The 144,179-nt window shown below is 42.0% G+C and overlaps 1 protein-coding gene across 1 annotated transcript; it reads right to left on the bottom strand.

Moving 5' to 3' along the window:
- Window positions 1–26,835: 26,835 nt before the first annotated feature.
- Window positions 26,836–131,396, bottom strand: MAP2K6 (mitogen-activated protein kinase kinase 6). The gene is made up of 12 exons (XM_040989572.1): window positions 131,072–131,396; window positions 57,945–58,011; window positions 48,507–48,555; window positions 47,657–47,770; window positions 46,010–46,129; window positions 45,542–45,658; window positions 44,866–44,917; window positions 42,757–42,884; window positions 41,500–41,577; window positions 39,661–39,800; window positions 32,108–32,153; window positions 26,836–27,175 (listed from the first exon to the last, which is right to left on the bottom strand). Exons 1-12 carry the CDS (start codon window positions 131,085–131,087, stop codon window positions 27,098–27,100), a joined length of 1,005 nt encoding a protein of 334 aa, XP_040845506.1. The 5' UTR covers window positions 131,088–131,396; the 3' UTR covers window positions 26,836–27,097.
- Window positions 131,397–144,179: the final 12,783 nt, after the last annotated feature.

The following is a 144,179-nucleotide window of genomic DNA, read 5'->3' as shown; positions in this document are numbered from 1 at the left end:
CCAGCATGTGCAGACAACACACGCCTCTTGAAGGAACTTAGACCCAGAGAACAGCGAGGAAGAAGCAGAGCTGAGTGTCGGAGTTGACTTCCAATCAGGATATCCCACCTGGAAGCTAGCCAGCTTCCGCCCCTTTGAATAAAGCAAGAAAGACATGACCTTTCCTCTAAGTGAACCAACAATACCGTTGGCACAGCCTTTTTGTAGGATTCTTTCTCCGATGGGACTTGAAGTCTTTTGGTAACAAGTGAATTCCTGAGAAAAATCTTGCTGCGTGAAATAAGGTCTGAATATTATAGCAAAATTAAGGTCCCTTCTTTTAAAAAAAAATCCATCTTTACTGGCTGGGGTAAGCCACTGCCTGCAGGACATCAGCATCCCACGTGAGCACAGGTTAAATCCCAATAGCTCCATTTCCAAACCAGCTCCCAGCTAATACACCTGGGAAAACAACCCAGCATATGGGTCCCTGTCAACCATGTCAGAAAACCAGATGGAGTTCCTGGCTCCCGGCTTCTGCAGAACCCAGCCCTGACTCAAGAGGAGTGAATCAGCAAATCTTCCTGTGCATGCGTCCCTCTCGCCGTAACTCTGCGTTTCACATAAATCTTCAAATATTTACTTTAACTTCAGGGATTAGAACCAAGGCGGTTCAAATACTGATGAGAGAATAGGGGTAAGAACTTCCAGCATCCAGGCATTTTTAATAGGAAAAGACTCTTTCAATTCTTCTTAATCTATCACAGAATTCCCTCCTTTAGAGATTTATCCCAAGTAAGCATTGAAAGTACAAAAATCTGGCTGCAGGAACAGTCTTTTTATAAGACAATGAATAAGAAGGAAGAATTGCAACACACCTTATATTTCCAATCATGATCGGTTGCATTAATTCAGATACACTAAACAATTATATACTTATAAAGGCTGAGTATAATCATTAAGAGGAACAAAAGTAAACACATCTCCACCTTTGTAAATTGATATTTGTGTGTATTGGTTGTGTGCAGGGAAAAAAAGATACACACAAATATTGAAAGGCTACATTTTAAGATGCCAAAATGTTTTCTCTGCTTACTTGTGGGTTATAAACAAATCCCAATTTATTCCTGCTTGTTGTCTATCTTCTATCTGAAAATGCTATATTTTTATGATGAATTATTCAAAATTAGGAACCCAGAGAAAGAGAGAAACGATTTTGGGGTTCGGCTCATGACTGATGTCTTGTTTCCACGTTTGTGAAGATACACCTGACCTCATGGATGCAGGCCCCGTGGATAGCCATCCAGATCCTCCTGCCCTGTCTTCATTGGCTAGCCTGACAGAGCTGCTCTCACCATACTGATGGAAGGTAGGCAGCTTGAAGATGCAGAATCTGCATACACACGTGTCTGCTGCGTGAGCCAGGAGTCGGGTGCCATGTGGACCCTCATTTACACACCGGATGTCTGGACTGCCTGCAGTCACCGCACATCCCCAGAAGGCCATCGCTGGAGTAACTTAGTTCCTCGGCTGCTCCATGGAGTGAAGGCACAATTCCGTTAACACCCATGCAACTAAATAACCTTTTTATTTTTCCGAGACAGCACATAACAACACCCTAACAGTGAACACAGAGCCCCCCGCAACCTTCGTAGAATGCCACTGTGGCTCCAAACCGAAGTTCTCACAGTAGACAAGGATGAGCTATTCTAACCTGCTGTTTTCTTCCTTTACATATTTTCCTTTTAAGTCACTTCCAAAAAAGGAAAGTAAATATATGTTCTAAATTACCTGTAGCAATGTTTAAGTGACATCATTGCTTAAAGAAGGGGGAGGAGGAGAGGAAGAAAGAAAGGGCGAAGAGAGAAGGAACGGGGGGATGGAGGAGCCAGGGAGAAAAGGGAAGACAAAAAAAGCAATGACTGTCTTTCTGGCTCCTTTTTAGCTGTAACTTCTCCCTAGAAAATTCTAGCAGCTTTTGGGAGGAGCCACATCTAGTTCAACGCATAAATGTTATCTAGCTACACTTACTTGTTAGGGAAAAATAAGTTTCCATGTTGAAGCCCAACCTAAGAATTGCTCTTACAAAAATTTAGCCATCATCCTATTGTATCTTTCAACCTGAAGTACAGCGGGACGAGGGAAACGGCATTCTTAATGGAGACTGAGTAGAGAAAAGTTTACATCAAGCACTGTGTATGCAGTTACCCCACGATTGGTGTGAGGCGCCTTTCCCAGTGCTAAAGAAAACCTCAACAGGCCAGAAGTTAGCCCAGCTTTTAGTGACGTCTCAGAGTTGCTTCATCAGCAGGTGTGAGACCCAAAGACGGTCACAGAGCTTCTGAGGGGGTGACCATAAACTCAGTTCTAGAATAACCCCAAGAATGGAAGAACAACCTTCAGTAGTAAACCAGAGGCCTTTAACCCCCTTTCACACCCCCACCTCACCCCAACTTCTAACTCACTTTCCCTTTCTCTGTAGAGAGACAAATATGAAGCAAGTTCTCAAGACCCGCCCTCAAGAAGGACAGCAGAGTCTGTAATTCAGCAATTCAGAGACAGGGGTACTAAAGAAAAAGAAGACCGCTTGCGTTTACGATGCAGATGAATACTATTTCCAAAGGTGAGTTTTATAAATATTCACTTAAGTGTGTGAAAGGCACTCCCCCAGATGCCCTGAAGGCAGACGCTGAGAACTTGGTCCTGGCCTCCAAGCTTGGTGGCAGGGACCCAAGCACTCAGGCTAGCCTTGACCGCCTTGTCTGCCTTTACAGGTGCATCAGCCTGGAGCTGGAGCACAGCGGCCAGGCCCTGAATCGCCGCTCTGATAAGATTCCATTCTGCTTTGCAGTGTTCAAAGCATTACAGAGGGCAGCAGGGAGAAAACACCCATCCATCAGGCGATGCATTCAACGTCTTGCCCATTTGTGAAAATAAATGAGGACTAAGAGAAATTCCTTGTGTCTTTCTCAACATTAACCTAAAGGCAGTGAGAGTGCACACCCCATGGGAGTTAACGAGGCTTGCTTTGTGATGTTGTGCCATTTATTTCTCTTACGAAAGAAACTCCTGGTCTAAAACAATGAACATCAGACTCTTCTTTTATTGCTGGCTATAGTATTTCTAAAGCACACTCCATGCACATGGCGAATAATATACTTCTACAGGTGTGCCACGGTCTACTCCAACTAAAAGCAGAAATGAGGTCCAGCTTCATTTGCCATGAAGACAAAGGGGACATCTTGAGAGAGACCAGATGGAGCAAATTCTATGCAGTTATCAATTCTTCCCTTAAAAAAGACTTACAAAAAAAAAAAACCAGGGCATGCGATGACGCCAGAGGCGCACACATGCATTTACACACCGCATCACCATAGCTAAGTAAACAAACTCTAACAGCCACTTGTTCCAGGAGACGAGGATGGCACCACATGAAAGAGGAGACACGCAAATGGATGTGGTCATGAGGTTAAAGTCAGCCTGCCATGAATGGATTTTTTTTCAGCTGAAATTGCTTTGGGTCTGGAACGCTTGGGTAACACCTGCTTCCTCCAGGCTTGCAAGGAAGTCTCCCTTCTCCTTTCCCACAGCCCCCTGGTGCTCTGATTGGATCTGGAGAAGAGCGTCACATCTGTGCCCCGGGTTGGCCTAGGTCAAGTGCTGACTAGCGATCCCAACAACTTCAGGAGTTACAATAACAGCGCGGATGGGTACCTGGGTTCAAGCCTCGGCCTTTCCGCTTGATCCCCAGTAACCAGGCATTCCACCTGCTTGAAAGTCAACTTTCGTTATCTATAGAAATGGGAGAGAATCAAAAACCCACATCTCACATGGGTTGAAGGAATGAATCACCAAGACATCAACACTCAGCTCTACCACGTCAATTGCACTCATTTTGCGGCCCCCAAGTTCACTGAGGTCACAGGCCAGACACGGAGCTAAGCAGGCAGCAGGCATTATTTTTCTTCATCTCAAAAGCAACATATCGCCTTCCCCCATCACACCAGTGAAGAAATGACGACCCCTAGAGACAAACAGTGCAGCCCAAGGCTGTGCAAGTTCACGCCCAGCAAGCCCGCAATAAACTCCAAGTTTGATCATTCCCCTGGACTCTCCTGCATTTCTGGAAGTTTTCCCAGCTGAGGTACTTGATAATGCGTGCGTCACACACACTGAGACTGCTGCTGTATTCCAGTGACAGCCTCTATATTCAACAGTTAAACAGAGCTGCCGGTTGACTCTGTCGTTCTTTGTCCCTGGGAGGTAGGGGAATCTCGGAGCAAGAAGGAGGAAGAATTAATTTTGTGCTCTCCTGAGAGATGGGGGGAGTAGCTGTTGGGTTTTAGCCATCCCTGAAGCCCTTTGTAAAAACAACAACAACAACAACAAAACCTTAGAAAGCTGGTGTTGCATATACTAAGTTGTCTTAGGAAGTCGATTCCACCCACCCGGCCTGACTCACTGCTCATACGCTAGAAATACCAGCGCTTGGGAATGGCTCGACCTGGGTGCTTCAGCTAGTTCTCCAAGCTTTCATTATTCTGCTGGAGCCCCACGGCAGAATGTTCTCGCGTCCAGCTGCGAGACGAATTCAATGTGTTCTGCTGCCCTCTTGTGGCCAATGTTAAACTTCTCGCTTTTCAAGGACTACAAAAGAATTTTCCAATCAAGAATCCCATAATTCGGAGGACTAGGTATGCATTCTTTGTGCACACCGTTGTCATGGATTCAGGACATCTGCGCACACCAGAATGTAGGGAGGGTGTGGTTTGACGTCTGATACAGTGATGTCTAAATTCTCAACTGCCTTCAAAGGATCCTTCTAAGGAGCATTCCTGCACAATGTTTAACAATGTTTCTCGTGTCTGGAGAAGTGCTCCAGTTCCTAGCACAGCTGGGAGACTCACCAGGAAAGGAAATATGCCCCTCCACTCCTTAACCACCGCCACGTGCTTGCATGGGGCAAGACACAACAGTATATGAAACAAATTCTTGCTGTGTAGTTTCAGAGCAAGGTAGCTAATGCTTACAACTTCTGCCCAGCGTTTTCTGCGTTCATTGATATCCACACCATTCACAAACTGCACGCCTAATACTCACAGAGTTCTTCTCGGCCAAATGAAAACAGCTAGCTTAAGGAAGTAGCATTGTTTTCTTCAAAATAGTAGCGATCAAATATTTCAACATGTTTTGCCAAATTTTCCTCTCCTCTAAAAGACAGTGAGCTCCAACTTTGAGATTAAACTGCCTTTGGGCCAGCAAAAACAGTATAACATGTATTTGTTAAGGTGTGATAAACCTTCATATGAAGTATGCTTTGTATGTATAAAGGAGCTCCTTGAAAGTTGAATTGAAATGCACGTTATAAAAAGTTACTCGTGAAGCTCAAAATTTTACACTGATAAACCTTTTTACTGTAAATATTTTTATTTTTGATGACTTTTACATAGTTGATTAGGGTGACAGGGTCAAGAGCTACAGGAAGGTGGGTGAGATCACCATTTCCACATTCTCTTTTCCCTTCCTGTATCTGGGGGAAAGGGAGAGACAAGGGGAGAAGCCACACCCAGCCTCCCAAAGGCCTCTGCATCATGGGATGGAGGACAGCCACCTGACACCATCCCAGGGTCGCCGGTGTGGGGCGTGCTCTGAGGGTCCTGCTCATGAGGTTTTGATAATTCAACAGTTCTGTATTGTTGCTCATTGTGCCATTCCAATCACAATGAAATCTCTCCAGAATCCACAGGCTGACACAGTCCACCTTCTGTTTGCCCAAGTTTTCACTGCCAACATTTGCTGGGGTAGTTGATCGATTTGTTCTGTCCTCCATCATGGTACCAGGTGTCCTCTGCAGGCTCCAGCGTACTGCCATATCTTCCATGTGTTTCTGGATATGCTGTCCACTGCTCCAGCTGAGCCACTGAGGAGGCCCAGCTCTGACACATGCATTCCACGGTCAGACCATGGAACCTGCAATTCTCTCCATGGTTGGAGTTCTGAATCTAGCAGTTCAGTTGGGGGGAATCCCCAAAGAAACTTCATCTGAGATGACCCCAGACCTGATTCTTGTGTGTGCCTGCCAGTACAGGGTCCAGCACTGTCTGTCGCCCCAATCAGCTTATGCACATGCAATTGCTGGGTCAGTTCTGGCTCCAGCCCTGTATTTTACACAAATCGATGGGTGTTGAAGCCCATCCTGATCTTGCTCACCACACACTCAGCCCTCACAGCAACCAGTGGGAGCTGCAGCTTAGTTGAAATGACTCACAATAAACCCACCAGGCCTGCCCCCTGCCCTGGTTCCTGTGTTTGCCAGTGTGTACAGCAGACTGGTCGGTCCTGTCTGTCCCACATCCTATTTGGCTCTCATACATGTCAATGAGCATTGAAATTTTGTTCAACCCAACCAGCCCCACTATCCACCCCACACACATGCCAGTGGGTGCCATTCTGTTTAGCCCTGCCCCATTCCTGGTTCTCAAGCTCACCAGATCGAGTGGCAACGCAAGAGGGAGGTGCCCACTGTTTCCCTACTGCGCCCACTCCCAGATCTTGCACTCTCCAGGTGCAAATTTGACTTGATAGAATTTGTCCCCTCTGCCAGCATCTGCCAGCTGATGCCGTGGCAAAGCCCAGCCTACCCACACCCACTCTGGTTTATTTACCCCCCAGTAGGAACAGTCAACCCTCCGGTCCTGGCCTTTCCTGAACTGCCTTCTTTTCCATTTCTCATGAGCACCAGTGGGTGCTACAGTCTTGCCCCACCTGGCACACCCCAGACTCAGTCCACACTTGTACCAAAGAACACTGCAGCCATGTCCAGACCAGATAGCAGCCCTGACACTGGCCCTCACCCTCACCAGTGGGACCCACAACCCAGACAGGGCATCCCCTTAGTTTTTCAACCAGGCCTGTTCCCACCTGCCAGGGGTTGTTGCTCTGACCCAACTTAGCATAGCCCCTCCCTTTTCTTGGTCTTTGCCTTTCATGCTGTAGCCTGGCATGACCCAACCTGCCCCCAGTCCCAACTCTTACTGGCGGGTGCTGGAACCTGAACCTGCTTAGTCTGCTCCCAACCCTGGCTCATGCAAAACCAGTAGGTTTAACACCCTAGCCTGGCATGACTTGCGCTCCAGCCTGGTTTCTGCACTTGCTGGTGAGCTAAGGTTTGCTCAGCCTTGCCCAATCCACACCCTTCCAAAACCATCCCACACATTTGCCAACAGCTGGAGCTACCTTGCCCATCTTGTCCAGCCCCAAGCCTGGACCACGTGCTCACGAGGGAGAGCTATAACCCTCGAGGGTAGTTTCTCAAGTTTCCCCACTCAGCCCACTTCCAGAACCAGATTTCACACATGCCAGTGGGTAGTAGGCCCTTGCCCGGCATAGCCTGCCCTTCTGTCTTGGCCTTTGTATGAGCTGGTGAATGTTGTAGGTCGGCCCACCCTATACCCTGTTTTAGGATGCACATATGGGTGCTGCAGCCTGGATCTGCTGGCCTGTTCCCAGACTCAGTGCCCATTAGTGTTGGTGGATTCCATCGTCAAGCCTATCTCAACCCATCACCACCCCAATTCCTAGCCAATTTTACTTCTTTCATTTATCTGTTTGTAAAATGTTCCTGCCCTCACTCCTCTCCTTACACATGTAAGTTTGCATTTAATCTAGGAAGCTCATCCTTAGTTCCCAAGCAGACATGTCACGTTGGTCCAGAGTGGCCCATCCAGCATGAGGCTCATCACACTGGTGGGTGATGACAAGAGTCACAATTTAGTTACTGCTGTGTGGTGATGGGATGTGCAAAGCTGAGAAACCAAGGGTGATGTTTTGGCTGGTGCATGCAAATTTGGCATGTTGTGATGTTTAGGCAGTCACACAGGTTCATGAAAAGTTACATGCGGATAACGGGGTTTTTTTTAATGGACCATCTCCTCAGTAACTGATCAAAATTAAAAATCTCATTTCATCATCTGAAATGGACTCAGCTACTGCTAAAAATCTCATTGAAACAGTTGTTCCCATGTTCAAAAAGTTCTTTCTTTTTTCTTTTTTTGCCTAAAAAAGACATTGTTTCACTGTGGAAAACAGAAGAAATTTGCCAAATTGCCTGAATTGTTAGCAAAATTTAGGATTATCAACCGCTTGAAATAGGTCATGATGTTGGAATATAAAGGAAAGACCCAGAGCACAGCTCTTAACACTGTTCATTGTTCACACACAGTCCCTTCCAAACTGCCTAGAAACTACAGCAAATAATATCATTTCCCCTTCGAGTGTTTGCTGGCTTCCAAAGGTGCTCACTCCTGTGCACAGCGCTCACTCCTGCAAGGAAAATGAAAGTTCATGTCACGGGCCCACATGCATTATACATCTGAAAATATTTCCATCTGCTTCTGAAGTTTCCAGAAGAGAATACCAGAAAGACCTTTTACGGATGAACAAGAGAGGAAATGGAGAGTTTGGGCAAACTTTCCAGAGCCACACCTGCCCACTTTTCCCCACCGTCTGCGCTATACACATCCAGTCCATGTTTGCCATGCTTTGGATTTCAATGACCCTCTATTCCTAGGCAAAAATACATGAACAGGACATTTTCCACACCTTACTGTGACCACAAGGAACATCCATTCACTAAATTGGAGACTATAACCAAGAAATTGTTCCCTGTGTTCATTGGGTCAGGATTCTGTATTTGGATTACTGAGCAACCCATGTCCCACCCCTTCCCCCTCAACCCCAACTCTGACTCCAGATCTTCCAGTCTGATGTTAGACATGTTGCATTCCCTGGGAACCACCGTAGCAGTTACAAGGAGCCTACAGAACAAGGTATGTCCCCCTTAAACATGGACAGGAGAATGCCAAGACCCCTCCCCGCCAGGGGATACTTGAAACCTCAGAGAGAACCAACCCTAGAGACAACCCCCATTATTTTCTCACAAATATGTCTTCACAATAAGGTTTAGTTTCTAAATTAGGAACAGCAAGATTAACAGTAAACAAAACCGACATGGGATAATTGTAACAATGTACTTTATTCAACGCTATATGAACATGCTCTTGCCCAAAGTATCATGTGCTGGACTGATCCTTCTTCATGTGATGTGAGGTGCTTTCAGACTGACGGTGGTTTCTGCTTGACACTGCTGAATTCCAGCATCACTGCTCTTGCTCTTTAGGGCCATTATTTAGTAGCATAAGAATTGCTGGAGCCAAAGGACTGACGTCACAGTGACATCGGCGGATCTCAGAGAGAGCTTCCGTGCAGCTAATGGGCAGGAGGTACACAGAGTGAGGAAAGACGTCACAACCCCAAGCAGAATGGAGTAAAATGACATGAGATTTCATCACGCTACTCAAAATGACGTGCTCTAAAATAGTCACAAGTTTTCTACTTCTAACATTTTCCCATAGAATATTCTTGGCTAAGTTGACCATAGGTAAATGAAGCCTAGGTAAATGAAATCATTAATGAGGGGAGATATTGATATTTTTTTTCAGGCATGTATGATAGTATTTTTGAATAGGGATAGAATTTGTCTTGACAGAGATCTTTTCAAAAATAGTTGCTTATTTTCCATTTTATTTGTTTTTTATTTATTTATTTATTTTTCACATTTTATTATTATTGCTATCATTTTACGATACAGTTCCATATTCCCTTATCCCCTCCCCAATTCCCTCCCCCCCCCAGTGCCTTTATATCATTACTAACATATAGTTCTTCATACTCAGTCATATGTTCATCATTGCGGGCATGGACAATGGCAGAGAGTCCAGAATCCTATTGTCAAAATATAAACAGTTTCACTGTAAGTCCATCTTTGTCTGGAAACAGAGGTGCCGACCACACTGCATCCTCACATCTGGTTGTTAGTCTCCATTACATAACTACTGCACATTCCCTTAAATGAAAAGTCATGATACAAAATCAACAATAGAAAGAAAAATAGAAATTTACAATGCCATGAAGTTAAATGACTTTCTTCTGATTAAATCATTCAATGACTCGTAGCTCATGCAGTGGCATCATTTTCTTCAAGAAGGTTCTTGATTTTCACTTCTTCAGCTACATGTTAGACATTTAATAGCATGTTTAACTTCTTGGTGTTGTTAATTTCTTTTTTCTCCCGGAAGTTGATTTTGTTTTGTGGCTCTTCATTTAAGGGAAGGTATAGTAGTTGTGTAATGGAGACTGTCATATCTAGCAACATGTCATTTAACTTCATGGCATTGTAAATTTCTATTTTTCTTTCTATTTTCCATTTTATTTGAGAGGCGAGAGAAAATGGGGATCCCATCCCCTACTTCACCTCCCAAATATTCACAACAATCCATAGCAGCAAAGCATATGCCAGGCCAGAGCCAGGAGCCCAGACCTCAGTGTGGCGTTCTGAAGCAGGTGGCAGGAACACAGCTATCTGAGTCGTTTTCTGCTGCTTTTCCAAAACGTACACTAGCAGGAAGCTGGGTGGAAAGCAGAGCTTCGACTCAAGCCAGGCCCTCGGATCCAGGATAAAAGTATCCCAAGCAGGATTTTAGCAGAACGCCTTCAGCTGATGAACTCCCCAAGGATGAATTGCCTTCTTCTTCTCCTTGAGCTGGGGGTATTTCAAAACTCATTTGAAAGTTCTCAGGGAAATGACCATACTTCAAAAAAAATGGAGATGGGGCCCGGCGCCGTGGCGCAAGTGGTTAAGGGTCCTCGCCTAGCACGCCCGGGATCCCATATGGGCGCCGGTTCTAATCCCGGCAGCCCCACTTCCCTTCCAGCTCCCTGCCTGTGGCCTGGGAAAGCAGTCGAGGACGGCCCAAAGCTTTGGGACCCTGCACCCGCGTGGGAGACCCGGAAGAGGCTCCTGGCTTCGGATCGGCATAGTATCGGCCCGTTGCGCTCACTTGGGGAGTGAATCATCGGACGGAAGATCTTCCTCTCTGTCTCTCCTCTCTGTATATCCGCCTTTCCAATGAAAAAATAATAAAAATAAATCTTTAAAAAAAAAATGGAGATGTTAATTATTCTGAAGTGACATTATAAGCCATATATATGTATCAAATCAAAGCATCCTAAAACCCACAAATGTGTAATCTTGTGTCAATGCATTTTTAAAGAAAAATAGCATTCCCCTTCTCCATCCCCTACTCCTAAGCCCACCTCCTTGTTTGCTTTGCTAAGTGGCAGTTAGAATGACCTGACACTGGCCTGAACATTTAGTTTTATAGCTTTTTTCTCTCCTGTGCCTCTCACATGCTGTGTAAACTCTATGACAATTAGGCCTTCTTCTTAGTTCATCGCCTTACATTTAGTGCCCACTACAATGTCTGGCATGCAGCAAGAATTCAACAGCAGCAACAAAATTGTTGAAAAACAACAACTGAATTACCAACACAAGCTCCACTTCTTAGTCAATTCCTTAGGATGAACTTCACTATTTCAAAATAATTCTCTACCTTTTTTTTTTATTTCATTTCCAATTATCCCACAAAGGTATGCCATTCATTGTTTTTCTACGTTTTCTTTCTTATTGACGAAAAAGACATTGCCACTCGCCTTTGGCTTGTGGACGGAAACCAACCTAATCTATTCTTCTTTATAAGTAAAAGTTTAGAGACTTGGACACTCTGGAAAATTGGTATTTATGTTTTTCTCCAACAATGAGTCATTTGATTCCAGTGAACAAGTCCCAAAAACCAATCAAGTCGAGGAAAGGATGACCCATCCAGCGATCACTAATCTGACTAGTGCAACTAATTTAGCCACTTGATGGTGGAAGCTGTGAATTGTTCAAAAGTTTTCAAAAGCACGCAATGTCACTGGCTGGACTTTCCTGGCTGCCAAATTGGAGAAACCAAAGGGAGATGGCAGCTTCTGATAAACAGCTCTGCAGTTGTTGAAAAGGTCAAGTGGTTTAGCAACTTCACGTCTGAGAACAGTTCTCTGTCTCCCAGAATGACGGGTCATGCCGGATCACAGGAGAACGGACTGCTCTGAGCCCCGATGACAGTTCTTTAGGCTAGTGGCCATAGTTGCCCAGGCAGCCCCCTCATCCTTTCTTGCAGGACAGAGCAACCACATGCAAGAAAAGCCAAGAACCCACAGCAGGGAACGTGGAGTGTCAGACCCGATCAGGAAATCGCTTTGGAAAGAGTACACACAGTATTTCTGTAGTTGATGCTGAGTGTGATGGTTACCTGGTTTTCCTTTATGATGAGCCTGCACAGCAGCCTGTATTCCTAAAGCAGCATCCAATTTCATCCAAACCTACATGGTCTACATGTGTTAGGTGTTCAGCATACCAACTGCAAATGCTGCTCTTGTTTCCTTGTATCATGATCTCTGGCCTGTGCTGATGTTTTTTAATTGACAGGTTATGATAGTTGCCTGTTACATAAATAGAACAATGTCAACAAGTGGCATCTCGTTTAAAAGAAAAGAAAAAAGGCAATCTTTCACTTCTTGGAGACAAATCCCATTTCCCTGTTCCTATGCTCGAGCCTTTTCTTTCAAGGACTTCTGAAGAATTTCTTCTCCTGTGGATATTTCTGGAAAAAAAAAAAGCCACTCCTGATGTTCCATTTGATTCAGAGAATGTACCTCTAAGATCATCAGGACATCACTGTGTAACAGGCTCCAGCTCTGCTTTTTCCTAAATCAAGTGATTTCTAGACAAGTCCGGTGTCTTAGTTTAAAACCTGCGCCTGGCATGGCAGCCTAGCAACTAAGGTCCTTACCTTGAACATGCCGGGATCTCATGTGGGCACCGGTTCTAATCCTGGTATCCCCAATTCCCATTCAGCTCCCTGCTTATGGACTGGGAAAGCAGTAGAGGATGGACCAAGGCCTTGGGACCCTGCACCCATGTGGATGGCCCAGAGGAGGCTCCACGCTCCTAGCTTCGGATTGGCTCAGCTCTGACTGTTGTGGCCACTTGGGGGAGTGAATCAATGACGAAAGATATTCCTCTGCCTCCCCCGCCTCTCTGTATATTTGACTTTGCAATAAAAATAAATAATAATAGATAAATAAATAAACAAAACCAGGGCCTAGAGAGGAGTGAATAGAATAGAATAAGATAGAATAGAAAAATAGATCTGTGTAAAGATGAAAACACACTCACACACATGCACACAAACCAATTTAATACTGATGTACAATCAGCAAAGTGGTTGAGATCTTCCAGACACTTCATACTTTTCCAAAATAGACTAGTGTTTCAAGTTGTAAGAATAAAGATTTCATAAAAGTAACCAAAAAAATCAAAACTTCTACCAGCAGAGAGAACATCAATGTATAAATTGCAATGTTGGGTAATCAACAAGGTGATAATGCTATCTGTAATCATAGGGATAAATTACCCATGATTTAACTTGGAAATAAAGGCAAATAAAAAATGACATAATTCTTTTAAGTTATCCCACGAACATCAGTGTAACTGTGTGTTTTAAAGAAAGGGTTGGAGATTTTTTTTTTTCTTTTGCAACGCAGTGAAACAGAATGAGGAAGAGCAGAGGCACAGCAATGGAAGGACACATCAGGGGAAGGCAGAATGGGAGAGTTCCTATCTTCGGTTTATTGTTCCAATGTCCATACACGAACCAGCCAAAGCCAGAGGCCAGGACCTCAGTCACGGTCCCTGGGGCGGGTGACAGAGATGCACATGTTGGAGCCATCATCTCTGCCTCCCTCGCAGGAAGCTCGAGTCAGGAGAAGAGTCGGAACTCAAATGGCAGGACTCTGGTGAGGGATTTGGGCATCTTGACTGCCATCTTAACCACTAAGCTGAGCACTGACTCCAAACGAGAGTTTTTAGATGAACAATTAACACAGAATTCTTTTCTTACATGTATTCTCAAAGTTCGCACCAGATTCTACCAATTTAAAAATACAAAACAAAGCCATTTCCATTTTAGGGGTAAACACCTACTCAGCAAGTATTTATGAACCAAGACCATCTGGTTTGGTAGAGAAGTGGAGACAGAGGTTCTGTGAGTCATTCATATCAATATTTAATTCTCTCCTATGACAGTTTAATGCCAGCCAAGGCAAAGATGGCTCACTTGCCTTCCACGGGATAACTTTTTTATCAAAGTGCCTTCTTAAACGAAATTATGGGTGATAATGAAATGGCAATTAATTCCCAGCCTAAATTTCAATACATTAGTTCAACTGCCTGTTGACCACCAATTTAGCAAAGTGAGACTATGACCAGCTTCCAGTGTTTCCTGGTATAGTCTGACTGTATTGGGCTAACCGAGGAGGTGTTCGTTTCAACAGCCGTCTCCTCCCTAAAGCACCCCTGTGAGCTCTGACGGCAGATGGAAGGCTGTGTGACTAAGTTACAGCTTCTTTCCTCGCCGTGTGTGAGACCACCACCATGGACACAAGGGCAGGTAGCCCACCATCGTCAGGGCAAGTGGTTGTTCCCTGTGTATTCCTTACCACAACTATAAAAACGAGATGTAAACCCACAAACAACTCCTAGCTGTTCTCTGACATGTCAAAATCTCAACCTGCTGTCCTGTGCCCTAGAGCCTGGGCATACAACAGTCACTTCTGTGCAGCCACAAGATCTGAAAAAATCATCCATGACTCACCCAGCCACCACCTGAAAGCCATGCATGACCAATGCCAAGCAAAGCTGACAAGCTGAGCCTGATCAACCTATAGGATCGTTGAGATAACAATAAATGATTGTCATAAGGTCAAGTAGATAGCCAAAACACACCATGAAACACTCCCCAAATGCTGTTGTCATGAACCCCAGGGCTTTTTACTTTTCTCAATTTTCTATCTTAACCAACAGTTTCCTAGAAACGGTAGAATAAGCAAGAGTCACTTCAATGAAGCAAATTAGTGTCAGTATCAGAAGAGCAAGGATAGCAATCACCAAACCCATGAGATAAAAGGGTTTATAAGACCTGGTGTTGTCTTAACGAGTGAAGACAGAGAATGGCTGCAGACAAATGGGTTAAAAAACATTTACACAATATTATCGTAACCACGTTTGCTTATGCCCTCCCTTCCCACACACTTTCACCATTTGTAGAAACCTGGAGTTCTAATGTTGAAAGACCTTTACTCTAAAAGGTGAAGAACCAGAATGATCTGTCCACAGTTCATGGGGCAAGAACCTCAAGGTCAGTAACACAGAGTCCACTGCTTCTGACAAGTCCTGTGGGTAACGCACGTGCAATGCCTCCTTTGCTAGGGCTCTCAATCCCTGAAATGATGTAAATCAGGTGCTTCTTTAAAAAGATTTATTTATTTTTATTGAAAAGTCAGATTTACAGAAAGAGAGACAGAAAAATCTTTCATACATTGATTCACTTCCCCAAGTGGCCGCAACAGTCAGAGCTGATCTGATCTGAAGCCAGGAGCTTGTTCCGGATCTCCCATGCAGGTTCAGGGTCCCAGGGCTTTAGGCCATCCTTGAATACTTTCCCAGGACACAAACAGAGAGCTGAAAGGAGAGTGCAGCAGCTGGGATACAAATCAGTGCCCACTGGCCCAGTGCATGAAGGCAAGTACTTTAGCCAGTAGGCTACCACATCTGGCCCAAATCGGGTGTTTTTAAAGAAGTCAACTCCTGATTCAGCTGCATCAACTTGCTCAGTAAGAAACAAGACAAAGGTGAGTAAACCTGCATCTCCTGGGATAATTGGGGGTCCAGTGAAACCACCAGTGGGAAGGTCCAGAAATTCTTCCCTGAATGGATTAAATTGAATTCAAGTCAAATCAGAGAACTCAGCAGACTCAACCATACTTCAATCAGCATTTTCTTTCTTCCTCAGATCATCTGTACCACGGCACTGCCTGAGCCTATAACATGACACCTGTAGAACCAGGAGGAACTCAAATAACTAGTTGGTCTCATAGCAAAGGATCAGGAACACGTGGAAGCCAAAAGCAAGTTGGTCTTCATCTTTCCATTCGCTCCATCTGAACTCGACAATGAAATCCTGGCCTTCACCTTGAACCCAGGTTTCCTGTAACAATATCACATTGGAAGCGTACCACACATGGAAAGAATCTCTTAAGTTTTCCGGGCTGTGACCTTTGTTGTGTAATTAAAGTTTGCTCTATTCTTTTTTGGAAGCATGTGACAGTGATGGGAGAAGAAAAAACAGTTCGGATCAAGTTCTATCTGCAAGGTGTTTTGCACACAAAAATAGCATTCCTAGAACACATGAAATCTCCAATTAATATACAGACTCACTGCACTTTTAAAACATCGTTTTATTGGTTGTACATTTGCTTATGAGATCAACACACCATTTCTTCCAAGGGCACCTGGATTCCAACTGCTCTGCTGCTTGCCCTAGCTTTGCAACTCACAGCAAGCACTTTAACAAAAAAGAGGTGGTTGGGTGTTGGAGTTTTTTTTTTTTTTCCATCATCACTGTCGTGTCTATATCTTGAAAGTGTCATTTGAGTCAGTTCATAGATTGACAACACACTGATCACAACACACACGGTGTGAAGTTCTATGTACACGCACACAAACATCTGGAAGCAAGTTGAGTGTCTGTGGCTTGTGCCTTCCCCTCTCAGCAGCAGTGTGAAACCGACGAATATCCTGAGCTAGGAAATCAAAGTCAACACTCCTCAACAGAGGGCTGTAAGTTTGAATCTCCCGATTTCACATTCCTTTGGAGGTGGTGAGAGGAGAGCCAGGACAGTAACCACATGAACGATGCAACGACTTTCTTTGTCAAAAACATGGATTCAAAGAAATATGTCACAGCACATCAGAAATGCATTCTTCTCTTAATAGGCTCTTGGACCAGAAAGAAGGATGAAAATGAAAACATGACTTTTTCAAAAATATTGAAATAAGCAATTGCACTCTATAACAACCCACATCCTTAGAAGGCAAAATTATGTCCACTTTGGCAACCATAATTCCTTATTTGTGGATGGATAGCAGCCATCCAGTCTGCTAAGTTCACCTCACCAATGATATTTTCATAAAAAGATGAATCTCTCAATAACTGGGACAGGTGGTTTCTGCAAATATTAAAAGCAGACACGACTTTGATCCTTCAATTCAGCATATTTCTGAGAACTCTATTATAGCCTAATCTTTTATCTACCCCAAGTCCTGCATGTTAGCTATCTTCTTCATTGCAGGAGTTTGAGATAACACGCCACTGATGATAAGCAATAGTTCAAAAGGAAAAATAAAAAACCTACAATCAACTGTGATAACAAAAAAAGAAAAAGTTAAGCTGAAATGAAAGTGTATGAGGGTACCGAAACCCGTGAGCATCAGTCGCAAAGACATACAGTCCCACAGAGCAGGTGTTTTAAAATACAATCTTGGGTACTTTTTATTTACCATTTGACACTCATAGCTTTGCTTTCCCCATTACTGATGGACGGTGTCTTCAGCTTCATAAAGCTCCCCCATTGTTTCCACATAAGAAAACGCTCCTTCCTTCTTTCTGCAGCTCACAAGCAAGTGATTTCCCAGAGCCAGAATTTAAATTCACCACTCACCTCAAAGGCATGGAAATATTCCATCCATACCCTTCAGAAATCCCTACTTGAAAAACTCCTAATGAATTCCACACTCCACAGTTCTGCTTGCCTCATTCATAAAACAAAGATAGCCATAATCCACGCAGAGAGGTGGGCTTCCAATAGGGGATGGCTAACTGTGTAGCACAGGCAGGCAGGGGAAAGGAGTCCATAGGAGAATCCACAAAATTCAACGGACAGTTCTCTGCAGACGCTGCTTTTAAATGCTGAAAATGACTTTGCAATCAAAAGGGTCCAAAATCTCTCCCATTCTCTTTCAGAATATTTTTCGTGCCAACAAGAGGTAACAGAAGCCTGTCAAATGGAATCGCTTCATTCTAGTATTCCACTTACCCTGCAACTCTCTTTGTGATAAATATGGTTTCAAAAAACAAATTTAGACTGCCACACAGGACAACAATTACAAATACAAATAAAAGGTTGTGTCATAAAATTCACAGACCGTAAGAATCTTTTTTTTTTTCCAGAGATCAGAATAATAAATGGAAATAACACTTTCAGCTTTGACTTCAAAGCACAATGAAGCCAGGGAAATCCATCTATTTTAATAAAACTTTTTTTTTTGGTAAATTTCAATACCATAGAAATGTTCCATCTAGTGTCTTATTGAGATTTTCACAAAATATACAGAACACTATTCATAAATAATTTGAAACTACTTCCCTAACATTTTCAAATTATCCCATATGATAATTTTGTCTAATAGAAAATAGGCTCTATTTGTTAATTACACAGACAACATTTTTCCTCTAAAAATACCTATTCTTCTCTAAAAACATCACTTCAGCTGTTACAGAAAATCACCGCACTCAGGAAAATAAGTTTGAGACAAAACATTAAATCAAACACAGAGGTAATAAAAGACAGAAGTTCTACAAACATTGTCATCTATCCATCTCAAATGACTTTTATACAGACATTGGCTGAAAACATGACAAAGTGTTGCCCACTGTAACTTTTTGGCAAAAATTGAGCATAGGATTCTAACCTGGCTGTTGAGAAACTCAAATTGCTAAATTTCTTTCAATGGCAAACATCCGCTGTCAAATTCACCACCGATTCTTTCTTTGTATATAGAAGGGACCCAAGATGATTTGGTTGGTATCTAAGTATTCTTCTGTGTTTAGTTCAAGACAGATACACTCTTGTGCTTTCCCGTGTCTAGCGCGAGGATCCCGTTACCCATTGAATACACCTTATCAAAACCCAGCAGAGGGGAGTGCTGTTGGCTTGAGTCTCAGCTAGAATGCTTGTTTGTGCCAAAACCAAAATATTAATAATCCAATCCCACTATGCATCAAGATTCCAATCACACCACTCCTCATGACTGGGAGAATAAAAGAGAATCATAGCCTTTTCAAACAATTTAGAAAAATAACCACTTAAGGGTTTGTTGCATGGCCATCACATACTGATTTTGCGTCTTTTCTTTGAAATGCTCAGTGCTTAAAAGTGCAACTGATTGGCCCTCCCTTATTGCAGCCCATATCCCTGTGTAAGCGCACTCAGTAAGGCAGAAGGCCAGAGATTCACAGGTGTGGCTATCTGCAAAATTTCCCATATTTGGGAACTCTTTTGAGTCTTCAAGAAGTCATTTCAAAATTCCCAAGCCTTTAATAGCCAGTGGGACTTCCAGTTAAAAGGAAAAATAATGCAGACCCAATGTGTTCATTGTAAGTTAATGGGGGCCCAGAGTTCCACTTCAGTTCCTGGCAAGAGCCCCTCATGGTGCGCTTGAATGTGTTCTGGAAGCCATGCCACCCTTCCTTCTTATCTCCGCAGGTATCAGATGTAAAACAGATGACTTGAGATCAGAATAATAATAATAATAAAAAACTTCTGAATAATCAATAGCATTGGGCATTTTATATTAAAATTGCAACTTGCAGCCCTTCTCATGAAGATCTGCAGTATATTTCTAGAAACACTCAGGACTCTCCACATCATGAAATGTGTGATCATCCAACACACTTCTGTGGTGCTCACCTTGCTTACTTCTGTCCTGAGAGCTAAATGTGAGGGGCTCAAGTTTCATCTCTAACTTTACCCAGCAGGTGGCTGAGGGATGTGCTATGGTCACTCAGACACTCGGACCATTGGAGCTCCGTGTCTCTGCTCACCCCCTCCAATCAGTTACTCACTCTTGTGGGTGCCATCCGTTTCCGACTGTAACACTGTAGGACCAACAACATACACAAACCAAGGACATTTTTCTGATAGCCAAATGAATACCATTCTTTAAATGTTCTTACTGTTCAAGACTGCGAAGCAAATTTTTTTTAAAAAAATGAAAGAAATTAAGAACTGTGTTTTTTAATGGCTTTGCACTTACGAGCGTATTGCCTTTATAAAAACAATAATATTATGAATAAGTTAAAGCGTGTGTTATCACTGCTTCTCCTCCTAAAACTTCCTAATTTTGTGTAATCGCTCCATGCGTTTTTCTTGCCTCCCACCCCCCAAATAGCAGTTCCTCTTTGCTGTTCAGCCCTTAAATTCCAAAGTCCAGTGACAAGAGAATGGTCTGGTTTACTCTATTGAAATATCCTGCAGACTCCAGCACAAATGTTGGCAGTGACCAAATGATGTTAATTACTTATTTCTGACCACAATGCTGTAGGGACTATGGTGCCCAACTCAGCTCTTCTCTAAAGGTCACATAGAAGTTCTTATTACAAGGTCTCATACTTTGTATGGGAGTTTGCTAAAAGGCTTCTTAGCTCTCCCTTACATTTCCAAGAACTGCAAACAACAGAATTCACTTCAGCAGGCTGATGCAAAACTGTTGCTTTTGATTATTGATACATGAAAATGGCTGGATCAGTTCCTTTCTGCAAAAGCAACTCAGCCTGCCCAGGTTCTGTATGACTGCCTGAGGATCAGTAACTAGCAAACGCAAGAAGAGATTACTTCAGATCCCAGAGAACCCGTAGGAAATTCTGCTTTTCAGATGAAAACTCAAGTAGGTGACCATATTTGCCCACACATTCCCTGAGTTCAATCACCACCCCTTAAAACCTTTAGCCCCATCCTTAGACCCAAAATCGCAGAAATACAAATGTGTAAACTGGGGGAAATCACGGTGCAGTCAAAATTAACTGTACACACACACACGCACACACACACACACGAAATCTCTTCCTTCTGACAACTTTCAAAAGGAAATGACATGCATATATCCCAAAACCTAACTTTGAACTTCCAAGAACAAAAGGCAAACTGCACAAGTTCAAATGACAAAATGAGTGATGTTAGAATACTGAGTCCCAACAAATTAGGCAGAATACTCTTAAATTCTATTAATGCATGTTTATGTTACAAGGAGATGTTAGTTTCTCAAAAACAAAAGCCTGTGGTACAAATTCCTTCAATCTTGCTCAGTGTTTCTAATTCGAGTTCTCTTCACTTTCAATAGCAAAGAGGCTTGTAGCAAATTTTTCATTTAAAAAAAGGAGTTTGGGGCAGGAACTGAAAATATTGATGACCCCCCCCCTTAAAGTTTTAATTCCAAACTGGCTCATCAGAAAACTTGACATTATGCAATATTTCCATAGATGTCAACCACAACTCCCTAAGCTGAGAAAATGACACTTCTTGCAGGTACCAGGAAAGTGGTAAGTGATGGCTGGATGGCAGTGGGATTCCCCTGGAAGGAGAATTTCATTTTGAAGGCTCTGGAGTCGGGATATGCTTCCTGGGGTGAAAACACTGCTGTATGCAAATTGCCAGATGAAATATTGAAATGCACTCTTGTAAGGAGTTTCCAAACCTCAATCTGAGTTTGTTTGCCTGATGATGCAAGCAAGAAAAGGTATATTTTTCTAAATAAGAAGGAGACCCCAGCTCTCTCTAAGATGTCACCTACTGCTGTAGGTGGAAAGAGGCGAGAGCTCAGGCCCTGACTGCCAGCCCTTTGTAGGGCACACAGTGGGCGGCCAAGAGGGCACACATAGAGGCAGATCACTCGCCAGTCACACAGCTGTTCTGGATCCAGTGGGAAGGTGGGGCTTCTGCTAGAAACTCTGGAACCCAGAAACCCAGCCCAGGCTAGAAACTCAAGAAGATCATGTCAAAAATGAGGCATTTTTTGCAGGCCACTTAAACATGTAGAGTTCACTTGCCCCAAGTTCAGGAGCAAGTACCGGTGGGCAGGCCTGAGTCCTCTGTGTACGATGAGAACGTGGGCTCCAAAGCCACCTGAGAAAAAGCATTTTGCTAAAAACTATGCTTCCTTTTTCAAAAGAGAGAAATAAACCGGGTGAATGAACTGAAGGTGCTAACTCTGAGGTTAGTTTGACCTTCTCAATTCAAAAACCTAGTATGGCTCAGGGGCAGAGAAATAAAATCATTTGTGTCCAGGCTCCTGATTCAGCTTGCATGGGAATCACACCACATAGGAAAAAAAAATGCTAAGAGACTAAGCACCAAGGATACGATGAACATCCAAGAAGCATGCCTTTCATTTCCAAACTGAAATATTATCTTGATGATTGCATAGACATGGAAGAAGTAGAAACTCATTTTATTCTGAAGAAAATTACTCAGTAGCTTCCAGAACAAATAATTCATTGTTACCTGAGGAATACAGCTACTATGCTCATTGACTTATATATTGCTGATGGCTGCTTGAATGTAACAACATGACTGCTGAGTGGTTACACACAAGACTGCATAGAACACAAAGGCAAAAATAAATACTCACTACTTAGCCCTTAACAGAACAAGCTTTCCTGCTTTGGTCTGGAATTCAGAGTCCACATTCTAGAAATCAGTTTTTGATTCCCTGGCATCCATACACTGAAATGTGTACCCCTCTCCCCAACAGAGAATATTCCTGAAATGATGTGTTTCCTATGACAGAAATCCTCCTAGGGAAGTGGAGCTGGCTTTCATCAAATGCTCAGAGGAATCCCGAATACCCCAGTCAAAGCCAAACCAGCCAAAGTACATAGGAACTGTCAGCACCCCCCACCCCATGCCCAAGCAAAGGGGGCATGAAACTTCTACAATGAAATCTCCTCCTTCTGGTTAAGGGGTTTCCTCTTTCCGGATTCTGCTCTGGCGTGTTTCCGTATTAATTAGACCAGTTTTCAGATTCCTCAATGAAATTGCACCTGCGTTTGAAAAGTAACAACAATGAAAGAAGAAGATGGCTTTTCTTCAAATACTTTTTCAGCTGTGAATTCAAAGTGGAAGATTCCTTCGAGCCAACACATCCCTCCCTTGAAGTCATAGGTAGATAGATGTTAAACAGGCAAAATTGCAGCAAAATAGACATTTAATTCACTTTTACCACATCTGGCCACCAACTCCAATAAATCTTATGACTATGTGAAGTTTACCGTCAAGATCAGAGGGAATTATAGAGCCCCCCCAAAAAAAGTGCTGAGTGGCAAGTTAGGGACCCAGTATCTGTTTTTGTACTTTCAGAGTTTTGCTAGACATTCGAGGGTAAAACAAAGCAGCTTCCCTAAGCAAGGTGACTGAGGTCCCTGGTCAGCAAGGACATTTTCAAAAAGTAGCCCATGTCTGCCTTCTGTGTGAGTACAGGAAATCAAGGTCATTTGGAGACACCATGGAGGCTCTTGGTCCTAGTGGCAACCTCTGGCTGTTGAGTATTTTGTTTCCTAGACAATGACATCTTCCCTTGCAGGACTAACAAACAGCAGAGGACAGGATCTTAATTAAAAATTGAAGTGCCAGAAACAAGCAAAAACAGTAATAATCTAGCAAAGGATGGAATCATTCAAGGGAAGATTGACCAAGAATGCCAGCTGGAGGCAGCATAGACAGAGCCTCACCTGTGTCTAGGGTGCCTGAACTCTGTAGTGAGATGTCCTGAGGCACCCCAGTAAACTCACAGACAAAGCAGACGGATTTTTAAGAGAAACATAGACTCGTCTATATTTAGGACCTAGGGCACACTGCTACTGTTAAGCTGGTTGGCTCTAACTACGTACTAAGCTATTTGGCTGAGGGCACCACAAAAAAATTACTAAGACAACGGATGGCACAGTGGACAGCAAATGTTGAGCTCTGGGATCTGCAGTTCTTTTAAGTTTCAAGGATACACAAGAACTTAACACACAAACATTCTTGAGCTCAACTCACACGTGCTTTTTTCAATTTCAGATGGCTTATTTAACCAATTCGTTCTGGACGAATATCAGTGTGGCCAAACACAGTCTTTCGAATAATGGATTATGCCTCCACATCAGTCTTCAGTCACAGCTAACAGCTGATGCCATGAGTTAAATTGGAGAGTCTCAGATTATTTACCAACTTTATACACATCAATGTAAGTTATTTCTCCTTCAGGGTGTCATCTTGAAAGACTAAGATTATTTCAGGAAAGTCAATTTGGCTTAAAAATGCACACATTTTTTAGGGGGAAAGAGTCATCTGAAATCATCTCCAGAGCCCTATGACATGGTGTTTCACGCAAATGCGGTAAAACTGCATCTTTGAGGGTACAGATGATTTTTAGTAATTGCCAAACACAATTTGGTACTAAATTTGCCAAGTAGAACAAGTGATTCCAAGGAGGGGAAGGAGGGGAGGAACAGTTAGCAGCTAAGCAGCTTTGTAAGCAAACTAAATGGGGCCAGAATAGGAAAGAGGAACCCTAAAATAGTAACTACACCTGTAGGGGTGGGCCTAGAACCTTTGCTGAAAGAGACACAACAAGCGTGTCTTCATAGCATGATTTAAAAAGTATAAAGTCCCAAAAGAATACTCTTAAGGTCACAGAGACACACACACACATGCTTGTTGTCATGAATTCATTCACCTTACTTTTCTGGCACACCTCTTCAATCAATAGTATATATAGAGAGATGAATACTTATTAAATATAAAAAAGTGTGATATGGACAAGTGCCTGATGCCAAATCAAATACATTTGGAAGAATAAACCCGCTCTCTTCTGCAGAGCTACACTGATATTGTACCACACTAATAGATATCTTTTTCTTTACACATACTTATCTGTTTGCATATATAGAAGCCAATGTATATGCATTATACGTATGTTCGTTTTCTGCCCAAAAACCTTGGTTGTTTAGAACTTCTTATGTCGGTCTCCAACATCAAGATTGCATTTTTTCTAAAATGCACACTCCTAAGGCCATAAAGCCGTGGTGCTTCAGCACATAAAAAATGTAATCACCATGGAGAATACTGCTTCTCTGAGGAGGAGGGATTTCAAATTTTCAATCAATATCCCAGGAACATGCCTTCCCTGATGAAGAGGAAGACATTGATGAGGATGGAGAAAGAAACGGGGCTTCTATGTAGTTGCAAATGCTCGAGAGAAAGGAAAAGTTAGGAAGTCCTGTGTTCAGAAGGTTTCAGTCCGTCTTCAACCCTGTTGCACCTCTGGGGACTTGTAAGGAAATTATGGATTCTCGGGCTCCACCGGGAACAAATCCCTGGGGACTGCAGCAGGTGCACTCACAGTGCCCACACACACCCAGATGTTCCCAGCATGCCCAGGATGGAAGGTCATAACCTCCCTCCTCAGCTACCCTGCCAGGATCGAGTTCCAAGTCCAGGCTGTGGACTCACAGAGGGGCTCTGAAAAGCACACACTTTCTTCAGTGGGTTTCAAAGCAAAAAAATCAAAGAGCGGAAAGGTGATTTCCTTTACACATTTCACCAAAAGCCATAATAGAGTGGCTTATTGTTTCTATACCTCGATTATTTCTAGTTTAGAAGATGGTTGACCAGAATGAAGAATATAGTCATGACTTTTCCCTCTCTCTCTCTCTCTCTCAGGAAGGTGAACGAGAAATGGCCAAACACTTGGATAACACTCCTTTTCCCACTAGAAAAGCAATGAAGACAGAGGTAGCTTCTGAGCAGGTACAGCTGATGTTTATCAAGCACACAGCTCACACCCCTTGGAACTGCATACCAAGGGTTACGTGCAGTGCCCAGTGCAACTGCATGAGCAAGAGGTGCAAACGACAATGAAAAAACACCAACTACTCTAAGTGTACAAGGGAAAGGAAAAGAAAATTCAATAGATCCTTCATCTCTGAAGAAAGAAGCTTTTATTCCCTTCTTATTTTTTTAATACAAACTTTCTGATTTTATAGTCCAAGAGAAGCCTGTATACACATAATATCCAAAAGCCATACTTCCTGCTTATGGATGCTATTCTGTGCTTTCCATGTCACTTTATTCCTTGATTTTAAAGGAGCCTAGAGACCCTAACGGAGGATCTATGGCCATGACATACAGTTGGTCTTGCCAGATGACCTATTAGGAGTCCACGAGAGTGAAAAATTCCTACAATGAAGTATGCTGGTGCACACAGCTGAACACTGGTGTGCACTTCAGCCCACCTGCTGTAAAGTGGTCTTCTAGTCCCAGAAACTCATTCAACTCCCTTCTGCCCCCTTCCCCATTAGCTCTACATCTTATCAAAGAACCACTGCAGGCTTTTCATTTTGTTCTATTGCAGCCCTTCCATTATTAGTAAGGCTTTTTCACTGAAAAAGAAAACAAATAAAGAAAAAGAGCACATTAGCTAAAAGGCAATCTTGGGGGGCATAAACATTGCAGAAGAGATAAAAGCTGAAGGCACACGTTCTCGGGCTGGTTTGATCCATCTCCCTTCCAGACAGGCAAATGACCTGCTAACTACACACAGATGTTCATGGAAGCCATCAGGCAGGACTTGGGATATACCAAACACACACACACACACACACACGTATATGGCTAAATATGGAAGAGATAATATCGCAGCACAAATCACTTTCCATTAATATAATACCAGAAATATCCACCATTCTCCCCCATCCCCTATTGGTGCTGTGGTCAAAGTAACTTCCGTGTTTTCCAAAGTTGAAGGAAGTGCAGGAATGACTTGGCCATCTTGCTACTTTACCTAAAAGACGTGATGATTCTCCAGGACTGTGCAGCAGCTGGCAACGTGGCAGCAGCCATGACAGCTGCACGGAGACTTCACAAAAAGAGGGTTCATTTTTTTTTTTTTGATATCTTTATAATAGTCTTAAAGATGCATATTAAATAATCCCTTCTGGACCACAGACATGATTGAACTTAAAAAATAAAAGCCCTATAAATATTGCTAACCCAACTTTATCTTTTGTTATTTCCCTTCTTGCATAAAATGGAATCTTTGCAACCAACCGCTTAAACATAAATATTAAAATAATAAGTGGGACACACAACACATCTACTTACAATTTCATCACTATGGTAGCACCTTTATGCCAGGGCCAATGCATTCATTATATATATATATATATATATATATAGTCTGAGAAGCTTCAGGACTCATACGACACATCATTAAATATTTAATCATCTTTTTAAGTCCTAAGCCTTTTATCATAGGTCATCCAGCTAGACAGTTCATTCTATACTATAGATTCCAAGGCCCCCTTAGGAGGGGGGGAAAGAAAGGAAAACAGGAAGCAAACACCCTCGGAGAGGCAGGGTTAAGTGATCTCAAAGATGACTTCCTATTGGCGCTGTAGTGAACTTCTTCACCCTGTAAACCCACCAATCCACAGTAGGGTCAACCGATGAAGTCCATTGCTTTTTAGTCTCCAAGAATCAGTTTTACAAAAGATGCCACATCTGTTGCTTTGGATTCATGTACAGTGAAGAATGGATGTTGCTAGGAGGGGAAAAAAAATGAGAATTAGCAATTGTCATCGATAATATCTAAGGTTAGAAAATTAACAGATATGTTTGGTAGATACTATATTTCCCAGTCAGGGCCAATTTGGACTCTTATTCCTCTTAAATTCATGCACACTGTTGGCTGGAGCAGATAACAGAGCGAACCTGACCTTGCACTAGCTGGCACACACAAGAGTCAGGTCTGAGGTCACCCAGGAGAGTTTTCTTGGAGAAATCACCAACCAGACCAGAGGACTCAAAGCCCAACCACAGGGAGTATGTGTCGTCAACCTTGGTCAGGACTGGACCTCTTCACAAGCTGATGCCTGTGCAGTGGTCAGCATGCCCAGATGCACATGGGGGACAGGACAGCCATCTCATATAGACCAGCAAGGGACCTCGATTGCCTGTTCAGAAGGTGGCAAGTACAACAGGTTGGACAATTCTCCTGACCAAGCTTTGCAGCATGTTCCTGGGGGTCTGTGAATACACCAAAGTGAACTTGATCAGACACCGACCCTAACCCTGGAAAAATGTTCTCAACCTTGGTGCAATGTCTTAGAACCACCAAAAACATTCAAGTAACACCCTCAGGACACTCTTCCTCCACAGGGGGGTCCCCAAAAGGTCATCAAGTGACCATCCCCTATCCCCAGGTGCTGACGTAGTTTAATATCAAGACATGCACGCCTCTCCCTGAGGACACAGGAGGGAAAAAATTGAAACATTTGTCCCACCGACCTTCCTCCATAGCTCGACCTTTCCTCAGAGGCCCACAAGGGCATGCGTCCTTCTCAACTATGTCAACAACGTAAAAAAAAATATTGTCTTACTTTGTTTGGAGAAGGGACACAGTATGTTGCAAAAAGTCACGCATTAAAAAAAAAAGTTCTGAAGGATGCTCATTTTCTCTTTACCACAACAACCATCTCAAGTTGCTCACTTTTGTTTTACACTTTGTGCCTGGCTGTCACAATGGAACTTTCTACCTCTAATCAAAAAGAGATATGGTAGGTCATCATCCACACATTCCACAATGATAAGAGAAACAAGCAAACAATCCTAGGATGACACTAAAACCTAGTGCCCAGGACCACCACCTGTCACACTCATGTTCCCTTTATCTGGTGGGAGTTTTTATTTTCAATGCCAGTTGAGCAGCAAAATAGGAACATTCTTGCATGTAGACATGTGCATGACTCATTCTGTTTCCCCTGACTTCAGGCATTTGGGTTTACAACCTTCATATTGCTTAGATGTAGGTTGTCTAATTGTACTTGTTTTAAACCTGACAGCAGAAGGCTGAGTGAGTCAGCCCTGTGGGGAACCAAATGCCCAGCCACGGAATTTTCAGGAAACAATGCAATTGGAACAAGGACAAAGAGGTACATCCCCCTCCACCCCTCGCCCTACCCGCTCTGCCACAAGAGGTAGGTGGCCATGGTTAAGTGCTGTGACTCAGAACATGGAAAAGAGATTTTCTGCTTTTGTCCAGCTGAGAACACAGGTTGGGAGCTGGCTCCCAGCCTGACGCCCACTGTGTCAGTTGGAGCTTTAGATGCAAGGTCCTTCACCCTGAGCTCCCAGACAACTGAAGCGCAGCACCACTTTCAGTTGCTAACCACTTACACAGCACACTTACCAAGTGCCTCACCATCAGGCTTGTTAGCTCTCCCACATCCTCTTGACATTTGAGGACCCTTTAATGTATTTAAAAGCTTTTTACCATCAAAACAGGACACGCAAAACCTCGGATTATCTTGCAGATGGTTTCCAAAGCCTGCCAGCCCCTTCTTGCCTCTTGTTCTGCTGCTATTAGCTCAGGAGTCTATGAATGAATTTAATCACCTGACCTGAAGTCTTCCATTGAAAGAAAAAAAAATCCTTAGCTTTCAGTTTATTCCTAGGCTGGGAAAATGCTGTGAGAGCCAGGAGGGCAGGGGAAGGCATGTCAAAACGGAAAGAGTGACTGGTCCTCTGTGGGTTTGAGGCTGAAGCGGGTAGGGAGGGAACCCAGCTCCTTCGATGTGTAAGGGATTAAGAATAGCACACACAGAAACCAGGAGGTATCATGAAAATCCCCAGACCATGGTCCCAGGTTGTTTTCCAAAAGAGAAGGCAGGTACAAGAAGAAAAGACTGTGTACCACTTGGGTTCACTGCTGTGCTTGGAGAAGACAGGATGAACCAGGAGCACTCTGCCAGAGTAAGGAGGCAACAGATTCCTATAACCCATGCACAATCCCTCACGCTCAACACTATAGTTTTCTATGTGTCCAAGTATCCTTGCCTCCTACTGCAGTTCCATCCGGAACTTTCCAAGGTATTTGGAGTAGATAATCATCTCAATGCAGAATCACTAGGGGGATTTATAATTTCTGGTGGTTATTATCTAAGACAGAGGTTAGCAAAATATGGTCCATGAGCCAAATCCAGCCCACTCCCTACTTTTTTTAATGTTGACTTGGAACTGCATCACACTTTTCCCTTTACATATTCATTTTACACCTACAGATTTGAGTAATAATTCATGAGTCTACACTCCTTACTACCTAGTCATTCACAGAAAGGAAAATAGCTGACGACCATAAATACCAGCTACAGGAAGTGTTCAGAGACACTTGAAAGAGCAATCAGCCGCAGTACCTTCGCAGGCACACACCACCGTCTGTGCTGTGTGTGGGAGGTGCTTGTCTTGGTTGATGCATTGATGATACAGTCCTTCACACACACAGAGGATGAGTTTTCCTCCCAATCTCTTCACCAACTCTTAAAATGTAAACAATAGATTCTCTGCATGTGTTTTCCCAATTTGAAAAATCACAGAATTTGGACCCAGATTTTTCCATTGAAAAACCTCAATTCCACAGAAAAACAAGGAATTGTTATGTTCTTAAAAGGCGAGTCTATGTCCAGGACCACAAAGACTAATTTCAGCAGAAAAAGGGGGATGAAGGGAGAGTCCACATGATCATACGTGAATATGTAGGCTGTAAAATATTACACGGCCGGAAGCGATTAGAGAGGTGGAATCCAACATCACTGATGACTTAGACCTGTTTTTCCTCCAGTGTGTTACAACACAATTGTGAGATTTCTTCATGAGAGGTCATTTGGGTACCAACAAGTTCTGTATTCTAAAAAGCCAGAAATATAAGGGAACTTCAAAAAATCCATGGAAAAGTAGTATTAAAAAATAAGCTTATTTTTCATAATTTTTAAATGCTTGTGTGGTTTTCTCATACTATGTTACTTTCCTAAAAAGTTTATGAGACCTCCTTCTATATAGAAAAGATTTTTTTTTTATTCTGCATGATTTTTTAAAAAAGCAACAAGGCAATTTAACAATAGGATTCCACACCCGAGGTAGATGTTGGAGTATCCTGAGTTAAGCAACTGCTTGTGTTTGGGAAATCCATATCGCATTTCAGGATACCTAGTTCTGGTACTGGCTACTTTGCTTCCAGTGTTTCTTAAAGGCAGCAGTTGAGGGCTTAAGTGGTTTGCCACCCAGATAAAGTCTAGACTCCTGGTTTTGCTTGACCTAGTCCCAGCTGCTGTTGGATTTATCTAGTGAACTTTCCTGCTGTGTATCTGTCTTTCAAATAAATAAAGGCAATTGAAGGTTACAGATTACACAGGATCCTATGGATACCATTTTAAGTCTATTTCATAGTATAGGAAATTAATTTTAAAATGCCCTAAGGATTGCACAAATATGCTAAGAAAGGTTAGCCAGGATCAACAAAGCTTCTGCTGGCTATTTAAGAAACAATCAAAGAAATCCTCAACTCAGACACAGAATGCTAAGATCTTTCTCCACTTCTTTCCTTCTAGAACTGTGTATCTCAGCTCCACACAGTTGAGACTGCCTTTTAAGGGCACAACAGAAAGCCTAAGGAGTTGACCAGATCTTCAAATCATCCACTTGGAAAATAAACTACACTCAAATCAAAGCTTAACCACCAGAACTGACAATTCACATGTCTCGCTGTGACTCATGCACACCCCTGACCAGCTTTCCATAACTCATGCACACTTCATCTCTCTCAGGTGTCCTTCCCCAGGTCTCATCCACAGTGCCACCCACTGGTTCTAAGATACCAAGAGCCTGTACTTGAAAGATATGTCCCAAGTTCAAGTTGAAAGCAAGCCTGCTTGCAGGTGAGAAAGGATAGTAGCACACATTTAATGCTAGAGGAATAACCGTGCTTTCAGAACTCTGTGTCAACAGAACTGTTCCCCTGCTCCAGCGAAAATCTTGATCATTGAAAACAAATCTAGATAAGGATTCAAATAATAGCAAGATGCCTGAATTTTATCATCTTTTTCACAATGTTCAAAAATATATTCAAAGGTTAAGCAAAGCATCACTAAGTTAAGGTCCAATCAAAATCATCTTGAATTAGCTTAGAATTGAATTACAGTACATTAAAAAAAATTTAAAGCAACCATTCTGAGACCTTATTTTTATTCCTATTTCCTTAGAAAACAGCAATGAACTGCAAACACAGAGGTATTGCAATTCAAATTAATAATCCTTTCTCTTACAAGGAAAGCAAAACATACCTTCCTTCCTTAGCCATCCATTGCTTAATATAAAAGCCTATATTTTGTGAAGACCTGGAAACAGAGCACGTAAGTTATTTTTATTACTGAAATCTCCTAATCTGTGCTTTCTTAATTTATATTAGTAATTTCTTATTCCCAATATCTTTGACATTTAAAATACATACCTTGTATGTTATGACAGCATTCTAAGATGGAAAAAGAGTGCTAGAAACAGCGATATGCTGTAGCTATATTAAAGAATTGTGTGCCTAGGTGAGTCAACTCCGATCTGATTACTTGGTTATAATTCACATGTTAGTCATGCTACCTTTACCAGGTAATAGTGAAAATTCATTTATGCTGCCAGCAATACTTACCATAAGCTCCGGATATGTAGGACGTTCTTTGGAATTCTTCTTCAAGCTAAAGGAAAAAATTAACCCCATTAAAATCTAGCAACGACTTTTCACTTGATAGTCTAGGTTTTAAGAAACTGTGATGATCCGTTATTAAAATATATTGAAATTACAGGCCCCTTATTTTGACTTTTTTTTTTGCACATGCAAGTTGCTTTATCTTACTGGGAGCATCTTACTGAGAAATATAGGTCTCTGTGTGTGTGTGTGTGTGTGTGTGTGTGTGTGTGTGTGTGTTTATTTTCCTTTTAAAAATTGCAACCAGGGCCCGGCGCGGTGGCGCAATTGGTTAAAGGTCCTCGCCTTGCACGCCCGGGATCCCATATGGGCGCCGGTTCTAATCCCGGCAGCCCCGCTTCCCTTCCAGCTCCCTGCCTGTGGCCTGGGAAAGCAGTCGAGGACGGCCCAAAGCTTTGGGAACCTGCACCCGCGTGGGAGACCCGGAAGAGGCTCCTGGCTTCGGATCGGCATAGTATCGGCCCGTTGCGCTCACTTGGGGAGTGAATCATCGGACGGAAGATCTTCCTCTCTGTCTCTCCTCTCTGTATATCTGCCTTTCCAATGAAAAAATAATAAAAATAAATCTTTAAAAAAAAATTGCAACCAGTGACACTGAGACTAACTTTTCTGATCAACTGTCATGACCAGAAGAGGCATTAAAATGTTCGTGGGGAAATGAAGTTAACAGGTAAGCTTATCTTGTCACCAAATTTTGAGCTACATACATATGAAGAGTCTTCCAAAAGTAAATAGAAAAACAAAATGCTATGGGAAAAAATCGCACGTGGATTTCAAAAGTTTTTGCACCAAAATAATCTTATCTTCCACTTCCATTCCCCACAAGAATTTTTGGAAGTATTGTGTACTTCAAAACACATAAATGTTTTCCTTCAAGGCAGCTTCTAATTCCAGCTAGATGGTGGAGAAATCGGCAGGTGTTTCTTACATTACACTTATTGCTTCTTCGCTGTCTTCATTTATCTAATCGCCTCTGCTTCTGATTCTTCTGAATGTATAATTTGCTTTCATTGTGCTTTACCAAATTTGCCTGAAACAGAAGCTATAAGCCATAACATTTCTAAGGTGACTCTACTTGTTTGTTCTATCTTAGCTGATGAAACAGAAAACACACTTATTCAGCAACGTTTCAACTCTTCTTAAATACATTGTAGTCACATCTTGTCATCAGTGACTTCTGATCACACAGCTTCCGACATACCCAGCTATTTAATAACAGTGGATCCCAGGGGCAAAAGTAACAGAACAGCAGGATGAAGAGGCAAACACATCACCCCTTGTCTCCTCCCACCCCTATCCTCTATCCACCCCTGGCCATAAAATGGAAACAAAAAAGGAATAGTTTATTTGGAGTTAGAAGCCCAAGTTACAGAATGGAGGAAATGATGATTTCGAAAGCTATGATCTGCAAGCCAACCTGCTGGCCCCACCAGCACACAAGATCCTACATGAATGGAAAGGATTCTTGCCTGGCATTGAAATGGAATAAAATCTTACTTGCAGTTAAAGGAACCAAAACATGACAGAGTTAGGTTGCGGGATTTGTGCTGATGGATCATTTTGAAACAAAATGAGACCCCCATATGGATGATATGAGCTCTGTTCACCCATGTAAGTTAACCATAATGGCGGGTGGGGTGGGGGGAATGCACATAACCCTAAGAGTGAAGTCGTTGAGACACTTGGAGCAACTGCGGTTGAAAACAAAGCAAAACGGAAGGTGAAGAAGAAAGAAGTAAAAGAGGACTGTAGCTTCTAAACCCAAACAACTTACAAACAGCCTTCGCTTTGATTCCAGGCAATGCTGAAAGCCAGGGACCCTGAGACAGGCTGCGGGTGGATGTGAGACGTGCCACCCTAGGACCTGGTCACCACAGTGACCGACAACCTCTGAGAGAACGTGTCATCTCAACTGAGGATAAAAACAAGAGCATGTGGGAAAGAGGAATGAATCAGTAACTGTCAAAGACGTCGGACATGCCTAGGTGTGCCTGAGGGAGAGGGCCTCCAGTGCATCCACATCCTCACAGAGGTGGTTCTCAACTGGAAGGGGCGTGCGGCAACACCTGGCAGCGATCTAGGTGGTCACTTCTCGCACGTCTATCCTAAACACACGACAGAGCACAAGGCTGTGCCCCACAGCGAAGAACAATCCAGAATGTCACCAGTGCAGAGGCTAAGAAGCCCTGAGTCATGTGAAGTAGGGTGTGCCTCCATGGGACTGCCTCCTGGCTGCTCCTCTGAGATGGCATTTACTGAATGGGAGCATCCCCAGCTGGCCCCTGGGTCCTGGGCGTTGGCTTTCCCAGCTCCTGCCTCGTACTCTCCCACCCCCCGCCCCAGGAAGCAAAGTAGTTCTAAGTTCAAGAGAAAAAAGTTGAAGAAGAAATATGACCTAAGGAGTACTGCTAATATGCAAATAGAACCCTATTAAAAAGAAAAAAACTAGTAAAACAAATAGCTAATTTGTGCAATTTTAATTTGCTAAATCAATAACAAAGACAACATTATAGCCACACTCAATATCCAAGTGATGAATGTGGAGTGTCACAATCTAGATCTGACTTCTACACAAAATTGGAAACACTCGTGGGAGACTACGGCCCACTCTTCCATGCTCAACTTGACCTGGTCAACAACAGAATCAAAGGAATAATAGAAAAGAAGACATTTGTTTCTGAAATGTTGAAGTGATGACTTTTTTTTTTTTTACCAACTAGAGATCTGTGTGGCAATGTGAATTTTTGACCTTTTATTTAGAAGATAATGAAATAGGAATCCCCACCAGGTGGAAGAACTAAATGCTTCCATTTCTTAAGTAGAAGTGGTTGAAAAACAAAACAAAACCAGGAGGTCTTATCTTCTGACTTTTAGAGCAGGTTATGAAAATCTCTCCAGAAAGTTTACGTTGAACATCTTCGCCTAAGAAAAGCACGGGAAGTATCTCACGTGGTCCCATCCTCAACGTGCGGAGGATTCCTGAAATCTCTGAGACTGCTGGAGAACAAGCTGTTTCTCAACTTACGACCCTGATCAGAAAGCTCAACACTCAACCTACGCCCCAGTGGAGAGTGCTGCGGGAGACTGGACAGCCAAGGCAGGCTGTTTAGGGAACTGATAGAACTGATAAAACTTATTTTTCTCCCTCTTTTCAATCCAAGAATGCTTCTAAACATGGGCTAAGAATAGCAAAGTACCCAGGATAAGGTTAGAGGAAAAGACAAACTTTCCAAGTCTAATAGGAAGCGTTTGAAATTCAGTCTAAAATAACTATGAAGTTCAAAGCTACACCAATTTCTTTTTGGGCTTGAGTCAGACTTTTGAATTTTCAAGTGGCTTGTCATTTTCAAGCGTGCAATTAGCTAACTGCCCTAATTCCTCCTCCAATGCCACAACACACGCTTCTGACCATAGCTGACACTGAAAAACAGCTTCATGCTGTCTGGAGAATTGCCAGCTTCAAGTTTGTGCTGACCAGAGAATTTCTGCCCATTTCAATTCCCCTGACCATTTCCAAGAAGAGCTATTTGGTGCATCCACAGAATAAAAACATGTTGTATCTCTAAAGCCATACATTTCTCATCAGCTAAATAGATACCTAGGGCTGGCGCTGTCCTTCCTGAATAAGTAGGAGAAAGCATCTGATCATCTCAATTTTATATCAGTTACTCCGAGTCAAACAGTATTGAAACCTCGATGGGTCTCCAACACATTCCAAAATGGAAACAGGCTCTCAGCTGGCACTGAATCTCTTCAACCGGCATGGAGAAAAAGCAATGAAGAGTTCCAGCTACCTTGCCAATGGGAGTGGCATTCTTGCGACTTCCATCATGGAGCCTACTGGAGGAGCTGATCCTAAAGGGGAGGAAGGGACCTGGAGATATTCATAGAAATACATACAATGAGAGAGCTATGCGTCCAACTTCAAACCTTTTGCAACGAAATAAATTTCTCTTTTAGATTCATTGGTCCACAAAAGACGATGACGTCTTTGACTGCTGGGAACAGTGGCTGCCAGGCTGGAGCCTGGAGGCAGGTACGTGATGTATTGCACAGTTCTGTGACATCACCACATAGCTGGGGAGGGTACATCCCATGAAAGCAAATGCTTTCACACACTACCATGGTTGTGAGTCATGCGCCTTTTTCCTACAGTCGGTCCAAATAAGGATGTACGAGATAAACAAACAAAAAATCATACATGCATTTATCTAGAAATGTGAGACCAAGAGCGTGCATTTGGCCTAACAGTTAAGATGCAGTTTAGGATACCCACATCTCATTATCAGCATCCTGGGTTTGAATCCCAATTCTGCATCCACTTTCAGCTTACTGCCAATACACACTCGGAAAGGAAATGGTAAAAGTTTAAGTCCCTGCATCCCTGGCTCCTGCAGAGGAGACGATATAGGTTTCCAGTTCTGGCTTCAGCCCGGCTCAGCCCTAACTGGGACGTGAACCAACTGATGAGTTCTGCCTGTGCATTTCAAATAAATAAAAATACACAAACGAATAAAGTTCTGCTGTGAATCTTCCCTTTTCTTTAAAATAAAAAGTGAGTTTCAATGCCTCACTTTGCAATTCTGTCTGTCCCTTTCTGTACTTATCACATAGAGTTGGGGAATGCTGACTAGTCTTGAAAGGCTATAGCTTGATTATTTGATACAAATAGGAAGTACATAGCAATCAGTCAGAATAGAGTCCTTCTAGGCCAATGGGTCTCTACAGCACAGCTCTGTCAATAACACACAAATAGCCTGTGGTCATGGACCAGATCTTTGCCCTCATCAAGAAAGAAGGGGCTCTCCAGCAACCAATTCTTCATTCCTTCCAGTCAGCTCCATATGGAAGTGAAACTGATTAGCAATAACATTTTATGTAGTGAAATAATGAGGCTGTTTTGGGGTGAAATAAAATTGCTTCTGTAAAGATCTAATCCAATCATAAGCCTAAAAAAGTACTTTTTCAAGGCATTAGACAACTGTTTTAACTCAGCTAATTCAAATTAATTTAATGTTCATCCTTAGGAAATATCAAAAAATATATTAGTGGTTTATGGCAGTGGAAGAAAAGGGTTAATCTGGGATCTGAAATAGAGGTCCCTGCACCTTCATAAAGCCCATTTAAGGATAAGTTTAAAAAATACTCATAAAACTCAGAATTAATTAATTTTCCCATTCTGTTCCCCAATTTCTATAACCCCCCAAAAGACTCATCGCTTTACAAAAATTGATATTCCTAAGTATCAGATTCAACCAGAACTATAACAGTAAGTCTGAGGGGGAAAAAAACAAGTAGCCTTGGACAACTCCTAACTGGAACTGACTTAAACTTTGCTTCTATTTCTATTATAATTATTTTTAATAAGCCCCTCCAATGAAACAAATTGATATTTTGAATGCAAATAAAATGACACTGTGTTGACAGTATTAACAAAGGAGTTCCAGAAAAGCCAGCTCACACCCACAGATCAAGACTGCTGAATTAATGCCCTACAAGAACTGCTACTAAATGTCAACTGGAACTAAAAATGAGGGAAAAGGGTGGTAGACTCGGAGAGGTGGCCATGAGGACACTAGGGGCTTTAGGCAGGGATAAGAAATGCAGTGTGGTCGCCATGGAAACCAATGCTGGTATGCAGAATGGCCACTTGTGTATACACACACACAGAACACTGGAAAACATTTCTCTCTCAAAGTTTTCATTTTGAACATATCTGCAAAAACTTTTAATGTTCTGATTCTTCAGGGAAAACTCTAGACAAGAGAAAAAAAACATTTCAGGGGAAAGAAAAATAATTACAGACGATAAGAAGTCATCTAGCAGAGGATAACAGATTTCACGGATCTTATGTCCAAGGCTGTGGTCCTCCTGGGGTACAATAGGATGCATACTGGAAGGGAATGTTGATGTAACAGCTCCTTCTAACAGCAATTAAGTCCAAATCTCTGTGGGTGTGGCCTACGGAATAGTAGTTTCAAAAATTCTCAAGTTTTATAAGGGGAGCTGAGGATCATCGTACCACACCACTGATTCCAATACTCTCCAGTTTCATAGACTTCTTACACTGGTCTCATTCTTAAATGGATCTTGCAAGAAAAAGACAATTGGGAGAAAGGCAGGGAGCACACACTGAAGAAACTTCCCTAGAGAAAACCCTTCCCCGTGACAAGCTCTCCTGAGAATTCTTGGTCTGAACTATTCAAGATGACTCATGTCTTTTCCTATGTGACCTTTAAACGTTTGTGGATAAGGCCAAACAATGAAACAAAACAAAGACAAACCAAGTTCTGGAATCCAGAAAGCAAAAACACTGATCCCATTTCAACCTGGCAAATGGATACTCACTCAAGGAAAACAGAATGAAGGACACACCCCAGGAGCCCAGAGGATGCGTATTTTACAGACACTCAGCTAGTGTGTTAGAATTTAGTGTCCTGGCTCCTGTCTGTCCATTCAGCTAAAACCAAGACCAAAATCGAACAACTATAGACCAGCCTTACATAGCATTAGGAGGAAAGTATTAAAGATGAGAAGAGACCTAGAATGAACACTGTCCAAAAGACCGTAGTCCCACAAAATCAGAGAGAGTTGCCTTGAATTCTTGTGTTTCCCAGTGAGGCTCTAGTTGGAACACTTTCCCCAAAGGGCATAGAGGCCAAGTTAACAATACCGTGATGAAGCAGCTACTCTGTTCTCCTGTAAATCAAAAGCTTTCAGAATTGGGGGCCTTTTCTAAGCCAGATATGGTAAGAACTGTTCCCCTCCAAGGGTTATAGCTGGGCTTCCCTCCAGCCCTCTCTGCTCTTTCTCCCAATCCTTATGTGCTTCCAAGGGATGCCCAGATAAACCATCTTGGCTCATTTGAGGCTCTTTTGGATGACATCTGTGCCATATTATCTCCAAAGGTTGTGTTTATGATGTTAGGCTAGACTCTTGGGGATGCCAGGTAGATGGAAAGTACCCAAATGTGTGAGCAGCTCTCCTCCCTCCTAACTTTCCTGGATGGCACAGACAATGAAAACAGTTGGCACCTTCCACAATACTTCCTAGGTCACTCTACCCAAGACTCAGTACCTTCTCATTTAAAGTGATTTTTTGAAGTTGCTGCCCATTCCGAGGCTTCTAATGGGTTCCACCATCTTTTTTATTTCTGTACTAGTCGACACTGACTTGCTTATTATCCCTAGAAGGGAGGTTTTTTTTTGTTTGTTTTTGTGACACCGTGCAAGGTGCGTCTGCTCTCTCCATCTGAGATTCCTCAATCCCATACGCATATCTCCATCCCCGGACTTGCCACATTGCAGGAGAATTATCAGTGTAGGAAATTCCCCTACTGAAGTGTGAGCTCAAGGAGCCACGGCCTGTGATCATGCCATCCTTTTCTCTCCAGAGGTGGTATTCCACAAATGCTGCTGGAATGAATATGTGCAGGATGCCTAACACCTGCTGGAGGACCCTGTTAGTACCAGCACTTGGCCAGGAGGCTGTCTTACCACTGTGAGGTAAAATCAACAAACTCTGCTGAGAACTTGTCTGCTGGGAGCTGTGGCGATGGTTCCTCTACCACCTGCTTGAGCTGCTGGAAGGGAGTCCCCCAAGAATCGTAGGGAAACCGGAGGATGGCCAACTCGATCTAGGAGAGGACAGAAGAAGACAATGGCATGAATGGGGCTGCCTTAGGGAAACAGCACATTTCAACCCAGGAAAGCCAGAGTGACCTAAAAATCTCTCTCAAGTTGCCATTTAATTGGGCAAGAAAAACTCTTCTGGATTATTTCCCGTCAAATTCCTAGTGTCGGGGATTGTAAAAATAATAATGCCTAACTACAGAAAGCCATTTAAACTTAAAACTCATCTAAAATTGGATGGACGTTGTGGCGTAGCAGGTTAAGGAGTGCCTGGGTTCCAGTCCCTGTTCTACTTCCGATCCAGCTGGTGTGTACCCTGTGAGGCAGCAGGCGAAAGTCCAAGAACTTTGGTCCGTGGCACCCACATGAGAGATCTAGGTGGAGTCCCTGGCCCCTGGCTTCCGCCTGACCCCAGTCCCTGTGTTGCAAACACGTGGATTCTCATTCTGTCTCTCTCTCTGCCTATCCAGTAAACAAAAAGATTCAAAAAAAAAAAAAATACTTAGGTAAAACATATCATTTACTACACTCCATTGTGACGGTTCACAGAAATTCTAAGAGAATCTAAGACGATTCCAGCTCACACCCTGAGGTCTGGACAGGACTGGACATCTGCTGCCACCTACAGGTCCACTCGTGAAAAAGGAAAAAAAAAAAAAAAGACTCTAGGACCCAATGACTGAGCCTTTTCTGGACTTGAGCAAAGACCGCTTTCTGCAATGGGTCATGTGTTTGCAGAGCAGGAATGTGCAATGACTCAAAGAGAAGAAAGCAGGAGCACAGTGGAGAACTCCAGGCACAGGTGTTACACTGAAAATTTATGAACATCGAGGTATAAATAAGGAATTGTTCATATACATTTAGGGCCGTGCTTAAAGACATGGAGTTATTGCTTTCAAGTCTTTTGTGTTTTTTTTAAGACTGACATATTTATTTGAAATGCAGCATTACATACAGAGAAGAGAGGCAGGAAAAGAAAGAAACTCACGGACTGCTTCATTTCCCAAACGGCCGCAACGACCCAGACTGGATCAGGTCGAATCCAGGACCCAAGAGCTTCTTGCAGCTCTCCCCTGTGGGTGCAGGGCCTCCAGGCCTTGGGCTGTCCTCTGCTGGCTCCCCAAGTGCATGAGCAGGGAGCTGGATCAGAAGTAGAGCAGCTGGGACTCGAAATGACATCCATATGGGATGGCTGTGTTGCAGGCGGAGGCTTAACCCACTGTGCATTGGTACTGGCCCCTATCAAGTCTTTAGAATACACCTGATCTATTCAGTAGTGAAAGCTAAAATAAAAATGTCCTGGGAAGCAGATCTAAGGCCTGGATCACAAAGCCCTCCGGGGATCCTTGTGGAGCTTCAGCTTTGTGCTTTGGCAAGAACAATTTACGTTTTCAACCCTAAGTGGAGTCTTGTCAAACACTCCCATTTTCCAGATGAGGTCAGAAAATCCACATGACTACATCATTTACTCAAGAGTCTACAACCAAGAGGTGGGAAAAAGAGAAAGCGTGGTTTGCCCTACCCCAGCTCAATATTTCTTCTCTAAGATGCTACAAATGATCATCTCTTAAAGTCTCTTGTCATCTCAGACAGCCACGAAAGCTGGAGACCAGCACTCAGGACTTGGCAGCCTGGTCCCAAGGTCCACCCCACTGCAGCCTCATCCCCAGAACCTCGCAGCCCGTGCCGATTGTCATACACTACCATGGTGATGCCCAAACTCCAAATGTCAGACTTCACACTGTACCCCTTCTGGTTGAGCTCTGGGTTTATTCTTTCAGGCTGGAAAGGAGAGAGACAAGTGAGAAACTGGAAAGATAGCTAAGATGACTCTTTTAACTCAATGAAGTTTCCAGGGGTGGGGTTAGCACCCCTGCCCAGCGAGTGTGCTAAGCTGTCATGAATGTCATGAATATACAACAACTAACCACGTTTCCAATGAGGTTTCCATCTATGTTAGTATTTTCTCAAAGACAATAGTGGGTCAGCTTCCCTTTTCAACCAAATTCAATTTTGCCTTAAGAAGAGGAGTATGTGATATAAAACCCCATGGGGCATCTAGACTCACCCTTGTTTAAAAAAAAAAAAAAAACAGCAGTTGAGTCATTGAGAATGACAAGGTTGCTATCTGGGGAACATAAACCCAACTAGCTTTTATCAAAACATGGAGAGGAAGCTTTTGGATCCCAAAGAGGACTACATGTCCAACCAGTTTATACCTTCAGTGAAAGAGAACCCCAAAGTCCTCTCTGCTTAGCGCAACAAATGCACACAATTGGGAAGTTCTCTTGCGATGACCCCTAACTGCCTTCTTTCAGGTAACTTAAATTGTGCTTAACTGTTCTGTCCTCAACAAACCAGGCGCTGCCCACCTCCAAGTCAGTGAACATTGTATGGGCTGTGCGGATTATTTGTTGGTTGTTTCAAATGACTCATTGCTTCTCGCTGGACCTCCCTCTTCCAAAATTCATTTGTTGAAACTAATCCCAATTTGATTCTAGGAGGCAAAATCTTTAAGCAGTGACAGAGTCACGGAGCGGCACCCTCAAGAATGGACTCATCGCTCTCAGCAAAGAGGCTCTTCCTTCACTCAAGGGCACAGCTTGAAGGCAATGCTCGTGAGCCAGGAAAAAACAGACCCTGAATCTAGAAGCACCTTGATCTTGAACTTCTTAGCCTCCAAAAGGACAAGAAACACACTTTTGCTGTTTATGACCATGGAGTTTACAGGTATTTTGTTAAATACATCCAAGAGGACTACAGCAATGTTTGCATCGAATATCTAAGGATTTCAGAGAGAAAATCTTTTTGGAATAAAGAAGATGCAGACTACTTCTCGAATCTTAGGGATATTTCCAGTTTTTTCTCCAAGGCCATCAACTAATTTCCCGCTTCCTGACAGGTGCCAGGAAGTTTGGCCGGCAAAATTATCTTGATAATATATCCAGCTGCTATACTTACGGCCATGTACGGTTTGCAACCTGCATCAATTGTTTTAGCAACGGAATCCACCAGGTAGCCACTAATTCCGAAGTCGCACATCTTCACCTGGCCCAGGGCATTAATGAGCACATTAGAAGGCTTGACATCTGAAAGGAAGAACAGCAAGAATACAATGTTTCCAGCACGTTTGGAAAATTCATCTCTCTGCCAGCAGGTGGCCTAAAATCTTCGCTTGTCCAATACCCTCTGCCCTAAGTTGCCCAACATCAAAGGAACTGTCAACCTGGAAACATATTTAACTGCTACCTACTGCTTTCAACTTGCTTTTAATTTATGAATTAAAAACCAGGAAAAAGGGTTCTATGCATTTTTCACTTTCATTGCTCCCCATATATGTAGCATGAACTTAAAAAATTATTACTGAACCTAATGCTCAGTTCAAAATGATCTGTCACATGCAAGGTATTTCCAAAGTTCTTGGAAACTGAAATTAGAGATTACGGAAGAAGCTGAAATCTATGCATGAAAATACTCATCAGTTCATGGAAAACGTGTTATAGTCACTAATTAAAAAAAAAAGGTGTAGTGAAATAATCGTGTCTTTTAACTGTGATTTTTTTTGAAGTACCTTTATGTATAGTGAAGAAATAGCAGGTCAAACAGTGAAAGGTAGATTTTAATACAGTGACCAAAGCAATTAGTTATGCGAGAGATGGTTCAGAAATATGGGACAGATTATATGGGATATTATCAGGTGTGTTTTAAGTGAGTTCTTCAGACTAGAAAGGTATAGCCTACCCATTTACCTGCTGCAGAAAAATGCACAACCATTATCTCTAGAAACGTAGAAAATGTAGGGCTTTTTTCCATGTATGCCATGTCTCACAAGGGACTTGGAAACAGAAATGGGCAGTTATTCCAAAAGCCTCAAAAATTATCTTTTATATTTTTTTTCCAAAAACTGAATGATACATATTAAATTTCATTTTATTATTTTTAATATCTTGCATACATTACACAGGATAAAACAGTAGTTCTTGATTCTGAAACAGACCCTGAAAACTCAGTTTCACATTTGTGAACAATCCACAATCTTGCTTCAATATTCATTCCTCCCCACATTTCTCCTCACCTTTCTATTTTTTTTTCAATTTTTAAGGACAACAATTAATAACAATAAAACAATGACAGTAGGGACTCTGGGCAAGACATTTTACATTATTTCCAGCCTCAAAGAAGAGTTAAAAAAAAATTCTACCTAACCCACAAATCTTGACTATACTCATTATTTTGCAAGAATTTTCTCAAAGACCCAACTAGGTGTATCTTTCCAAGGCTTTCATCTTCCAGTGACAAACAACTCCTGTCTACCATCCTACCTGACAATATCTGACAATTTCATATTTGTAGGGTGGTTTATTCCTTTCCATGTTCCTTTTGTCTCTTTGCTTTTTTTTCCTCTACCAAGACAACTCGGTAGCATGTTTATGAAGATATATTCTGTCCTCAGATTCCTTTCAGGTCAACTGCTAGATCTGAAGATGCTTTAAAGGAGATTATAAGAAATAAAGAGATGAATACATGGATGGATGGGAGATAGAAAAATGGATGGAGGGGATGATGAATGAGCAAATGAAGAGATGAAAGTACAACCGAAAGGGAGAAAGTGAAGGTGGGAGAGAGGAAAGTGAAATAGTTCATTCTGCCTTCTGGTTGTCAGAAATGGTTCTGTTTTACACCAGACTTTGATACTTTCTGGGCACAAGAGTCACCAGGGGACCTTGTTAAAATGCAGAATTCCGACTGAACCGTTGACTGTTTTCCTAACTAGCTCCCACATAATGATCAATATAAGATGAATTTTTATCTATTTCCTAAACTAGATGACTAATGCAATCTCACTGCACTGCTTGGTAACTGTGCTTTATACTCCACTTAATGTACAGCATGCACCTGCCTTTGTTTTCAGCTACGTATTTGATTGGCTATCCAGTCTCGGGGAATACCCTTGGTCCTTTTGCCTGACTCAGTTCCATATCCATCTCCAAAGACCGAAAAGGGGACGGGAGGTGATAGAAACGAACTTTAGGAAAGGAACAACCCAGAGAATGATGCCACAGTTCTTACCTCGATGAATGACGGAGAGCTTACTGTGTAAGTGTTCTAACGCTTTTACAATCTGCAAGAGAAACAGATAAACGTATTTATCCCAAACCAGAAAGATATTGAATGACAGACTTTGTATCCCTGGTTGAAGGAGACAGGGTGAGGTATTTTCTCAAACAGTGGTGTCCTATCTAGAATAATGTACAAATTAGACTCCACAGAGGACTACAACCCGGAGCAGAGAGGATGCCTCTTGCCATCTGCCCTGTTCTCATTTGTCCTCACAAATTATTTTTCTTCTTTGCCCTCCTGAGCATGAATACCCATTAAGGTAGCAGTCATTCTTTGTATTAGTTGGTTTTGGTTTTTTTGCTGTCAGTTTTTTTTTTTATCAAAAATCTACAAACAAAAAGTGAAATAGAGGAATTTCAGAATATAAACAGAAATGTAATCGTAGCAGGTGAATACACTGTTCAGAGTCATTGAACCATAGAGATCTATGACAAAAACCAGTGTGTGGAAGCATTTCCTCTCACATGGTGCTCAAGAAAAAAGATGCTTTTGTATCCATCCACCAATAAAAGCATCCAATAGGGATACACTGGATCATGGCTATGGTCCAGGCAGTATTTTATATTGAACACGTAAAGACACACATGTCCCAAACTGTTCCTGATTTTGTTCATGGTATACTCACAGAAACAGCTATTTTCCCTAAGATGTCCTCTGGAATTGTTTGGCCTTTATCAATGACTTGCTTGTAGAATTTATCTAGTGATGTGTCCATGAGTTCCATGCAGATCCAGACATCACCCTGAAGATCAAGAATCCGCAGATGGTTACAGAGAATAGAAAGGGTTGGCGTGGTGGGGAGAGAAGAAACAGCAACACCTGTTCTTAAGAATTATCATTTGTTAGAGTTTTGGGCGGGGGGAGGGGAGAGTTTCAGCAACTTCAAAATAACTGAGTACATCTGGGAATCCCATCACTTCAAGCCAGCTGAATACATGGGGATAGCATTGCTGGGCAGGTGGACAATCCTCCACATGAGACCAATAAAATCAGTAAGAAATGATGCCATGATCGTGTGTGGGACTCATCTGCTCCAATCAACTGATTTGCAAGTTGCTAGCCTCCCCGGACTTTGTATTGCAAAATCACCTACCTCCCGAAAGAGTGCTCCGTAAAAGGTGACGGTAAAAGGGCAGTCCACTGTCCTCATGGAAATATCCAGATCCATCAACAGCCTTTTCTGCTCCTGGCTGTTTACTGTGGCCCGGATTCGCTGAATGGGAATGCATACAAAATTTATGGTTATTACTGGGAAGATATCCACCAGTAAGGCAGGGGCCTTAAAGAGTTCTGTAATTAGAACAGTCCAAAAATTCACAAAACAACTCGGCGTTTTGAATCTCAACTCTAAGCAATCAGCTATTTGTAAGAAGAAAAACAAGAAAGGGGCAAAATGTCTGACAATTAAAACGCCAGATCAGACACCCTCATTCCAGGTCCAAGTACTTGGTTCTGATACCGAGTTCCAACATCTGATTCAGCTTCCCATTAAGGCAGACTTAGAAGTTAGTGCTGATGGGTCAAGTAATTGGATCTCTGCCACATCCGTGGGAGACCTGGATTGAATTATCAGCTCCTGAGTCCAGCCATGAGTTCTTTGTGGGCATCTGCTGAATGAACCAGTTCATGTGAGTACTCTATGGGTCCCTCTGTACCTAACTTTGGGAACCTGTATCTAACTTTGGGACGGTCATACTTGTCCCTTGGTATCTCTGAAAGATTGGTTTTAGGACCCTCCCTCTCCTATAGCAAAACCCAAAAACATGAATGTTCTCTATATGAAATGATACTGTAATTACATATCACCTACACACATGTTCTCATTGGCTTTAAATCTGAATACTTAAAATATCTACTGCAGTGTAAATGCCACACAGAGGGTTATTCCACTGTATTGTCAAGACAGAAGTGATAAGAAGAAAATCCAACTCATGTTTAATACAGGCATTTTTTCTCAAACATTTTCAATCCACATCCAGCTGAATACTTTTATTTGAAGCCCATGGAAAGAGACTGATAACAACAATTGGAATAAATACCTATTATAAGAAATCAGTGTGGCTAACAGGGAAGGGAGCAAGCAAACAGAAGTGGAACGCTGTTTGTGCCTGTCCCAGGGCTTCTGAGAGAACAAAGCCAGTCACACCAACACACGTTGCCTTCTAGAAATGTGCTTATGCCATAAAGTGACAGGAAAGAGAGCATAGCACTAAGTCTTCACTTTTTTTTTCTTTTTTGCCTTCTTAGCAAAGGATCAGTAGATGAACCAACTGAAAAATCTACAAGAAAAGAGGGAAAAATCTTCATTCTCCAAGAGCAAAAGGGCCTGAGCCACTGGACCATTGCTAACAGTGACTCAAAGCCACCAGCTTTTTCCGTTCTCTCAGTTTTTTTTTTTTTTTTATCTTAAATCAGGAGGGAGAGTTCTCACCCAGGGGTTCACATTCCAACTGATCAGGGCTGAAGCAGAGAACTAAGACACAATCCAGGCCTAAGATGGGAGGAAGAAAACCAGTTACTTGAGCCATTACTACTGGTTCCCTGGGTCTCCCTGGGTCTGCACCGGCAGGAAGATGAATTCAAGAGCCAGAGTCAACATCAAACAAGAGTGGTCAGACGTTGGGAGAAGGCAGGTAAGGCTAGGCTAACATTCCTGCTGCAGTCTGGTGGAAGGGGCTGGTTCACAGTTGAGATGGACAAATGCTTGTGCTGCAGATGGAAAACAAAACATCAACTCTACCTTCACCGCCATGATCTGCCCGCTGGGCACGTGCCGCATCTTCTCCACCACCCCGTACGCACCTCGTCCCAGTTCCATTATAGGTTCCAGGTCATCTGCCTTAACCTCAAAGTTCTGCAAGAGGAAGAAAATATCAGCCAGACGGGGGAGAGATACAAACAGTAGGCACAGCCTGTGTTGTCCACTACCTGGTTTCTCACAGTGTGATAAGGATTCTTTCTGGGACTGAAATTTTCCCGGGTTGTGGAAGCAGTTGCTTTCAAGGCGATGTTACAAGAAGTACTAGGAGTTGCAAAGACTCCACAATAGGCTCTCTGCTTGCCACAGGCAACACTGAGACTCAACTCCATCCAACTCAGCTATTGAACGGCTCACTTAGAGCCACCTACTCTGTAGGTCATTAACCATGATTGGCTGATAGCAAATAGATCTACAGCTGCACTTTGAGAAATGTCCACCCAATCAACTCACCTCTCTTCAAACTCCTCCCATCAGAATCTCAATAGCCTCATTACAAGTCACCACTCAACCACATTTTAGTCAACCATACTTTACTCTCTAGATTTTTAGTCATGTTTAATCCTCAAAACAATGTGTAGATGACATAATAATTGTACATCAATGGGACAAGGCGCAATCTCTCAGCACGGATACAGGGTGTAATCACGATAGCAGCATAACTGCTCTACCTTTGAAATGCTGTTTCTTTCTACTGGAAACATCTGGATTCCTTTTCAACTCAAACTTTTTCCACTCATTCCCTGACAGCACATTGCAGAAAGCAACTTTGTAACCTTTACGGTTCAGTCAGAAAGCAAAGCATACAGTTGGGACGCGTGCCTTTTCTCACCTGATTTCCAATAGAAATGCAAGCCTTGGAGTCTAAATCTCGAGGTGGCCTAAAAAGATAAAAGGGAAAGAGAATGTGAGATGTGTTGTCAGATGTCTTTCCAGAGCCATATGCAACGGGAGCGGCTCTTCCTTCGGAGGAAGGAGGGAACGAGGGAAAGTGACGAAATGATGTGAAAGTACAAGAGGAAAAATAAAGTCCGTCACTTCATCTCTTCCAGCTTCCTTTGCTTCCTTAATATGGGGCTGTGAATATATTGCATTAGCACTTCACCAAGTAGGAATGAGTGTTAAATTTGATGGGCCAGATAAAACACTTAGCAGAATGCTTGACATATAGTAAATATCCAGTTAATAGCAGCCATCTGTATAGAGTGAGATGGTAATTCTGCTATACTGGTAAGCATCATGCTTTTGTTTTCATTCAATTACTTCATCACTCCTTCCACAATTTTTTTTAAATGTCTGATGATTCTTTCACTTTAAAAATGATCAGGATTTAGAATTCCATATCTAACCCTTTGCTTCACAGATGGACAAAAAAAAAAAAAAAGCATGGTGAAGCGAGCTGCCCAGAGTCCCAGCGGCCCGAGGCCCCTGATGCCCAGCTCACAATTCTGACTGACTTTCCAAAGATGGCTGGTGATGCTGATGGCAGTGTGCACCCTTAGGAATCAAACTCACAAGAGTTTGTGTTGCCAGAATATGCATTTGTTTGTGTCATTTGAAGCCTGTCTCTGCCAGTTCCAGGCTACACACGAGATGGATGCTTCCCTATGGTTGGGCCCCTGCTTTGGATCCTAGCAAAGGCATTTTCTTGAATTAAGTACTTCACAGGTATCATGACCAAGGTAGTATGCCTAGAGACATACTGGGCATAGATAACCAAGCCAACCAGCCAACAACCAAAGACAAAAGAATTCTAATGCAGCGATTGCACATGGTAACCAAGCAGGTTGAAACCCCAGCCTATGTGGAGGCACAATGTCAGCCACACTGTTTTTAGAAAAACAAAAAAGGCAAAGTTAGGAGGAAGAAAAAACAAAGAAAAAAGAATCTTTCGGCAATGACAATGTTTCCCAACACTGAAGTGTTACCATTCTATCTTTGCTACTGATACTAAACATAGAAGAAACTGATAAGGAAGAACGAAGAAAATATCCACAGGTACAAACACGGATCTTAGATTTTTCAGGATAAGTCTTCCATTATCTCCAGATTCCCTTGATACAGAATACTTGAAGTTCTTCTGTACAAACTGAAGGGAAAAGACCACAACAAAACACACACACACACACACACACACACACACACACACACACACACACACACACGGTGGTGACGTTTTGGTGCCATTTGTGTTTCTGACCCATTGTGCTTCTGAGCACTGACTCTTCAGAAAATTTTCCAGAAGAATCAACTTTCTAGAAATTCGCTGTTTTTCCACTTTTCGCAATTTATTTGTTTGTATTGCTTTCAAGGGTGCTTTGAAATAAAGACAGAAACGACCTGAAACATGTGTCTGACGTAAACAATAAAAAAAAAATTATTCAGCGTTCTTGCCTTTTAAAAAGCATGAGGCCACAAAAGATCGCTCATTGTTGACTGCTAGCTCTGTTTTCTTGCCAATCTATGAAGGTACTCAATAAGACCTCTTGCAGGTCTCCTGTTGTTGTATCTTTAAAACAGAATATGGCAAATGGAAACCACTAGTCCAGTTAAGAATGACTGTTCCAAGGCAAATGGCTGTAATAAATGACAAAGACTATCCAATAGAAGCTGCTGTGGCCTAAGTGTCCTAAAAAGTTTACTACACAGCCTTTAACATAATAAAAAAAGTTTGCAGATCCTGGCTCTGTGTTTATACTGCACCTTGACTTAATCATCAGGTAGAATGCTGTTCTCCAGGTTAAGAGAATTGAAATCTGAAAGTCCGGTGGTATGTGAAGCTGTACAGTCATCAACAGAGCTGAAAATAAAACTCAACTCACCTGCATTTTGCAGGCTGTATTTGGGGAGAGGAAAGCAGAGAGAGCGCCATGAAGGATATGGACTTAGTGCTTCGCTCATCCCCAGGCCTCTGTCCAAATGCAGGAGCCTGTTCCCTAGACCTCGATCTTGTCTTACGAAAAGAATCAATCCACCTGCTCTCTGGGCCTTTGGCTTCGTCCGGTCTGCCAGAAGCATCAATTGGTGAGACCGAGACTGACAGCCGGCATTGGATTAGCTGATCTCGTGTCCTCTCTGTACCCGCCTGGGACACATCAGTTGACCTGGAACACTGAGACTCGACTCGGCAGGAGTTTTACACAGCGGTTGAATGCTCTCTGTCAACTTGTTTAATATTGTAATTTTGGAGGGAAAAAAAAAAAAACGAGCTTATAACAAGATTATTTTCCTAGAAGACCAAAGGTATTGAACAAAAATGCATGATCTATTATGATAATTATTTCCTTATAATCCTATACAAATATCACTCCGTAATTGTTACTACAATGATTATTCAATGTTCTCACTGCAAAGCTGCTTGGGTTAGAGACTGTGTTAAATGTTTTCAATGAAATAGCTTCTGAAATTTTCATAACTCTTGAATGTATTATTATGTCTATTTTAATGCAGAGAATTAACATTGAATGCAATTAAATACTGTAAGTTTACTCAAAGATATGAGATTACAAACCAGAGCTGTCCCAGGATGACGGGTTTACTATAGAAACAAAGAATACAACCTCTTACTTAACTGGTCATGAGTTGTTTGGTTACAGTGTCTGCTTGTCTAATATTTGGCTAAGAACATAAAACTGAGAGCCAAAGACCCCTAAGTTTACGGCCCAGCTCTTCCGCTTAAAACTTGTGCTCTAATAATAACCGGGAGTTAGCTTGCATTGGGCAGTTACAATGGGCCAGGCACTGTTCTAGACATCTAATATGGATTATGACATTTAGTTCTCATAACAAACACATCATTGTTTATTCTAGTTTTTTTTTTTTTAAATGGAAAAACTAAAGCTTAGTCCAGGGAAGTGTCTTGCCTAAGTTGTTCACAGAGTGAAGTCTGGATATCAAATACAAACTTGGGCATCGTGGCTCCACAGCCTGGACTCCTGCCCACTAAACAAGGCTTAGCAGCTTGAAACAAAGCACCCGACCCTTGCACAGTTCTGCTTTTCTTCAGTTGTCAAGTGAGAGCAATAATAAAAAGGGAGGAAGGAAGAAAACCTGCCTCCTGATTTTCTTAGGAGGGTGAAAGGACTTGATATTGAAGAGCTCAGAATTGATTTAGAATTAGTGGCAATCAATCAAATGAGGAGACAGCCAGAAATCTGAGACACATTGGCAGGGGCGGCTCAAGAGAAGAGCTCCAGTGGAGGGACCACCCACACAGAGCCAGGGAGAATGCAGCTCTGTCTTTCTTATTTTTGTGTAGCACTGCAGAAGGAGGCAGCATACGAATAGTAACAATCACCAAGCCAGCCTCAAGGCATTGCCAAAAAAAACACTAAATGTGGAAACTACTTCTTTAGGAGTACAAATTGAAGCCTTGTTATTAAAATAATAAAAATAAGACTACGAACTCAAGTGGCTCAGTGTTACTGTGGACTTCAGAGTGGAACAGGAAAGCATATTGAAGAATACTCTACCACACGAGGGAAAGACAAAATAGAAATGACTTTCACCCTTACATAGGTTTGTATTCATTGGCTTATATCAAGGAAGAAGTTATGGAGGCTTCCAAAAAAATCATAAAATGTAGAAAATGGCATAAACTAGTCAAAGGTAAAACAATCAGAAATCTCAAGGGAAGAAATACACAACAGTTGGGTGGTTAATATAAGAATACAGAACAAAGAAAATAACGCTACAATGTAATGGAAGTGAAAGCAGGAAAACAATAAAAGAAAAATATTGACAAACCTCAAGCAAAATTGTCGCAGATAATTAGAGAAGGTACAAACTACCAAGGGGAGGCAGAGAACAGATCACACAACATGCTTTGGCTTCTGAAAGGGTGATTAGGAAACACTGCAACAGCTTCACTCTCAGAAATGTGACAACTTCCCATCAACAGTGGATGAGGGTATCTCCCCCCGACTCCCGCCGACATCCTCACCAGCATTTATCATTTTAAGGCTTTGGAAGATAGCCCTTTAAATATGATGAGGCGAAACCTCATTGAGATTTTCATTTGCAACCACTAAAGACATTTTTTGGAAGACATTATAGAGATTCCTCAAAGATCTGAAAATAGACCTAGCAAACAGGACCCAGCCACTCTGCCCCTGGGAATCTGCCCAAATGAAATGAAATCAGCAAATGAAAAAATCATTTGTACCCCCCATGACTCTTGCAGCTCCATTCAGAATAACTAAGATATAGAATACAGGCAGATGTCCATCAAGTGAGGAATGGATAGAGAAAATGTGTTACGCAAGAGGTGGGTTGTTTATAACCACCTCTGAGAGTCAGTGTCCACCTATAACTGATATTGCTACAGCCCATAAACAACGAAGGCCTAATCCTCACTGTACCTCCATTAGGGCCCCAGAATACAAGAATTAACCTACAATGAAAAGTTATTCTCCTACAAAGCTGGGAGACACTCCAGTGGAAGCATGATGGACTTGGGAAAACTCACGACGGACACACATTATGAGCCTAGAGGAGAGAACAGAGGGAAGGAGAGAGAATTTGGGAGAAGGGGTGGGGAGAGCCCATCGCCAATCAAATTGTATCAAAAAACAGTAAAAAAAAAAAAAAAAAAAGAAAATGTGCTATATATACACTATAAAACACTACTTAGCCATAAAAAAGAATAAAATCCTGTTGCTTGCTACAAAATGGATGCAACTTGCATATTAATTAAAAAAAAAAACCCAGTCTGAGAAATACAAATAACATGTTTTCTCTATGCTTGACAGTTAAGATAAAATATAAAATATTACGGGATGAAAGAGTCCTTTTGTGACATGATTGCCATGCTCCGCCATTCCTTATACGCCTGTGGAACTGGGGTCTTTCTACTTTTGACTTTTTCAAAGTTATGACTTGTGGCAAATTAAGCCTATAAATATAGAGCGGATTAAAATTATGTCTTAGCAAAACCTGAAGAAGATATGTAGGGGAGGGGAGAAAGGGAAGCAAGATTGTCTTATTAGAACTGTACCCATGGAATGCTTAAAATCTGTTCCATTATATTAATTAAAATGTGTTTAAAAGCATCACTGGACCATCTCTTCTAAAAATACATACTACCAAAAATTAACCAAGATGAAATATGTAATCCCAATAGTCCATTAGCTATTCTGAATGCTGAATTTATAATTAAAATTTTGCAAACACACATTCAGGTCTCTCACTAGAAAATGTGAGCAAGCATGCAAAGAATAAATGCCACCAATTTTACATGATGTGTATCAGAAAACGGGAGAAGTAACACTTAGGAACTCATGTATATAAGGCCAGTTTGTCTATGATAGTAGAAAAAAAAAGAAAAATTGGGTTAAATAAACAGTAAAATAGTAAAATCAAACATTTCTCGGGCCAGCGGCGTGGCCTAGTGGCTAAGGTCCTCACCTTGCACGCGCCAGGATCCCATATGGGCACAGGTTCTAATCTCAGCAGCCCCGCTTCCCATCCAGCTCCCTGCCTGTGGCCTGGGAAAGCAGTCGAGGACGGCCCAAAGCTTTGGGACCTTGCACCTGCATAGGAGACCCAGAAGAGGCTCCTGGCTCTTGGCTTCGGAGAGGCTCAGCTTCAGCCATCGCATTGCTTGGGGAGTGAATCATCAGAGGGAAAATCTTCCTCTCTGTCTCTCCTCCTCTCTGTATATCTGACTTTGTAATAAAAATAAATAAAATTCTTTTAATCTCCCATTAATTTTGATGCAGAAAAAATCCTCCACAAAATGCCAGTAAACAAAATTTCCCAATGTGAAAAAAAAAAAATTTCCAAGTAACTGGCATTTATTCTGTGTATGTAAGCCAATTTCAATATTTAAAAAACAATCTGTGTAATACACCATGTCAATAAGGCAAAGAAGAGAATCTGCTGATCATATCAATTGATGGAAAGAAGATTCTCAGCAAAATCCAACTTCACTCGAAGCTGTCAGTAAACTCTATGCCTGCAAGGGGACTCTAGTCCCATAAACAGCAGCAAAAACTCCACTCTTACCACCATACTGTGTTAGGACTGAATGTGTTTATCCCTGTAAGATGGGAAACAAAGCGAGGGTTCCTGCCTCATCACTTAACCCAGAGGTAGACTAGGCTGGATATTTGGTGCTCTACTTAGAATGCTAACATCTTACTGTTTCTTGGCCGTTGGACTGAGAGCAACTGTAGAATGTCAGACCTCAGTGCAGAGCACCTGGGTTTAATTTCTGGCTCCACTTTTGGTTCCTGCTTCCTGCTAATGTGCACCCTGGTGATGGGTCTAATAGATGCGTCTCTGCCACTCATATGGGAGACCCAGACTGTGCCGCTGGGTCCTTTCCAGAGTTAGCTGTTGCAGGAACTTGAGAAGTGAACCAGAAGACAAGTGGTAGACATTCTTGCCACTTCAACCAACAACAACAATGCACATTTGAAAAGAAGAAACAAAACTCTCTATTTGCAGATAGATTGGTTGTCTATATAGAAAACACCGTGGAATCTAACAAAAGTTTTTCTACAACAAATGAGTTTAGGAAAGTCAAAATCAATACTAAAGAATCAAATGCATTTCTGTATGTTCACAATGAACAAGCTGAAACCAAAACCAAGCACTGAACACCACTAATATTTGTGTCAAAGAAAATGAAATCTTTAGGCACAAATATTTCCAAAGCATAATACACGGAAATTATAAAGTGCTAGAAATTAATTAAAGAAAACCTAAATACTAAACATATATAATATAAATCTAAAGAATTGAAATCTCAATACATGTTAATGATTTAAATATTCCATATATATATATATCAATTCTCCCAAAATGGATCTGCAGGTTAGACACAATTCCTACTAAACTCACCAACACAGAGAAGCATATTTTAAACCTTAAATGGAAAGAGAATAATGTTCCAAAAAACTAATATGACTTTGAAAAAACAAAGAGGAGAGGGTAAGGAATTGCTTTTCCTGATGTTATGACTTAGTATATATATATATACTTATAAGTATATACTTATAAGTATATACTTATATATACTTAGTATATATATATACTTCCAATGATCAAGAAAGTCTGAGTTTGGCAAAAGGACAAACACATAGGTCAATGCGCAGAACAAAGAACTGAGGAATAGATGGAAAAAAAAAAAAAGTTATCCAGATTGATATTAGGAGAAGGTGCAAGCGAACTTTAATAGATGTTGAAATCATTGGAAATGCATCACCAAAACTAAACAAATGTAAAACTCATCCTAAATTTCATTGCTTGTTCCATAATTAGCTCCAAATAAGTAACTCCATGTAAAATAGAAAGCTATTTAACTTCCACACGTTAATACAGAAGAAAATGTCTAGGACCTGACAGGAAGATGTGCTAGCCCTTATTACAAAAAGCATGTGCGTGTGAGGAGTAAATAATACATTGAACCTCATCAAAAAGCAAAAGTCTTGTTCTCCAAAAGACCGTGCCGGGACAAAAGGACAAGCTACAAACCTTTAGTACATGTTTGGAAAAGTCTCGTGTGTAAACTATATAACTATCTCTCGAAAGTCAACAATAAACAGTGCAGTTAGACAACAGGCAAAACAGAATGCATGGACATTTTCCCAAATGAAATAAACAAATGGAAAATAAACCCCTACATTCCGTTCTGCATCATTAGCTTCCAGAAAAAATGCAAATCTAAACTGTAGTGATGGGACTTTGACACACCAACACAAAAAACAGCGGTAACAGCAAAGGCTGAGAAATGGGAGCTTTCAAACGTAATTGTTGAGATCACAAAATCGTGACTTGCTCTCTCTCTCTAATGAGTACAAATTTTGCCAGTGACATTGAATAAGTTCCGTGGTTTGTACTAATGCTACTTTCTTGATGTTGATATATGAAGCAGTAAAAAGCAAAAGGTCAACGTGGAGGGAGTGGGCATTTGTTACAGGCTGAAGTAAGCATACTTCCCTCTGCATTTCTTTGTAACTTCCCATGAATCTATAGTTATCCCCTACAGTACTTGATGGGCAGGAAGGGTAGTCCATCTATTTGACTCTAAGTTCTTGAGTAACTTGTAAGAAAAAAAAAATACTAATCACACATTCTCAAAACTACAGGACATGGAAGCCACCAATTTCCCTGAGTGATCAAATAAAAGAAACAGAAAAAAAAAAAGGCAATCTTGTTGTAGGTATAGGGAGCACTTCTCACTGCCGTGCTCATGAGGATCCTCCTAACCTGAGTTTAGCTCCTGATGCTTTGGTCCAGAGGTTGAAGGGTAGCCCTCTGTTCAGTTCTGTCCCTGGAGACTCCTCAGGGAAAAGTTTCTTGCCATGAGACATCGTCATTGAAATAAGCAAATCCCAACAAGAGAGCATGGACATTCTGATAAGATGGATCAAAGTTCCCCTACTCTTCTGCCCCTCCCAGCCTCCATGTGTGCCGCTTCCCCTGCCCTGGCTGCTCCCCATCCTGTCACTAAGGCAGGAGATGTGTCCCTTCTCCTTTTCTTCCCCTCCGCCCCCACTCTTGTTTCTACCAAGTTGGAAAAAAAAAAAAAGATTGATCAAAGTTAAGGAGAAAAACTTCTACAGGGGGAGTCATTTTTGTAGATATAAATAAACATATTGCAACCCCAAAAATCTTTTAGAGATGCCTCCCCTTTGCTTGCTCACTGTCTCTGGCGTTTCTACTGCAACGTGTTTCCTGGGAGTTTGCATTCCTCCACACAGATGGTAGGAGGCACCCGGTGCCCAGGAGAGAGAGACCAACAAGGAGACCCACAGAGAGGGTGTGCTGCCTCACTAGAACACCCTCACTTAGGGATGTGGAAAAGCCTAAAAACAAAAACAAACAAAAACCCTCAGCCAATAAAGTAGTATTCCTTCACCTCATCTCCAGTGTCAGGATATGGGTCAAAACCAAATACCAACCTTCCATGTCAACCTAAATGTTATAGTGGTAGTTCTCATAGAAGCTCTTGTTTGCTCAGATCTAGGGAGAAGGCAAGAAAGAACTTTTGTGAATTGACACAGGACTCTGTCTACCACATGCCTGTGACACTCAGTCCTTACATGCTCAATAAGCACAAACATTGAGTTCAAAACTACTCATTCAATGCAGTTTGACCGACAGAGTGTAGTTATTTCTGGTCTACTCACAGTGAGAAGATGTTCTTCTTGACATTATCATTTCCAAAGCTGAAGCCTTGGTCCCTAATTCCAAATTGAACCCCCTCCCCGCTGGTTTGGACACAAAGAACAAGTGTTTGAAGATAATGATTTTGCCAACTTACGTGGAACTGGTCTGAGGCTGTTCAAATGCTTCTTTCGGAATTTTAAGGCCAGGGTTTCGTTTTTTACCTGTTAGGAAGGAAATAGCAAAAAGTTATGGTCTAAATCACACCCAGCAAGAGAGGAGACACAGAGACTGTGACAGAAGGAAATGAGCGCCCTGGGTACTAAGCTCTCATCTACCATTTAGAACAGCACTTTCTTCCTGGGGAGCCTATGGGTGATGAAACCAAAGCAAGCAGAAACAAGACTCTCAAACCCTGACAGGTCATCCTGCAGGATGTATTTCACCTATCCAGGTTGGAAACATTGAAATTATGTCAACTTTCTTTCTCCTTCAACGATCTGCTTTCTCTCCTGGGTCATTCCAATACATTTCATTTTCCTTTTGCAGAATTAGGGTGACGGCTTTTGTCTTCTTTGGAACGTCAGAAGACTACAACCACCTTTACATTAGTATCCCACCCTTTTCCAATTCGGTCTGTGAACAGCTGCTGGAGTTAAAAAAGGAAATAGAAAATTTTTTTTTAATTTTTCTCCACTCTTCCACCCTACCCATTACTCAAACACCTGCCACAAGTTGAGGGCTACAATAATACTCATTTACATTTGCCTTGTTCCAAAAAAGATTTTGAGAACAGATGGGCTCCCGTAAGAAAGTTATCACTCTTTGTGGAACGGAATGGAAAGGGAATTTGATGTTGTTCTTCCCAGAGCGGGAACCACAAGCAAGTTTGGCTCAAGTACTTTGGTTGGAGTTAAAAAGAACTAAACTGAGAGACACCAGCTGAGGACCCAGATCAGAAAGCAGAGTCCTGCAAGGATCTGTGATTTGCCTCACATCTGGAGATTCTGCATACCTTTGCCACTTGCAGGGGTAAAATAAAGCTACCTAGAGAACAGAGTCCCACTCACTCGCTCACCACTTTCTCTGCACTGCAAGTGAGCCCTGCAGGGCAGACAGAGGCCCTGGGTAAGGCTGCTTTCAGACCCTGAAGCCACAAAGAAACTTGAGAAATCAAGAAGGGTAACCTCCTCTCCAGGAAATGGTGCCTAAAGACTTGAGTAACTCAGTAACCAACAAGGCAGGCAATGACCCAGTGCAGTAGCAGTCCAAATCTCCTGACACGCAAGATGGGAATCCCTTCTGCTCTCTCACAATGGGAAGCACATGGGAGAGGGAGTATGGGAGTGAGGGAAGCATGGTAGGCTGGTAGGAGTAACTGTCACTTTGAGTCTCATCTGACTGTCAATGTGCTCAATTACAACATCGCTGTAATACAACATCAATGCCTGCCTCCCTGGACCATTGTGAGATATTCAGTCAGATAACATACATGACAATGCAGACCATAAGCAGTTCCAACAGTCATATAGAGAAACAATCTATACAGTCCCATTTTTAAAAAGGACAGTCAGGAACAACACTGCCCTTATTATCCGAGGCAGCTATAAAGTATAATTAAAATTTATTTTTCTCTTTCTCTGCTTTTAAAGATCAAAATTTAGATAACTTTTGTAAAGTTGTATAAAGTGAGAAGAAAATATGTTTGGCTGTCAGAACATGAGAAAGTCTTTTAAGACCACCTTCACTAAAATGGGTTTCTCCACCCTTTTCTCTTTTCAACGTATCTGTGCGTTTACAAGATCCAAAACTCATGTCTCACTTTTCTACCCAGGTGGTTATACAACACGTGATACTAAGTCCTAGTGGGTGGAAAACACATACAGTGAATAGAAATACATAGTATGAATTCGAAAAACACAAGGGTTTATTATATTCAAGGAGCCATGGCAGGTGTTGGATTCAGTTGTTAGAATTAAAATGACATATGGCCAAATTCCAACAAGTCCCATCCACAGCCATCAGTCAAAGAGACAGCGTATGCGATTTTAAATTAGATGGACAGTCCAATGAGGACCGAATGAGACACAGACTCAACCTTTTCAGATGACCACACATATATCCCACTACTGGGAACAGGCAAGCCAGAGAATCCTAACAGATACAATTCTTTAGAATACATATTTTACCTGTAAAAAATGGTGCCCACTGGCCACTGAAGCAAATCAAAAGTAGAACTCACTCTTTAAATTCCTGTATTTCTCTCTCTCTCTTTCCTGTATTTCTCTCTCTCTCTCTCTTTTTCATTTATAACTTAAAAGTCAGATAGGGAAATAGCTATTTGAGGAGAAAATCTGCTTTGGAAAACTTCAATATAGCCACGAATTAGCAGCAATTCCTAATAGTACTTACTGTGCCGTAACTCAACAAGCCATACACATATATACAAGTGAGAGAGAACTTATGACACAGAGAGCAGAGGAATCAATGATCAGAGCCACAATGAACTCATCCAAGGGTGGAGAACGCCCCTGGTTCCCTGCCCCACTTTACTTTATATGCCCACCAACCTCGACATCAGTGGGACCCTGAACTTGCTGCCTGCTGAGTGATATTACCAGACTCTCCTGTCCAGACTAAACCCTTGACTATGTAGAAGTTGGAGATTCGCATCATCCTCGAAGTTTTCTTTGAAATCAAGTATTTCAGAGCACATCAACTTCTTACAGCAACAAGAAACAGTTCAAAGAGACACAACACCAAGTTGAATCAAAGTCAACAAATACTCTGCTTTACTTTATCAGGGATATTAAATGAAACAAAAAAGCTACACGTGTGCACACACACCAACATTCCATAATTCACTTACTTGCCTTCCTTGGGAAGCACAGAGCAGGAAGAGACGGGTAGAAACGACTTGAATGAGATTTTCAAGGCTGCAAGCAGAGCTAACACAACGAAACCCCACAGAAGTCATTCTTAACTCCTAAACCTCAGTTCAGCTGGGAGAAACAGAATTGAGCCGACTCCACCCCCTCCTCAAGTTCAGATGGCAGTAAACCCCGGCAAGTTCATTGTTCCCAGGAAAATGCAGCTTTCGGAAGGAAAAAAGAGAGTGGGTTCCTCTGGACACCCACACACGGCATTAATCATTAACAAGAGTTGCAAGAATAACTCTATAAAGGTTTTGTAGCCATTACCAAACTCTTCAGTCCTTCTAGAAATATCTGTTCCATTTCAGAGAAGAAAGAAAAACAATATCTGGTCTGTTTCCAGCCGTGTTTACTTCAAAGCGATCTGTGCCCCCTAAGAAGGCTGCCAACACCTGATGCTAACATTGAACACACACACATACAATTAACAGGAGCGAGTGACAGGAATAATAAAGCTAAGCGGCAAGCTACGCGAAATAGTCCTTTCCCCTTGATGCCTTGCAGCAAGAGTGACTAAAGGTCAGAAAATAGGCTTATTACGCCACATGCTCGCAGCAAACCTCACAAAGAGAATTCTGTGTATCTGCGAATCTCAACAAGCCTTCCTCTCTGCTTGCCGCATTCTGCGAAGGATAAACGCATAGGTCTGATTGGACGCATGCAGCGCCTTAATTACATCATCCTGTCACACCCACGCCTGTTTTCTCTGAAAATATTGTAGTGCCAGCATACACATATATTTTTCAAACTAAGCAGGGTCATTACAATCCTAGCCTGGAGCAAATGGCATAGGAGGGGGAAAAAAGCAATAAAGCAAAACTGCCCTTGCCAACAGCTAGAAAATATTTACCAGGCCATAGAAATGTTCACTAAACTTGGACCATACTGAAAATGACAAGGTACACAAGAGATCTTGCTCAGCACCCACTTGCAGAGGCTGAGCATAAAGAGCTGCTCTGATGTGCTTTATTACATAAAACAGAAGATTGTGTTCCAGTGCCAACCCAAAGAGCACAAGAATCCCACACAGTCAACACAAGGTGGTATCTGAGAATATTCCAATGCCCAAATATTTGTCAGCTTGGCCGAGGGTTGAAGGATATGATTAGGAGGGTTTGCAGTTATTGACGCAGCTTCACAAAAGGATGGCAGTGCTTCCAGTGCCAAAGTTATTCTACAAATCTGCTTCTTCATAGGAATGGGGATTCTAGCCAAGTAACCAGCAACCTGGAGGCCTTGGCTGCCCTCTGCCTACAACTTGCAACGTTGGTTTCAGTTCCAACGGAGCTGGCAATAAACTTGACAGAGAAGTGTCATTAGATGCTATTAGGTTGCAATGCTTATGGATGAAGTGACTAACAGAACAGGGCAGAGAAGGGAAGTTCAGGGAGAGAACGGGCTTTGCAATAGCTGCATGAAACAGAGAAGTGCTGGCATTTGAACCAGTAGGTGGTACAGTCAACATCTCATATTGGAGCGCTGGGTTCAAGTCCTCGCTATTCACTGGATTTCAGCTCTGCTGTGAACCCCAAAATGCAATAGGTGATGACTCGAGTAGCTGGGACCTTAACACCACATGGGAGCCCAAGAACACAACCTTGGCCTGGCCCGGACCCAACTGTTGAAGCTATTTGCAGAGTGAGTCAGCAGAGATCTCCCTGCCTTCCAAATGAGTCAAATTAACAAATAGATAATAAACAAATAAATAACCTTGAAAGGGGACAGGTACCCTAGATCTAGATCTTGTATGCCCCTACGATTCCAGCCAACAGGATTCCAGCATTTTTGGGGTATTACGTAAGTTTTGGAGAGTAGAAACTATAAAAAAAAAAAAAAAACAAAACAAAACAAAAAAAAAAACCTCCCGAGAAAACATGTATCCATTTGGAGATCAGGAGGGCAAAAGGGAGTTCCTGGGAGCCTGCTGGTCCTCATGTTGTCCCCTCTTCCTGTGAAGAACATGGAACCTTCCAAATTCAGCTCCTTTGCAACTTGCCACCGGATGACCCTAACAACCCCTTGAGGATCCCTGTCCACACAGCTCCCCCCTCCCCCCACTGTCACATTCCAGCATCCCACACTGGCTCCATTGTCTTCCATCCATTTTATTCCTTTCTTTTCTCACCATTTAGAATAATTCAATTCATTTTGGAAATTGCTTACTACTTATTTCTTAATTGTCTATTGCCCCACAGCAGTGATTTATTTTTTGCCAACGCCCCCACATGTCACAACTAGTCAGTGACTGTGTATTTGTTGTTTGGTTTTTGACTTGTGGAGCATTCACACTGAGCCCTTCCAGAAAGAGAGAGAGAAAAAGGAAAGTCAGAACGGAGTGAGAAGAACACAGGCTGATAAGACATACATTAAATACTGGCTGGGACATTGATTAACAACGTGATCTTGAGAAGACTTCTTACTGTAAATTCAGTTCCCATACATGCAAGCGGGATGATAAGCCGTCTCTCCACATCACTGAGACAGTGGTACACTGTGTGTGAAGAAGATAAACAGAGTCTAGCTCATAACAGATGTGCCGTAAACGTGCTGCTCTTCTCTCCTTACATGCTTGTGAGCTAAACAGAATGTCCCTCTATGGGCATCTTACTTATTCAAAATCTCCCTCTTTTCCTGCTCCTATATTTATGTTAAAACCATATTTTCCTAACGTCTTATCTACCTTGAACTGTATTCCATTGCTTCTACCTACTTTAGTTCCACAGACTCAGGCTCTCTGAGGGTGAGACTGCAGCCACGTTTTCTTACAAGCACTCCAAATGAGTGAGACCCTGTGTCTACTGCATATCTATGTAAAGATTTTCCCTTCTTTCATCATTTTCTCATTTTCAGATGAGAAGGTAACTTACTCCCACCCCACCCCAGCTCCTGGCTAGGTTCTTTCCCCAGAATAAACAAGTAGTTTCTGGCCAAGAAGCATTAAATTCCAGAGGCCAATGTGGTGGCACAGCATGCTAACTTTCAACTTGCAGCACCAGCACCTCATATGGGCACTACTTCTAGACCTGACTGCTCCACTTTTTAATCCCTGTCTCCCTTGGTCTCCTTCACCATTCAGATCCAGCCCCACCTTCAGGAAACCCAGAGCACAAGTAACAAATGACTCCTGTGACTCTGAAGCTGCCCCTTCCAGCATTGGTTCATGGAGCCAATTGTTCGCCCATCCCTTTGACTAAGAATGCAAATCCTTTAAAGTCACAGCTGGTATCTTACCCACATACAGAGTAAACAATCGGCACATGAAACAACAAGCAGAGATCACAGCCATCTGGCAAATCAGTACACTGCTTAATCTTTGCAGAGGCAAAATCTACAAGGCTCTGGCAAGTGGATAGATAAGTACAGAGAACAGAAGCCAGTAGTTTGAGGGATGCCTGTCCTAGTCGTTCCTGCCATCATCATCATCGTCATCCAGCAGTGCACGTCTGGATGAAACTGAGTGAGAGAACAAAGCCAGACTAATCAGAGTGAGCGCTGTCCACAGGGCCCACCGTGAGTTCCAGTTCAGGTATGTTAAGCATCCAATGGGGGAGGAACCAGTGGCAGATTCCAAACAAGCAAATGTTGCTTTACAGAGTGATGGGGTGCAAGAAGAATGTGGATCTGAGAGTGACCGTCAACGAAAGAGCTGAAGGAGACAGACGGGAACAAGAAGAACAGAAGAAAGGCAGTCAAGGCAAGAACATTGTGAGAAAGTAGGGTGAGAATGAAGAATCAGTGAAGGAGGCAAAGAACTCTTATTCCTGTCAAAGGGAACAGGCCGGCGTGTGCAGGGATGGACTGGCAACCAATTAGAAACAGTTTTAGTTTCAAGAAAGACCTTCTGGAGGATTTTTCTAACAGGTGCATGCAATTAAAGTTGTTTCCTTAAGACCCAGTGGAGCTTAATACCCTGTCGTGTTAACAATTCAGTGCTAGGGCAGGAGTTTGGTAGAGAGATTTAAAAATCATTTGGGGAGGGCCTGGTGTGATAGGGTAGCATTTAAAGTCCTCCCCTCACATGCACTGTATGGGTGCCGGTGCTAATCCCAGCAGTCTCCCGCTTCTCTGCCAGCTCCCTGCTTGTGGCCTGGGAAAGCATCAAACACGGCTCAAAGCCTTGGAACCCTATACCAGTGTGAGAGACCCAGAAGAGGCTCCAGGCTCCTGGCTTCAGATTGGCTCAGCTCAAGCTGTTGCAGCCACTTGGAGAGTGAATCAGCAGATGGAAGATCTTCCTCTCTGTCTCTCCCCCTCTATGTATATCTGACTCTCCGGTAAAAATAAATCTTTTTTAAAAAGTCATTTGGGTATTCTGGGTCTACCATTAGGGTGCTGGGTATGAGTTCCAGCTAAGCTTCCTATTCCAGCTTCCTGCTAGTGCCCATCACGGGAAAGAGTTAGCGGCAGCTTACACGCTTGGCTCGCTTTTTATTACCTACATGGAAAAACTGGATTGAGTGTCAGGCTGCTAATTTCAGTCTAGCCAGATCTTGGCTGTTGAAGTTATTTGGATACTGAAGTAACGGAAGGGAACTCTCTCTCTCTCTATGCCTCTCTCTTTCAAATAAATAAAAATTTCTTAACAACTCAATTATAGCTACGTGTTCTTGAAAAGACCTCAAAGCAAAGCACAGGCAACACCCTCTACTTGACCCGGGCTAAGGTTGAGGCAGGATGAGCAGTGGTTCAACAGCAAATCCTCCATCTGTACTTATCTCCTACCTCATTGTACCGCTTCATTCATGAGTCGTTATCAAGAAAGCTACAGTCATGACACTGTTACAAAAACATTGCCTTAGAATAAAAACATGTCCGCAGGTTGCAAAGCAATGCAGTGACGTATTGGAACCTTTCAAAACTGCACACTGTTCACAAAAGACCCTGAACAGCTAACATGGTCATGAGAAAAACAAAAGCAGCACTCATCACAATACTAGGAATCAAAAAAGGTGTATTACACCAAATGAATTTATAAAGAAAATATGCTAATATAATGGAATGCTAATTGCCTATAAAAATGAATGAAATTCTTTTGCAGAGAAATAGTGGAAACTGGAGGACATCATGTTGAGTGAGATAAATCAAAGAATGACAAGTACCACATGCTCTCCTTTGTATGTGGTAACATTTTTTTAAAAGAGAAAAGAAGTAACACCTGTTCTTCTCAGTTTTGCTGCAACCACAGTGTTTTATGAAACTGGAAGCCATTATGCTTAAAACATGGAATGCATACAAATTAAATTCACATTTTTGAGATCTGATTCTGTCTATACTCTTGAGGGATAGTGGTTTTTCTACATCCTACTTTCTAAATTCTTTATGTACTGGAGAATTAAGCTTGCTATTATAAGAACAATTGAAAGTATGTCATTGTAAAAATTAAAATAGAAATAAGACAAGAAGAAGGCAGGGAGGGAGGCAGGAGGGAAGAGAGTGAAATATCATTATGCTCTTAGAACCATACATATGAGATACATAAAATGTGTTCCCTATTTAAGCTAAAAAATAATTTAAAATGTGTTTTAAATCTTGGTCAAACAAACTGATAGGAATTGTATACCCTTACAATTTTAATGACCTTGTAACTAATTTAAAATTTATTTGATATGAATGAAGTTGAACATCTTTTCATTTTATTATTAGAGTCCTTGGCTATTTACTGCTCATCTGTGGTCTTTTTATACTTTTATTTGTTGAACTCATTATTGGATAGAGACAATCTTAGTTAAAAATATGTTATCTTGGGGTCAACACAGTGGCACAACAGTCTAATCCTCTACTTATGGCACTGTATGCCCTGTGGGCATCAATTGCTAGACTTGGCTGCTTCACTTCTGATCCTGCTTATGTCCTGGGGAAGCAGCACAAGATGGCACGAGTAAATGGAACCCTAAACCATAAAATAAAAATAAATAAATATTTTTAAAAAGTTATTTCAGAAAAATAATTAAGCTGAAAAAATATATACAAAATTCTGATTTAGAGACAACTTTTTTAAAGAGGTGAAATCAAGACATCTACAAATGAAATGTGATTCAAGAATTTGTTTCAGAACTACACGAGATAGAGGCATATAAGAAATAAGAGAGGGGTCAGGCGTGATAGCCTGGTGGCTGAATCCTCACCTTTGCATGCCCAGGAATCCCACATTGGTGCCAGTGTCCTGGCTACTTCACTTCCCATGCAGCTCCTGGCTTGTGGCCTGGGAGGGCAATGTAGGATGGACCAAAGCCTTGGGACCCTGCACCCACAGGAGAGACTTGGAGGATGAGTGGGCACTCAAGACCAATTTTGTTACATTTGTATCATGCCAACGTTCCCAGACATCAAATAATTTCATTCATGATATTTGACCAAAAATGCATAAAGAAAAATCTAATCATAACATCATCATTACAGATAATCAAATGCTTTCTTAATATCTGCTTAGTGTCCAAAGGTCTAACTGTCTCATAAATACCTCAAACTTTGAATTACTCTGTGTTTGAGTCAATGTCAGAATGAACCCATGCCTTCGGAGGAGCTGATGCGTTTCTTGGTTGCTTCTTTTGGGAGGGAGTACCTTTTTATTACGGGATCTCCCTTCCTTTTAGATGCATCCTTTCTCTCAGTTCCCTTTCCTCGAATCTCATCCAATTGTTTGTGAAGGAAATCTAGATCAGAGGGCCCAGCACGATAGTGTAGTGATTAAAGTCCTCACCTTGCACGAGCCGGGATCCCATATGAGCACCGGTTCTAATGCCAGCAGCCCCGCTTCCCAATCAGTTCCCTGCTGATGGCCTGGGAAAGCAGTCAATGACAATCCAAAGCTTTGGGATCCTGCACCCATGTGGGAGACCTGGAAGAGGCTCCTGGCTTCGGATTGGCTCAGCTCCAGCCGTTGCAGCCTCTTGGGGAGTGAATCATCAGACGGAAGATCTTACTCTCTTTCCTCCTCTCTGTATACCTGCCCTTCCAATAAAAATAAATCTTTAAAAAAACATCTAGATCAGGGGCCAGCATTTTGACATGGTGGATAAAACTGCTGGCTGTGACACTAAGGCCAGCATCCTACAAATGCGTCAGTTGATGCCCTGGCTGCTCCACCTCCAATACAAATCCCTATTAACGGTGTGTTAAAAACAATTCGTTCACATCATCTGTCCATTTCCACATTGTTGTTGAAAACAAAGAGAGGATATCTCCCTTTTTATATGCACACTAGAAATACACATTGGCTTTGATTTTTTTTCACGTTACACAAAGTGTGCATCCTTGGCGTTCCTTCATTCTTTGCGTTTTCGTCAGGCAAGGATAGTCTTTCCACTTCCTCAGTCGTGACAAAGTTGTCCCAACACCACCTGCCAGTCCTGCTCATCTTTAGGAAAGGAAAGAATGCTGCCCTTCTCCCAGTTCTTTCCGCTCACATGTGAAATGGAGTTCTTTAGTCTGAAACTGTTCCAGTCTGTCACTTTTAAACATGTAATATCAGGTAATAGCCAAGCTTGAACCTGAGAAAATGCATTCAAATTATCTATTACCCCCAGAACAATGTTCCATCTACCCAGGCGATCTCAGAAATGTGAGAAGAAAGTACAGTGTAAATATACTCCAAGGTATCAAATACACATTATCCCCATGCTGCTTTTAAAGGTTGCAAAAAAGACATGAAAAATTGTACTGATCTCTGGATACGTTAAATTTGTATATTTCTATAATTTTTCAATTTTTACTGGACTGATTTTAATTAAATATCAATAACAAAAATTCTCACAAGCTCAGTTATTAGAAGCAGGATAAAAGAGTGAAGGAATTACCCACTCAGATCTGAGTCAGGTGATTTAAAAGTCTCCAGGAGATACAAGCTGAACTCCTGGCACCTGGCATTGGCTGGTCCAATTCTGGCTGTTACAGACATCTGGGTAGAGATTTAGCACATGGGAAATCTCTCTCTTCCCTTTTGCCTTCTCCCTGGATCTCTCTCTCTTTCAAAAAAAAATTGTTATCTTTAAATATATATTCATATTATAAAAATCTCCCAAAAATGTTACATGGTAATTTGAAGTTATTCAACATTTCAAAAAGTAGGGGAAGGGATCAATTAGCTTGAGAACTTGGGATATCCGTTCTATAAATAAATTCTATCTCTAGAATGAAAATATCAATATCTTCCTTTACAGGGCTAAAAGGCCTAAGCAAAATGCACAGTGACGTTTTATAAATACATGCTGGGTATAAAAAAGGTTGAACTTAATCCTTTAGCTTCACTGCTCTTGTGGGAAGATGTACTTTCTTCATAACAGCTAAAGCTTCGAAGGGAAAAAATAACCAGAACTTACTGACTTCTTGTTCCATGTAAAGCAGAATTTAGAATTTCTTATGAAGTATTTAATTTAAGGACCACTACAACTACAGTGGAGGTTAATGTTATTTCAAGAACTATGTCCAAATAAAGCTTCTATGGGTACAAGCAGTCAGTTGTTCCATATAGGACAATTGCATTTAGACCTTCAGCTAAAATTACCCTTCATCACAGGTCTATTTCCACTAGCTGATGGAAGGATTGTTGCTGAACTGTGTCAGGGCTATATATAAATTCTGGGATCCAAAGGAAAAAGTCCTGGATGGAATCCATTGTGCTGGCTTTCTGCTCATATGACTGGGCTTCTCTAGATAACGCAGACAGGTTATAAAGCTGTTTACCAGGAGATGATGTGGCACCCTGTAGATTGATCAAGCAGAAATCTATATTGCCATTATCTTTGCCCATGATGTTTTAAGCTTCCTGGGTCTTCATTTCCCTGATGCTAAATGGAAATCATTCATGCAGTGAAGCTATTTTCTCACCAAATGGTGCTCTCCTGCTTGAGAGAAACCCTATAGAGGTTTAGATAAAATCATTAAGTTTTCTGCTTGTAGACACCTCTTTGGTGTGTTTACAAGCTAACAACACTTTTCTAAGTGATGGAACTGAAGAGCTTTCTCGCTACTTGCTATTAATTACTTCAGCAAGAAAACCTAATAATCAAGTGACTATTTGAAAAGTTGCTGCTGAGGTCACCGTGTGCAAGATGCTGTGTCTTACTGATGCTCGCATTGTGTATGGAACTCTTAGTGTATTTATAGATTGATTGGTCCCGTTAACCTGATGGCAGCAGTGTCAGCAGATGTTTCTCCCATCCTGGACAAGGACTCTCCAGTAGACTAAACGGTTAAGGTCACTGAGCTTCTTAAATTTAACATCATGCCAGAATCCAAACCATTTTAAAAAAATGCATACACAAAACTAAATACATGTAAGTAATGCTTTTGGGGAAATGTTCTGAACAGGACAAATTTCCACCTCTTAAGACTAAAAACAATAGTTTCTCTCATTCTAAACATGTCTAAAAAAAAAATAAACTAGATCTTATGCCAAATAACGCAATGAATCCATCTCTGTAGCCAGAATGTGTCTGCTTGTGGTTGCTGGGCTTCTAGCACAATGTCTGGGAAAACTATTCAGAAAATCAGCTTTCTTCCATGTGGCAAAGTCATTTCTCATATGCAGAATACTCCTCATAATAAAACATCCTAGACTTACTGGCACAAGTCTCCTCATCCTGTCACCTCAGTCTCTCTATCAACTGTTTACATAGGGGTCAGCTTTGTGATGTGAAGGTTAAGCCGCCACTTGCAAAGTCAACACGCCACATCAGAGTGTTGGACATCTCGCTGTTCCACTTCCAGAACAGCTTCCTACTAACGGCCCCAGGAAAGCAGCAGGCGATACCCAAGTAAGTCCTCGCCACCCAAGTGGGAGAGTCCAATGGACTTCTGGGTTTCATGCGTCTGCCTGGCCTCCCCATGGATGCTGCAAGCATTTGGAAAATGAACCACTGGATGAAAGAGTTCTCTCTGTCCCTCCCTTTTCTGCCACCCTTTCAAATCATTTTATAAAGTTTGTTTAAACTGGGCAGGTGTTTGTCCCAGTGGCTTAAGATACCCATGCTTCACACTGGAGTATATGAGTCTTTTGCCGACTTCCAGCTCATGACTACAACTTCTTGCCAATACAGCTTGGGAAGTAACAGTGATGGCTCAAGCAGTTGGGGGTCCCACCATCAACTCAAAACCCTACACTGGCTTCCCAGCTTCAAATTTCAGTCTCTCTCTAGTAAGCCAATGGGTGTGAGATCTCCATTTCTACAACCTGTCCAACTCTCTCCATAAATTTTAATATATTATTTTATCATACTTAGAAAACATTTTATTATATATAGAGAGGTGTACGTATTTATATATGTGTGTGCGTATTTTTCTCTCTCTGTGTGTGTGTGTGTGTGTGTGTGTGTGTGTGCGCCTGGCTCTCAAACATGCAATATTTTTTACATTTCTCAAAGTTCACCTAAAAGAAAATGAACCACAAAAAAGTCATAGCCTTTTTTAAAACATTACCTCTGAGAAACAAGAGAGCATGTTGTATTAGCAAAAACAATGATCTAAGGAACATTTTGAATTTGGTAGATTTGGCTGTTACTTTTCAGAAAGTGGTATGAAATTAGAGCAACAGCAAGCCAGGAAAAGTAGTTAGTTGAGTAAAGGGCCAAAAGAGGGCAGAGAGGTACATAAATGTATGGATGGAGCAGTGACCCACAAACATTGTGGGATTGACACAGTGGAGTGGGGGAGCTACAGAGGAAAAGAGTCCAGGACCTCTTCTTACCCCAAGGGAGCAAAGAGCAACAGAAATGACCAAAGAGACAATCCTACGCGAAGGGAAGTTGAGAGAGGCACTCATTATTGATGTATAACTGGGTGTTCTGCCAAGATTTCCCTTGGGGCCCTATAAAACACAAAGTCAAGGAACAGTGGAACTGGAATTTCTAGGGTTTGAAATGAAATTTTCCCAGCACTCTGATGGCACTCAACCATCTGAGGCAGTAGCCAGTGTCCTACAAAACAACGTGAGAGACCAACAAGCAACTGTGCAAGACTGAAAGCAGATACAATCAAAAACTTCATGGTTTTCCAGAAGCCTCCTCCGTTCCAAAGATCCTCATCATAAAACCTGGAAACAAATGACTCAGAAATGGCTCCCAGCTCAAGAACAATGCATGCACTTCAAAGGTCAAGCATGAGAATGTGATTCTTTTAAGAATTTGAATCCATAAATAACCTGTCATAAAACTTGAAGTCTACAATATGATGCATGATACTGCCTCTGCACTAAAATTCTCATTAAACACTTTACTGAAACATAATTCACCTATTCAAATAGTTATCACAGAAATCACCAATTTAAAACTGGCATAATACAATGATCACCACAGTGAGTTGTACAACATTCTTACTACTCAGAAAACAAATCAAAATACCCACTAGAAGTTACTCTCTATCCATTTATCTCCACTGGCCCCAAGAAAACCACAAGCCAACCTTCTTTCTCTCTGGATTTGTCAATTCTTGACACTTGGTGTAACGGAATGCCATAATATGCATGTTTTTGAGTGTTTCGTGTCACAGAGAAGAAAGGTTCAGCCATAACACAGCCTGCATTGGTCCTTCCCTTGTCCATGGTTAACAGTGTGCACGCATCGATGGATGGACATCGAACAGGCCTGTGTGGTCGAGGATTGAACAGAAGTGGCAACAGCATTCTTTTCCTACGGCCTCATATAGTCACCATTAGATACATAAAGCAAGGCCACTCTAATACAATTGGTGCTCCCCACTGAAAATTATTCAAAAGGCAATTTGGTGAAAATAGCCCTCTAACTCTAGAGTCCTTTAGAACTACAGAGTCCTATTGTCCTAGAAATTTTGTTGTTCGTATTCCTGCCACTGCTGTCAATATCATCAGCTGTCCAGCAATAGGGCATTGGGTAATTGAATCACAGGAATTCACACAATGGGCCTCTACGTGGCTGAATAAGGTAAAAACTAGAAAATGTAGTGAAAGAACACAGAAGGCAGCAAACAGCAGAGTTGTCTAAAAAAGTTAGGGAAAAGTGGTGTGTGATAGCATAGGTGCCTGTTACTATAAGAACCCAGGATATTTTCCAAGTTTGACATAACTGGAATCTTGGAGACTTGAGTCATTTAAATTTCCTGGACTCACTTTTTTTTTTGTCTAAAAATCCTAGGATCCAACTAGTTAATTTTACAGTCTACACATTTAGCTGAATTATTTTCTGGGACAAATCTTACAGGAAGTCCTTCACGTGCATTTAGATCTCATCATCATCTTACACAAATAAACTGCTTTCTAAAAAATTTAAAAGTTGAGTTGTTATAGAATCTAGCAATTCCAATCCTGGAGCTATAGCCCAAACAATTGAAAACAGAATGCCCTGGGCCAAAACACATCTCCATAAAATTCGTATATTAAAGCTCTAATTCCCAAAACATCAAAAATATCATATTTATGGTCTATAGCAGAAGGACTAATCCAGGATAGTTGGTGTCCTTATAAGAGAAGATGGATATACACATTATACAGTGAGTGGCTACATGAACTTACATGGAAAATACAGACATGCACAAGAGACCTCAGTGGAGGGACCAGGGCTGTGGCATAGTGAGTAAAGCTACTGCCTGTCATTCAGATATCCCCTGTGGGTGCTGGTTCATGTCCCAGCTGCTCCACTTCCAACCCAGTTCCTTGCAAATGGACCAGGAAAAGTCCAGTGGAAAATGACTCAACTGCTTGGCAGATGCTCCCTGCTCTCGGCTTCAGCTTGTGCCAGCGCTGGCTGTTGTGGACATTTGGGGAGTGAATGAGCAGATGGAAGATCTTTCTGTCTCCCTCTCTTTCTGTAACTCTGACTTCCCTATAAATAAACCTTTTATAAATCATTTGAACAAAGTGATCTCAGAAGAAACTAATCCTGATACCACCTTCCAACCTATGGAATTTTCATTGTTGGATTTCATTGTCTAGGGTACTCTGTTCCAATGGCCCTAGCAAAGAAATGCAAAGGCTTCCAAAAAAATCTACTTTTGCACACATGTTCACAGCAGTATGATTCATAAGAGCCAAAAAGTGGCAGCATTGATGTGTGAACCCATTCAGGGTATTCTACATATAATGGGATACGATTCAGTCTTGAAAATAAGAGCAACTCCAGCATATGCTGCCTGGATGAGCACGGGCGAACCAGGGAAACAGCACCCTCGTTGAAATACGCCAATGACAGAAAGGTGAATGACTCTGTTACACAAGATACCAAGAGTCGTCACATTTAGAGGCAGGAAACACTGCTAGCCGCCCAAAGCAGGCGGGGGTACAGAAAGGAGCTCCAGGACTTTGATGAGTACAGAATTCCAGGAGTATCAAATGAAGAGTTTGCAGACAGACTCACAACAACATGAATGTCCTTACTGACACCGGCTGCACTGGCCTTTGGCTGAGATGACGAATTTCCAGTTACATGTGTTTGATCACGTCTGTAAACAAGACCTTTTGTTTTTGTTTTTGGTTTTTTTTTTTTTTTTGAAGAAAGTAAAAATGAACTAGCACTATCAGTTTGCAGATTCAGAAGCTAAGCTAGCTGTAGGGTCTTTTTCTTCAGCATTAACGTTACCATGACCAATTTTCGTTTGAATTCAAAGCCCAAGCCAGAAGGACCACTTCTCCAACTTAGTCATACAGTTTTCCTTGTTAAATGAGAAAGGAAACATTGTTTGGTTGGTTTTTTTTTTTTTTTTTTTTTTACTTTTTTTAATCATACACTCTTGAACTCAGGCTGTTTTCATAGGATTTTGCTTTCCCAACAAACACGCTTGCTTGCTTAACCACTCCAGAAGTGTAGACTTCCTTTAGAAAGTTCTTTAAGTCCCTCCCAGCCTTTGTCACCCCTCCCCATCTCTAAATTCCTGGCTGTTACTGTGGTCCCTTGTTCTGGATCTCAAAAAAAAAGAGGAAGAAAGAAGTGAACTTTTTCCAGCCTATCCAGTGGCTCCAGTGACAGACGCCAAGACAGCTTCCTCCTTCTCTGCCAAGGACTACAATCCCTGGAGTTAAGGCAGTGCCTGCTTCTCCCCAGTTGTCTCCACAGCCACAAGCTATCCGACCAGAAGCCTTGCTGTATGAAAAACTGAAACACACACCGTCCCAGGGGGTAATACTATGCAAAGAGTCATTCTCCCTGCATGCCAAGTTGCAAACAGGTTCTGGCTGGTGGGGAGAGCGGAATGTCCTGTGCACAAGAGGAGGGGTGAGGAGGTGGCTGTAGTTAGGGCTGCTGCTGCGAGTCTCACGTGCTGAGGAGTGAAAGGGAGAGAACATGAAGCAGCCCAGAGTGGAGACGCACAAGTTTAGGATGTGATGCGGAATTTTAGACTGTTTTGTTCCCAAGGACATCGGCTCCTGGGCTGTTTAATGATCACACGTGCATACTATTTTCCTAAATCTTTACACAACATCCAATCTGGGGATGTCAGATTGTTCCTCCAAATCCTCTGTGTTAGGGGAAAAACAACCAAAGAATGGTATGGCCACAGAGATACCATCAAAAGCAAAAGTACCTTTCCTGGGGTTAGTTCCTCTGAGTACTCTTACGCTATGTCAAAAATCCAGTACGTAAGGCTTCAGTATATTAAATCCTGTCACATTTAATACTACTTGGGTTAAACAAGACATTACGTTATTTTTAAAATAAATACCCGTGGCTATTATAGTTTATTTCATTGTACAAGGCATTCTGGTCCATATCTTCTGGCAGAAGCCATAGTCCCTGGCCAAGGCATGAGTCCTCCTGAGTATTTATAACACCGCACAATTTCTCAATGAACTGAAAAACTTAAAGCAGAGGCTGAAACACAGCTTGATCTGACCCAGGAAGATAAATGGAGAAACATCTATTCAACATGCCTAAGATGAAAACTCACCCAGAGCCTTGACCCTCACGAGTTCAGAGACACTGCATCTGCAAGAGTCAGACAGCCAACCAGCAGCCGCTTCCCAGCCAGCACTGGCACAAAAAGGCCACTGCTTCCCCCAAGGGACCACATGAGCTAACGGTGCCATCCAAAAGGGAACGAGAAGAGACAAACACGAAGTGTTTCCATTCATTCATCCTTTCCTCAAATATTTACTCAATATCCATGATGCAACAGCACTGGGCTATACCATGAACATGAGAATGAAAGTTTGACCCCCCATTCTTGCCCACCCCATCCCCAGGGGTGTTCCTTACTATTAATGGTTACATTGCAGAGTGATATTCTCAAAGTTACAGAAAGAAAGGAACTTTCTACACAGGCTAAACGAGCTGGGGGCAGCCATATAGGTAAGAAAAAGATGTGGCCACTTAGGTTGAACTCCCAACCTTTGCACAAGCTTGCCCACACAACCTTCCAAACTGTACACCAAGTATAATTCAGACCCCTCCGTTAGCATCTGAAAGCTTACATGAGCGTTTGTATCTTTCATCCCTAAGAGACAGCCTGGATGTCATAAATGTTGGTCTGGACTAGACACTTCTAGCCAGGCTGGTCCTGCTACCCAGAACACACATATCTATTCCTTCTCCCTGCAACAAGCACGTATTGTTCTCTGTCTATTAAGAGCTCTTCTTAAATTTTGCTCTACTGTCTTTTTCCTATGAACTCATCTCTCACCACTTACCTCTATCCACTATCCTCTTTATCCTGTTGTCCCTTATCCCTCTTTATCCTATAATACAAGAAAGTTATCTGCACCTCTTGCTGCATTCTGTGGTTGGGAATTGGGACCCTACTATTTGCATTTAGCCCAAGCTACTAAAATCACCTTTGTTAACCCTCTCAGTTGCATCACGAGTTGTTATCCTCGGTGTGCAGATGAGAAAATGGACTTTAGAATGGGCAGGTAAATAAACCAGTATTACAAGTAGATAAGAGTAAAACCAGGTGTGTCTTGTTCAAGGCCAGCACTCCCTTTACCACTGGTAGTGCAGTGTGTTCGTGAGTCCGACACAGGAGACATTTCTAACCTGTCTGTGCTTGCCTCCTATAACCCTATATGTGGTTTTCCATTTCACCATAGGTTTTGACCAGCTTTCAAAGAGATGCAATTGGACAGTGTCTCATGTTCAGCTGAGTCATCTTCTTTTTCTCTGGTTCCCTATTCTACAAATCCTCAAAGAACTATTGGAAGCTCCTAGGCCTGTTTATATGCACAACATGGGAGGTAAAGCATCAATAAATATCGGTGATCAAGACACAAGGCAACCCTCTGGCCTCCTATGCACAAAATTCTGAGATACATTTCAGGAGGCTCTTAAAAGATCTAATGGGATCATGTGTACCAAGCAGTGATCAGTACATTGGTTTTCCCTCCTCTACTACTTGGGATCACATTAGTTTGAAAAAAAATGTCCCTCGTAAATATGCCTCTCATTTAAGCTCTGCATTTCACGTTAGTATGTAGAATGGTACAAAGCAAAGAAGGACACTGCTGCATCTAGACTCGTGCAATATGCCTCGTAACTCAAGCCATATGAATCAGCAAAGCCAGTGTTGCTTGATGGAACACATGATTCGCCCATGGAAGTCAGCCAGTTTCCTCTCCTCAGTCACCAGGGCTCGGTCACAAGGGCCCTACAAATGTGGTGTCTCAGGTAGCAGAGTAAGAGGCTGTGAGTCATCCCAGTACTAAGGATTCCCGTTACCAATGACCTAGCGACTGCCACTGCTGAATGTCCAACCGGCTAAAGGCAGAGAGAGATGCTGATCATCTCGCCTCTTCTAGGAGATCAGCCAGACCCTTGGTGAAAGGGCAACGATAACACATCACTTTTACCCTGAAGGGAAGAGAGGAAATTACAATTCTTGCTTAGTATAGTTGACACTTCCTACAAATAGGCTTGCCTTCTCTGTATGTAAGTCTTTTGCAAGCTCCAAGGACATAAGAATGTCTAACCTTTGTGTATGGTACCCCACACAACACTGGCTCATACCCAAGGACAGACTCCTGTCAAAGGAGATATAACAATGACAGTATGATCATGGAATCCATTGCAGATGCTCCTCCACTTACGGTGGGGTTCTGATCCCTGCAAATTCATGGACTAAAAATTGATTGAATATATTTTACGTACCAAGTACCATCACTTAGCAATACTCTGGAGTAACAATCATTTCCCTTATGATTGTGGGCTGATGGGGAACTGACACACAATGCCACAGCCCAGAATATGAATAGAGTGTTATGTATCGCGAGCGTGAAAGTGTAAACACTCAAAATTGGAAGCACAGTTTCTACAGAATACCACTTTGACACCAAACTCTACAAATTCTACAAGGAGAATCACTTTCTGTCAGTGAGAAATTCAGTCAGGTTCTGGGTATCGGGTGTGTTCATTGCTATTAACTATCTGTATATAAATGTACCCGCATACAAGCACACACCCACATGCATATCTAGAAATCATAACTTTATACCAATATGCCAAGTCTAGTCCATCTCACAGGGGTGTGTGTGTGTGTGTGTGTGTGTGTGTGTGTTTACCTTCTCTGATGTGTCCAATCCAATAATACACGTAGGAGTTTCACTCCTTCATTCATAGTACTGCATCATTCTCATTTCAAGCATGATACAACTTCTGCCCAAAACTCAGCAGCAGGATTGTGCTGAACCGAATGCTCATTGCTGGGGCCCATCTCTGGCAGAGGCCGCAGAACCAATACAATCGGTTTAAATCGCTCATCATCCCCCACCAACAGCAGGCACCCCTGGAGCTGGGGTTGGGATCTCCCTCTACAAGCACACAGTCTCAAAGACAAGAGTGAGCTGCAAGGAGCAAAAGGGGTTTCTAAGATCCGCAAAGCACAGAAGACAGGAGGCAGGCAGCAAGCAATGGGATGGGCACGTCAAACACCTGAAATTCTGTGGAAACTGTTCCTTTGGTGGGTGCATGCATGTGTGGGGAGAGCCCCCCACTTCATCACATTCTCAGGATGCCTGTGACCTGAGAAATGTCATCATCCTTTTCTTCTAAATTAACCCTGTCTTCAATTTTATATTACAGAGAACAGGAGGTTTCCAAGAACCTAAGCATCAATGCAGCAAATGCATATGCTTTTTTCACACACATTTCTGCTGCTCGGACAGGCAGCAGACACCTCTTCGGCCTTAGCCAAAATGCAACCATCTATCTCAACTTGGGTCCTCCGGGTACTTGTTCCTAGAGACCTACTTTTCAGGCTCCTAGGGTAATTAAGGGCCACTAAATCCTGTGCGAATTACACAAGCTGCTTTTTAACTAATCATTCTTCTGAAGGAAAAATAAAAAAAGTCTCTGCAAGAATAAAGGAAACAGAAGAGCAAACTGCCACACGGAGGAAATAGACTGGCACCTTAAGAGCCAAAGGAGCAAATGTCAAGGCAGCTCCTGTGGATTTGAGCACGTTCTTGGGGTTGTTTCCCATTGGCCCCAAGTGCACACTGTTCAGGGCCCTAGATGTTTTGTCACCATCTGCAACAGCTGTTATAATAGAAAGAGATCAACTTGGCTAGAGCTTTAATCCTGTAGAGCTCGTTGGACCATTCTCTCTATCACAAAGGACTCCACCTTGGCCATCATGATGCAGAGTGAAGGGCAGGGTGGGGCACTCAAAAGCATCAACCCTCAGGTGGAGCTCTTAAGCTTTTCCCGGGCAGACAATTGCTGGTAGGGACCAATAAGATTTTACATAACTACTTCAGCCACAGGGTGACCCTGTAAAAGAATCATTCAAAATAGGACACTTTGGAGAATAGATGAATGATTACCCTAAGACAAGAGGGGAGGCAGGGAAGTGGAGCAGTCCCCGCCCAGCAGAATTGATGATATCAGCATATTCATCATCAACTGAGCATTTCGCATGTGTAAACCAAGTGCCACAGACACCAGCAAGAAAGATGCCCGGTCTCTGCCCTCAACAAACACGCATTTTGGTACAGGTTGCAGACACACAACGAATAACTAAATTAGCAGCATGGAGGGTGCTATGATACCTAAAAATCGATCTGCTATATAACCCAGCTATCTCACTCCTAGGAATATATCCAAAGGGAATGAAATTAGCATATGAGAAAGTGACCTGTGATCCTACATTTACAGAAGCACAATCTGTAATAGTGAAGTTATGGAAATAACCCAGATGCCCTTTGAAAGAGAAATAGCTAAAGAAATTGTGGTTTCTATGGAATACTATTCAGCCATTAAAAAGGTGAAATTCTACCATTTGCAACAAAATAGACCCAACTAGGAACTATCATTCCCAGTGAACTAAGCTAATTGCAAAAGAACAAATACCGTATGTCCTTTTTGATAGAAGGCAAACTTTGTACAAAATTACATATTTTATATATATACACATTATATATATATAATATATATGCAAACATACACATACTTATATTCATCTAGAGAAGTTGGGGAACTGTATAATAGAGGTTAGCATATCGAGAAGTGAAGATACGTTGCAATATGCATCTCTACTCCCGAATACAAGATGGACTCCCAATGAAACTGTTAAATATACCTTGACAATAGGATGCTGGACTTTCCACCATTGTCTGTGTCTACAATTTCAGGATACGCTTAAATAGTATAATGATGGATTTATGACTGATGTTGAGGACTATCCTATCGTAATAATAGAGAGGAAATTAGTAGAAAGAAGGGGAACTGGGGAAGGTGGAAGGGAAATCCCTAAGCCTACGGAACTGCATTTAAACAATTAAAAAAAAAAACAGAAAATAATGAAGTAAAAGAAGTATAAGCAGAGAAGTCTCAGCAAACCCAAGCGGTTAAGCAGCTGCGATGTTTCACGGGTTACTCCGGGGGAGAAGTATGCAACGGCAAGGGGAGAGCAGTGGAGAGGGGAGGAGAGAGTGGTAAAGGGGAAGGTTGGAGAAAGGGAGGTGTCCCAGGAAAGGGCACCCGCGAACACAAAGTCAGAAGTGAGAGGTGTGGAATGTCCAGATGACTGTAAGCAAGGAATTGCGAGGCTGTGATACAAAATCCAACACAGAGATCATCAGGAAACGAGAACTAATTGGGCAGGGCTGTGGAAAAGCCAAAGATATGTGCAGTCACGATTCTTAGCTGATGCTCTGTGTCACACTTCACTGTAGGAAGAAAAAGCACAAGGTGAGAACTCGCTTATCTTCCATCACGCTGTCATAAGGCAACTATCTTCTCCCTCCACCCTCCACACACACACACACACACACACACACACACACACACTACACACGCCCTTCCATCAAAAGCCAACTCTTCCACTAGGCTCTGGACCCATCCACTAATGTCCTAGAAATATCTTCAGCATTTGCATAGCTTATTCTAGAACTTTGTCCCTTCTCTGATGAACAAAGCATTCATCTTCCCTGAACAAAGATGCCAGGGCCTCCTCCCCTCTCCGACAGTCCCTGGCATCATACCATGCTACTCTTGCATGGTTGAATTGTACCAGCAAACAGCTATGTTCGAGTTTGGGTCTTCAGATATAACCCCAATCCTCTGGAGAGTTGTCTACATCATATTGTTTCTACATCCTCACTTCCGTGACATTGCTCCCCTGGCCATGGCCCCCTACAGCTCTTCCCAAGGTCACTAACACCTCTATCATTACTTTTCTCATTTGACTCAATCTCTGTGGCAGATACAATGATGTTGATCCACCTTCAGAGACACCTCAGTCCTCAGCCTCAAGAACCTATGAATATGCACAGGGCATGGAGAATTTTCTAGGTATGATTTAAGACAGGGATCTCGATAGGTCCCTAGAATTTTAGTGGACGCAATCCAATTGTCCGAACCCTTGCAAACGGAAGAGTTGATCAGAGAAAGACATAATGTGAGAAAAAACTGACCTGCCCTGGCAGGCTTTAAAAAATGAACAAAGCATGCAAGGTAAAACTAGCAAGTAAACTAGGACCTCAGGCTTCAACAAGGAATTGGAGACCCATTGTCTTCATCACTGTGTGCAGAAGGAATCCCTGGCTACCAAAACCTTTGTCTTACAGCCTGTTGAGAGTATCTAACAGTCAGAACTTCTAACATACAGACCTGTAAGACAATAAACAAGAAGATACCATTTTAGCTTCAAGAGTCATGGTAGTTCGATACTGCAGCAATGTAAAAAGGATATAACCTCTCTGGAACTTATGCCACATTCAACCATTCTCTCCTTACACAGTCTACTCTCTTGACTTCCAAGTCTTGACTTCCCTCTGGTTTTTCTCTTTGCTTCCTGGCTGCCCCTTAGTCTCCTCTATCGGTTTTCTCTATGCTTAACCCCTCAAGTTGAGTTAGCCAGGCATTCTTCTCTCACACTGACATAGTCGCCAATTCCAACTTTGTCACTCCGTGGTAAATCTATGACACAGACCACCTCTCATTAACCTCATACTTTAAGCACTTCCTTCTCAATATTACCTGATCTCTCATAGAGAAGTTAGTACGTACAAAATCCAATTCTTCAGGTCAAAATCTTTTCCTTTCTATTCACTTAGTCAAACCAACCATCCTGAATCCCTGCCTTCATGTGTCAGCATATTCTAATTGAATAGGAAATTTCCTAGATTTTACATCAAAACACTGTCTCAAAGTCTTTCCAACCTTTCCCATCAATATATTTAACACATTAGCCCATATCATTAGCACCTCTTAAGAGGATTTCCAAAATATTTTCCTACCTGATCTGCACACTGTCTGTTTTTTTCTTTTTCTAACCTATGGTCAATAGAGCAAAAGCAATAGTAAAATGTAAATGAAATAAATTTATCCTCATGTAGTGGTTTCTCATTAAGTTTGGAGTAAAATGCACTTCTTATTTTAGCCTACAAAGCCCTGTGTGATATTATTCTTCCCACTTCTCTGATTCCACCTTACATGACTGCTGTCAATTGCTGTGGGTTTAATTGTTCTAATTTTCAGTTCATTGAAACCAACAAGTTCTGACAAATACAGGGACATTGCAGAAACCATTTACTTTCCATGAAATTGATTCTTCTACTTTTTGCCACTTTAATTCCTTAAGATCTCACTCAAAGCCCATGTACTTTTTTACTTTCCATGTCAAACCTTTGCTGCCTTTGTAATACAACTTAGTCCATGAAGATTTGCAGCATTGTTGGTCCTCAACACTGGAAAATAATCTGTCTGAGAGCAGAAACCTCAACACTGAGAAGAAGGTGATTGGGGCTGAAGTCTGAATTAATAACTTCATAGTCATTGGTGGAAGGTGAAGAGTAGATTACAAAAAGGGGGCAGGGAAAGACTAAAAGGCATGAAAACAAATTGAAGGGTAAAGATAAAGGTTCCATGAGAGTAGAAGGCACTGGACTGAATCAGTAACGATAAAGACGGAGAGGAGAAACATAGCATCACACAAAATGTATTTCTAGGGAAACAGCAGGTACCAACTGAGAATAAAACCAAAGGAATATAAATCTGGAGAGATGGGAAGGCATGAGCTTGGGTTGAAGTAAGAGGGCTAATGCACTAAGTTGAGAAAGCTAACCATCGTGAGCTTCAAGGTTGGAATTGGTTGGGGAGCCAAGATTTTGGAGTTGTTATTATAGATAAATACGTACACATCATCATTGTTATAGAATAGTATTTCTAGTTTGTTTCCAATTGTTTCACCAGAAAGTACAAGTCTAAAGCCATTGTTGGGGCAGGCATCATGTGCAGGGTTGAAACACTGCTTGGGACACCCACAACCCTTATCAAAGTGCTTGGGTTCAAGTCCCAGCTCCACTACTGACTCCAGCTTTCTACTGACGGACACTCCGCAATGTGGCAGGTGATGGCTCAAGCAGTTGGGCTGTTACCATTCACATGGGAGACCTACATTGAGGTCCCACATCCGGGGACTTTAGTTATCCAACCACTAGATTAGATTGCTCTCTCTCAAAGAAAATAAATGAATACTTTCAAATTAAGGGGAAAAAAGGCATTGTTCCCTAAGCAACTAGCAGCAGAGTCCTCTAAAAGAGCCAGTCAACACACAATGAAAGGAAATGTGCTATAATGGCATTTCAGAGTTCTGTGCAACTCGGTCTCCTCCCACTTTTCCCCTCCTGATGATCTCAGACCTCCCCAGCTACAGATGGCCCACTTACTAAGGAACTGCAGTCCGTGAGCACCATCAGGGGTCATCATAAGGCATGATCCCTGTGCAGAAGAACAAGCAAATATTCTCATATATTAGATATAACATCAGCTCAGGCTTTCTGCATGAAATACTGTCAAAACAAAGATTCTGACACCTTTTAGTCTTCTTCTGTATAAATTCATCCTATATGTTAACTCTACTAATCCTATCTTCTTTACCTTACATGAAAAAGGACTTCAAAAGTCTATTTTTATTTGGCATAAAAACTTTCTGGAATTTATGCACAGATGTCTCATGATACACACTTCCCAAAGACTTTCTGAAGACCTTTCATATATATGAGCTTCAAAAACTTTTTGTACTGAAACCACCTTATCTTTTTATTCCATTTTCCACAAACCTTTTGAAGTAACTTTGTTGAGACTGCTCTATTCCTGTTTGGTATGCATGCATGAAGAAATAATTAGCTGAGCAACATGTAGCTACCCCTGAAGAACTAGCCAGAAGGGTAGAATGGGGCCCAGTAACATTACTAGCTCATGAGTCATTCATGACTTATTCTTACCATAATCCATGTAAACATTAGGATGCATTTTCTTGCTTTGTGAGCACTCTCCTTGCAAGAGAGCCAGTCTAGCATCCACCTTAACAAACAGGTGGTGTATCAGAATCTCACTTGTAAAGTTGGCAGTTGGAAACCCTGAGTTGGTGGGGTTCAGGAAAGGTGTGTATGGAAAGGTACACAGCTCAAGTTGCTGCTTTTTCAAGTCCTGGCTATGCTGCTTTTGATCCAACTTCCTGCTAATGCACACCCTGAGGGGTGGCAGATGATGGCTCTAGTTGTTGGGTCTCTGCCACCCACATAGAAGCTCCAAATGGAATACTGAGGTCCTAACTCAGGTCTGGTCCACCTCCAACCATGGAGGCACTTGGGAAGTCAATCAGCATACGGAAGACATCTATTTGTCTCTCCCTCTCTCTGTCTTACCACACAAAGTGCAAAGAATGTCATTTTCTAATTCTAACTATTTCGCTTCCTACCCCCTGGGCATTCAAAGCCAGCTTAACTGATAGAATAAGTGAAACATAAATCTTTGAAGCTGAAAAGGTCTCAAGTGAGTGGAAGTGATTTTACTATTTACAGATGAGGAAAACGGGGCTGCTGTAGGACAGTGTGATCAGTTCTGTCAATAACACTTTATATTCATCCCTTCAAGTACAACACACGTCTAGGAGAACATGCTCTGAGATTTCAGCTGGGGATGCTAGCAGGAGCAGAGAGTTCGGTTTTTCCTTTGACAGCAGATACCAGGTCTTTCCAAATCTCAAACTTCTGGAAGAGGTGTGGCAGCGATGTCTTGAGAAAATAATCTTAAAAAGAAATCATCCGAGGAACAGAGAGCTGAGGTGTTCCAAACGCTGGCAAAGCTGAGGCTGCCATAGAAGTAACAAGACAGTGCTTCTTTTTACAAAATTTTTCATTTCTATATAAAACACCTTCACTTAAGAAAATAAGGCAGAAGAACAGTAATGGAAAAGAGGCCTAAAAATATCTGAGAGGATGAGGAGAGGCAAGAAGTTCCAACAGGATTGGCAAATTCTTGTCCCCTATCCTGTCACTCAGCAACTGACACAAGCAGCAACAAAGGAGGCTCTGCAAGCAGCCTTTCTGCTTTCTACCAAATGCCCAGGATACAGAAAGTTCCTTAGCAGAGGCTTGCTGAACGACTGGCATTAGGAAGAAAAGTTCGCCCATGCTAAGACTTACAAGTCCAAATCAGATCGTTTGGCTGGAAAACACAAAGAACATAAAGACTCTAAATAAAGCATACAGTAATGCATTGACTTATAGAATACAGTAATATCACTGTATTGAAGACGTTGTCTTTGAGCTGGACAATGGGGTTGCTCACAGGCATGGGCTGAGTCTGGAATTCTTGCATGGACATGGCCCAGTCTCACATATACAGAATGCAATCCAATACACTCCAAACAGTTCAAGCATTAAAACAACTATTTAGCATTCATTCAGTCAATCAATCAACAAATATTATTTGGGAGTCATTATGCAACAAGGTCTGTGAAAATCTGTAAAAATAGATAATATATTTCCCCTGTTGAATAAGCACACAATCCAACAGCCAGGACGAGTTGATACCTGGCAGAAATAACAAAAAGCAATTGTTGAGTGTTCACCAGGAGAGAGCATTCTTCTAAACACCATATGTAGAATAACTCGTTCTCCATAAAAGTGTATAACCAACTATTACTAACTGCATCTTATAGACAAGGAAGCTGAGAACCCAGTAGAGAAAGCCCAGAGGGGATGGTCAGCTTTTCTGCTCCCGAGCTGAGGGACAGAGTCAGTCTAACTTCAGAGTCTATCTTCTTGACTATTAATTATGGTGGCCATGCGCCAGACCAGGACACTTTGTGATAAAGCCTTTCACAGCACATTTCACTGAGCACAGCTTGGAATACAGCCCACATGGCTGGGTGCACCTCGTGGTCAGCAGGTCAGATAACTTTCATCACCAACTAGGAAGGGAAACGAGTTCACCAGCCTTGACTGTATTGATTTCTCAGACAGGAAGCACCTTATGAAAGGTACAGAACATGTAGGAATAGCCATGGCCAGTTCTCCTTCAGACACGCCCATCCTTGAAACAAAATTCAGAGACGAGGGCTTGTGGAACAGTTGATAGCTTCAGTGTGCAAAGATTTAAGTCCAACTCTGTTCTTAGCTCCAGCATCCTCCGAATGTGCGCCTTGGGCATAAAAGATAATAGCTTAAGTCCTTAGTTTCCTGACACCCATGTTGGAGACCCAGGTTGAGTTCCCAGCTCCCAGCTTCCACCTGTCCCAAAGACCAATTATTGCAAGCTTATGGGGAGTCAAACAGCAGAAGATCAGCCCCAACACATAACCAGAATAAATAAAACAACAAAATAAGAAATTCGGTGTAATCCCTCAGAGCCAAATATACCCATACAGATCATGTCGGAGACTAGAAATAAAAATGTGGTAGTTGGCTTGTCTGCATTCCACTATTGATAATGATACTTTGCTTAAAAACATGAAAATAAATGAAAACTAAAATCTGAAGTAAATGGTAACTCAGATGGTAGAGAGAACAAAGGGCCAATCAGGATGCATGGCTGTCAGTATGTCATGATTGAGCTGAACTTGGTCATCGGTATCCATAACAGGAAGCAGATGTACAAAGAAGCATCAGGCATGAGCAAGAGACGTCACCTCTGGCTTGGGTAACAAAAGCTTCTGATGGTTACCCAGCCTTCTGTTATAATAAATCCCTAAGAAAGCAAGATAATAATCCCCATGTACCAATGGCTCTTATTAAATAATTAAATAATTACTCAATAATTATCAATGCTTACCCAGTCTCATTTGAGCTATACCCCCCACCAGACTTCTTTGAAGCAAATCCAAGACGCCACATACTTTCATTGGTGCATGTTCCACCAAGTCCAAAGATTGCTGAAGGGTAAAGAATTTTGTGGAGAATTCTGAATACAAGAGAACATTTGATCTAAGTCCCAAAAATGTGATTTCTTGCAGACAAATACGTTAGAAAAAGGCAGTCTGGGAGCAGGAAATGTCTGAGAGCTCAGAGTGTGTCAAGAAGAACGATGCACTGTTAGGAACACATGATCATGTATGCAGGGCAACAATACCATGGCATACAGATCCCTGAGGGTCTTTCAAAACAGTCACAGCAAAATGCAATTAAAAGATATGTTGATGCAAAAAACTGGGAACCTATACATAAAAGTGTATAAAATGCGTACATAGTACATATTTCCACAATCAATACCTCACATGAGGAAGGGGAAACCATAGTGCAGCAGGGCTAGAAAATTTATCCAATCACGAAACTAGACTACAGCAAAACTGGCACTCAAATCTAATGTTCTTTAGATTGCTGATCTAGAATTCCCTGGAGGAAACCGTGTTGGTCATGACTTAGGAAAGTAAATGGCTCATTAGAAATCTTGCAGCAGCCAACCGCATGCTATGCTCTGCTGTCCTGTTATGGAGCGACTGTCATTGCCACCGTAATCGACTGACCAGAAGACACTGAGGCCAACCTGCCACAAGCTATCTAACGTGGAGTTGCCCTGTCGTCCCTGGCTAGTACCACCAACCCTACCCTCACCCCCCGTGCTGTATCAAACACCTGCCAAGGAAAGGTTCTCCAGTGTGCCAGGAGGGCCTGGGATGGAAAAGTCGGCATTTATGTTTGCATGTTACAATCCCAAATGTGTGTAATTCATTCCAAATGTGAACTGGAAACCTCACTAATTTCACCTTCCTTTCCAAACTGCCTCCTTGCAGATGTCTACACGTAAAATCTGACTGAAACTGACATGGCGTTTTCTGCAAAGGAAAGCAGTCTTGCTGCCAGCTATGGAGGCAAAGTTATGAAAAGTGGCACACAGCTGCTGTGTGTGTGCATGCGTGTGTGTGTGTGCGTGATGTGTGACCAATGATTAAAAATGGAATCTTGCTGGCCTGGGCTCCTTCCTGACTATTAAGTGGGTAAAGCTGGCAGTGGTGCCTTTCTCTCTCACTATCACAGTTAGACTTGGGACAAGGGGGGAGAAGCCTCAGATGACCTCTCAGGGCAATGGGAGGCTTCAGGATGCCAACTCACAGCTCTCTATGGGTGTCTTAGAGCTAGCCCCAGAGGGAAGCGGAGCCCCACGGCTCTCAGCAGCTAGTTTTCTCAAACCAGCTCAGGCCAGAATGAAAAATGACCCTGTTGAGCACCATAAACAGTGAAGAAAAAAAATACATAGCCAGACAGAGCCAGGCTATTCAACGATCCCAGGGCTATCTCTTCTAACCCCTGTGGTTCATTGACCCAACAACAGGCACAGAATTTGATGTAAAAATTAGAAGGAGGACAGCTTTGCAAAAGAAGACAAGAATAAAGACCACAGCAAGTTCACTGCCCTCTTTCTTACTGTTTAGTTTGGATCACGTGCTGCTGGCCAAGCGGGGAAGGGATGGTCATTGATTTAGAAATTGTGTCACATACAGTCCAGGGGTAGGAGAGAACTGGCAGAGTACAACCCACAAGGTAAGATTAAAGAAAAGCAACAAGACTTTCTTCCAACCATCTCAAGTGCGGTCATGTCAAAGGCAGTAGATTCATTCTGAGTGACTCCCAAGTGGCAAAGGAATAAGGAACCACCAGTCACATGGCTGTCCACGGGACTTTCTTACAACTGTTTGGAAACAGTAGTTTTGTCAAACAAGTTTTCCTGCTATTTCTATAAGCAGCTCTTCCTCCCCTTCAGAGAATCACCTCCCCCAGGATTCCAGCTTTGGCTTGTCTTCTTCCTGTGGAAACCTAATCTCAAGGTGACTTCTCAAGGCTGAACCCCAGTCTACCAATCTTAGCCAAGCATGGGCACTGGGCTTCTTACAGGTCTGCCACCTTTCAATATTGTACCTCTCCAACCCATAGTCATTTCAGCTGCCAGAGCTGAGGTCATGATTCTTTGCAATTAAAATACAAATGTCCACTCTTCCTGCTCACCCATCTCATCTCTCCAGTCTTCTTCAGTTGCATCATTTAACCTCACACCCCAAAGTCCTGACCCTCCAGCAGCCCTGGTGCCTGGCATTCCTCTGCCTCTATTCCTTCGGATGCACCTTTCAACATTCATTTAGAGGGACTAAACATTGGTCAACTGGATGAGGTGCCACTTCTATTGCCCATGTCCCCCACAATAGGGTGCCTAGATGCAATGCTAAGCTCTGTTGCTCACTGCAGCTTCCTGCTCATGCAAGCCCTGGGAACCAGCATTGATGACGCAAGCGATGTGGTTGCTGCCACTCATGTGGGAAACGTGAATTGAATTCCATGCTCCAGGCGTCCAGGGGCCACTAGCAGGTATTTGGGAAAGTGAAACAGTGGACAGGAGCTCTGGTTGTCTATCTCCAAAATAAGTAAATTAAAAATTTTAAACAAAAAAAAACAGGGATGGGCATTTAAGATAGATTAGCATGCCACCTGGGAACCCTGTGCCCTACACCAGCATGGTTGGGTTTGCATCTCAGCTCCACTTCTAATTTCATCTTCCTTTTAATGCACACTCTGGGAGGCAGCTGTGAGATCAGTAGGATCAAGCAGTAGGATCAACGACACCCAGGCATGAGACACAGATTTAACTCCAGGGCTCCTGTCCTCAGCCTTCCCTCTCAGCCCACACACCTGCCTGCTGTAGACAGCTGGGGAATTAACAAGTCTACGGAAGATTTTGGTCTTCATCTCTTTGCTTTCAAATAATTACAAAGTTAATCAGTTCAAAACAAAAATATCCAATTCAGGTACTGTCCCTTCCTACTAAAAGCAGTGTCCCATTCTAGCCTCCACTTGCACCATCTTCATCATCACTCGCTCCCCCAGCCATTGAACACCCACGACCCTGCATGATGAGGAATCTGTTACACTGATTTAACGACCAGGCTTCCTCATCAGTGTCTCATGGTTCTTCCTACACAATCTGATAGACCTAATGGTTTATGTTCACTGAAAAATAAAGAAGAAAGAAGAGAAAAGCAAGAAGACTTTTTAGAGGAATGTGCTGTATTTGTATTCTGTGCAATTCTTACTTAATTTTCTTTCAATTTGAGGGCTTACTCTTCTATAAAGTGCCAAGTATCTGGTCAAGTGTTTCCTAATGTAAAGACAATAAATTATGTAACTACAATGAATGCAGCAAATTCAATAAAGCAAAGCAATAGTCTATTTAGACTCAACTAAATCATATGTAATATCATGAGAAAAACACAAGCAAAAATTTACCTGAAGGAACTCAGGGATTAAAAGAATTAAAAATTAAAACAACTAGCTTCATACTAGAAAAAAGATGTAGTAAATCTGAATTTATAAAAAGTGTTTTTTAAGCACTAAAAACTTTGGTAACTGACAACTTTCCTAACCTGGGGGTTGGCAAGTACAAGCAGAATCACGTCCAATTTCTCCTTGGCTTCAAAACACAGATTCACGCTCAGCACTGCACACCAACAAAGGAAGTTAGAACCAAAACACGTGACTTTTTTTTCTTACAAAACTGCCAACCTCTAAGAGGTTTGCTTTAAAGTGATCCAAATGGCCAGCGAGTGTGGAAATAAGGAAGTCCCTAGTGACCTTTGTGAAGAGTTGTGGTGCAGAAGTGGGAAAGTAGAAGGTTAATGAGTATGGATCTCAACAGGCTTGCACTAATTTTGAGGTCACCTCTTCAGTTCAAAACTCAAGCAAAATCAGAAACAACACAAGAGTTCCATTTTCCCTCAGATAGGTTCTTAGATTCCAGGATTATGTGAATCTCCTGCGGGTATTTGTTTAAGAGGAAGTAGCTTAATCAAGCCCCTGAACTGCTGAGCAGAACTAAAGGGCAAGCCAGTGAATGTGCATTTTAAGAAGGAAGGAAAAAAAGAGAGGGAGTTGCAATAGTCTTCTTTTTAAGTCTCTCTGCATTCAAAGGTGATTGTGTTGCAGGCAGCCATAGGACCATAACTTGAGATCAACTTAGAGCAGTTAAACATTGCCACAATTTGGCAATGTTGTGCTTCTCCACATTGGAGGATAAGTATCTCAAAAGGAGCGGGATGAGAGGGAAAACAGGATAATGTTACCTAGTGATGGGTCCTTTCTTAAATGTTTCTCTTGGTGCTCAAAAGTAATTAGAGGCACCACCAAGGAGATGTCATCCATCCGCTAAACCCCCAAGCTGCATCCTTCAACACAAGTCCCACCCTAGAATATTGCTGAGATTTCTCAGAAACCCTTCTTTAAAACATGGCAACACAATTCCAAGCCATCTCTATCCAAGTTTCTTCCCTATATTAAAACCAAAGGGACAAGCCTAAGCACAGGTAATATTTTTGCCCCAAAAGAAATTCAAGGGACAGAAAACTTCCACAGGGCAGCCTTAATTAGGTCCCAGGAAGGAACACTAAACAGAGTGACCAACTCCTTCCAGTTTTTTCTGACATTCTGGAACTTCAGTAGAAATTTCAGCAACTTAGGAATCCACTGAGTCATGGGCAGATCTGAAGGGCTGCTCATTATACACCAGAGATGCCAGTAAGAGTTTTTCTAACACATATTAGAGAGTATTAAGTGAAGACAATTAGAGGAATCTTTAGTCCAGCTCCTTTTGTGAAACTTGGTATTCATGTCCATTTCATATTCACCACATTCCTAGAAGATAATTTTATAGACAAGTAAACTGAGAGTTAGAAAACTATAGCGTTCCTAAGATTAAACAATAACAAGTTGCAAATGGAAAATCCTTAGATGTCACTTAACTTATCCCTCCTGGAGTACATCCTTAGTAAATGTTTGGTGATGCAAGAGGTTCAACACTATCGTTAAGGGAATCTGACACGGCACAAGAGAGAATCTTGACCTATTTCAATCCTAAGGAATCCCAAGGTTGAAAAGTTGCCACCACACATTTTTAATTGCATGCTATTTTATTGTTTTAGTTCATTGTATACTATCTTATTTTTTATTTCACTATTTTTAGTATTTGTTCACAAATATTTTTATTTGAGCAAAAACAATCATTTTATGTAAATTATAATAAAAATAAAATTTCAAAGAAATAGTTATGATGACACTATAGGTGTCTTTAAAGAGTGAAAATGGATGCAAAGATTTTTCTTCCTTCTACAAAAGCTTGATGATATTTTTTTCCAGCAGCAAGAGAAATGTTGAAGTTTTAGTATCTTTGCACTCTTCAGGTTTGATGACATCATTTAGTCACTGGCTGCTTTGGCAACTGTGAGTTTCAAAATGTTTTTGTGCTATTTCAAAGATACATACACATCAGCTATGCTGAAGAGGCACTCACACAAAATGATTAACAGGGAAAGGCAACTTCATTAACAATCAAAGCACAGCCGTCTGAAGAAATACACTGTGTATCACCTTTAGTCTTGGGAGAAAACAGTTTAATTTGCCTAATTAAACTATATGCTCTGATTTAAAAAATGGTATGAGTCGCGCCATGTGGAGAGCACCACGCATAGAAATCCTGCCTAATTACCTTGACTTTCTGCTACCAACACATATTCGCAGATTTTAGGCTTAGCAGGATGCAGTTCCCCCTCTTTATCTGTTTTACCTGGTGCTATGTTTGTCTATGTAACTACTATTTTTCCCTAAATATAACCCTTTTCATCATTAACAGGAGTTTCAAGTATAAGAATCTTGGTTAATCTTTTCTTTGATAATAGCCTGTATCTCTTAATTATGCTTATAGAAATCTAAAGTCTTATAGAAATCTACAGTGCACTATAAGGACACAAATATAGTATAAGAATATCATAATATGATCATCACTAACATATTCTGGGGCCTGTAGCATCTATATGCATATATATGCATTTTGTGTTTTTGAGACGTGCAGCATGCTCTCTGACCATCTATGAGTTTTCTAAAACTTCTTGACCTCCCTTGTAGTAAGCTCTGGCCAACAGGACACAGGAAGTGAGAATAATCACTTCCAGGCTAGGAGGTGAGTAAGAGCCCATGCTAGCCACTACAGCTCTCTCATCTCACACCACAGACACTTTAAACGCCATGTGTGCCACTTGGCCTCACTAAAGAAAGGTGGTCCAAGATTTATCCATCTTTATCACACCTGAGTGAAAATAGTTCCTTGAGTTCAGTCACTAAGATGTTCAAGGTTTTGACCACTTAGGATAGTTTCCCCTTAGCTTCATTCCTTTTCTACCTGCCTTTTCTCACAGTCAGGAAATATCTTATGTGGTTGTTAAGGAAATACTTGCAAATCTTAAAATGTAACAGAAAATCAATTGCATCTTTAACTAACATACTATTTCAGTGGTTACCGGAGTACGGTACACAAGTTGTTAAGTCTTAGAATCACCAAGAACCTTGTTAGAAGCACCACGTCTCAGTAGCATAGACCTTCTGAATGAGAAACTGTGCCTGGCGCCAGTCACTTGTTTCCACATGTCAATTGGTGACACGTAAGGGTGCTGGACAAGAGCAGTGTCTAATTGTATGAATTGTGTTTACTATTGATTAGTAAATCAGCACCAGCAAAATTTCATATTAATTTGTGTTAATGTTTGTATAGATGCAAACAATTTATCCAGTAGCAAAAAAAAAAAAAAATCAAAACATAATAGTCCCTGGGCCGAAAGGTTATCAACCAACTTTGTCTCTAAGTTATCACCTTCATGCCAACATTCTGCCCTCAATGCCTATAATTATTCTGTCTTCTGACTTATCCACATGAATCAATCTTACATGGTTTGGTGTATGGTCACTACACCCTTGTATAAGTTACATATAGCTAGTTGAGCATGATCCATGGACGATGGTCACGTGCAAAATCAATACAGAATAGTTGAGAATTTAATGGATGTGTAAATATGTGGAAGCACAGAGGCATATCGAGGGGTGGGCATTTGACCAGTGGTTAAGATGCTTACTTGGATGCTCACATACCACATGGAAGTACCTGGATTCAAGTCCTGGTTCCATTTTCTATCATAGCGTGCATCCTGGGGGGGCAGGTGGTATTGGCTCTCTTGTGGAAAAAAGTGGATTGAGTTGTCTGGGCTGTTCCAGCCACAGCCATTGAGGGCATTTGCATTTGGGGAGTAAACCAGCATTTGTGTGTTTTCTCGTTTTGTTCTCTCACCATCCCTCTTAAACACATGTTACTATGTTTCTAAATTGTAAAATGCTGAAATAATGCAAAAGTTGCCCTTGGAGATTCTGTTCAAAGAACAGAAAGACTATTAACACTCAAAAAATTCTCTTTAAGTATCAACTGGCTATAGGGTATAACTTTGAGGGTTATAGTTCTACATGTATATTTTCCACAAATGCTGGAAATAAGTCAAGGTCATGTAAACATGGAAGAAACATCTGCCCAGATGTATGAAGATTTGGAAGCTAGTAAGTAAAAGAGGAACATTTTCAGCTCCGCTGACACTATGTCCTGGTGACACTTCATTGTCTGAGAATGTGTCACACAGAACATGGGAGGTTTCCCAGCATCCCCAGGCTCTGCCCACTTGATAATGCTCCTGACTCTGTATGGCAACCAGAACCATGCTTCGATATGGCTTGATGCACTCTATAAGACCACCACACCCAAAGCTCAGACTTACTGGGTTAGGAGATGGCTCACAGGGCCTAAAAAGACATTTCGAAATTATGACAATAAACCCACCCGAACTTTCATACTGTAGAAATCTAATTACAATGCACCTTTTCACTTCCATCATTTTCTTGCTAACCCACTCTGACTTTAGAGACTACTGATAAGATTCTAAACTGCAAAGAGAATGAAAAGGCATGGAAAAGGAGACGAATATAAGAACTTCGATTCTTACAAGATTAACTCATCATCATTACCCTGGTTTACTTATATTCTTCCATCTGGTTTACTTATAAGTAAACCAACTAACTCACAAAAACAACAGTACTACTCATCCAATACTCCAATGCTGCTTCATATTTCACAGTCTTCCTTGCAGCTAGGTTCACCCAAATGCTTGGACACAGACATTGAAATATGAGTGGACGTGAAATACATCACCTCCAGGATGTGGAAGTTAGGAGCCCAGGAGATAAGCTCCCATCTCTCCTCTCGCCCTCATCAGGGCAACTTAGGAGACCGTATGTACCACATGGTGGAATTCCTTGGTGCTGGAGCTCCCAGTTCTTCATTGTGGAACTAGACTCACTGCTGATTCGAGCAAGACATTCCCATGATCGAATTATGACATTCCCATGTGTCCAGACGCTGAGCTCTTGGTTTTGCATTTTACCTTATCTCATCTGGCTAACAGATAATATCTCCATTCCAAAAAAGCAATCATTTAATTCTATTATTATTGTTAATATGATAATATTTAAGTCCTCTAAATTTGTATTCTGATTATTCCTCTTCAAATTATCCATGGACAAATAATTTCATATTTTTTAATCAGTGGATAAACATAAAAATTACCAGGTCTGATTTTCCCACATTGGTGAGAAATTGAACCAAATAGAAGACATAAAGCAAGGTTTTAGTGTTGTCTAAAAAGCAGAGTTACATGCAAACACTTGACAGAATGCCCCAGGGGTGATACAGAAATACAAAAAGAAAAGCAGAACTAAATAATAATGTATAGATTATGGTGTGCCCAGGACTGCAATTCATTGCTTTGCTTAAGTTACCCATTTAACAATTATTACAACAACTTTACAAATTGTATATTGAGGCAAATGCAGTTGACTACTCACTCAACTTGTTAACAGCACCCCAGTTTTGCTTGGAAAGTGGGTGGAAATTTGAGCAGGAATATTAGATTCCTGCAGCCTCTGGAGAGGAAACGCAACTAACTGCTTTATGCCAGGACTAGGACTTGGCATAAGACCCTGGAGCTAACAACGGTTTTACATGTTACAGGGTTCAAGAAAACAAAAACCAAACAACAACAGAAAAAGAGCAAACAAGATTTTGCAACAGTGGCTTGCAAAGCCTGACATGCTCCTGATTTTGTGCTTTACAGAAAACCTGCTCACCCCCAATTTTTGCCAACCACAGTGGCCCCTTCCCCACCCCTTTGCCAACACAGGTTTAAAGGGAACAACCAGCAGAACTTTTGGCAGTGGGTTGCAGAGTCCAGAGGAAGTCTGCTGGGAGCTCCTGGAAAGGTTTTTCCTTCCTGATTCAAATAATAATGAGACCCAGGGTGAGAAATATTCCCTTCTCTTCCTGCTTTTTGAGGCTGTCTTATTACATCATAATATTTAGGTCAATGGTAATCATCCTGTTAGCAGAAAGAAAAAGCTAAAGGAATCAGGGATCCCAAGGGTACTTCCCAAAGCCAGGTGACCCACCCTGGACAGGTGCATATGTGTAAATCTTCCTAGAAGAGGCAAAGAAGCCCTGTTGTTACAATTGCCCATCGAATATCCAGTTGTGACACAGTGGACTACTATCTTTCCATCGTTCTTCACTGAACAAAACAACCCTCCCACCTCTGCGCTCATGGAACCTGAAATATTCCAAAAGTCTTCACTCCCAACCACAAAACACGTCAGACCATTTCATCCTTCTCTACTCCTGGATCCTGGTCTCCCCAGCCCATGCCTCTGCAACCATGGCTTAGGTAATAAAGCACTCCATCTTCCCAAGTCAGCCTATGGGGAGGTGTTGGGGGGCAAGCGGCTGAGCTGCTGCTTAGGGTGCTCACATTTCATAGAGGAGTGTCAGTTCGAGTCTCAGCTCCTCTGCTTCTGATCCAGCTCCTGGCTAATGTATCTGAGAAACAGCAGATGAGCAAGTACTTGAGTTCCTGCCAGAGCCTGGGTGGAGCTCCTGGCACCTGGCTTTGCTTTGGCCCAGCCCCATTGTGCAACCATTTGGGGAATGAACTAGTCTCTCTCTCTCTCTCTCTCTCTCTCTCTCTCTCTCTCGCTCTCTCGCTCTCTCGCTCTCTCGCTCTCACTCTCATTCTCCCTCCTCCAATCCTGTCACTCTGCCTTTCAAATAAGTTAATTTCTTTAAAATAAATTCAGCTCAATAAAGGTCTGAGTAGAGCGGTTCAAGGTTCTAAGACCAGAGCTTTGCATCAAATTTATGAGCAAAATGCCAGCTAATCTCTTTAAAAAGTGCGTACTAATAAAACAGTTGTAACCTCATATCTATGCTATCAAACTAATTCAAAACATCTTTATAAAGTTCCTTGAGTGTACCTTTGCATTCTTCTATATTCCTACAGTATAAAAATCACCTTTAGCTTATACAATTAGGTTCTCTTTAAGAAGTCTCATCAAGTACAAAGGCGCTCATGACAGCACCAGAAGGTTATTCCCTCTCGTCACTGCCAGAACATCTGCCTTGATCAGTTAGCTCCAGTGAGACCGGCGACCATGAGGGATGACATCACCACTGAGCCCTGGGAGTGTTCTCAAGGCTTGGAGGTTGTCGCTGCACACACCGAGAAGGCACTTCCGGCTGGAGATACAGGCAACAACTACACAGCTTCCTGGGATTACTTCCATTGCCTCTTCCAAACCACAACAAAGCGCTTTTGACTATGTCCTTAGGAATTACTTATCCAGATACCACCCTTAAAATCTGATGCATTCCAATCGCATGCCTTTAACCTAAGGCCATAAACAGTTACCCACACAGATAATTTTATCTCTTGATGTCAGCCAATCAGTGTCCTCAAAAGAAGATATATTTTCCCTCTTCTTTAAGTCCACGGAATCCATTCTCAACCTTGTTCCTGCATGGGAGTCCCCCAGAAAGCTCTGAAACACAGGGATGCCTGCACCTGTGCCCTGGATTCTGAGTACAAACACAGCCTGGGTTTTGGGCATTCTCAGAATCCCCCAGGTGACTCCAGTACATAACCAAAGCTGAGAACTGCCCCCACAGTCTGCGGCAAAGAGCGTGAAATTTAACGAAGAGCTACATTCAGGAGAAAAATAAAGCATGTGACAAAGAGCTAAGAGAAAAGACCAGAACAGGTTCCTTGTAATATGTGCCACTTCCAAAAATACTAGAAAATAATTATTATCAATCAATAAACAGTTCAGATATGTAAACATACATATACATATTACATGCTTAGATGTAGGTATGCTTTCCAAATTATTTAAAATGAGAGAGGTGACCAGGAGAAAGACACAAAAATACAGGAAAGAAAATGAGCTTGTTTCCCTTGCTCATGTCACATGGCTATGTCCCTATAGCCATGCTTGCTTTAAACATTGCATTAACTTCAAGCTGAGAATGAATTCTGCTGCTCAAGACACCAGTCCAGGAATTAGCAATCACTACCACCCTGCCTCTTTGCATAAAGTATTATTGGAACACAGCCCTTGATTTGTGTATCATCTGTCTGCTCTCACATTACAACAGCAGCTTTGTAACTGACACCATATGGGCTAAATGTAAAATTTCGACTATTTGGCTTCTTACACAAAGACTTATCAGACCACTGCTCTATTGTACAGTTTCCAGCACCAAGAATTACATTTCCCTTGATTTTCCTCCACTAGCACCAGGCCAAGAGATCTGTAGTTGTGTTCCCGCCAGCCGCCATTGCCCTGCCTTGTCTGTTCCAGCAGAGGCAGTCACAGTGTTTCCAGGAGTCATTTGGTCCTGACAGCCTGCTTGCTGTCACCTCATCAACTCTAACCAGGGCATCTCCAAGCATCTGACTGAGGCTGTCACTCTATACAACAACCAGATTTCAACTCAATACAAGAATACAAACTTTCAGGGCCCAGCGCGGCGTGGCCTAGCGGCTAAAGTCCTCGCCTTGAGCGCACCGGGATCCCACATGGGCACTGGTTCTAATCCCGACAGCTCCACTTCCCATCTAGCTCCCTGCTGGTGGCCTGGGAAGGCAGTCGAGGATGGCCCAATGCTTTGGGATCCTGCACCTGCAGGGGAGACCTGGAGGAAGTTCCAGGCTCCTGGCTTTGGATCGGCACAGCCCCAGCCATTGCGCTCACTTGGGGAGTGAATGATTAGATGGAAGATCTCCCTCTCTAGTTCTCCTCCTCTCTGTATATCTGACTTTGTAATAAAAATAAATAAATCTTTAAAGAATAAAAGCCTTCTCACAGAGTGACTGTAGCTGAGCATGCCAATGCTAAGCAAACCAAGCTGTGTGTCTGATGTTTCTTCACCACCTAGTTCTAACTTTTCTACTCTGGATGTGGCATAATTGAATTTAATTGCTCTATTGCTTTGTTGATTCTTAAGTAATGAATATTCTAAAGGTTGGCTTCTTTAAAAAGGTCTCTCTCTCTCTCTCTCTCTCTCTCTCTCTCTCTGTCACACACACACACAGAAGGAGGAAGAAAGAGACAGAAACAGAGCAATAGAAATCTATCATCAGGGCCCAGAGCGGTAGCCTAGTGGATAAAGTCCTCGCTTTGCATGCCCAGGAATCCATATGGGCACAGGTTCTAATTCTGGCAGACCCACTTCCCATCCTGCTCCCTGCTTGTGGCCTTTGAAAGCAGTCAAGGACGGCCCAAAGCCTTGGGACCCTGCACCCACATGGGAGACCCAGAAGAAGTTCTTGATTTGGATCAGCACAGTTCTGGCTGTTGTGGCACTTGGGGAGTGAATCATCAGAGGGAAAATCTTCCTCTCTGTCTCTCCTCCTCTCTGGATATCTGACTTTCCAATAAATCTTTTTTCAAAAAAGAAATCTACCATCAGGTGGTTCATTCCACAAGTGTCCGTAATATACAGGGCTGGAGCCAGAAAGTTCCCCAATCAGGATGACATGAACTCAAGTACTTGAGCCACCATATGCTGCTTACCCCATGTGTCAGCAGGAAACTGAAGAAGCAGAAGAGCCAGGACTCAAATCGGCACTCAGGGTATGGGATATCAGCGCTCCAACTGAAGGTCTACTCCATTGTACCAAAAGGCCCTCCTCCGGGGCCATGAACCATGCCTGTAGTTCTACTGTTCCTGTGTTAGCAAAATCTAGAGGTTATTGTAACAGTTCCACCCTGTTATTATTTGTTTGTTTTCTTCTTCTGTCTGGTTAGTTGTTCAATGTATATAAAACTCCACGTTAGCCTGGGAGGGGACGGCAGGAGGGAAAGACGTGAGAATCTATTGCTACCTGGAATCTGATCTGGATTGCAGTTTTCCTGTGGGACATGTGGGGCTTTGCAAACAACTCGACGCCTGTTGCCTTACAAGATTAAAGTTCTGCTCTCTCCAGATCTGAAGTACCAGCTGCACTTTTGCTCTCTGAGACTGAATCATGTGTTCGAAACCCAGAGAGCCATGTTTAGAGCAAGAGAAGTGAAGGAAAATATCTCACACTTCCTTTCCCTGAGAGCAGAATCTCCCAAAATCTTCTCTAATGGATACCTTGGACCTGATCGGGTTTATGTTGTGGGGAGTGTCCTGTGTGCAGCACAGTTTTGCCAGCATCCTTGGCCTTGGCATACCAGGTGCTAATAGCATCCTTCCACCCCATCACCAGTTTTGACAATCAAGAATGCTTTTGTTTTCCAAAAACTTCTAAATATAACTTGAGAGCAACTCTCCATCCTCCTGTGAGAACCACTGTTGTTGAAGAATTAGTTCATATATAATCTCGCCCATTCCTACACCCTCTAGCACCACTGCAGCTACTGTAGTTGGAGCCTTCATTGCCTTTAACATGGACTATCACAATACACCCTCAATAAATCTCCTGGCCTCATAGCTCCCATGGATCTCATGTACCCTCCAATCAGTGCATTCGCTGCTGGGATGCATCACCCAGAACTATCCTCAGATGGCTGGGATGGTTCTCTTCCTGCTTGCTGAGCCTTCACTAGGCAGTTACCTTACTAGAAAACACCAGGGTTTCGAACCCTCCCACGGAGGCAGCCTCTATCCACTGACTGCTCACTACAGAATAGAAAGGTCTGGCCTCCAGGCCTCTGAATAAGGCCACTCTGACGGGCCACTTCAGGTACATTTCCTCGTGATCAGGAAAACCTTGCTACAGCTGCACATTGTCCAGCTGCTCCTTCTACCCATATCTGTTTCCTCGGCAGCCCCTCAAATGCTGGTCCCAAAAAATCTCCCCCGATTCTTCTCTTCAAACCAGACCCCACCCTCTGGGCCTGTTTCCTGAAGGACAGGGTGTGAATACACTGCTCACTTACCATGAGCCTGGGCTCCCGTCACCTACACTGAGAAGCCACAAAGAAATCCTTCGGGAGTGAGAGTGTCACAGTGAGTGCTGTGCTGGGAAGACAGCTCTTAGGGAGTAGGGGTAAACACAAAATGTAGTATTCATTGTTTGCTAAGATATGATTGTTTCTATTACTGTAGCTAGCATGCTTAATAACCAGTCTGAAAATGCCGTGTTATTTAATACCCTAAACAGTCAGACCCACGCCGGTTGCATCATGTAACTGAGAGCCCCCAACCTTTGTTAACTGTTGTTAGTCTCTTCACCCCTAATTCATTTCATTCAGGACAAATTCTTACACTTCTCAGACTTGCTGGATGCTTCGTGTTCCCGCGCCCTCACTCGGGATTTCTCTGTCTAGAATTCCTTTCTCTGTCTGACTCATGCCAACCTACTCAATGCTTTGAATTCAGCTTGAATAAAATCTCTCTCCCCACAAATTTTCAAGATTGGCCTCCGTCCTAGTTCACTGAAAAGATAAAGAGAATCCCTTTTCCCTGGCATCTACGTGTGCCACAAACACTTTGCATTGCAAACCCCTGTGATACATTGTGACACAAATGGGTTTACAAAATCTACCATGTCGGTTGAGGGTATTCTGAGGGTACAGTTTCACCTCAAATTTTAGTGCGTGGCACCTGTGTGCTTCCAACATGTGATTTTAGATAAAAATAAAGCATGGTCTTAGTCTAGAGTTCATGTTAATTGTGAGATGTGTTCCTTAAAAATGCTATAAGAATATGTTATCCCAAGTTTGCATAGTCAATTTAAGTCCATATTCTTATTTGCAAAATGTGGCAGAGAAGAAAAACATTAGTGAAGACATACAGAGCATATTTTCTAGTGCTTTATTGCAAACCCAGAAGTGTCTGAATCAAACAGAATGGCCCTCATGGAGACAACAGCAACTGTGGCAGACCCCAAGAGAGGCCATGGATGGAGTTCTAGGTTACATCCTGGCTATGCAGCTTGGGCGCCAACCATTGCAAATGCAACGGCACTTCAAGAAGTTAACCAAACAAAAAGAAAATATGCTTGGAATGATGCATGTGAAAGGCGATATGCACTTTCCATGAACTTGCTAAATAACCCTTATATTCATGTCTCAGACTCAGAATCCAGCCAGGATTTGACTGTGCCACAGTGCTAAATTCAGTGAAGAACAGACTGACTCCAAATCTGCTACTTTAAAATAGGGACAGAAATGACGAGCAACAATCCAGAATGGTCAGAGATATGATTACCAGTCTTACTCTAAGATGAAAAACAAAAACATACATCTCAAACCTCCACAAAAATAAATAAAAACAAAACTTCATTCTTATATAGCATCTATTTGTTATGCATCATCCTTATTCTGGACTTTTTATGTATATAAACCATACATATCTACACTAAATATAGTCTATAAGGCTAGGAAGTAGATGAGTAGTTTTTGAACCTGGTAATCTGGATTCAAGAATTCCATATCCTTCACAATCCTAAGAAAAGGAGGAAAATAGGCTTCTTGTAATTGTTGGTTAATGTCACTCAGATTAGTGGTGTTCCTTTCAAACAGTGCCAGCCTTTGCCCTTGGCCCTGGTACACCACACATGGTTGATCACCTGCAACTTCCAGCTACCCCTGCCAGTCCTACAGCAAGTACTAATGCTTCGTTTGCAAACAAGACTTTCTTTGAGCAAGTTCAACATGTGGGAAAGCTATGAACCCTAGGGACAGAGTTAATGAAAGGTGAAAAAGAAAAGGAAGGCACCTCTATGTCCAGCAATGTAAACACATTCTCTGAGCAAGGCTGTAAAGAGCCAAGGAAGCTAAGGCAGCAAGAGGACACCCAGTCCTGCAAACCAGCAGCCCACTGACCAGAAGAACAGCACCATCTCAATACCTGGGGGTGGCTAAAGGAGTAAACCCCTGGGGTCAAGAGCGGAGATGGGGTTGAGAACAAACAACAAAAGGAACAAACACACAACGGAGAATGGAGAGCACCGTGGCCGGGCACAAGTTGAGAGTGGGACCTTGGTAAGGATCAGCAGGCACTCTGATTGCAGTTGATGTGGTAAGGCAACAATGGGGAGATCAGACTCCCGAACTGTGGGCTAGAAACAGAAGGCCTTGCATCCTAGCCAACTCTAATGGGCTCTCTAGGCACAGCAGGCTTTCAAAAATGGTCACGCTTCTTAAATCAAAAGCTAGACTGCATGTAAGTGATAAGAAAAAAAAAGGCAATGCCTATTTGAATCACATGGAAAACAGAATTGCAATGAGTATTATGGTGCAGTTAGTTAAACTGCTGTTACAAATGCCCAAATCCCACCTGTAAGGGTTAGTTCACATCCAATTTTCAGCTTCCAATCCAACTTCCTGCTAACACACCTGGGAGGGCAGTGGACCATAACCACAATGCTTGGTCTCTATCATTCATTTAGTAGACCCAGATAGAATTTTAAGCTCCTGGCTTTTGGCCTGGCCCAACCATAGCTATTACGGGAGTTGGAAGATGAATTGGTGAATGGAAGATTCTTTCTCTTTCCTTCTCTCTCTCTCTCTCTCTGTTTCTCTCTAATGCTGCGTTTCAAAAAATAAAATAAATCTTTTTAAAAAGAAGTGTGTTTCATCCAAAACAAAACAAAAAAAAAAACCAAATTGCTGAATATCTACTTTAAATTCCCCATGAACTTATTGAAGCCTCTTTTTCATATAGGAAACAAAGATTACAAATAAATATGAAGTTACATAAATCTTTCACATCATCAAACCTGCTGCAAGTATCAAATCAATGACTACTTCACCGCGTAACATAATTCAACATCTTTCAGAAAATCCATTGTAAAGTCTAGTAATTGTACTTCAAGCATCCAATCCCCAAACTGAAGCAATTACAGAACAGTGGAGGAGGCACTCATGTGTGTGTGTATTAGTGCCTGTGGGCTACTAACAGGATGCCAAAAAGCAAGGAAAAAACAGAGGCAGTGTCTCTAGAGTGCCATGACCCAAGTCTGCTATTAACCAGCTCCACCAGTGCACCAAAAATTACTCAACAAACCTGAGCCTTGGTTGTTGTTGTTTTAATCTGTAAGAGAAAGAAACAACATCCTCCTGATGAGAATAACGAGCTGACTCATATACATGAGCAAATAGCACTTGATAAAACCTATCAACATTGGTGGAGAAACTGATTTGGTACAACATTGGCACAGAACATGATCTTACTGAGCCCTGCTACTACAGAGGTAACCTGTGTAACCCAATTCACAACCCAGCAGTTCCATCTGCCCACACTCCGTAGGTCAGGCTTTCTGTGCCTTACTCAGAAAGCTTGTTCATTAATGTAAATCCTAGTAGTAGCTCCGGAGTGTTCTCTGTCCCTAGCACAATGCTAGAGTCTATTTCTTGATTGTAAACTGGCATTGATTGGCTAGGTTGTACAAATTTGATAGTCTTAGACCGAACAATAGAGCCACCATTCCACCACCACCTAGCCAGTTTCTGTTCATCTCCAGAAGAGACAAAAGCAATACAAACTAATTTACTGCTAAAGGAAACAGCATCTGGTAAGACAGCCTGCTACATACTCAAAATACCTGTTACAGGATAAAAAACAAAGGAACATTTTCTTACTTAAACTTTTAACTCCTTAGGTGTGTGTGTACCTATCCTGTTTATTCTGCGATGTGACATTTTTCGGAAGTTTTTATCCTTTTGAAAGCAGAGAAACTGATAAAGATCTCCGGTCTGCTGGTCCACTCCCCAGCAGGTCCACTCAGACTTGAACCAGGAACTAGGAACTCGGTATGGCTCTCCCATGTGAGTGGCAGGAAGCTGGGGACTTGAACTGTCACTTTCTGCCTTCCAGGGTGCACAGTAAGAGCAAGCTGAAATTAGAAACAGAGCCAGAATTCAAGCCTAGGTTCCTGGATATGGGCCTTAACCACCATTCCAAACATCTGCCCCTATACTCATAACTCGAAGGAACAGAAACGAACTAAGCCTAAAGCTGATGCATTTGAAACTAATGTTCAAAGCATGAATTTCTCACAATAAGAAGCAAAGACCTTGACAAGACTTTCAAGTCAGAGAAGAGGGACACATCACAACCCTCAATCAAGCAACTGCTTACGAGAAATGAAGCCAGTATGTGTGTGTCTATCAATTCAGTCATCATTACTAAAGTTGGAGCTCATTCCAGGATGCTTTTGCTGAACGCATTAGAAATAATTCACCTGTTACTCAAAAGGAAAGGGAGTTCTTACCAAGACATATGGTGTAACCAGACCTGCAGAACCAGAACCCCAGTCTTGGGCTGACCACCTGGGAGTTATATAATCCCCGAAGAAGCTACCACTCCCTGTGTTCAAAATGAGAAAATTACTCGTTCTTCTTCATGAAATTTTTAACATACTATGCGTGCAATCACACTGAGCTAGAGTTTTATCTATGATTTCTGAAAGCTCATCCAAATTAGGTCAGGGCCGTTCACATTTGAAATTTCACTTTTGTTATGTGAACCAGAATTAGCTCTCTGACAGCCCTAGCTGAGGCTGAGCCAGCCCTTTTGCTTTTGAGGTCAGTCAGTAACCTAAGACCCAGGAGTTCACCCTCCACCGCTGAGTTTGCCAGAGTCAAGTTTCCTTCCTCTGGCTCAGAGCATTGGGAAAAATCTTCTCACAATGCAAATACCCTTTGCATTTCCTGCAAGTATCAGTGGAAGAAACTGTGGTATTCACATGACAGCCAGCTTGCAGACACGGTGGACATCTGTCATGTCTCTTAGTCTGCTTCTATATTTGGACAGTCCTTTACCTTTGAAGCAGAACCCACCACCTACTACAGAATCCAGAAAGTGCTGGACACTTGCTTTCCCAGCATCCTTTGCAACAAGAACACGCGCCCAGGGCAAACCCTAAAATCCCAAAATCAGCCAAACATTGACGCAAACATGAGAGCACAGCATATGATCGCATTTAGGCTCTTGACAATGAGTGGTCTCCCAATGTCAGCACGCGGTCGGGCTGTAGGGGAGGCAGTTCTTACAATGACCACATACTATGTCGAGCAGCAGTAGCACAACTGGATATCTATATCCACTGGTGGTAGCAGTGGTATCTGCACCAGACCCCTTCTTTAACATGTTTTGAGACTTTGTTCAGCATCATTTCCTCTGATTCTAGTTCTTTGGTTTCTCTGGTATAAGCTACCTCAAATTTTCCCGGTGGGTTCTTTCCAGAAATACTAGGAGTCAATTTCTGTCTCATGAACCCATAAATCATCCTCAAGTGAAGCAAATCAACCAGCACCAGCATAACATTCTAGAAACTTCCAGATTAAGGGCCACACCGTTTATTTCAATTCTTAACCTTCCCAATTCACTATTTGTGTCACATAACAGAACACAGCCATAAGAGGCGACTCAAACTCTGAAAGTAACCAAATTGTAGTTTAATGGTATAGCAAAGCAAATCCAGAAGATACAGATGCTCTGAAGTTATTTTTGCAACCCGCTCTACTCAGAAGTAGAATGCAAGTAGAATTGGATAGTAAAAGCAGAAGCACCAGGGGCTGGCGCTCTGGTGTAATGGGCTGAGCTGCATCCTGCAATACTGGCAACCGTAGAGATTCCAGTTCAAGGACCAAGCTGCTCCACTTTCAATTCAGTTCCCTACTAATACACCTTGGAAAGCAGTGACTGATGGCTCTTTCCACTCACCTGTACCAGGACGGAATTTCTGGATCGTGGCTTTGGCCTGACCCAACACTGGCCATTACCGCCATTTGGAGAGAGTGAACTTATAGACAGGAAGTCTGTGTCCTTCCTTTCTCTCTGCCACTTTTTCCCGCCTTTCTCCCTTTCTGTAACTCTGCTTTTCAAATAAATAAGTTTCTAAAAAGATCATGGAATTTGGATAAAACCAAATTTGAGTTTGGATCATTCCCTCCCTCTTCTCCCCTCCTCCTAGATCCTAATCATACACATCCGGTACATCCCCCTGTACCAGTGAACTGATAACACAAACAGGACATACCCATGTCTCCCCTGCCTTCCCAGGAGCTACCCTCACACTGAAACATATTCAGAAGTCAGGTGAACTTCTATTCTTAACTCAGTTCAAATATCACTTCCACTGTGAAAATTCTCTAATCATTTCCACTACATTATTCATTTCTCGGGATGCTACTAAAATCTCTACTTTGTCATGATTCTTCACCCCAGTTGTGAGCTCCTGGCACAAGAGAAAGTCTTAACAGGACCCATTTCAATAAGTTAAGAAGGCAAGCCAGGGGCCCAGTACCATGGCCTAGCAGCTAAAGTCCTCATCTTGTACGTGCCGGGATACCATATGGACGCCAGTTCTAATCCCGACAGCTCCACTTCCCATCCAGCTCCCTGCTTGTGGCCTGGGAAAGCAGTCGAGGACAGCCCAATGCTTTGGGATCCTGCATCCGTGTGGGAGACCTGAAAGAAGTTCCTGGCTCCTGGCTTCGGGTTGGCACAGCACCAGCCGTTGCGGTCACTTGGGGAGTGAATCATCAGATGGAAGATCTTCCTCTCTGTCTCTCCTCCTCTCTGTAATATCTGACTTTGTAATGAGAATAAAATAAATCTTTTTTAAAAAAAAGAAGGCAAGTCAGGTGTCTAAGGCAGAAATGTTAAAGAGCCGCTGGTTCTCAAGCACACATCCCTGAAACTGAGCTTTATCTTCCTTTTCTTCAACAACCATCTCAGAACACACTACATATGCACATTTTATGAATTACTGTGTGAGAACATATATAATTCAGTGAATGTTTCCAGGACATGTGGTAGAGTATAGAGACTGGTGCCATAACAGATTGGATAATCTTAGTAAAGCCCTTTAACCGGGCCAAAGGACGGGACTGCATAATCTCTATAGCGTCTTCCATTATCACAGTCTACAGTTTGATTAATTCATGGGAACTCATGCCAAAGCTCATCGTAGTGAGACATTCTGCAAACAAAGCAAACAACCTTGAGGGCAATTAAAAAGAAACAATACATTGTCTATAGGAGAAATCAACTTTGCGATAATAGATTTCTGATCAAAAACAAAGGAAGCTACAAGAAAGTGCCACAACATTTTTCAAGCATGGAAAGAAAACCGTGAATCTAGAATTCTATGAACAGGAGACCTCTGTCTCAGGAATGCACATGGAACCAAACATTCTCAAATCATAGAAAACTAAGAATTTATAACCAACAGACCTGTCCTTAAAGAATAGCTAGTAGAGCAAAAATGATGAATTAAAGTCACAAGCAATAACTACAAGCAGCGTCCTCAGTGGCTGGACATGAGACATGGTAGAGACCAGGTTGTGTGGACAATGAACCAGATGAAAAAGACCACCCTAAAGCTGCAGAGGACAGAAACCGTACAGTGTAGGATGACCAGGTACAATGGAAATACTAAAATCGCAGAGGATTCACATCTCTAGCTTTAAGGCCTTGGATAAATCCCTACCGTTTCTAATCCTTTGCCTTTTACCTTTTCATGAAAATTACTTTTTAAATTTTTTTAATTGGCACATAATAACTATACATGCTTATGTGTGATATTTTAACACATATACATTACATGTAACATCTTAGTGGCTAGGGTTCTCGCCTTGAACGCGCCAGGATCCCATATGGTTGCCGGTTCTAATCCCAGCAGCTCCACTTCCTCTCTATCTCTCCTCCTCCTCTCTGTATATCTGACTTTGTAATAAAAATAAAATAAATCTTCAAAAAAATCCAATAAGTGGTAATATGCTATCAACCAGAGCAGAGGAACCAATGACAATATAGATGCAGAAGAAGGGAGACCAGGATAGTAAGGTCCACTGGGCTAGGAAGTACCGAGTCTGTGTTAGACGGCCTCAGACTTGCTAGGTCGGGAAGGACACACCTCATAGGAACCTCCTAAGATCTAAGACACTTCTCTATGATTCTCACGACACTAAAGTTGAACGAGACCTGAGAAGTAATTTCTTTCTCTGCCTCCATTTTATGGATGCCCATTCAGCAAGTCTACTCTATAAAGGGACAGGCAGTAAATATTTAGGGTTTTTGTCAACCATACAACTTCTCTTCCAATAGCTCAACTCTGTCTCCACAGCACAGAGATGATACATAGCAAATGAGCATGGCTGCATTCCAATAAAACTTTATTTATAGAAGCTGAAATGTGAACTCCATATAATTTTCACATGTCACGAAATAGCCTTCTTTTGCTTTTTTGAAAGAACAGCACTTAAAAATGCATCAACCATTTCAGTTTGTGGGCTTAAAGAAAAAAAAGCATACACACTCAGAGCCATAGATTGCCAACATCTACCATATAGTGGTTATGAGCTGAGGCTAAAGATAGACACGAGCTGAGCCTCTCCCTCACAAAACACTAAAAGTGAAACTTCAACCAGAGTATGCAGACTTCTGCACCTTCTCATTCACGGATTCTTCATTTACAAAATAGCAGTCATATTCGATTTGCAGGAGAATTAAATGAGACATCACTTGCAAATAGGTTTTGCAAAGGGCTTGATACAAAGCCAAACTCAAAGCAACCAAAAGGACAAAATGCAACCCTGGAGCCGAGCAACACAGTTAACGAACAAGTAAAGCAGGATCAAACCTCTGTGTCCATCTGCTCGGTTCAGTCCTTCAACTGTTACAGATCCAGCTTTTCAAGAAAGCAGCAGTTCATTAATATATAATCCAGTGGCTCTAAGAAAATCGTCTATGTCCTTAGAAAATTTTTCCCGTTCCTGTATTTCTTTCTTTTAAGCTATTTCTCTTTCTCCAAATAGCACAAGTTGTCCTGAATGAGTTCTCAAATTAATTATATGAACTACACTTAAATATGCTTTTACTATTTCATTTCTCAGTAGTCATCTAGATTCTAAATTTTGAGAGAAAACATACTGAGGAAAAATAGGACAGATCAATGCAAAGGAAGATCATTTGGCTATACAGCATGAAGCAATGTCACTGGTTATGAAATGGCTGAAACTGGAGAACATGTTACTACACACAAGAAGGCAGAAGCAAAAGGCAATTATTGTATAAATCCATGTACAGGTAATATGCAAAATAAGCAAAATTTTAAAGGCAGAATGTAGGTTAAGTGGTTTCCAGGGAATAAAGTAGAGGAAAGAGAAATCTCTTCTTGACAAGTATAGGGTTTCTTTCTGAGGTGAGGAAAACGCTTTGTAACTAGACATGGTAGGGGTTGTACAACCTTGTGAATACACTAAAAGCCCCTGAATTGAATACTTTACAAAATGATGAAAATGGTGGACTTCATATTGTATCCCACCACGATATACAAAGAGACCTTATGGGGATTTGGCAAATGGGGAAAGATGTTCTCCTATGAAAAGTGAAACAAGAAACTGGAAAAGGAGACTGAATTTACCAAAAAGACATCCTTCATTTATTTTACAAGTTTGCATAAGGCTAACCCTGGACATGGATGAAAGTAATTCAATTCTTCCTACTGCATGCCAGGTACTGAGCCTGGCTCCACAGACAAAATTACAATTAAAATTTACAAATGTTTCTTAAAATTCATTCCAATGTGCAAAATAACCAGCGGAAAAACCCATTCACCCATTTTAAAAATATATATGCTGAATGTTTACCAAAAAATCACATTCACAAAATAAAAAATATAGCATTTACTCATTGATTTCCCTTGCAGCTCCGCCCAGCAATTATCATACCCAGGTATGAGAAAAAGGAAGTACAATTCTTTGAACCAACAGAATCAAAGGGCTGAGCTCTTGCCAGGGGTGGGGTTAGGAGAGCAGAAGCTCCAGGAAAAAGAATGGAATTTAGATGAGAACTGTTAATTTGCAAACTTGTAATCTTTCCAAAACTGAATCTCCACTGAGGACAGAGTGTGACAGCTGTTCACTTCTTTTAAAGTGTTGTTTGCAGTCTAACAACCTAATGTTGTTGGCAGCAAATCTATTTATCCTTGTAAACGCATTCCAAATAATTGAAATATATTTTAGATTTTTTCTTTTTAACTTTGAGAAACATCAAATCTAAACCAACTCATAAAAGTGAGGCAATCCTTCTCAAGACTTCCTGTCTTGCACGGGAAACTGTTGCACAAAGGACATTCTTCTAACTATTGTTCATCCTTAATTCTCAGCAAAGTGTAAAGGTGGGAAGGCTTTTGAAAAACAAGTAAATCAAGGTTACTCTCAGAGTGTGATAGTAAATCATCTCTTTCCATTTCTTCCAAAAACTAGAAAAGCATGGATGATGTCTTTGCGATCAGGTGGAAGAAAGGTGAAATGTGTGACATATTTCAGCCATTACCACACTTCTGAATTTTGGCTTATGCATTTGCACTGTGCCTCTGTAGTATCACAGGTCTTAGCCCTAAAGCATCTTTCCCTGCAGATCAAACATTTCTTTAAAACAATAGAAGGGGGAACTGAGGCCTAAGGAGGTTACATGATATGGAAGAAACCACAGTTCCAGTTAAAAACCCAATATAACTAATTTTTTTCTCTCTGATTTGTTGCTAAGTTTGTTGCTAAGAACTGGGCAAGACTGTAGATACAGACTTCCAAAAGTCATATTTTAAAAAAATGCAAAACACCACACAAAAATATTAAGTGTTTATGAAATTTGAAAAGAAAAAACACATCTTTGGAGTTTTTTTTTTTTTTACATTTCCATTTCAGCCAAATGCTCCCTCCACACTTCGGCAAGGCTCTGTCAAACCCTGGAGTGCTCCCCCCTTGCAGACAAGAGGACAGACTTGCAGAGGTGCAGAAGGGCTCGAGCTCTGCGACAGAGGCTGTTTTTGCCTCTGGAAAACCTCCAGCATGGCAGGCACTCAAATGTGAACAGTACTAGCATGACCTCATAGACGAATGGGAAGAGCCAGCAAGCTCCCCGGTCCTTGGCAGGCGGGATAGTGGAGTTAGCTAGCTAAAAAACAAAAAAGCAGGGAGAGAGACATGCCCAAGTGGATGAAAACTGTATCGTCAGACCTGAAGTCATGCCCTGTTAAACAGAGGCAAGTGCAAGTTGGTAAAACGCCAACAAAATGTCATTACAGGCTGAGTCATCAAGAGGTAGTTAAAGAAAACTGTGTTCAATACCAACGAGCCCCTTTCCTACCAACACAAGCATAATTTTTTTCTTTTTTTTTTAAATATAGTTAGCCAGAGAATTGTTTAAAAAAAAAAAAGCTCTAGGCCAATTTGGCTTCAAATTCCATCCCTTGTCAAGCTCAGAATATTAATAAAAACTTGTTGCTAAGGGATATGGATGAAGAATTGAGTCTAAAATATAAAAACCATGCTAATCTATCTGCTGTAAAAAAAATTTTTTTTCCTCCTAGTATTTTATACTGTATTTGAGTCAGGTAATGAATGTGCCCTGAAATGCAAGGATTTCCTTTCCTGGCACCTGCCCATGCCTGCGACGTCATCTCTTCACCGCTCTGCTAGATGGCCCTTACATTCCTAACACAAGGAGATAGAGGATTTCCTGCTCCATAAACCAAAGCTGAGTCTGTTTGGACGACCTACTACCAACCTGCAGTCCTCCCATTTGAAGATCATCTCAATTAAGTAGTTGCCCTTTGAGCTGTCACTAAACCACAAATACCGGCAGAAGTGTCTGTTCCCAGCAGAATGATGTATGCGTTCCCCAGTGCTCAGCCATAGCCACACAGAGAAGCAGTTAATAAAACCGCAGGGACTGAGGCAATCCTTGGCTGAGCGGGTATGCCTCCAGTCGGGATGTGCTTCTCCTGTCCTGGAGTACCCACAGTGGAGTACCTGGCTCCATTGCCCGGTCCAGCTCAGCTCTGGTCATTGTAAGCATTTAGGAAGTGGATCAGGAAGTGGCGTGCACACCCTCTCACCCCACATGTGCACATATGTGTGTATTCATGTATGTGTGCATGTGTGTGCTTCTGTCTCCCTGCCCCTGATACAAAATAACACTATCCCTTTAAAGTCCAGAAAATGAACAAATGGATGAATGACTACATCAAAGAGTGAATGGCCTCATTGAATCACTTAATCAATTAAATAAACAAAAGTCCTCATTTCTGCCATGCCTGTTGCTGCTTCTGAAATAAAGCCTCAGGGATTAGTTTCCGTGCTTACAGGAAGTCTGTAAGACTACCCAGAGGACCAAAGGTTGACTTCGCTCCTGAGGTGCTAAAACAACCCCCATTCTAGGATTTCAGATTTTTCATCTGTGCTTGGCTAAACACGATCTTGGCCCTTCTATGGTTTCATCTTTCTTGATAATGGTGCTCCATCTATAGAACCAGCTGCTGTGAGGTTTTCCCCACCGGAAGCATTGTCATTCTGCAGTCCTATTTACATTTAGCTGCAAATCTGTTTCCCAAATTCTGTACAACGTTTACTTGGACAACTGTCATGTCGCTGGATAATTCATGTTACATTCATCACTTAGTCATTAAAGAATACAAGTTTGCCTTTTTCTGTGCAAGAGAATCACCCTCAGTTTGTTGACCAGATGGTATTACTTCTCCTTTTTCTGTTCCAGGAGCCTCCTGAGAAAGGCAACTGGCAACAGAAGAAATGAAAGTGTGTACGGTCTGAGCCTCTTCCACTCACAGAAAGTACAAGCAAATACAAGAGGTTTCTTCTTTACTAATAAAATGTTCTTATTGTCAACAGTAAGCAACTTCATAATGAAGTTTTACTGAAATGATGACGTGGGCAGAAACTGTGACACAACAACTCAAGCCAGAGCTTGCGATCCCAGCATCCCATATCCGAGAGATGGCTTCAGTACCGGATGTTCCATGCTTCCAAACCAGCTGCCTGGTGATAACGTAGCTTGGAGGCAGCAAATATGGCCCAGCCACTTGTGTTTCTAACACTCACATCTCTACTCCTAGTGTCAGCCTGGGATAACCCTGGTTGGACAAGTGCTTGAAGAGTGAACCAGCAGGTGAAAGATATCTATCCATCTCTGCCTCTCCTTGTCATGCTGCCTTCCAAATAAATAAATTTTTAAATACACATAAAATAATGATTCAAAGCACCACAGGTCAGAACACTGCCAAAGCATCATTGAACCGTAACCACCACAGCTCATGCTTTCATCTCTCTTGAAATACATTGCCTTCGAGGCTGCTGATTCTGTCCACCTGCAGCCCCAAGTCAGAGAAGCTGAGCCTATTGAACCTCTGCATGCACAGGGCAGCACAGGCCCTCACACGCACAAGCATGGGTGTTTAAATCTTGAAACTCCAGCAGCCACTCAGCATTACATTTTCTCCCTTTTGTTGTCTTTTTGTATAGAAGGAGCGACTTTGATCTCACTATGGAGATTATAAGTAGTCAAAAAATGGTAAATAATAATGATCAATAGTCATAAATTTAAAAAGCAATACTGAAAAAAAAAACTGTGCCGAAACTACAAAGTCCAAAGGACAAAGAATCAGTGAGTTCCTCTACACCATGCATCTGGTGGCCACTTTAAAAAAAAAAAGCCTGGTCTACAGAGGAAAGTGGTGAACTGAGAAGGCGCTCAGAGGAACGTGTAGTGAGGGGTTTACAGCAGGGCCAGTGGAAAGCATGAGAAAGTTCGAGAATGCATTACTTAGCTCCGACCATGCCCAGCTGTGCTCCTCTGAAGACGGCCTTACTTGCAGTAAAACAACAATCGTGCATGAACTGACTTAAATCACACTGCTGATGTGTTCATACCCATGCTTCCTGGGCCACGAGTATCTTTTCATTCCCGTTACTCTCCTGTCTTCACCATCAGTTACATCAGCTGGATATCTGATAACCTAAACAATTTCCTTTCAATTATTGAATAGGGGTATTTTGACTTTCCACTATTTTGATTTTGATATGGCTCTGATATAATAAATATTAATTTCAGTCAAATCCCTGGCTTTGCCACGACTAAGTGTGTAATCTGGGAAGTGTTACTGACCTGAGTTCTAATTTTCTCCATGAGGGGGACATAAAAAGATCCATTTCTTGGGGTTTCACGTGGGAAATGCAGAAGCAGCTCCTGGTTCTTGGTTTTGGATCCACTCAGCTGCAGCCATTGCGGCCATTTGGGGAGTGAACCAGCAGGGGGAAGATTATTTTCTCTGTGTCTCTCCTTCTCTGTAAATCTATCTTTCAAATAACATATATAAATCTTTTAGAAAATGGCAGAGCCAGTAGAAATATGGATCAAACACTATGAAATTTGTGCAGATTCTTGATACTAGTTAAATGCTACCCCAAAGACTCAATCCTTCCACATCCCAATGACACATTATCACATTGAAACAGCTGCATAGCCCTTCCTCTAGCACCTGCATTACTTCTGCAGTTTGGCCTGGCACTTAGATGTCTCAGATCCTGGGCTCCTTTTTCACATTACACTTGCACTTCCTGGCCTGAGAGAAAAACTGGTAGTTGTTTTCTGTCATAAACCTAGTGGCCTGACATCACAGCTTTAAGCACAACTCCATCTTCCACTTAGAGAGCCATGAGCAGGTACTCAGAATGGAATGGAAGTATGAGCTCGTTTTAAACTATTTTCTGTCTTTGTTTTTTGTTTGTTTGTTTGTGAGTACTCTGTACCCTACCTTTTCTACGAATGCTTATGCACACACAATAGCCTGATGAGCAAAAATTGCTTCTAAGATTTCAGTAAGTGAGGTGAGCAGTCACTGCGCACAGGCACGGCTAACATGGAACAGAAACTTATTGGATGGCCTGGATTCTGCTGTTCAGTTTCTTCTTGGACCCTTCGCTCTCTGAGCCCTTCTTTCCAACTGACCCATCTGCTTATTCTCTTCCTCTCCTCCATCTTGACAAGTCAGATTCTTGACTTTCAGCCCAGCTTCTGCTGCCCACTTGTTCTTTAACTGTTTGGAGCATTTGTGCCAAGATCATGCCCCCCGCCCCATCTTTAAGGGATCTGCCTCCCCTTCCTGGGACTTTCTCTGAGTTTCTCATTTGACCCCAAAACTGCCACCATCAACACCTTGTCATGACAGTGTGACACCTGTTCTAAGCCGGAAAAATTCCCTCCCACTAATCTTACCCCAACAATGGCTCTCCATACTGTCCCCTCTTACTGAAGTGACTTCTGGTATTTCTTTTTAAAAGATTTTTATTTATTGTTATTGCAAAGTCAAATACACAGAGAGGAGGAGAGACAGAAAAGAAGATCTGCCGATCAATGACTCACTCCACAAGTGGCCGCAATGGCCAGAACTGTACTGATTCGAAGCAAGGAGCTTGGAACCTCCTCCAGGTCTCCCACACGTATGCAGAGTTCCAAGACTTTGGGCAATCCTCAACTGCTTTCCCAGGCCACAAGCGGGGAGCTGGATGGTAAGCAGCGCTGCTGGGATTAGATCTGGCGCCTGTCTGGGATCCCGGTGCATTCAAGGCGAGGACTTTAGCCAGTAGACCACCATGCCGGACCCGACTGCTCATATTTTTAAGCATCATTTAACACTGAACAGACCCAGATCTCATCAAGAAAATAAAGCTGAGTCCTGCTTTTAAGATATATGAAGAATAATTATAAACTACTTTTGTTAAATAAGGTGGGACTTGATGTTACAATTTTTACCACTTACAGGCTTTTCCTAAAAAGAAGTGAGCCTGGCAACAGATCCGTGGTTCTTCCCTTCATTCCCTGATAAGTCTTGTCCCATTGGCCCTAGAATCACTTGTTACAAATAAAGAATGCTGCCTCCCCCAACCACTAAGCCTGTCTCCATTGCTATACAACAAAATCTCTACATGGACAACCACTGAGCCTGAGTTATAGTTTCCATACCACTCAATGTTCATGAAGCTTTGTGGCTCATATGTATGCATGTGTACATTTTCTAATTTAATACCTCTCAGTTTTGAAACATCTAGTCACTCATTAATGAGAGGGAATCAAGAGGAAAAGCAGGTCATCTGCTCCAGGACAAGATGCCACGTCTCCTGCTTTACTTTCTTTTCCCCCCTGAGTAGCACATTTCCAGTGTGTGTACTATCTGCACGTCCTCCCTCTACCCACAGGCTTCCCTCACTTCCCAGGTTGACATGCAGTTCACCTTCTTCAGCATCTTCACTGCCTCTGGTTCCAAACCTCACAAGCAATTTGGCTTCATCACTGAGTCAAACAATGTCTCTCCTCCAAATTAAAACGTTGAAGTCCTAACCACCAACACCTCAAAATGTGGTTCTTCCTTGAAAAGACAGTCGTGGCATATATAATGAATTAAGATGACGCCATGCTGGAGTAGGATGGGCTCCCAGCCTCAATATCCAGCTTCGTTATGCAAAGGGGAAAGTCGGACACAGGCCTGGAGATGCTGGGTGAACCTAACGGTCAAGATGCAGGGGACATGTCTAGAAGGGAAGGAACACCAAGTATACATTTCTGAAATTAAAAAATGAAGAAAAATGATCATTTCTTTGCCATTACCCAATGCCAAACTTGGGAATTTGAGTTTGGTAAAACAAAGAACCTTGTAGAATTCTATTCTTGAGCTGAATAAATGAGAACTCCAGAGTGCACTGAAGAGAATCAAGCCAGCAGATAGAGGAGGAGAAAAAGGAAACACGTTGTTCTTCAGAGTCCTCAGAGGAGCCAACCCTAACATCTTCTTTATCTTGGACTTCCCACCTCCAGACTAGAAGACATTAATTCCTGCTACTGAAATCGCACAATCCGTCTTACTCTGTTACAGCAATCCTAGCACACAGATACACCTCACTGCGTGCTTCTGGAGGGCAGAAAAGGGATCCTGTTCATGTTTGTATTATCTAGAACAGTGTTGGGATGCATGTAATATATTTAGTTGGTCAAGAATGCTATTTAAACCCATCCAAGTCCTCCACTTCCCATTCCCCAAACACCCAACTTGTTGTCTTGACGTTAGCTCACCTAATGAGAAAGATTAAAATTTGTGATGAAAGAAGTTAATCTTACCCTAATACAATAAAAATTTTAAATTGTATTTTTCAGCCACTTTCAGAACCAAACCTGCATTGCTTTCCAACTTTATCAGTTCATTCAGGAGCAGAATGGCTCGGTGGCTTGCACAGCTTGGACTACCTCCTTACACACAGGGTCCCTCTGGCTTTGAACCCAGGATAATACAAGGAAAAATCCATCCATTAATTAGCAATGCATCTTTCACTGCATTTTTCTGAAATTAAAATTCCAGAAGCAAATATGAATTCCCTCACTGATATCCAACCATATTCTTAAGAAAGTGAGTTTGGCAACACAAAGAACCTTCCAGAGCTCCATTCCTGAGCTAGGTAAAAGGGGAGTTCATATTGTACAGTTTTCCTCTTCTGAAACTGACGTCAGATATTTCTAGAAGAGAGAAAAAAAACACTAAGAAAAGGCAAAGGCAGGTTGGCATGTTAGCAAGTTATAAAAAATGAAAATTACAGCTGTGGCCATGCTCTGGAAAATATTCTCTGACCTAGCTAAACGTTGATTATTGAACCAACAGCTTGCTTATATAATTACAGTGTGTCTATAAACCTGGTTGATATGATAAACTTGTTTAACTATTAACCTCTAGAGTTTCTGGAGTTTCCGTGATGCAAAAAACACCTAAAAGTTTACCAGCTGATAGATCCCAATTGCCTGTGACGGGAAGCTGTAACAGAGCATTTATCTTAGTAAGAACAGGAATTTCTTAGAAAACACAAATAAGGTCTTCATTTAAGGTCCAGCTATTTTGCTGGGGTAGTTTCTCTTTCATTCTTCTAAGAAACTGTTGTAACATTATTAACCGACTCTGAATACTGGAAGTTTCTTTTGTTGCCACTGGATAGTCTTTTTCCAAACCTCCCTTCTGCTGAGGGCCCAGTCGCACACTGATGGCTCGAGGCCAGTGGTCAGCACTTTCCGGATCAGGACTCACATCCCAGCGCCTTTCCTTGGAGTCTCGTTGATTCTCTACACACTTCTGTGCTCTTCCTTCCTCCTAGTGGACTGTAAGCTCCTCAATGACTTGAGAGAAAGACAGAGATAAGCAACTGTCTGTTTATCCATGGACTACCACCACATAGTGCCTCAAACACTGAAGCACACCTAGTATTTGTTGAATAAATGAATATCAAACACTGGTCATGCATGACCTTGCTGAATCAACAGAACAACTCCATGAATGAGTGCTAGTTCCTCCACTCCGAAGGGAAGAAAACAGAAGCTGGAGATGAAGATTTTCTAAGATCTCATAGCTACCAAATCGGAGAGAGGAGTCAAACGCATCTGTTTCCTCCTGGCACAACGTCTTAAACAAAACAGTTGATTAAAAATGCATTTGGTGAATTGGTCTGTAGAAACCCTTTCATGCAACTTCTTCCTCTAATTATACTTTGAGTCATTAAGATTTTTTTTTTTCAGAATGGCACACTGGTGTGGGTGCAGCAAGGGGTGAAGAAAATGCTGAGACTACTTTGCAAGGTTTTAAATTTTCACGGAAAGGCCATGTCTGCAGAATTATTAATTTTTTAAGCCTATCAGTCTCACTGGCTGTTCAGATTCTAGCCTTCTTTTTTTTTTAAGTGTATAACTGTTTACTTGGTTTATTTAAAAATACTGAAACATTTAAAAAGACAGCAATATTTCAACTGCTAGTTCACTTTTAAAGGCGGATTTAACAGAATAAATAGAGACAAAGAGAAAGATCTTCCATCCACTGATTCACTCACCAGAGGCTGCAACAGCCAGAGCTGAGCCAATCTGAAGCCAGAAGCTAGGAAGATTGCTCTGGGTCTCCCACACCAGTTCAGGGTCCTAAGGCTTTTGGCCATTCTCTACTGTTTTCCCAGACCACAAGCATGGAACTGAATGAGAACTGGAGCAGCCAGGACATGAACCAGTACCCATATGGGATGCCAGCACATGCAACATGAGGATTTAACCAATGAGCCATCACGCTAGGGTGCCTCACTCCTTTTTTTTTTTTTTTCAGTTGACATTCAAATTCCATGCAAGAGCTATGGCTAGGATCACCTGAGGCCAAGAGCCAATGACTCAATCATGTGAGTGGCAGGGCCCCCAAGCACTTGAAACTGTGACTTCTTAATGTGCATGTTAACAAAGTTGGAATCAGAAATAGCCTTGGGACCTGAGCCTGGATACACCATTGTAGACTGGGGGAATCTTAACTGCTGTCCCAAATGCCTACCCCAATCTCACTCTTATCTGTAACTCATCCCATCCCATCCCAAATGCCACTGGAGCAGGGGAAACAAATAAAGGCAACAGATAAGTCGAGGCTTCAGCACGAGCTCATTGGAGACAACTGAAGTACAGCTCTGGTTGATCTGCCTGGGATACAGAGAAACCTCAGAAAAACTCCGTCGGTTTAAATGAAAATCCATTGCTACTCACTCCTATACCCACCACCATGGAAAAAAACAAAACAACAACAATAACAACAAAACAACACACAAGTCTGGCTTCCTCTACCATTGTCCAGTATAGCAGGGAAACAGCATAAACATGAATTCATTCATCATTTTCAAGGAAACTGCACTTGTTATATTTACATAGAAATGACCAGGAAGAAAGGAAATCGCAAAACTCAAAAGAACACTATTTTGGTCTTACAGACACTGCCACATTGGCCATGTTTTTATTGCTCTTATAAAAAAAGAATTCAGGTTAGACAGGCAAGGTAACACACAAAGTGTGAGTTTGCTTAGTTCCTAAATAATACAACCTACAAGACAGAAAGTGGAATCATTATTCGATACTGATGATTTAAGGTAAACTTCCTACAGATACAGAACAGTGGTTATCAGCACACCAACTGTAATCAGCTTCCTTCAGCCAATGGGCGGGTTGTACCTGGAATTCAACCTTAAGAGTCAAAATGAGTCACACACAGTACTCTCTGTGGTCTGCAGACACTTAAAGGGACAGGTCACAAGGAACCTATACAGCTAGACGCAAGTCAATCCCTGTTTGTTATCTCTCATGTTCCCAATATGCCAAAACTTAGCTAAATTGCTATGGAATCTGTTTATGCTTTCTATCTCCAACCATGTATTTAACGTCATGGGCTTCATTGCTCTAGCAGTATAGACAGAAGCTCAACTTCTGGAGTCAGACAGACCACCTCAACTCAAGTTTCCACTCTGCCACCATCTGCCTGATGCATGAAGCCAGTTCTTTAACTCTCTGGCCTGAATCTGCTCATCAAGAAAATCACCACCATCTCACTGCGCCCCAGTGAGTGAAAGGCATGCTTCACCTCTGTTACCAAGCAGAACACCCAATGGCGATGCCATCTGGGCCCAAAAGAATTAGCACTTCCTTGTAGGTGGCTTAAATTTACCTCATCTTAGACATGGTAAACAGATCCGGGTTTGTCCCACCAAAGCAGCTGTCTTCACAGGACTCCCACCTCCGTGCAAACTCAGCACAGTGTCACAACCTTCCCTCAGAAGCCCACACAACACCCATAACTTAGGTGACGTCACACGAAAATATATTCAAACTCTCAGAAAGAGTTCTCCATCTGGGACTGCAGGGTTAATACAAGAAAATATCTCTACCATTTGTAGGGGATGAAAACTGGAACATCTGTGGATAAGACAGAGGCAGTCTATCCATGGAGAAACACTTCCGTCTTCACACAGAAGAAATTGTGGGAGGTGGGAGGTGGCTCAGCAGTTTGACACAGCTTCCAGTGCCTGTGCCCCATATGGGGCTGCCTGAGTTTCAGACTCTCCTCCAGTCCCAGTTCCAGCTTCCTGCTAACATGCCTTCTAAGAGGTTATGGTGGATCCCTGACATCCACTTGGGAGATCCAGGATAGGTCCCCATGTCCTGCCTTCTGCTTGGCCTCCGTGCTGCTGGCACTAGGGAGTGAAGCAATGGATGACAAGTTCTCTGGCTTCCTGACCTCTACCTTCCAAATACTGTGAGAATAAACAAATGAAAGCTTGTTTAAAAGAAGCAATGATGGCGCCGCCTCTGAAGGGGGTCATGATGATGGCCAACCAAACCAGGTAACACAGCACTCGCGTTAAGTTCTTCTGTGGCTCATTTATGTTCTAAAAGTGACATGAGATCAAGAAGCAGCAGATTAGGAGACACCCCCATCCCCAAAAAAGAGAGTTTCTCATTGAAAGGGACAGAAGCAAAGAAAAATGAAGCAAACAGGAAGTGCAGAGCCAAGGGGGAGGACCCCCGGATGGTTTAAAGGAGGCGGATAACTCAATTTAGCGGAAATGAGCAATGACCTGAAATTCTCCTATGTAAGAGAAACACCACTCAGACATTTCCTGTGGACTGGGCCAAAGTGGTCGCTGAGTTGCAGGCCAGTAGTCATCCAGTTTAACAACTTCTAACTCAAGTTGAAGACGTATCCTGAGAGCCCCGGCATGGAGCCTGCCCGCAATGAATGAGTAACCTCCCAAAGGACAAGGTCACAAACATTTTCTGAGAAACAACAGATAACAAATAGCTTTGGTTTTTATGGGACATGGAAGGCTGCACGGGTTTCAAATTATTTTGAGCTCCCCAAAACCTGATTTAACTCCATTTTTCCGTTAACTTTTTGAAAGATCCACCTATTCAGTGACTGTCCCTCAACTCTATCACATAAAACAAAAGAGCAGTCATGGGAAGCACAGAGGGGAATAACCATGGCTGTGTCTGTTAACGTGGGTTTTTTTTTTTTTTTGTGGATACTGAATTGATCTCCAGTTATTTTAAAATGGGAAAACCATTTTGGCTTGTGAGTTGAACTTAGAAAAGACAGTACTGTACCTTGGCCTTGAGCTAGGGCGTGCTGGGCACGCTTTGGCCACATTGGCAGGGTTTGGCTTCTGGATCTACCACTTGCTGGCTGTCCAGTCATGGGCCAATTGATCAACAATTATTTCCATCATCTGTAAATTAAGGATAATGACAGTATGTGCTCACCCACCCCACCACCACAAGGCACGTGGAATATCTGAAAGCATAATGCTGGAAAAGTGGCAGTGTGGTGACATGATGATGGTGGTGTGATGGCAGCGGAGGTGAGAAATTGTGCCCAGGAAAAAGATCTGGGGTTGACAGCTTGTACGGAGAAGGCTGATCTCAAAGAAATGAGTAAAGGAGAAATATGCAGCTTAGACAGGAAACTCCTTGATGGGGGAACCCCCACAAGCGCCTGTCTAATGCTTCTGCCAGATTTGAGCTGACTGGATTACACTCATTTAGGACACACTTCTCTGGTGTGAAATACCCTCTACGATATGAAAGGTACCTGCACGAGATACCTTACTGCATGGACCAGCTCAGCAAAGGAAGAGGCTCTGTGCAGACCCAGGAGGAAGGGCAGCAGCCACAGGTCAGGAGGAAGTGGAGTATCCTTTCCTGCCGGGGTCATCCTTGTGTAGTTCGCACATCTTATGAGGGTGAAGGATTGCTTACAGCTTTCTCATTGCCCCTGACAGCCTTGAACAGCTCCAAAGACTTACAAACCAGCCTGGGGCACCGGGGCAGGACACAGACGTCAGAGTCAACCCTCTCCTACTTGGATTCTTTGCACGCAGCATCTTAATTCTGCACACTTGAAACCTATTGAAGGACATGTAGCTTTAAAAAGCACGGAAAGGGCCTAAGTAGGAGAAATGTTACTTCTTTACCCGTAAGAACCTGTTTTTCATGCTACTCTTTTTTTAAAAAAAAGATTTATTTATTTTTATTGGAAAGGCAGATACACATAGAAGAGGGGAGACAGAGAAGATCTTCCAGTCACAGATTCACAACCCTAGTGGCCACAATGGCCAGAGCAGAGCCAACCCAAAGCCAGGAACCAGGAGCTTCCTCCAAATCTCCCAGCAGGTACAGGGTCCTGGGTTGTCCTCCACTGCTTTCCCATGCCAGAAGCACGGCGTCCGGTGAGAACCGAAACCGCCAGAACACAAACCCTCGCCCATATGGGATCCTAGTGCGTGCAAGGCACCTGAGCCACTAGACTCTGCTCCAGACCCTCACGCTGCTCTTGAAATTTTAAAATAATTACGCAAACACATAATGAGGATACTAATGCAAAAAAAACAAGAGCACAGAAAGAAAACTACATTATAATTCCATTACTTCACACCTCGTAGAAAAGTTAAAGAATGAAAGCCGTCGCTACCCATAGAAGTATTTCCACTGTCATTTTCCAGCATCCATTTATAAGCACGATGCAAATAACTAAATAAATAATAAAACCTAGAATTCAAAGATATAGGAGCCTACTTTGAAAAGCTCTTAGAAAAGGGAATTGGAAAGATCAGCTTTATTTGGGTGCAAAAGCAAAACAAAAATGAAATCCATGGGTGGTTTTTCAGAATATATCTTTGCCATAAACTTTTCAAACATTTCGCTTATGCATGAACTTCAAAATGCTTTGCAACAAAATAAACGTGCCTATTAATTGCACTCCCTCCCCCCCAGGCACTATTCAAAATCCCCTACATGCAAAAATTTAGCTACCAAGCAGGGGCTTTGAAACAAGGTGGTTCAAAGAAGGTCAGAAGAGTCACAGTGGCTAAAACTTGCAGCAGCACCATGCAGGCAAAGGAGGGTATTTGGAAAACAAAATATTCTTTGGCAGAAAACTGGTAAGAAATCTTACTGCCATGATTCCTCTAGCACCATTTCTTAAGAAAAAAAAAAACCTGCTCCCTGCTGATTGTAGCATCAGGCCCCTTCTAGCCTGCTCCCCACAAAAACAAACAAAACACACATGTGAAATATAAAAAGATTCTTAAGAAAAAAAAAAAGTATGTTAGGTCTAGGATTCCTGGGGTTGGTGTGGCTTAGTGAGAACTCTTGGAAAAGAAACAGGAGAGCGAAGACTACCTGTGGCTGTACCGCCTTCTGGCGACTCACTCCCAAGCCTCAGTGAGCTCGCTCGTAAAACAAGGACACTGGACTTCTAACTCCTTTCCTAACTCCCAGTTCTATGACTTACCATGAAGAGGCACAAAGAGGCAAATTTACTACAGCTGTGTTAAAGAGTATGTTTTGTTGGATTGACCCAGAAAATGTGTGATGCCATCACAACTTTTCCCTGCCTTAAATGTTGTATTTATTAAATTAGTGTTAGTTGTTCATTGTAAGATTTATTTATTTAACTTGAAAGTCAGGGAGAGAAATAGAGGGGAGTGACAGAGATCTTGCATCTGCTGGTTCACTCGCCACAAGGACACAACAGGTCAGAGCCCAACCCATCCATCCAACACCAGAGGCTTCCTCGAGGTCTCCCGCTCGGGTACTGGACCCATGAACTGGAGCCATCCTCTGCTGCTTGCCAAAGCCAAAGGCAGGAGGCTGGATGGGGAAGCGGAGCAGCCAGGAATTGAACAGCAATACGCCTACGGGATGCTGGTACTGCAGGTAGCGGATCAGCCTGCTAAGCTACCTCATTGGCCCCTGCCTTAATTCTTCACACAAATCTAAAAAATTAAGTCAATTGCCTTTTGCAATTAGGTATTACACCGGAAGCAAATAAACAAAAAGTAAGCTATCCAGTCATACAATGCATATAATCCAACCAGGACCCCCATGCAAGTTATTCACTCATGTATAAGTGATTTTGCCTGAAGAGAGTGACAGAAAAATTCAGAAAAGTCCAGAATTAAACTATTTCCAAAATTTGGATTTTACTCTAAGCATTGCATTTTCGAATCATTCTCATGTGGTTCTGAATAGTTATATATAGCATAAACAAAATGTGTTTATAAGAATACATTTTGGTTAAAGTAGAAATTAGATGTCATCAAAGAATTAAATTATTTAGATGGAATATGGAATCTAGCTTTCCTATATAATCTTTCCTGACTTATCTTGTATAATCTTGTCGTTATCTGTTTTTACTTTAACTATAATTCAAATTCCAAATTAAAATTTAAATATGTATTTATGAAAACATAAAAGAAATTCAAGAACCCAAAGCAGAAGTGTCAAAAAAAAAGAGTGAAAAATTAGACTTGACATTAATAAACAGCAGTCACAGCAAACTTAAACTGTTTTATCAGGTTGTCAAAGTTTTTTTTTTTTTAATTAATATACCCAGGATGCAGATAAGCATGACTTTTCTGGAGAGTAGTTTATTTGGCAATGTTTATTCTAGTGATTGAAATTGGAAAATGGGAATTCCAAATATTGTTAGCAGGAATAAAATTCAGTGTTACTTCTCTGGAGGCAATTTGGCAACACAACCAGGCCTGCCCTTTGGCCCAGGACTTCCACTTCCAGGAATAATTATAAAGAAATAATTGGGACAAATGTGCGAAAGTATACATTCGAATTCTTTCTTGCAGGGTTATTTATTACTGTAAAAAGTCACTGGCAACAATGTAAAAATCGAAGGGGAGACTAGATTAAAAAAGTGGTTAGGCTGTTACAGATGAACACATGTTAACTGTGAAAAAGAGTAAAGTAACCGTGCGGTGCCCATGTCACTGTGGAAAGATGTCTCAGAGCCATGGTAGAACATCCAAAGGTAAGTATTGTATCTACACCACTGTGTGCGTGTGGGGGGACAAATGCACAGTACCAAAACAAACTAAGCAGTAATTTGAGCTTTACATGCTCATTCTGAATTTCTCTGATTTGAATTTTTCAATGAGTGTATTTCATTTTGTAATAATAATTTTTGAAAATATTGTCAAAATCTATAGGAGAGAATGGACTTCCATCATCTGTAGTTTCACTACCTGAAATCTAGGCCAAGGTCATCATAGGCACGAGAATGAGTGAAACAGGAATATCACCATGGCAAGATTCCTACTGCTGAAAATCGAAAAGCAGTAAGATACTGCTCAAATAAATATAACGGAATTGGATATTGTAACTGTAAAATACATCAACTTACAAATGGTCTGCAGCATATTGGTAAGTAAGAGAAAAGTAACAAATATACATTTGGATTATATATATAACTACACACATATATATAGTTATACATATATAGAGTTATATATATACTTATAAAATGGAAGAAAAGCTCACCAGAAGATATAGGCCAAACTATATACTTCAGTAATTAGAAGTTCTTGTTCCCCTTTGCTCTCAAAGGCTTTCCTAACAAGCAAGTATTATTTATACCCTTTTTTTTTATTTTAAAAATATTTCTCGCAGATCTTTAAGACTGTTAAGATATCAGAGAATGGTTCATATTAATCCATGAAAAACAAAAGGATAAGAATGTCAGTTTGCTCCAGCAGTACCGGTACCACCTAAAGACCCTCTGAAGCCCCCTTCTGCTAATATCTTGCCTTCAACACCGACTGCCACGCTTATAGGAAACAAGTTGAGGCAACCCAGGGTACCTATTCTGATTTTACTTCCTGAGATGTACGGGGTTATAAAACACTCTGGCTCAGATTACAGGCCAAGCATGACAACTCCGTCTGCTACAACCTCACAGAAGAATTCACACAGAATAAGAAATTGACACATTTCATTTCCCAGAGTAGGAACAATTCCAGAGGCAAAAGATTCAGTAGAGTTAAGCCCTGTGCTACCACTCTGCTATTTGCTTCTGAATCATGTGTTAGAGGGATTTCTTACCAGATTGACTAATTACTATATGAAACTGAAATAAGCCCATTTTTAAAGGAGCCTACGAGAAGTGAGAAGAATATTCTCACAATGTCAGACTTTTTTGCATATTTTCAGGTAAACTGGGAAATATTACTCCTTTTTGCTCCCTCTTCCCTCCCTCCCTCCAAAGATCATTATGGCAGATAACAATAGCTGCTCTCTCCTGGCTAGTGTAGATGACACATTTTTCCTGTAGCTTGTCTTCCTGTAATGTGCAGGAATTCCTGCACTTTCTGGGTGCCCTTCCTGTTAACTTACATTTCAGATTTCCTCAAAAGGCATTCTACTGTTTTAATATTTGAAAAAATGTCAGCTCAACTCCAGACGGCTAATATAAACAAAGTTGAAAAGCATATACCACCTAGAGTTAAAACTGTGGAAAATAAAATTTCTTTTTAAGAAATTCTTTCTCAGAATCTCACTGTTGGTAAGACTGGAAAGAAGTTATCCAATCCTTCCAAGTCCCAGGGAGTCTGTAATTCTTTGCCTCTTCTGTGCCTTAAATTAGATGTCTGTAAAACCAAATTATAGTGATCCAGAAAATCCGTAAAGGTCCTTGAATTGAACATGTTGTTAAATTTTTCAGTACTATTAAATTGTACCTACCTTTCACTTTTCCTACAATTTTATTGGGCTGCTATATGAAAAAAGAACTTTCGTACTATTAAAAAAAAAAAATGTGTTGGGCCGTTTCAGGATAGCATGGCTGAATTAGGCCAATTCCACACAGAGTCCAGGCCAAGACACCCTGGTTGCTTCTGAAGTGCTAGCCACTTCTTTGTTACCAAATTTTCCTTTAGGACAAAAATCTGATCATCAGATCAGCTGCATGCTGGAAAAGGGCTCCACTTAAGGAAGTGCATCTGGGTAAATGGGACTTGATTTGAGGTCCACCAGCACTTCATCCAATATGGTCACAGCAAAAGGGAAGAGGGTCATTCTTGTGTATCTTCTGGAACGTCAAACTCAAAAATGTACTTTACTCCTTGGGAGCTACTTGGTAGGATAAGCCCCGAAACATGCAAAAAAGGAATCAGGTTTAGTTCAGATGCCCAGATCTAAAGATAAGATCATGCTAAGCAACATCTCTTTCTGAAAATCTTTCTGATTCTCCAATTGTTAGAATCACTTCCTCTCCTGAATTTTGACAGTGCTGTTGCTCTTCCATATCTGCCCTATTATCTTGCACTATAAAAATTTGCTCACAGGTTCCCTTTCAGCAATCAGATACTAATAAATTCCCTGCAGGAGAGGATTTCATCTCGAATAGTTTATGTGCCCCTAAATTCTGTACACGTGCCTGCGCACATGAGGCATACATACATTCACAAACGTATAAATTTACAAGTGAACATATAAGAAAATGCAGGAGGGAACTTTACAAAGGCTAATGCAGACACAAGACATAATACTGACACATGTATGGAACTGAACTGAGAGTCACAAGCTATCCACCAGACACAAACTAGATGCCACCCCTTGCTTCCATTAGACCCCAGACTGCCTTGTCTGAAATATCAGCTCTCTGTACAGTTAAAAGACTTTAGGTTTTCCATAACACCAATTTTTGGAAGTTTTTTGTCCCTCTTCACTCCAGATTTCATTTTCCCCTTCAGTCAAAGCAGAGTCCCACTTTGAACTCCCAAGAAACTATCCTGTCCTTCAGGGACTGTTGGGATATAAGACCTCCTTCCGGAAGAATTAAAAAGCAATGCCACAACGTCCAAAAAAAAAAGCGTGGAAAAGCTTATTTAGACACTTTAATTTCACCAAATCTTACTCAAATAGAGCCCCAGGTGGCCCAACTCATTAGTACCTAACTCTTCCCATTCCATACATTCTCATTTGGCATTTGCTTTTAATATGTAAAGAAGGAATTGTTCTTAAACAAGTGTCTTAGGAGCCTTATAGACACCTTACAGCATAGGCTCTGATGTCCTGTCAGGAAAAAAAAAATGTTTTTTAATTTCCTACCCCTGGATGACATTAACCCTGCAAAATACAAGTTTGAAAAAAAAAAATATATATATATATATGCAAAAGAAATTAGCGTAAAGAAAGCGACCATAACTCTGGTCTTCTGACCTATTATAAGTGATTAAATATGCTCAAATATACGCTTGAAGGATCTCGTTATGCTTGTCAATGAAACAGTGCAATCACGTCACGTTACTGTTGTGCTAAGAAGTAGCTTTCCTCCCCTAGATATTTCCTCCTCGACGTGCAAGGCATGTACCAAGTGGACAGACACAAAACATTATTTAGGTCTCGCTGCTGTGTCTAAATACAATGCGCCAAGAGCAATCGGTGTGAAGCACAGAATCTCCGGAGAGCAGGACTTCTGATCTGCTTCATTGTAATACAGTGTTATTCACACTTCACCTTGCTTCCTTTAGAAATCAGAAGTTGCCTCCTGCTCAAAGCGATATCAATAGAAATTTAGCTAAATACTGACATGCATTTCCCCCAAGGAATATAAGATTACATTTATTTCCCAGGAGTTCAGCTCAACTTTTACCTCTCATCTTCATCTACAGACTTTTGAAAAGTTCGTATTCCTGTTGCACACGAAATTACTTATAATATGCGTGCATACTAAAGAATGTTACAAATTACATAAAGCATTGCACATTGAGACGCTACCAACGTGCTCTATCTTTCCTGACTGTGCAAAAGGCAGAAAGAGCTCAGTAATCCCAGCAGAAGAATGCAAACAACGTCAATGCACAGCTGAACTGCAAGCCCTGCCTTACAGGAACTCTCTGTGTCTGCAAAAAAAAAAAAAAAAAAAAAAAAAAAAGGCACATACTAAACAGGAAATGCAACTGAGCTGTGGAAAACCTCAAACTTAAAAATGCAATCGCCAGGCGAAAATTGCATCCGTGCATTCATAAATGCATGCACAACCCTTTGCATTTTTGCAAGTAATGCAAATACACCCTTACCTTTCGACTGAGACATTTTCCCCCTTTCCTTTGATGGGGGAGGGGAGCACAAAAGACTTTGCCTTGCTTCTCTTCTGTAGCTAGTTTTGCAACAAAGATGCAAGCTGCAGGCGTGCAATCTTCATGCAAGTGGAGTTTCTCTTTACCGATGCAGCAGCTGGGCTTTCAGGGAATCGAGATGGAAATGCACACCTTGCAAAACAGACAGGAAAGTGATTTTTCCTCCAGTTGCAACGTTAGGGAAGGCTGTGCTGCAGCTACATGATGGGCCAGGGCTGGCAGCTAAAAGCTCCAAACTTGGAACTGAGTATCTTAGTGCGCAGACGTCCTTCCTGCGAAGGACGCGAGGGCCTCTGGGTAGTGTAGTCCCCACGCGGAGTCCATGGGGCTCTGGTTTAAGGAAACGTGGTCGTCCCGGTCGCTGAGCGAGCTGACTGGCTTCAACAAAGACTGCACCAGGTAGACAAGTCAAACACACACGCACTAGTAAGTGGCGGACGGAAAATTGCAAAGTCAAAGGGAGAGGAGATTTTTTTGTTCCCCCAAAGCCCCTGAAACAGCTAAAGAATGTTAGGTTAAAGAAAGAGCACTTGGCTGGCCTGCAGTCTGGATGCTGAGTCTTGACTCTGCCGCTCCAGCACCTGTACAGCCGTTCCTGCACGTAGACGGTGCACGCTCCCTGCTCCATTCTTTGACAACTTTTTTTTTTCCCCCTCGCACAGAGAATTTGTCAGTGATTTGGCGTGGCAGGGAACAAAGTTTTCTAGAGTAAGAAACGATCCAGAGAGCAGTTAGTTTCAAGGACCCTGAAAAGTCGACCCAGGAGAGGTGCGGGACCAGGAAGCAGACCAGTGCTCATACCTGATAGGGCTTCAGAGGAAGTTTTGCTTTTTATATATCATCCAAGAAACCAGCAGAAGTGACAAGCAGATGCTTAGACACTTTTTTTTTTTCCACCAAAGATGGGACAGAGGAAAGCCTCTGGCCTAGGGGAGAAAGTGAACTGTAACCTGGAATAAATGAGGTCACATATCTTGAATAGATGAAGTAAAAGCAAGGATGGTTGTTGAGTGCTTGGGCTGTGCCCAGGCCCTTCCTAAGGCCTTGGACGATCCATTTTCCCTGGACTGCTTAGGAGTAGAGGGGAGGGCAGTGTCCCGGGGCGGGGGGAATCATTGATCCTTCACAAGAGACCCCAGGTAAGAGAGTTCTTTTAAAAAGTTCTGGGAAAGAAAAAAATATAGAATTAAAAGATAAGTTTATGTTGGTGCAATTTTTTTTTAATCATTGCATTGCTTTTTTTTTTTTTCATATGCACACTGAGAGCTGTTTGCTGTTCCCTCAGAAGCGTGGATTTCAAAACTGTTGGGAGCCAAAAGCCTTTTAATTCCATTCTCTGCCAGGTTGCTGGAGAACTCCCAATAATTATGTGCAAGGAACGGAGGGCATGGACTGAGATGAACTTGGGGATCACTGAATAAACCAGATCTAGAAATGTTCTTTTTAAGGTTGAGAGGGAGGGATTGAGGGTGTGAGGCTACCGGAAGGCAGACAGGGCACGGTGGTGCAGACATTCAGTGCCTGCTGTTTCCGTCCGTGCAGGTGTGGTGGGAGGAAGGCCGGACAGGGGACAGGTGGGTGTAGATTCTACAGGGTCTTAAAGGCCTACAGGCGTTTGGACTTTATTCCTTGCAAACTTCAGGTGGTGGTGAAAGGGTTTTGAGGAGGGGTGTGGCCTAATCAAAGCATTGTTTTAAGAAAGTAAATTTGCCCTGGGTAATCAAGTTTAGCTAGAACTGGGAGAGGCTAGAGATAGGTCTGTCACTGCTGAAAGGCAGAGCGAGGCGCTTGGAACAAAACAATTCAAACGACTCAACTGCATTTGATGAAGACTGCTGGAATTTTAGAAAGAATTATAGGAAAGTCAGGGTCATCAAAATAACAGATAAATCAGAAGCCAGAAGCATGAAGGCCACCTTGTTTCAACTCTAAGTCCACAAATCAACACTGAAAACAAAATGCAGGAGGTCAACTAAGGACCAGTGTGCACTGCACCGAGCTGATCTCCCTTACAGATACTACTGAGAATTAAGCAGAGGCAATCTCACATTCCTGTGAGCTTTTCCCCCTGAAGCGATTGTGCTTCTGGATCCCCTAAGGGGCACAGGTGCAGGAACTGCCCCACTCTCCCTTTCACTGCCCTTTGGAGCTAACCTGTAACTTATCCCTTCCCTTTCTTGCAACACAAACTCCACAGTCTCCTTGAGCCAGTATCTTCTCCGCGGCCCCAGAACCATTTAACCAGGAGACATGTGCATGGAGAAGTGGTCCATTGCAGACAGCTTTCGTTTCTAAACACCTGCTGTGTTCTAGTTCTGAGAGAGCTACCAAACTCCACGCAGACCTGCTGAGTTTAAGCCGAACAGCCAGCCACCTAGAGCTTGCTTCAATCTCTGTTTTATGCAGTCAGTGGCATTGCCCTTCAGTAGCTTCAGAATCCCTTCTCTGTCGGAAGAGTTGTAGTCGCTGCTTTGGTGCATTTTACTCCTTCTGTCCCTGCAAGGGTGTGTACGCAGTTCACAGCCGACCCGTGAAACCATGCATGTTTAACGGTTAATGTATGTACCCAAGCGCACACATTGTATGGAAACAACCCTTTAAATCCAGAAACTCACTGAATTTTTTTTTTTAATTGCAAAATGTATCACTTGTACTTCTGGGGGAAAAAAAAAAGATATTCAGACTTTCAAGTACAAAATTTGAATGACAGAAAAGTTGAGATCTCTGTGAATATTAGCTAACAGAGGGGGAAAAGTTCTTTTGTTTGTTCTAAAACAATCCCTCCTTCTACCTTCCTCCATGCCTCTTCCTGCCACCATGGTGCCATTGATCCAAGAGGGGTACCCTGCCACGGTGGTGCCACTGGTCCAAGAGGGGCACCCCTCCCACGGTGGTGGAAGTAAGAAAGCAAGTGAGAATTCTGACACACCTCCTCTCTTAACAGCCATGTCAGTTGTCTTTCTCGAACTGATCTGTGCTTTTGCTGTGGATCTTTTAATTTTCTGTGGTTCAGATACTTATAAAATGTTAATCCAATGCATTCTCCTCTCTGTTTCACATTATCATCAGGATTCATGTCTACTGTCTTGACATGGCTATTGGCCTGCTCTGTGCCCACTCTGCAGCTTCATTTCTCATCCTGTGTTGAAACCGAAGTTAGCAGAAGCCAAGATTTTTCCTGATTGCTTTTGTAGACACTGTTGCCTCTCCCCGGCCACCCTTTTCCATCCTCTGCCTGACTTGTTCTAATTTCTCCTTAAAGACTTGGCTTCCTTGGCAGTTCCTTTGTGCCATGTTTCGTGATGTATCACCCTCAGCACCCCTGCTATGAGTTAGGCTTATTCCCTAATTCTCTAACACCCTCTACCTTCCAAATTCTCTTTACACTCATCACAGGGCCACAGATGCTCATGTGTATCTTCTCCAGGAAGCTAAACGGCTGGGGACTGGAGACATTCCCTATTATCTGTGCATTCCTACTGCCCAGGACAATTTCTAGCATATCTTGTGCTTCGGTGAATGCTGAGATAATGAGAAAGGCTGGAGAAAAGACCTGTCACCTTGGCTAGCTTGGAGCAACAGATTCCAATAAAAGAGCCCCATAAGAGAAATTAGGGCACCTGGGGAAGAGTCCTGAGCTGTCGGATTCCAAGTGTGAGATTCCTGGAAGGAGGCCCGTAGGCAAAGTCACACTGGCTTGTGCAGAAATGTTCTAGAAGCACAGGCAGGGCTGAGGACATGGGGCAGAGATGGTGGTGCACATCCTTCCTGCTAGCGGTGGTGCTATCTCTGCTGGGGGACAGTTTTGCTCCTAGAGACAATGGGCAGCATCTGGAGATACTTTGTGGTCCTGAGGCTGAGGAAGCGACTCTGTCATCTGATGCGTGGGGGGCGGGGACACGAGGGATCACACCGGAAGTCCCCTGCCAAACCCTGAAGTGTCTGGTGTAGCACTCAGTATTGCCAAGTTGGGAAAACTGTGCTGTGCACCTTACAAGATTACTACACACTCCATTCCTGAGCGCATTTAAACCTAATAAGATTTGCTAAGAAACATTCTTCAGACAGGAGGAAAGCTGGCAGTATCGACAGATAACTGCGTCCCCTCTACCAAATCGCTTCTTCACCTTTCTGGGCAGTGTTTGGTCCCACTGTAAAACAAAGACAGCCAGAATAAAGCCCCATTGACATCTAGCATTTTGCAGCTCTAAACCCAGCTGACATGTTAGATTAAAACCACTAATGACCGGACCTGGCTTTGTGTGGCTCAATTGGCTAATCCTCCCCCTTGAAGTGCCAGGGAACCCTTAGGGACACTGGTTCTTGTCCCAGCTCCGGCTGGTGTGGTCACTAGAGAAGTGAGCCAAGTGAATGAAAGATCTTTCTTTTTGTCTCTCCTCTCTATAAATCTGCCTTCCCAGTTTAAAAAAAAAAAATACATCTTTAAAAAAATACTCATGATTTTCAGGAAGAAACAGATATTTTTAAGGGGAAAAAATTTACATGAGCTAAACATTTCTAAGTTTATTAATGAGAAGAGTTCCTGGTCAGGCAGCCGATACTAATCATTGAAAGCAGGAAAGAACCGTCTAGGTTACCATTAGCTACGTTGTTTCCCAGGCAGCAATCCTAGTGTGTACTTGGTTTTATTAATGTTTTCCAAAAGCATCTTCAGAATATCAGGAACAAGGGAAAGCCAGCTGCCAGTCTTAAAGCCAAGATTTCATGTGTCTGTATGTGCCTTTCTGGATTCAAGGGGAGAACGATGTATGCATAGGTGTGGTGTACTGAGTCAAGTCCATTGGGAGAACCCGGTGAGGAACGTGTTTATGGGAGACGATGATGAATTGCGGTCGCAAATTATCTTAAGTGCATTTTTGTTTTTTTAGGATATCGATGCGTTATAATGAACCATGATTGCTAACAGAAGTTTTAGAAACCCCATTAGAGATAAGGCATAGTTTTCAGCGCCTTCCCCAAAATGACAGAGCTTATAGCTGTTTGGGGTTTGCTCGCTAAGTTTAAGCAATCTAATTCAAACAGGTTTATTTTTCCTATGAGTTTGCCATCACAGATCAGCTGCTTCCGTAGGCTAACTCCTGCTGGGTGTTTGTTTGTTTGTTTGTTTGTTTGTTTTCTGACTTTGTCCTTCTTATGGCCCTCACTTCATTTTCTAAATTCTGTCCTTCTTCATCCAAGGTTCAAAGGTATCTGTTCCGTGAAGATCCCAACCCTGACCACAAACCTCGGTGCTGTCGAGGAGCACGGGCCCCTTGGAGCGCAGCTCGCATGATTCCCGCTGTGGGGCCATCGGCCTGGTAACATCTCACAGCAATGCTCACCTATGGCTGTGCTCCCTGCCCTTCCCAACCTGCTCCGAACTTACCTGTGGTTGAGCCTGACTCTAACCTGGGCATGGAGGGTTTCATCCCTGTCATGTGGCCCCTGGTCTAGACCACATCGTGCACGCAGTATGTGCTGAGTCAACCCAGCCTTGTTGGATGTACGCATAGATTATCACCTACTGAAGGAATTCGTTTAAGACAGGTTGACTTTCTGTTAGCTTTTCTTAACATTGTTCTTTTGAGCCACCGATTCAGATGTCAGTTCTGGCACCTGTGTGCTGAGCTGCAGCAGCTCTGTTGGGTTGGCAATTCCAGCTCTTGACCCCAGCTTTCTGCCACTAGGGGTCCTGGGGGACAACACGACACTTACTGTCACCTACAGGGAATACCTGAGTTGAGTGATAGTCTCTCCTCTCTCGCTTTCTCTCTGTTACTCAAATAAATAAGAAATGTCAGCATATGAGTTTTCTTGAAAGAATTTTTTTTGGTAATCATGATACTGAATTTAAACACTTTGAGTTAATATCTTAAGACTCCTCTAAAGGTTCTAGATTTTTCAGATTAACTGTCAATAAGCCTTTACAGTTAAAAAATAATGTCTGATGAATCTGATGAAAAAGCCAGTAGACCATCTTAAATCCTTACGAGCTTACATTTTCTCTCTCTCTCTTTCTATACATATATGAGTGTGTGTGTGCATGTGTGTATATACATATATGTAATAAATATATAAATGTATGTGTATTTCTTCATAGTTAAAGAAACAATGTTCCAGTGTGATGCTATTTCAAACTTTTTCTCCAGTATTAAAAGGCACGTAAGGGCCCAGCGTGGTAGCCTAGTGGCTAAAATCCTTGCATGGCATGCACCGAGATCCCATATGGGTGCCAGTTCATATCCTGGCTGCTCCACTTCCCTGCCTGCTCCCTGTTTGTGGCTTAGGACAGCAGTAAAGGATGACCCAAAGCTTTGGGACCGTGCATCCACGTGGGAGACCCACAAGAAGCTCCTGGCTTCTGGCTTCAGTTCAGCTGGCCGTTGTAGCTGCTTGGGGGGTAAATCAGTGAGAAGATCTTTCTCTCTGTCTCTTCTGCTCTCTGTAAATCTGACTTTCCAATTAAAAAACAGAATCTTGGGGAAAAAAAAAGAGGCATGTTGGAATCAACTGATTGAAAGAAGTGGGTTCTAGAGAACCTGGAGAATTAGGAGTAGGAATTATTACAGGGTAACATTCAGTGGTAAAAAGGTGTCTATTTCCTTTGCATGGGTTTTCAAAGCGCTAGAAAGTAGTGAATTACTCTGCTTCAGTAGATTAAGTCATAAAGGGCATCAAAACCATCTCAAGTCCTGTTAGGTCAATAGAAAAAGAGATATTAAACTTTTCTTTTTCCTTCCAGTATTCTAACAAATGTCTGTTTCTACGTCCCCCCTCTCGTCCTCTCTCCCTCTATCTATATATACAATCATATATGTGTGTACATTTGCATGTATGTAAGATATGTGTACATACTTACCGACCTAATGTCATACCTGTCTATAGATGCATACATGTAGGCCTGATTTTTCTCTCTGTTATAATTTTGGGGGGCCCTGACCTATCCAGTCTGGCCTTAGGAAATGCAAAGGAACCCCAGCCCTCCAGAGACACACATAAAGGGTTTTATTCTCCACTCAAATTGGAGTTTCAAGTTACACCTAAACTTAGAACTCTTTTGTCACAGTCCTAATCAGCTCCATGTTTAATGAATGACTAGCTTGTATTACTCAGGGTGATGGAAAGGAGTTCTCATTGGCCAATCAGACCTGATATCCCATTTTGCAACTTCTTCCAGAGAGGATAACTCCAGAGCCTCCTATTCACTCTGCTGCTTCTTTTGCAACCTTAAAGCCATCAAGGTTCTCATTGTGGCTGCCATTTCAATTGTCAAAGGTAATGTGTTAAGATTTATTATTTTTGGGGGGGGGGGAGTCAAATATACAGAGAAGAGGAGAGACAGAGCTGAGCCCATAATGAAGCCAGGAGCCTCTTCCAGGTCTCCCACGTAGATGCAGGGTCACAAGGCTTTAGGCCGTCCTCAACTGCTTTCCCAGGCCAAAGCAGGGAGCTGGATGGGAAGCAGAGCTGCTGGGGTTAGAACCAACCTCCATCTGGGATCCCAGGACATGCAAGGTGAGGATTTTAGCCCCTAGGTTACTGCACCAGGCCCTGATAATAAAGTTTTATTGAAACACAGTCTTGCCCATTCTTTATATATAGTTTATGTCTGAATTTCTACATTTTTACTAAAACAGAGGTGAATATTTGCAGTGTCTGGCTTCTAAAATGTAAGATATTTATTATCTACCCCTTTACAGAATAAATATGTAGAGACCTGCTTTACAAATTCATCCTGACTATGGATGTGTGTAAACCCCAGTTACTGGTCAATGCATTTCCAAAAGTACCCAATTATCGTGGCCACCCCCTATGGATTGTCTCTATCGCTAAAATCATAACTCCACAATTCAACTGGAAAGTTCCTAAGAGATCCTATGAAACAGAGCGGTGGATGTATAACAAGCCGGTTATAAATATTTCTGCATATATTTAATAAATTGAGCATCCACCATTAAAGCACTGAATCCTAAAACTTAAAAAAAAGTGATCCCATAGTTTCCATTGAGTATATACGATTTCCCATCTTTTTCACTTTCAGGAAGTTCAAGTCCTAATATATTGAAATACTAGTATCACACACTTGGAAATGATCAAAATATGAAATTTATTTTGAGAATTGTCAGCTAGGTGGGCCAGCATTGATGTGTTGTAGATTAAGCCGTTGTCTGTGGTGCGAGCATCCTATATGGACACTGGTTTGATTCCCGGCTGTTCCGTTTGCAATCCAGTACCCTGTTAATGCAGCTGGGAAAGCAGAAGGTCATGGCACAAGTGGTCAGGCTGCTGCAGCCACGTGGGAGACCCAGAAGAAGCTCCAGGCTCCTGGCTGCAGCCTGATACAGAGCCAGCCATTGTAGCCATTTCAGCGATACAACAGCAAATGGAAACTGCCTCCCCATAGCTCTCCTTCTTTCTCTGGAACTCCTCCTTTCAAGTAAACAACTGCACCTAGAAAAGATCTGTGTTTGGAATTTGCCATTTTTTTCCAAGGACTACAAGAAGAGTGAGAGAAGTAGCTTCATTTATCATCTCCATTTTAAAAAGCGGTGACACTTGGATTAATCCCTACAGTTATACAGGTATATACTATACAGAAATGTACGGAGTGGTTATAGGTGTCAGCAGCTTGAAATCTTGTGGAGAGCATTAATAATATTTGGGGGATATCTTATGGTTTATGTTCCCTTTATAGATATGCTGTATCATTTCATCCTTACAGAAATACTATGAAATGCATGTCTTTACTTTTCACAAGATGGAAATATGTCATTTCAAAGCAACTCAGCTGCAAACAGAAGAACTGGTCTTCTGTCGTTCCTTGCTATAAGCTGTCTACTCTTTGGGCTAAATGACTTTCCATCAGTGCCTCAGAAATGTGGTGTTTGGGGTTTTTGCTTTTGTTTCTTTTTTTTTAAGGCTAAGAGAAATCTGGTCACATTTTGCTTCATTGTTAATGAGACAGGCTCAGTTCATGTGCAACCAAACCCACAAAAACCTGAACACCTCCTTTATACTTTGCTCCTTGGCCAATGCACGGTGGCAGGTCAATAAATGCCGTAGTACTGGAGGATGACTTAGATCAGGGATGAAGTACTGTGCCCTTCAACCTCCCCGATGAGTTGACATTGATCTGAATAGATGGCTCTGGGCTTCAGTCATAGACCTGAGAGAGTCTGGTCCTATGGGCCTACTGCACTTCCAAAAAATAAAGCTATCCAATATGCTGGGAAATCGGGCAGGCCAGATTTAACAAGTTAGGGAGGTTCACAGAAAATTAAGTTCTCAAAACTGCACTTTTACAGGCATCATTAGTCAACATAATAATATTTGAAAATTATCCCATTTGGATCACTGTCCAGAAGGACTGTATTGATAACACATGGCAGATAATTGGAATACAATGCTAATTTTTCGCATTTACTATCTTTTATATTAGGCAGATTAATAATTACAATTGCAGACTGAAGCAGAAAAATGGGTCCTATATGTATTTTTAAAGATTATTTTTATTGGAAAGTCAGCTATCCAGAGAAGAGAAACAGAGAAACATCTGCTGAAATTCACTCCCCAAATGGCCACAACGGCCAGAGCTGAGCTGGTCTGAAGCCAGGAGCCAGGAGCTTCTTCCGGGTCTGCCATGTGGGCACAGGGTCCTTGCACCATCCTTCACTGCTTTCCCAGGCCACAAGTATGGAGTTGGATGGGAAGTGGAGCAGCCAGGACAGGAACCAGCACCCATATGGGATCCCAGTACATGCAAGGCAAGGACTTTAGCCACTAGGCTACCACGCTGGGCTGTATTTGTGTTTACTTCAAAGACATTTTTTTTTTACAGAGAAAAGTCTTCCAGCTACTGGTTCACTCCCCAAATGGCCACAATAGCCAGAAATGAGCAGATCCAATGCTGGGAGCCAGGAGCTTCTTCTTGGTCTATCACGTGGGTATAAGGTCCCAAGTCCTTGGGCCATCCTCCACTACTCTACATACCACAGGCAGAGAGCTGGATCAGAAGTAGAGCTGCTGGGACAAGAACTGGTGCCAATATGGGAAACCAGAGCTTAGAAAGGTGCAGCCTGCTATCACTGTACCAACATAGCTTTATATGATTTGACCTCAGAATAATACAAAGGCAAAATTAAAGTCATTAACAATTATTCTCCTATATTTAAGTGTCAGATAAATAAAAGTTTTCAAAAATACAATTAGAACAAGATTGAACTATTAGATGTTCCCACCTCTTAGTAATTTCTCCATCCAGACATCTAATTGCTCTATTCTACACAGATTTTTAGTTATTTCAAGTTTTTATATAACCAATAGCCAATAGACGAGCATAAGTGACTCTAAAGCATGTGGTTTGTCGACTATTCCTGCTGTTCAAGTGCTGTTCTACAAAATGTGTTCCATATTGTGCTTCAGAATTCATCTTATGTTTCAGGACACTTTTAGAAGAAATCATAAGCTGTCACGTGAAAACACTATTTTTAAGGCTCCTTCTAGGTTTTTTTGTTTGTTTGTGTCTCAACCATTCACTTTCATTGAGGAAAAAATGCACCTAACTACTTTAATATTTACCAGGCTTGTTCAACTTTTATGTCATCAGAAGAGGCAACTTTTATGAATAGTCCCAAAAGGCAGATGTTCTGTGGACACATGTAGAGGTTGGAAGAAAAAAGAGATTTGGTAGAAAAATTCAGAATGATGGTATCTCATATTACACTGTTTTACATGCAAAGATCTCATGTGAATTAAGCAAATATGGCCAGATACTGATGGGGGCGGGGAGGGAAGGAATTTCAGGTAATTTGGAGTGTATTTGATATAATTTTTACTTTAACAGCAAACCGAAAAGGTTTGATAGATAGTAGAGATAGCAAAGTGTCAAATACCAAGAATATTTGCCCTCAAAATTTAGCTGCAGTCCTATGTAATAAAATGAGTCAGCTCGACTCCCGCGTGTACTTCCATGGCCAGCTCTGCTTGCTGCGATGTCCTTGCGGCTTCTCATTGTCCTTGGTGTGCTCTGGCAATGGCTTACCCATCCAGCATTGTGACCCTGTAGGTTGGTCTCCCAAACCCCCAAATAGCTGTTCCAACTAAGCCAATCACCTATCTAGGCTTGAGTTTCTCACCTGTAATAAGGTGATAATGGTACCCTCCCTAGAAGACAATTGAAAAGATTGAGTGAATGAGTATTTTTAAAGTGTTGAGAAGAATGCCTGGCAGGTGTGTGCTCAAAGGTTGTTAAATACTGAGTGTGCAATTGCTGAAAAACCTCCAAGCTTGTCTCCTTTCTTGAGTGCATGTAGTAGTTGATTCAGGAGAACATCAGAATGTAAAAACATAGTCCCCCCCAAGTGATTAAAGAAAAAACTAATTTAAGACTGGAGATAAGAAAGCTCTGAAGTTAAAGAAATATTACCACCAACATGGGGAAATTTAAATAGAAACACTGAGTCCACTGAAATGCAGAGAGGAAAGTTTTTTTTTTTTTTACTACAACACATCGAAACATGGTTGGATGCTTGTTAAGCAAGACAGGAGGTCATCCGGGGAAAACCATTCCGTACCACAGCATGGAGTGGATTTAAAGGACAGCTGAGTAGCTAGGAGCCAGGCTTGTGCAGGTACGCCTTTGGCCTTATCACGTCATAGATTAATAGAGTGAACAGCAGGGGGCGTGGTGGCGATTAATGAGCCTTGGCAAGAGTTTCAATGAAGAGGGTATGGCGCAAGATTTCTTATTGAAAAAATTGTACTTATCTGAAATAACATTATTTTGATTAATTCTAATTGTATAAGCCTTTTGGACCTAAATAATATAAACCTTTTCGTTTAATTTTCAGTATACATATTTCTTTTGTTCATTCCCTTTGTTAACTTTTTTCTTGCAACCTTTGCTAGTAGTTGCGCCTTTTTACTAATTAACTTGTGAATTAGAGAACTAACTCAATTTTAACAGGTATAGTAGGCATATTTTTTAAATTACCAGTGGCTTGATTATCGGATAATAATTAGTGGGGGCATTAAGCATTTCTTGGGAGTATTTTTTTTTTCTGGAGAAATGCTTACTAAATGTTAATTGATTTAATGAATGTTAAAATAATTGTGTGGTATGTGTCCAGAAATAATCCCAAATGGATTTCTTGTATTTAGGCAGTGGTGAGAGGAAACAACCAGAATGAAAAAAATATATATATGGTTTTTATTAGCTGAAATAATTTGCATCATAATGAGTTTACAAATATATAGACAATAAGTATTTCTTTATGAATGAAAAGAGATGTTAAGATACAAAAATCATTCTGTAAGTATCTGGAGGCTTTCAAATAAACATCATTATACTGAACTTTCTTGTGTTCTCCAAACTATAGGTGTCATATTCCACTTATTTTTGGCCATTCTGTTACGACCATTTCCTCCAGTTACGATGAAGTCTGAATTTCTGAGCTTGCAAACGGTGCATGCACTTCACTTTTTACTTAATCTGGAGGAATTATTTTAGAGAATCTGCTATCACTTCTAGTTTGAGTAGACCAAATGCGAAGAAAAGATTTTTAACATTTCATCTGTACCATAGCTGAGATTTTTTTTCAAAGTTAGAAAGTTTTGCAGCAATAGTTGAGCAAATACCCATCAGTGCACCTTCCAAAAAAGAAATTGTGACTCGTGTCTTAAAAACAGCACTTTAAAAATAAGTCATGAGGGAAATGAGAGGCGGAGCCATGATTCTGCTCTGTACTGGATGATATTCTAGCTCTCTCTTCAATCAATTCTGCATAATGCTTTGGAAGCAGACTAACAACCGATAGGAAATCATTTTTCAAGATGCTATATGCACACACTCTTAGTTCTATTTCTGTGTTCCTTGGAACAGACAATTTATGGCAAGTAATACTCCAAGAACAAAGACCAATTTCCCTGAAGATTATTAGCACTCTTGAATTTAACAAATGAAAAACTATTTTTATGTTGTCACATTTAGGTAATGAAATGAGCTCGATTTACTGAGTCGCCCTGATGAGTCTCAGCAAGTGGACCCGCC

The sequence above is a fragment of the Ochotona curzoniae genome, unplaced genomic scaffold (genome assembly GCF_017591425.1).
Source record: "Ochotona curzoniae isolate NIBS_2020 unplaced genomic scaffold, NIBS_Ocur_1.0 contig_523, whole genome shotgun sequence".
Classification (NCBI taxonomy): Eukaryota; Metazoa; Chordata; class Mammalia; order Lagomorpha; family Ochotonidae; genus Ochotona; species Ochotona curzoniae.
This window is presented reverse-complemented; position numbering and strand designations above follow the sequence as displayed.

Bases quoted from the DNA above. Each gene is read 5' to 3' on its own strand.
- MAP2K6 (XM_040989572.1), bottom strand. The intron at 44,918-45,541 runs GTGAGTATACCA...TTTCTCTTGCAG, and splicing joins TAGGGAAAATAGCTGTTTCT to ATTGTAAAAGCGTTAGAACA. The intron at 41,578-42,756 runs GTAAGTATAGCA...TCTCCTTTCCAG, and splicing joins GTTGCAAACCGTACATGGCC to CCTGAAAGAATAAACCCAGA.